Here is a 144,179-nt window from a genome sequence, read left to right as displayed (position 1 = left end):
TCACTAGTCAGTTATGGCAAAAGAAATCACTGACTCAAAGCATAATTTGCTTGGTAGACATAATTGGAAATGGCCTTTTTAATTATAAGTTTACATTATTAGATTATAGTACTCCCTGAGAGATTATCTTCTGCATTTCTTGGCCCTGACATGATTAGGTATGGAATACAGCATTAAGTGTGCTGCTCTGCTGCCAGCAGCATGGTAGTCAATGTGTTAAGCAGTCGTTTAGGAACTAGTGTGAAGTATATGCATCTGTACAGCCTTGGCTAAAAAGATACAGCTAGAATGCTAATTACTGTTTCAGGAATTATCCTTTGCACAGTTAAATATGTATCTAAAACTGAATTCATGAATAACTTTGTAGTCATTTAAATAAAAATACCGCAAACCGAAAAATCGTCTTGAAATGGTAAGGGATATCAAATATAAGTAAATATTTTTCCTCAGTAAGATTAAAGTGTAAAATTGCTGATACCTGGTTGTTACCATGAGATCAGTGCTGGCCCCAGCAGAGCAACTTGCTGTGACCACCGGCACCTTCATGCCAGCCAACGAGTTAATACACAAAACAGGGCAGTGTAAGACTTGGTCCGTAATTGTTATTGATTGAAGCAACTAAAATTAAATTTCTGAGGTATGCTGGAACTGTGTTATTGGTATATTCCCCAGCATGATTTAAAATCTTTGCATTGAAATGGCACTGACAGTGTGTAATATATTTTGCAACCAAGAATAGATACTTAAAAATTTATGTGGGAATATATTTCAAGAAGCCCTTTCAAACCAAACCTGACAATTATATTGACACACCAGTAAACCCACCTGAATGGCACAATGGGTTACACAAGCATTAGCTGTAGGTGTACAATAGGTAATTTACACAGAAAACTTTTCATACAAATTTTATTGTAAAGCACACTGAAGTTAAGGGAAAGATGAGGGAAAGATGAGATAAACATGGACACACAATAACTCGTTTTGCTCAGATATATAGAAAATTAACTGTAGTATTATATGATGCATAACATATATATGACATATAACACATCTGAGGTGCAAATTTGTGGAGAGGAGAGATTGCATTGAACCTGTTGTGTATGGTGCATATTTTGTTGCAGTGCTGGGATGATGTCATCCAGATTTCAAAATTAGGGGTCTTGTAATGAAACTCTCATCAGTTTTAATATTTAAAAATAAACACGCCTGAAAAAGGAAGCTGAATAGGACTTTAAATTAAATTGCAAAAATTTTCTTGTTTTGCGCATTCACTGCAGCTGACACTTTAAAGCTCATGGCTAGTAGCTCTTATTGACCTTTGTGTCAGCCACAGTGAACATGTTGAAGATTTTAAAGTAACAAAGTAGTTGTTGACATTCTGGTATTAATGGATGGCAGCAGGAAACACAGCAATGAAATAATGTGAATGACTTAAACCGGGAATTAAACAAGTCTACATAGCTTTGAACACAGTCATTTCACACTTCTTAGTCACTGCATATTTGTGTGCTATAACTAATACAGCAACCTTTCATTTTCTCATCTTTGATCTGGGACACATGTCACATCTTACTTATTTTCCTAGAGCAACTCTAGGTTTACTAGATCCACATTTCAGAATTCTGGTAATTGTAGTCCTACTTCATGCTGAAAGTGTGGGTTGGTAGCTGTCTCTTCAGATATGATCTCATCAACTGCCATTTCAGAAACTTGAAGGAAAAATGTGATTATTAAATTTTCTGTCAGTGATGAATATATCACTAATGTATATACCACACAAATATTCATGATGCTATAGAATAGTGCAGGGCCATCTTCTGGAACACCTGCTGGGTAGACTAAACAGTGCACTTCGCATCCAGTGCATCAATTTCTTCATAGGTAGTATCATAGTACACTACTATCTCAGGCTTGATTGTTGCGATGCTCAGTGAAACAGCATTATGCCTTGAAGACACTAAACTAACAGCCTTCTTACGTTTTTGAATGAAGGATATAAGTAAGTAATATATCCAAAAACAATTAAGTTTTACATTTTGCTGTAAGAAACTCGTTTTGAATCTTTCCTTTTATTATTTTGTACATGTGTGACCTTTTTGTGTCCTCTTCCCAGTTTGACAAGTACATCTGATTTACTTAATGAGGATATTTATGGTTACAAACAAAAAAAAGAAAAAACATGTGGTGACAATGCAACCTGCGACCAAAGATCATCTTCCAAAACTTTACGAGCCTCCTGCGAACAAAGATCATCTTCCAAAACTTTACGAGCCTAGGAAGTAAGCACAATGATTTGGACATAATAGCATGTTTTAATAAACCAGATGTTTCAGTTATTACTGAGCACTGGTATACCAAAAAAGAACCTTATTATGCACCAATTAACAAAAAATTTCTGCTCGTCTTTCAGTAGGGATATCAAACCTTATGGTGATGTTGCAAAAGTGCCAATAGTTGGTGCTCAATTCCTTACATGTTGAAGGTGTTACTGAACTTTCTGCGATAAGCTATAGATGGGAAAGCTAATCTCTATCAATTGCTTGTAGAGAGAGATAGTAAATACTCTGGGAAAATGGCTGGGTAATAATGCTGATAATTGTTCACAGTTTAATCAAACCTTATCTAACACAAATCAGTTTTCACTCTTAAGAATGGCGAGTGGCATACACTGATCTAAAATTACTGACAGGTAATACAGGGTACCCAGGACTTTGTACTGGGATACTTTCTTTTGTCGATTTATGTAAATGACAAAATACTGCTCCCCAAATTCAAGGATAGTTCTGTATGCTGATGCTACATCTATTGCATGCAAGTGTAAAAGTCATGAGCAACTACAAAAACTATGAAACTGTATTACAAATGAAATAATTCAGTATTTCTATGAAAGTCAACTCATTGTCAGCACAAGATAGCAGCAGTAATGGATTTTCACCCCACAAGACAGATTTTGAAATTCAGTTGTGCACTGGAACTGATATTGTCATCAAAGAAAACTACTGCTTGGTTACAGTTAAACTTTCTATATTTAACATTTTATTACATGGAAACTAATTACTGTACAAGAACACAACTTGGTAGCATTAATGTCAAGGACATGAGCAAGAGAAATAATGCAGAATCAATTCAATTGAAAGACTTTTAATGTTTCCAGAATGAGAAACATCCCCCAGGCTGTGGCTAAGCCATGTCTCCGCTATATCCTTTCTTTCAGGAGTGCTAGTTCTGCAAAGTTCGCAGGAGTGCTTCTGTAAAGTTTGGAAGGTAGGAGACGAGATACTGGCAGAAGTAAAGCTGTGAGTACCGAGCGTGAGTCGTTCTTCGGTAGCTCAGATGGTAGAGCACTTGCCCGCGAAAGGCAAAGGTCCCGAGTTCGAGTCTCGGTCGGGCACACAGTTTTAATCTGCCAGGAAGTTTCACTTTTAATGTGCTGCTACAGTCCACCACACCAGTACCATTACTGGTGACGGTGATGGTGGCTGCTATGAAAAGCTTGCGATTTTATTCAAATCTGATGTGGCAAGTTAACAAAACTCTTTATCCATGTGAGTAAAATTATTGTGTAAAATTGATAGCGCAGCTTCTTACAAAAGTCTTTTCAGAGCCCTTCGGAGTCTTTCACTTACATGTAACATATTTACTCCCTAAAAGTATTTGTTGTTCATAATAGGGGTAATTTTACTCTGTTCAGTGAAATGAACTTGCAAAATACTGGAAGTAAAAACAATGTCCATGTAGGCTATACATCCCTGCCTACAATTCAGAATGGAATATCACATTCTGATTGAAAGTCTTTAACAGGTTGCTGCTAGACATCAGGCAGAAAACTGAAAATCCTAAGGTAATAAAAAAAATACAAAGTAAAAAAATATTTTATTAGCTTCTCCTTCTATAAATATAATTAAACATAATGTTTCGACTCACGAATGCAATTGCTAGTTAATGTTAACACTAAGGTTCAAATTAACAGGATTTTAATGTTACCATTATATGAACAGCTGACAGTACTCATTGTAAAATTATGAAATGACTTTTACAAAGTATGAGAGAAAAACAGCACTTAAAAAAACCTTTCTAGCTTTCAGGGTTGTTACTTCCTTCCTCTGGGAAGATGGATATAGTTTGTGACTGGAAATGAGGGGAAGATCACTTACACCACCCGTATAGAACAATTATGTGACACATTCATGAGTACTGCTCCAATGTTTGAGATCCAGGTCAGATTTAAGCAACACATTGAAGCAACTCAGAGTCTGGATGCTATATAAGTTACCAGTAGTTTCAAACTATGTGTGAGTATAATGAGAATCCCTGGAGGGAAAATAATGTTCTTTTTGTACAACACTATTGAGAAAATTTAGAAGGCATGAGAAATCTGCGTTCGGATGGTAGATAGCCTTTCTTCCCTCTCTCTGTTTGCGAGTGGAACAGGAAAGAAAATGATTTGTAGTGGTACAAAGTACCCTCCACCAGGTACCATTTGGTTGCTTGTGTACTATGTATGTACATCAAAATACGGAAGAAAATTGTGACTGCCTACTACATTAAGAAGTAATAGTTGAACTAACCTAAGCTTTGTGATTTACTTCAAATGTTTTGTCCCACTGATACACTCTGACAATCAGTGACTTGCATCTATAGCAGTCTTACAATTTGGAGATGTCAGTAGGCTTACTGCTTGGATCTATTAATATTCCCTCATTGAGCTCTTTTTATCTTAAGATCACATAAACTGGATTTTTGAGAAACTACATACAGGGAGATGTGATTGGCATATAGCTGTTTGTTTACAGAAAAACAGCGATCAAAATTTAAGCATATCGGTAACACACACTGGGCAAGAGCACATATCTGGGCTAGAGCCCTATACTGGATTGTGCCCCCTTCCCCCCCTTTCGCTAGAAACCTTGGCTGGAGTAATAACTATTTGTAGCATAGTCTGAGGTCTACATTAGGTTGAAAAGCGATAATTTCGTCGACAGTTGTGGAACACAGCGAATGAGAAATAACGGTTGTGATAACAGACAGACGTGTGGCTTTGCCTAATATTTGTTTGCGGCGTATTTAAATGCACTTTCCCACATTTAATGCATTTCTCATAATAAAAAAATAAAACTACTGGGTCATCCCCAAAAAACATATATTTGAAAATGAACAATCATCCGACGTGTTTTGATGCATTTTACTTACAGATATCGTACAGAAACTGGAAAAATGGAATGGGCATTCCACTACATATTCTTTACCATATTTGATTTGTTTTTCCGCATTTGCTATAGCTGGTATGGGTTCAAAGACAAATTCGTGCTGCAAACGTCTCAGTGGTAGTTAGCCTACATTGGAAAGCTGCAGTTAATGCGTTAAAAACATTTATACACATTGTCCTCAATGCGTAATATGTGTTTTGCCTTTCGACCAATAATTTGTTATCAGTTGTTATCACGTACGACTCTAATATGTAACTTTGACTATGCTGCGGATTTATCATGTCACTATAATCCAGATTATTCGCATTCAAACCTTCTTTCTACATTTAATTATGTTAATGGAAGCTTCATTCAAACAATCTGGATTGATTTGACGTTCCAAAACGACAGCTGATGACAAGTCTGTATAAACGCTGTGGCCAACGTGTGACGTCACTTACGTCAACAGAGTTGTTTACAGGTCTAGTCACCAGGCAGCGCTGTCACGCTTTCAGCCTTACTGATGACGTCATGAAGCGATTCCTCGGGGCCCGCGAGACGCACGTGTGTTAATGGCTCTAACTGCATCTTTGTATCATAGCAATGGCTGGTATGTGGATTCGGGTATTCACGACACATGATGGATCAAAGAAACTCGTTCAACACTTTCCAATCGACCACAGCTGCTAAAGTGACAGTAGCAGATAATAGCAATCTTCAGGCTATTGGAGAAGGCGATGTTCATTTTCGAGTTACTTGTGACGACAAGAATAAGCAGAGGACTGTTAATGATGTTGCGTATGTTCCAAGCCTTGCATACAACCTACTGTCGGTTAGTCAGATGACAAGACGTGTATTGTGTGTATTGTTTGACAATGCACAGTGCGGTGTATACAATATAAGTGATGTAATTGTTTCTCGAGCACCAGTAGCAACAGCAACTCAAATAAATGGTATGAAGTGCACCATTACGCAAATGTTGTAGAAATTGACAGTTATTTAGATACGTATATTCCCTGCATAAAAGGTAACAACCTTTTCCTAAAGCATCAGGTAGAAGAGTAAAAGATCTACTTGACATTGTGCATTCTGATGTTTGTGAACCAATGAGCATGGCATAGTGGGGAGGATCACGATATCTTCTCACTTTTACGGATGATCTGTCAAAACAATCTTTTGGTTATATGTTAAAATCAACAACAGTGACACATTCATCGAATTCAAAGCACGAGTAGAAAATGAAACTGGTCGAAAAATCAAAATACATCGAACAGACAATGAAAAAGAGTTTGTCAAGCGGCGCACGAAGTTATTTTTAAAGACGAATGGAATTCAACATGAAACAACAACTCCTTTCACGCCAGAACAGGGGCAATGGTGTTGCAGAACGCTTAAATCGGACAATAATTGAAAAAGCAAGATCAATGTTAACAGATGCCAGTCCAAGCAGACAGTTTTGGGCTGAACCTGTAAACATAGCAATTTATTTGAAGAATCGATCTCCAACAAAAGCTGTTAAGAATGTCACTCCTGAGGAATTATGGAGTGTTGTCGTCGGATAAATTTGAGTCATTTACGAATCTTTGGACGTCGAGCATTTGTATATATACTAAAAGAAAAAAAGGACGAAATTAGAAGACAAATCTAAGGAACTTATCTCTGTTGGATATTGCAAAGATTCTAAAGCCTATCGTCTGACTGATCCAAATTCACCAAAGACAATTGTGAAAGACTGTGATGTGCAATTCATCGAAAACTCAAATTACACTTGTGGAAACAGTAATCCAAACAGTAACCCAATTGACGATAATCGTACAGACAGTCATCAACTAGCGCCAGCAACTAACATCACTGAAGGGGCAACTGAACTGACACAATCGTTGACAGAAATGCAGTTTATCTTGAATTAACACAAAGTGACACTGAGAAAACAGTAAATAGCAAAGTACATAGTCGCACGGAAGTTGCATAGCCAGAAATGCAACCAGAAATTAGAAAATCATCACGTGAAAGAAAACCAAATACTAAATATTTTAATGATGATTTTGCTTGTCTTCCCTGTATTTCTGAACCAAATTCGTATGAAGAAGCAATGAATTGTGGTGACTGTGAAAAATGGAAGGAAGCCTTAGATAATGAATATAAATCTTTACTTGAAAATGAAACATGGACTTTGACTGATTTACCACCAGCCAGGAAGGAAATTAATTCGAAATGGGTGTTCAAGGTGAAATAAACTTCAAAAGGCGAATTTGAACGTTATAAGGCTCGTTTTGAAGCGAAAGGTTATTCCCAAATACAAGGAATAGACTTTGATGAAACGTTCTCGCCTGTTGTTCGTCATTCTTCACTTCGCATCCTGTTAGCTTTATCAGCTGAATTTGATCTTGACATTGAACATATGGATGCTCAAACTGCGTTCCCATATGGTGATCTCGATGAACAAGTTCACATTCGTCAACCTGAAGGCTACGTGAAGAACGGCGAGGAGATGAAGGTTTGCAAGCTGACGAAGGCAATTTATGGTCTAAAACAGGCGTCACGAGTTTGGAATATGAAATTAGATGTGACATTACATAAAATGAACCTAAAGAAGTCAGAATACGATTCTTGCATTTACTTCAGAATTGAGAAACAAAATATACTCATTATAGCTGTTTATGTGAACGACTTATCATTTTCTCCAATAGAAATAATAGGTGGAAGAAAGACCTGAAGAAAGGACTAATGAATCAGTTTAAGATGAGAGAGCTTGGTGAACTTAGTTGGTGTCTTGGCATGAGAATAAAATGTAACAGGAAACACGGGACGATTAGTATTGATCAAAGCAAATACGCAGCAAATTTGGTATGGAACATTGTAATCCGGTTGCATATCCATTTGAACCTGGCTCAAAGCTGCAAAAATGTGAAACTAAATTGACAGATGAGGAAAACCTTGTGTTACATCGCATTCTTTATCAGCAAGCCGTAGTATCACTACTGTATTTAGATCAAAGCACAAGACTGGACATTGCATATGCTGTGGGGTTTCTAAGTAGATTCAATTCTAATTATTGGAAAATCCACTGGGAAGCGGTCAAACGAATTATGCAATACATTAAAGGCACAGTCAATGCAGGAATAACTTTCCGAAAAAGTGGAACAACTAAAACTGAAGGTTTGTGTGATGCGACAGCAGTTTCCTTGACTTCAAAACGACAACAAACCGTCGTTCTATCAACTACAGAAGCTGAGTATATGGCTCTATCAGCAGCAGCGAAAGAATCGGTATAACTTCAAGGATTGCTTCGTGAATTGTGTGTTTCGCATAGTGAAAAACCAGTTAAGTGTATGCTGTGACAATAGAGGCGCCATTGCACTGAGTCACAATGGTGTGCATCACGCTCGAACAAAACACATTGACGTGAGGCACCACTATACTCAACATTTAATTAAAACAGGAAAATTCAGTTGAAACCTGTAAGTACTGATAAGCAGAAAGCTGATTTTTTGAAAAAGGCACTGCCTAAAGGTAAACTTTCAGAGTTCACGAATTGACATCTCGAGAACTTGTGGGGGTGTTGGGAACATTCATATTTTACTCTTTGATGTGTTTTATGTATGGTAGTTTATGTTTTCTCCTTGATCTTCGTTATGTACACCATTGAATCAATGGTCCCTAAAAATGTGTGTTCCTGGCAATATGGTGTATTGAGTATTTGATTAAAATGTCGACTTTATAATCTCACAGAGGACTAATTAGAGGCAATATCTAATAACCATAATGTTTGAATTTGTTTGTATCATCAGAATGCAAAGTTCATGATAGATGGCGCTAATCTTAAAGAGTTGACCATAAAGACTTTTTGGAAGTCCTCATTTGCAATATTAACTGTTACAACTGTATGATCATGGGAAAATGTCAAGACTGTCCAGGCAAACAAGCTTTCCTTGACGTGTGTGAAGCATCAGAAGATGATTTGATGCCTGAAAATATACAATACAAACAATGGGTGATAAAGACAGAATGGAAATGGTGACAATTACAAAACCACACAAAGAGTTTTTTGGAGTGTTAACCAGCAAAGCTTGAAAACCTGAATTACACCATTTTATTGCCAAAGTTCAGGACCAATTTCTGAAAGACAAAAAGCAAACCTTGGCAGCTGAGTGCTTAGTTCTTGCCCACTTTTCAGAAAACAATTCCTTTATTGTTCAAGATGAAGTACAAGAGTACAACTGGATAAACAAAGAACCCACAATTCATCCATTTGTGTCCTATTATAAAGGTCAAAATAAAATCACAGTTTTTGTGTCATAAGTGACTACCCTGAGCACAATGCTACAGCAGTGCATGCTTTTCAACTGCAATTAACAAACTAGATAAAACAGGACAGAACCTCCATAAACAAACTGATCTACTTCTCTGACTGTGCTGCAAGTCAATATAAAAACAAAAGAATTATTAACATCTCCTTTGCAGGAGAAGGACATGGATTTGATGCAGAACGGCACATTTTTGCATTATGCTTCAGGAAAAATGCATGTGATTGAGTTGGGGGTGCAACAAAACAAGCTGTCACAAAATCTAGTCTTCCGTAGACCTAAGAGAACCAAATCCTGACACCTCAAGAAATGTTTAAATTATGTAAAGCAGAGGCAAAAGATTTACCAATGTTTTTAAAATGTGAGCAAATACAAGAACTCTACACCAATATCTTGGAGAAAAGATTCAAAACTTGTCAGAAGATTAAAGGCACCTGATCTTTTCATTGTTTCATACTTCAGTCAAACAACTTGCTGAAGTGTAAGATCACACCAACATTCCCTGATAGTGAACTTCCCCAGTGTGGAAAAGATGTACCACTGACACTTAAAAATAAGGACATAGTGGCAAGGTTTTATGGTGAACAATGATGGATTGGTGAAGTTGTTAATACTGATTGTAAAAACCAATATGTGCATGTTTCATTTTACACCTACCAGGACAAAGGACTGACCGAACTTTTAACCTAATGCCAAAACTGAGTGAGGAAACTTATCTGTTGTTCAATGAACAATGTAGTAAAAAAAATAAGGTGAGAACAAGATCAATGTAATTAGCTGGCTCATTTTTTTTAAAAAAAGTGATCATAGATATGCTTAAATTATGTAACTGATATACTTTATCTATTAGTCCAGATACTGCCGACAATAAGCAAAGTCTTTCCAAGTCATACCGGTAATTTTTTTTAGTAGCTTCCCATTGAGTCCCAAGGTTGAAATTTATACTGAAGTTCTAAATCATAAAGGTCTATTAAGTGGGTAATTTTCAGATTTTTAAATGGTCCCCCAACAAAGATACTGCTGGCCAGAGAATGAACAAATTTTTTTTTTTTTTTTTTTAGATAGTGAACTTTTTTAAGTGCAAGCTTCTCACAATTGACACTCCATTAAAAGTACACTATGTAGTATAGCACCAAAAATATTAAGACCAACAAATTACTCCTTCTTTGGAGAAATACTGTTCAAAAATTTAGTTTTTTTTTAAATTTGCAACCAATAAATCTGACCCATTAAAAATATATTAAGAAATACATTTAGTTAGATGACCATGGTTTTAATTCATAATCCAGTGTATGTTGAATTACATGCTTATTTGAAAGGTCTGGGGCAACTGCTTACTGCATAATTTTTTTAAAAACATGATGCTTCTAAATGCAAAAGAATGGTTGCAGCCCGAAACAAAATGAATGCTCTTTCTACATGATAACAAATTTTAAAAAAAAATTAGAATCCACCAAAAATGAGAGAATTCACCAACTGAATATCAGTTTCTTCTGAGATGGTCAAGCTACCAACACTGGACCACTTGATATGGATTGACCCAAGAATTAATATCTTTAAGTACAGAGAAAGATTTTTTCCCAATACTACCATTAACTGGAGTATATATTATCAGAGAGAAAGGTATAAAGAGTAAATTAATTAAAAGGGAAACAAGAGCAACTATCAAAATTGGACCATTTACATTTCCATGAATTTTATTAGTGGACTTAATATAAATATTCAGGTGTTATATGGAGCAGATTGATTGAAGAAGTACAAAGCGAATTTAGATTTCCATGCATCATCAATGAAGTGCAATGTGGACAATCACCATGACGAAATACAATTTACATCATCACCTTAGCAAGTACTAAATATGTGAGGCTAAATCACATCCGTTTAGTAAATAATACAAAAGTAGTGGAGAAAGAAAATGTTAATCAGCTACAATAAACGTCACTTACATTCATAAAAATTGTATATGAGTCTGATTTATTAACTAATATGTAAAAGGAAGCATTGTACCATGTTTTATGTACCCATGAGAAAATGTTTCCAACAAACTAGGGGTCATAGGCAATCATACATGTAATTTTAAATTTAAGAATAAAGGACTATTTTTCTGCAAATCCTAACCAGTACTGATACATTTAAAACCTTAAGCACAAGAAGATATTAATAAGATGACAGATAATGATACAGAATGCAGCATAAGTGCCTTCAACAATCCTTTACTGATAGTACGAAAGGTTACAGACAGGGTTCACCTCATGCTACATGCATGAGTACATATAGAGACTGAGGGAGATACATCAGTGTATATCAATGAACTATTAGTACATTTTGAGGAAGCGAAGTACTTTAGTTTGATGGATTTGGCAATTGGCAGATGAGATTAAATGACAATTCAAAACCATACTCAGCATTTTTATGTGATGGAATAAACTTTCAGTTTAAAGTATTACCATTTGGGCTAAAGATATTTGTTTCAGTATTTATACAAGCCTTAGGTCAAGCTCTTAGCAGTCAGTTACTGGAAGACCTTTCAATCTACGTCGATCTTTCAGCTGGTCGGTGATGACATAATCGAGGCACATGCCCTGCAATGTTTTTAAATGATTTTATAGAAACTATTTGCTAAAAAAATCATTTTTGCTTTACTTGCAGCTTTATATGTCAGGTTCATTATGAGGTGCCCAACATTTCATTACTGGTCATAATTGTTGTGATATTTACGTGGAAGTAAGACACAGCACGAAATTCGAAAAAGTTTGCAATGAAAAATTGGTGTCGCTATGACTTTGTGATCGGTGCATGTTACATAATACATTGCTGTGCATTGAAATTTAGCTAACATATTGAATTTTCCTTTAAACTTGGTGGAGGTCTGTAATTGTCACCAATCTCAAGAAAATTGATCTGATGTAGCATACTCATTTGTGGTCACACAGCGCCAGCAATAATGCTAAGGTGATATATCCAGAACATTCCTCATATTTCATAAATGGTTTGAGATACCAAAATGAGAGTTTGACAAACGACAGCACACAAACAGGAGAGTATTTTGCCATACGGTTATTATGTAATTCTTCATTACCTACCATATTGTTCCACTAACTACAGACATTTCCAGTGAAGGAATGTTATTTTTAAGAGCCATCAACAGCTGGTGAAGCAAGAAATGGTATGGGCTTTGGAACAACATAAATGAACTCATTACATGTTTATTTCATACTGAGGATGTGCTTTTTTCATAAAATGCTCACCTTAGTTTTCACCAGTTCCTCTCTTGATAAATTTAATGAACCACTGTGTACGGATTCTCTCACAACTGTGTCTGCACAACACGTTAGTGAGGTTAGACTGTGTAAACTCTGATGAGTTTTGGCAAAAGAAGCACATTTTAACATGGCAACAAGAAAATGTGTAGGTTTTCCTCAAAATTCCCCATTTATGACACTTCTCTGAAAGTTACAAATGGTTAACAAACAAGGAGAAAATTAATCGTTGTATTTTTGGTGGAATTCTTTTTGGATACTAACCACAGAAGAGGTGACAAATCTTTTTGAATCGGCACCATGCAAATGTGGGCATGAGGGGCGTCTCTTAATATTTACAAAACATGTGAGTGTAGGATTCAGTTTAGAATAGCACTTACCCTCCAGCACTCAGTATTTACCCTACAGTGCCTGCCCAGAGCCCCACCACCACTGATCTCCCCCATTGTCTGCACATCTACCAGCTATGGTACTCTGCCTGCACCAGCCAAAACACAGTTCTTGGGTCACAACTGGCAGAATTTCAATAGTCCTATCTCCAGTCCTGGGTTTCTCATCTTTGAATGCCTGATACAGTTAATGCAGGTTTCCCAACACAAGTCATTTTTGTGTATGAACCCTGAAACCCTGCTCATTAACAGAAGCAAAATCCTTCTTCCCAGGCAAATAGTGGCTTATTATGTCTGTTGTAGAATATGACACCATTCACAATTGTTCACTTAAGACACATGTAGGTCTTGGCTTGGGATTCTCTAAGATACCACATTTGTTTTGCTTTTCTCACTAAATAATTAGAGGATTCACATTCATTTTCAATCCTTCGAAAGCTCCAACTTTTCAGAAGGAGTGTCAGCATCTGCATCTTCTCACTGTCTGCGGTGCTGGTGCTGAATTTCTCTTTCAATTGCTGTACCATTTCAGATTCAACATTTGTTTCATAATCTGCATTTTTTCCACACTAGGTATGTATTTACTTTGCAATAACTCAGAACTTGCTCAATGTTTTTCTGCACATATGTTTTCTTTTCCAGTCTGTTCTTTATCACTGGGGATTTGCCAAGAGATAAACTATCATTTAATGCATCTACAGCAACTTTTGGGGCTGCAGATGTGTGACTCATCTGAAGAGCAATACACGTTCGTGGTTTCCACGTGTTTCAATGTAGCTGAGTCGGCCACCCACCCTTGTCCCTGAGTTAATTTTTTTCTACATTTACCACATATTTTGTAATCTGTCATTATGCCACTAATCATCTGCATTTGCACTTTACATAGATTTTTCTTACATCTGCTGTGTCCATCTTTCCTGAATGGGTTACAGCAATACATGATGATCTCAAACTTCATCTCCAAGAGGATTTGTATAATTTCAACACACAAGACCTATTGCAGCAACTATCTGTGTACACGTTGCAGACACGCTACCATCCAATATTTGTTAGGTTGTTAACGCCCCGCCTACATCGTTACCTTCCAGTGCATTGTTAGACCACCACTTTTTTTTGACAATAAACATGTTTTTCAGTGCTTTGTGTCATATTGTCAGACTCTGAACACAATTTATTTTGCATGAACAACACATTCCTGTATGTATTAATTAATACCTCATAAACCCATTATCACCCCAACTTGACTTTTTACTGTTGTACAGTGTAACATGAAGAAGAAAATATATTATTTCATCAGTTTCATAGCTGGCATGTTTCTCAATATTCAAGGTCAAAGGTCAAGGTCACTGACGTTAATTGTGTACATCCTTCAACTATGGCAATCTCACATATCATTGAAAAGCTTGTTTCAAGAACTTTCCAAAATTACCTGATTCACTCTTGTGTCTTTATTAGAATGGAAATTTCAGCTGTTTTTGTCAGCAGTACTTTTCGAATTATCAGCACATTTTTAGAGCTTCAAGTAGCCATTACTCCTGTCTTACTTGTGCTAAAATTCTGTAATTTGTTATTTTTCATTCTCTTGTCATAAGCAATGAACACACCAAATTTCATGAATATTGAAATAGATCAGGTCGAAAATTGTACTTTTCTGTGTTTATCTGACATGGAATGACTCGTTTTTATCTTTTTTCCTTTTAATCCTTTCCTTTTCACCTTTTGTATGAAGCAGAAAACTATCACCATAATCATGATACTAAGACCTTATAATAGGAGAGCAGGTTATACAGGGTGTTACAAAAAGGTATGGCCAAACTTTCAGGAAACAATCCTCACACACACATAAAGAAAAGATGTTATGTGGACATGTGTCCGGAAACACTTAATTTCCATGTTAGAGCTCATTTTAGTTTCGTCAGTATGTACTGTACTTCCTCAATTCACCGCCATGATTTCATATGGGACACTCTACCTGTGCTGCTAGAACATGTGCCTTTACAAGTACGACACAACATGTGGTTCATGCACGATGGAGCTCCTGCACATTTCAGTCGAAGTGTTCGTATGCTTCTTAACAACAGATTCGGTGATCGATGCATTGGTAGAGGTGGACCAATTCCATGGCCTCCACGCTCTCCTGACCTCAACCCTCTTGACTCTCATTTATGTGGGCATTTGAAAGGTCTTGTCTACGCAACCCCAGTACCAAATGTAGAGACTCTTCGTGCTTGTATTGTGGATGGCTGTGATGGAATACGCCATTCTCCAGGGCTGCATCAGCGCATCAGGGATTCCATGTGACGGAGGATGGATGCATGTATCCTTGCTAATGGAGGACATTTTGAACATTTCCTGTAACAAAGTGTTTGAAATCATGCTGGTACGTTCTGTTGCTGTGTGTTTCCATTCCATGATTAATGTGATTTGAAGAGAAGTAATACAATGAGCTCTAACATGGAAATTAAGCGTTTCTGGACACATGTCCACATAACATATTTTCTTCCTTTGTGTGTGAGGAATATTTCCTGAAAGTTCGGCCGTACCTTTTTGTAACACCCTGTATAATAACCATTTTGATTTTTCCAGCATAATTATTCATAGTTTTCTTATCAGGTTGCCTACTAGACTGAAAAACCATCATGACAATGTATCTAATTGACTGCCATTTCATATGAGATGCTATTTCTCAATAATGACATGCCTCGCTACTTCATTTTCATCACTGGCACCACAGCACACACACAATGCATTAGGAACAGCATTGATGTGCCTGGTACACATGTCACTCCATATTTTGATCTACATAATATTGCTATCTCCAAAAACAGTATCAATCAATAGCTCACAGAGTAAATTTTATACATGAGATATTTCATCTACCTTTTTTCAATTACTGTAGAAGTAACATGGGGTCAAATTTCTGACACTACTCTGTTTGTTTTAGTGTAACTCAAACCATGTACACAAAATATGAATCATTCTGTATAGAAAGTGAACATTTCAGAAGTAATTTTCTGTTAATCAGTAATCCAACAAAACAAATCTGTAAGCATACAAAACTCTGAAACCCTTAACATGGGATTATAAAAGAAAGAAGTTATTTTGAAATAACAAATGAATGGAGAGGTGAAACAATTAGTAATAGGGTAAAAGGAACTACTACTATCAATAAGTAAGATATTATGTAACAGACTACTGCACACAATGAAGTAGAGGAGTATATATGTAAAATAAGTTACAAATGTAAGACAGGACACAAGATAAGATAAAAAATACAACATTATAGCAAGGTTTATGATACATTAATAAATAATATAGAGAAAATTTATAACTGGTAGAAAATAAACTTTTTCTCGCTTGCATTGAAATTTCAATACAAAACTTTCCAAGAAGAGACTTAACTCTGTCAAAATTTTAGGTCTGGTACTAATTTTATATTAACCACAACAGAGCAGAAAGTAAAAAAGAAGTCCATAAATGGAAAAAAAGTCGTTAAGATTTGAGCGTGATGCTATGTCATCACTAAAAGCATGCACAGTATAAGTGCTATCTTACGTCAATTTCGCCTCAACTTTCCAAAGTATCTAAAGAATCAAGAGTTGTACTCTTATACAGAATGGGTAATGCTGAATATATAAACTTGTACTTAGGAAACTCGGGCAATAGCCTCAGACCACAGGGCACATACAGCTACTTCTGCATTTGATCACTTGGGCCTTAGAAACACAAATGTCTCTACAACTTCTTAAACAGTGACAACAAACTGCAGAACTCTGGGATCATGATCTAGGTTAGTGGCGTTGCAAAAGGAGTTAATTAAGACCAAATAATATGTAGAAAGGTTATCAGAAGCGTTGAAAAAATCCAGACCAAATGGAATTAAAATCATGCCGTATGTTTTATTACAGATGAAAAGAGTGGAAGTAAATACAAGTGTAGCCTTTGTAGCAAATAAGAAAATTAAAAATACTACAGGTATTAAAGGAAACACAAATATTATATTAAAACTGGTTTTAAAAATAAGAAAGAGATATACTGTGGCAATCACTTGAACCTATGGACCAACACTTAGATGCTGTTGAGGTATAACACCTCTACAAATATTTACAGTTATTTCAAGCAGAATGACCTCCTCCAAACCAACAAGCACGAATTCTGAAAACCTCCATCACACAACACCCCCCTACACTTTTTTGTATTTATTTATTTGTTTTACTCCACATACCATCCTCAAAGACAAAGATTGAGGGAATAAGGTAGATGGAATATTTCCTGATTTATAAAAACAATTCGACTTAATACTGTACCAATGTTTATTATCAAAAGTATGGTGATATGGGTATCAGACAACATTTGTGGCTGGGTTGATGTTTTCTATGTAAACAGGGTACAGCATGTTTTATCTTGAGACTCTTCAACAAAAGTACTTTCTGGTGCACACAACACAACAGCAAAACCAGAAATCCTGGAGCAGGTACATAAATACCACAGCCAACTGTTTCCCTATAGATCTTGCATGTCATTCTGACGGACAAAGACAAATTGAACCTGGAAAGAAGTATGGAAAAAGATGATGTCCATACCACCGTTAAATCCAGCACAGCTGGAAAATCGCCAGGATACATGGGATTCCCATTTAATTCTACCATATGTACTGGGATATCATCAGGGACATCTTCACCAGTCATAAATGATGTGATTGGTGGTCAGAAAATACCAGAAGATTTCAAAAAGTAACACACTATCTTAATGCTGAAGAAAGCAGCATTGTGAAAAATGGAGGATTACAGACATATCACACTGACTACAATACAGCAGCACAATGCACGGCAGACAAATTAAAAGTGCTGATGAAGAAAATGATACACCCTCACCAGACATGTGCCATGCCCAGAAGGGCCACCTATGAGGCTTTAGCCGAATATAGAGAAGTCATAGGCATTACAGCAGTAAACAAATTCGACGCTGCGATTGTGCCGATGGACTTTGATAAGGCCTTCACTAGAGTGAACCACGGCTATCTTTACAAGATTCTAGAAAAACTATGCCTGGATACTCTTTCATCTGTATAATAACGAATATACTTAAGAGCACCACCTCCAGGCCATAAATAAACGGCCGTAACACAAAACTGATGGAAGTTCAGAGGTTGGTGAGACAAGGCTGCCCACTCTCAGTGGCATTATTTGCAATGGCCCTGGATCCCCTGCAGCGGAAAACCAACACCATCACTGGAATCAAGTTGCCCGGCACTACAGTGAAATGTAAAGCTTACACTGACAACATAGGATCCTTCATAAAGACAAGACAGACTTTCCAAGAATACAAGAACCCACCAAAATGTTGAAAAAGTGGCAAGGCCCAAAATAAATCCACACAAAACTTCACTCGTATTTATCAGAAACCACAAACTTAACAAAGGGAGCACATGGTACTTGAGACACACAAATGCCAGTGAAAATGGCAGCCAAAAGCTGGCAATCAGCTCTACACAAAATAAGAGAAATTGCAAGATCTACATCTACATCTATACTCCGCGAGCCACCTTACGGTGTGTGGCGGAGGGTACTTATTGTACCACTATCTGATCCCCCCTTCCCTGTTCCATTCACGAATTGTGCGTGGGAAGAACGACTGCTTGTAAGTCTCCGTATTTGCTCTAATTTCTCGGATCTTTTCGTTGTGATCATTACGCGAGATATATGTGGGCGGTAGTAATATGTTGCCCATCTCTTCCCGGAATGTGCTCTCTCGTAATTTCGATAATAAACCTCTCCGTATTGCGTAACGCCTTTCTTGAAGTGTCCGCCACTGGAGCTTGTTCAGCATCTCCGTAACGCTCTCGCGCTGACTAAATGTCCCCATGACGAACCGCGCTGCTTTTCGCTGGATCATGTCTATCTCTTCTATTAATCCAACCTGGTAAGGGTCCCATACTGATGAGCAATACTCAAGAATCGGACGAACAAGCGTTTTGTAAGCTACTTCTTTCGTTGATGAGTCACATTTTCTTAGAATTCTTCCTATGAATCTCAACCTGGCGCCTGCTTTTCCCCACTATTTGTTTTATGTGATCATTCCACTTCAGATCGCTCCGGATAGTAACTCCTAAGTATTTTACGGTCGTTACCGCTTCCAATGATTTACCACCTATGGCATAATCGTACTGGAATGGATTTCTGCCCCTATGTATGCGCATTATATTACATTTATCTACGTTTAGGGAAAGCTGCCAGCTGTCGCACCATGCATTAATCCTCTGCAGGTCCTCCTGGAGTACGTACGAGTCTTCTGATGTTGCTACTTTCTTGTAGACAACCGTGTCATCTGCAAATAGCCTCACGGAGCTACCGATGTTGTCAACTAAGTCATTTATGTATATTGTAAACAATAAAGGTCCTATCACGCTTCCCTGCGGTACTCCCGAAATTACCTCTACATCTGCAGATTTTGAACCGTTAAGAATGACATGTTGTGTTCTTTCTTCTAGGAAATCCTGAATCCAATCACAAACCTGGTCCGATATTCCGTAAGCTCGTATTTTTTTCACTAAACGTAAGTACGGAACCGTATCAAATGCCTTCCTGAAGTCCAGGAATACGGCATCAATCTGCTCGCCAGTGTCTACGGCACTGTGAATTTCTTGGGCAAATAGGGCGAGCTGAGTTTCACATGATCTCTGTTTGCGGAATCTATGTTGGTTATGATGAAGGAGATTTGTATTATCTAAGAACGTCATAATACGAGAACACAAAACATGTTCCATTATTCTACAACAGATTGACGTAAGCGAAATAGGCCTATAATTATTCACATCTGATTTATGACCCTTCTTGAAAATGGGAACGACCTGCGCTTTCTTCCAGTCGCTAGGTACTTTACGTTCTTCCAGCGATCTACGATAAATTGCTGATAGAAAGGGGGCAAGTTCTTTAGCATAATCACTGTAGAATCTTAAGGGTATCTCGTCTGGTCCGGATGCTTTTCCGCTACTAAGTGATAGCAGTTGTTTTTCAATTCTGATATCGTTTATTTCAATATTTTCCATTTTGGCGTCCGTGCGACGGCTGAAGTCAGGGACCGTGTTACGATTTTCCGCAGTGAAACAGTTTCGGAACACTGAATTCAGTATTTCTGCCTTTCTTCGGTCGTCCTCTGTTTCGGTGCCATCGTGGTCAACGAGTGACTGAACAGGGGATTTAGATCCGCTTACCGATTTTACATATGACCAAAACTTTTTAGGGTTCTTGTTTAGATTGTTTGCCAATGTTTTATGTTCGAATTCGTTGAATGCTTCTCTCATTGCTCTCTTTACGCTCTTTTTCACTTCGTTCAGCTTTTCCTTATCAGCTATGATTCGACTACTCTTAAACCTATGATGAAGCTTTCTTTGTTTCCGTAGTACCTTTCGTACATGATTGTTATACCACGGTGGATCTTTCCCCTCGCTTTGGACCTTAGTCGGAACGAACTTATCTAAGGCGTACTGGACGATGTTCCTGAATTTTTTCCATTTTTGTTCCACATCCTCTTCCTCAGAAATGAACGTTTGATGGTGGTCACTCAGATATTCTGCGATTTGTGCCCTATCACTCTTGTTAAGCAAATATATTTTCCTTCCTTTCTTGGCATTTCTTATTACACTTGTAGTCATTGATGCAACCACTGACTTATGATCACTGATACCCTCTTCTACATTCACGGAGTCGAAAAGTTCCGGTCTATTTGTTGCTATGAGGTCTAAAACGTTAGCTTCACGAGTTGGTTCTCTAACTATCTGCTCGAAGTAATTCTCGGACAAGGCAGTCAGGATAATGTCACAAGAGTCTCTGTCCCTGGCTCCAGTTCTGATTGTGTGACTATCCCATTCTATACCTGCTAGATTGAAGTCTCCCCCTATTACAATCGTATGATCACGAAACTTCTTCACGACGTTCTGCAGGTTCTCTCTGAGGCGCTCAACTACTACGGTTGCTGATGCAGGTGGTCTATAGAAGCATCCGACTATCATATCTGACCCACCTTTGATACTTAACTTAACCCAGATTATTTCACATTCGCATTCGCTAATAACTTCACTGGATATTATTGAATTCTTTACTGCTATAAATACTCCTCCACCATTGGCGTTTATCCTATCCTTGCGGTATATATTCCATTCTGTGTCTAGGATTTCGTTACTGTTCACTTCCGGTTTTAACCAACTTTCCGTTCCTAATACTATATGCGCATTATTTCCTTCAATAAGAGATACTAATTCAGGAACCTTGCCCTGGATACTCCCGCAGTTTACCAATATTACGTTGACTTTTCCTGTTTTTGGTCTCTGAGGACGGACGTTCTTTATCAACGATGATAATGTCCTCTCTGGTAAGCCGTCAGGTATTTTATCGTTTCGCCCAAGGGGGGGGGGGGTCCCTCTAACCTAAAAAAACCCCGTGTGCACGCCACACGTACTCTGCTACCCTAGTAGCTGCTTCCGATGTGTAGTGCACACCTGACCTGTCTAGGGGGGCCCCACAGTTCTCCACCCAATAACGGAGGTCGATGAATTTGCAACCATTATAGTCGCAGAGTCGTCTGAGCCTCTGGTTTAGACCCTCCACACGGCTCCAAACCAGAGGACCGCGATCGACTCTGGGCACTATGCTGCAGATATTAAGCACAGCTTGCACTCCGCGTGCGATGCTGGTTGTCTTCACCAAATCAGCCAGCCGCCGGAAGGAACCAAGGATGGCCTCAGAACCCAAGCGGCAGGCGTCATTCGTTCCGACATGTGCTACTATCTGCAGCCGGTCACACCCAGTGCGTTCAATAGCTGCCGGAAGGGCCTCCTCCACATTACGGATGAGACCCCCCGGCAAGCACACCGAGTGCACACTGGCATTCTTCCCCGACCTACCCGCTATTTTCCTAAGGGGCTCCATAACCTGCCTAACGTTGGAGCTCCCTATAACTAATAGGCCCGCCCTCTGTGACTGTCGGGACCTTGCCGGAGAATCGGCCACTGGCCCAACAGGCGAGGCATCCTGTGCTGGCTCGGAAACGATGTCATCACCACTAGGAAGCACCCCGTACCTGTTGGAAAGGGGTAAGGCAGCTGCCACGTGGCCAGATCCCACCTTCGCCTTTCGGCCAGGCACGCGCGAGCCCACCACTGTCCGCCATTCACCCTGGAGTGATGGCTGACCGGTAAGATGCTCACTGCCGGAAGACGCAGCGACATCACGGGTTCCATGTGATTCCAAGGCCACCGAAGTAGGCATAGGTCTCACCACAGTTGCCCCAACGCCACTACGAGCAGACGCCTGCGCCTCGAGCTCGATGAGCCTAACAGACAAAGCCTCCACCTGCCCCCGAAGAGTGGCCAATTCTCCTTGCGTCCGCTCACAACCACAGTCCCTACACATGACTATGTTTACCCTACTCTATACGGTGACAAATTCCCAAGATAATCTTCTGATGAGCTACTCTGATAATCAAGAAACACTCACTGAAATACGAGACGCGAAAACTACGCTAGGTTTTTCCCAGAAAAACTATTTAAAAGCTAAGCGCAGCAAATAAGTACAAAAACGCTTTATACAAACAGTACTCGCTGCTGCTGGTGCTCTCGCTCTGGCTGTCACAAGACAACTGCTGATTCAAGTGACTAGTGGCTAGTGGCTAACGGCCGCGAAACAAACAAAAGACGGTTTTAGGGCGCTTTCTGTTCTAAACGATCAAGAAAACACTAAGAAATCTAACACGAAAACTACGTAAAGTTTTATCAAGAACTGTTAGTTACTATGCAGAGCAGATAAACACAAATAGAATCCCTTCCATAGTGGAAGGTCGTAAACAAAATGCAAAATAAACGCTTAATACAAACAGTACTCGCTGCTGCTGGTGCTCTCGCTCTGGCTGTCACAAGACAACTGCTGATTCAAGTGACTAGTGGCTAACGGCCGCGAAACAAACAAAAGACGGTTTTAGGGCGCTTTCTGTTCTAAACGATAAAGAAAACACTAAGAAATCTAACACGAAAACTACGTAAAGTTTTATCAAGAACTGTTAGTTACTATGCAGAGCAGATAAACACAAACAGAATCCCTTCCTTAGTGGAAGGTCGTAAACAAAATGCAAAATAAACGCTTTATACAAACAGTACTCGCTGCTGCTGGTGCTCTCGCTCTGGCTGTCAAACGGAAACAGACTGATGAACGTATTCCTGAACACAAGTCTCATCAGCGAACAACTACTCTCAAAAGTGTGGTTTCTGGCTGTCAAACTTCCTACTGCTACCGATTGGCACTTCCAAGATCAGCAAAACTGTAATGTCCTTCTTCTATGCCAAGGCAGAATTCTTCACTACGTGAAAGCGAGGCGACACAGAACTGTCTGATATAGCAGTCAATATTTGTTGATAATGTCCGCTCTTGGCACTTATGTGCGTCTGTATTTGGGGTTACAAAATTAAGTCACTTTAGCAAGCAAGCTTAGATTCAAATTATTACTATCAGCTAGTTGCATTGTTCAGTGGTTGCCACCAAAGTTGCTCATTAACAGATACTAGGTGGTCAATTCACATTTCAAAATGAATTGATATCATTGATTGGCATAGCACATGTACAATGAATTAATTAATTTCTTCGAATGACACAGGCTTCAGTTAACGCAGCATGATGTTTTGTCTGTTGAAAATTATTTCCTTTAATATTAATGTGGAATACTACATCATTATCATCATCTTTATTGTTATTCTTATTGTCCAGGGATAAGCCATACTTGGTTCACTTCTTGTGATGCTCGGTTCGAAAACGTAGGACACTACAGTTTTCCCTTAACTTGGTTTTTATTAACACAGTTTTTTTTAATATGATTCACTACTATGAATGGACACATTTGTTTTTGGGCATGATGCAGTATGAAACTGACCAACTGAGCTATATACAAAATGACAATTTCAGGGCCTACCCTCCAAATAAATTTCTTGGCCAGCCACTGTCTCATCTGTCCTTAGTCCTTTAACTGTTGTTGTTGAGTGCTGTCTTCATGTTCTGCCGGTCACCAGGTACTTTTGACAAGTTTAAGCACAGCTTGTGGGTTTTCCTTGAGCGCTATTGATGAGTTAACTTATGCCATCCTGCTGCCCCCTGACCACTAATGACGAGTATAAATGTGCAACTTCGCAGGCAGCTGTGTACTGTTCATGTATTTAAGTGCACAATAGAGCTTTGAACCTATTTTTTAGCAGTTTCTCACAGTTCTGGCTACTAAGTTGGTAGTAGTACTGTGTCTACTACGATATTATTTCACTGCATTCAATTTTACTTCATCTTACTGTTCATCAAGATTAGAATAAAAATGTTTGGGATTACGGAAATGTCCGATTCCACCCGTATGCTTTGACCAATGACGTCATCAATATGGCGGACACGACCATTCACAATGTCTCCAATATGGCGCCTATGAGGTCATTATGTAAACACGATTACAAAATCCATAAATATAATCAAACTAACGGGACCAGCGCGGGAAATTGGGGTTTTTTTGGGTGGGGACAATCTAAACACACACACACACACACACACACACACACACACACACACACACAAATAAAAATTTCCCCAATTCCACTACATTCACAATATTCACAGGAATCTGCCACTTCCCTTCATCTACATAGCTCAACCACAATTGCCGATACCACTAAAGAACAATTGACATCTAGAAAAATTCGAACACTGCGACTACACATACCATCAAAAATGGGAATCGGACCTATATAGGTCAACAGCAGCTCACAATACCAAAACACGTAGCTACGATGAGTCATTGGAATCGGACACTTCCCTTGACCTATATAACTCAAATACAACTGACGATACCAAAAAAATTGAAATAAAGTACTTCCCCTAAGATACATAAATCAACCACAAGTGCTGATAACAAAACACCAACCACCAACACATGCAGTAAATAACACTGACCCAACAACACACAAATACCCCACCAATCATCATAACATGCAAACAATAGATCCAAAAAAATGGCTACTTACCACAAAAAAGTTCCAGCGCTACATACTAGGTCAGCAACCCCAATCCCCCCACCTCCGCCAAACAAACAAACAAAAACACATCCAAAACAAACCAGCCCCCCCCCTCTCCCTCAACCTTAACCCAATTAAACTTGGAAAACATATCCATACCAAACAAAAGAAGCCACAAATTAAATTAAATGACTTACCACTCGACAAACAGCAAATGACACCACAATAACATAAACACAACACAAACTTAATTCTTAACTCACTGAAACCAATTTCTGTTCTTCTATAACAGTCATGACTAATAAATGCACACTTCAAGCAGTGATAACCAAATGAACCCACTACACCACATAATACGCGGACCATACACACACCACTTGAGGACACCTCCAACTGCAACAAGACGACAGCTACAAACACAACACACTCATAAACTAAACTCCGCACCGTCATGACGTCACACACCACAACATCCTTACGTCACAGATCAAGGCCAATGGGTGGGATCGGACGCCTCTGTTGATCCAAATGTTTTTATCTTCAGCCCTTCTATTGAATATGTTGTGGTTGTTCCATTCCATTGAGGAAGATATTATGAAGATATGAAGCATGACAGTGGGGATGAATTAGTCGATGTTGATACAAGTGGTAGCTCCTCCACAGATTCTGACCATGACAGTCTTGAAGTCATGTACCTCAACAAGTGTAACATGTAGTCTTGTGTCTACAAGATGTAATTGATAGTCTGTCTGAGGAAGAAAGGGTGGTGACAAATTTGACTAGAAAAAAAATCATTTTAGTCAACTTAATCATGCATTTGAAGACTTGTCCTGAGGACACAGCAATCAGCCAGGGTATGATCCATGCTCTCTGTCATACTTCATGTTATTTTTCAGGAAGATACTGTACTGACTAATACACAAACAGGAGGTTTGGAGTCCCTTGATGTCTGTTTTACACGTGTGAAGTGCACAGGAGTGAAAGTACCGCATACACTGCATCAGACAGACAAAAATTATAAATGATCCTCTGTTTATGGTATTGAAATATTCATAAATCAATAAAGATATTTCATACACTTGGATTTACATTTCTTTGAAGATTTTATTGCACAATTGGGCATAAAACAGATCATTTTCTTTCATTTCATGAACTGATGGTTTTAAAGTTTCCTTGAGGTGTATGAGTCTCAGCTTTATCTTTAATAATGATAGAAGCTGAAGAAATTAATTAAAATTTGTATCAGAGCCATGACTTGAACCTTTTTTCAACTTTATTCAAGTGACTGTATACATACAAATAGAGCACATTAATAAGAAATGACACATTATATTTAGTTTCAGATTTTCTTTTTAAAAATTTATCCTTTATTACATTTTTGTTGACTATCTTTTCAGTGTTGGGAGTTCATTTTGGTTTTACATTTAGGATATTTTTCCATGTGTGTGTTTTTGTAATGCTTTCAGTCTTTTTATGAAGTTTTTGAGTTAGCTTTGTTGACTTCTTTCCTCATTGATGATTAATGGCAGCAAATAAACAGTTTTATGTTACTAGTGTAGGTCGGCTCAGTGACAGAGAGCTGTGACATCTCTCCCCCGCCCCCTCCCCGCACATCTAGTACAGCAAAGGCTGCCCCAGGCACCCCATCCCCACCGCACCTCAAGGTGGCACTCTGGAGCCAGTTGACTGTCGCCAACAAACCTTTCAGCTGCATTTGGACTGTGGCTAACTCCTCCTGCATCCGCACACAACAGACACAGTCCCTATCCATCTAGCTAATATGTGATTTACTATAAGAAACTTAAGGAAACCTACTGCCACACAAGGTTAACAACTACACTCTAGGTGGCAGAAAGGACACTCAACAATGAAAAACAATAAAAATTTATGGTAGAAGCTAGATCTGGTGCTTATTTTGGTGCTAGGGGCTATCAGGTGGATACTACAGGAAAAAACAGTGACCTACAGTATACTGCTAGAGGCTATATTGTGAATGTTAGTTATAAATGTTAAACAGTAACCAGCGGTAAACTACACCTACTGGTTATCCCTCGCATTTACAGTGTAATCAAACGTTTACGTACACGCGAAAATGACCTAATAAAACTATAAAAACGGCTACATTCAATGTATCGAGTCGAAATGACACAAATAAACGTAAATACTGAGTATTGTACACTGACAGATGCAGGTACAAAACAAAACCTTTAGCTAACAATAAGAGTTCAGAATGAAAAGCACAAATACGAGCTCTACTTTATAGGAACCCATAGGCTCACAGTACACGATCACTAATGCCCACAACAAACTAAGGAAAATAAGCAGACGGCGAGGAGAGTATTAGCTTTCTGCTAACTAAACCGTATGTAAGAAGGGCTCAGAAGTTTTATTGTAACATTGATTTACTCAGACATTTTAGTGTAACACTAATTTACCACGTATTTTACGTCTACTTAACCGTTAACGCTCGCAGGTTGCGCTAGTCAAACGTATGCAAGTGGCGTTAGAGTTCACCGTCAGTATCACTTTTCCTAATAAAACGTATAAAAACTGCTACCTTCAATGTAACGAGCCTAAATGACACTAATATGCGTGAATACTGAGCATCCAACACTAACTTAAACTGATTAACCCTCGTATTTAGAATGTAAACAAACGTTCACGTACACGCGAAAAATGACCTAATAAAATGTATAAAAACTGCTATCTTCAGCGTATCGAGTCTAAATGACACTAATAAACGTAAATACTGAGTATTGTGCACTACTTAATTGATGATCCCGCGCATTTAACAATGTAATTTAAGAATGTAAACAAACGTTTGCGTACACGCGAAGCTGTCCTTCGCTTTTCCTATTCAAACGCAAATAAAAACTGAAACCTTCAATTTATCAAGTCTATTTCACACTAATACACGCAAATACTATAGAAAATACAGAAAAAACTGTTAATTACATATCTCGTAACACTCACTGAAAAAGACGTAAAATTTTGCTGTTGGCCACACGAGCGACAAGATTCACACTGGTTTTGAATGCATCTGCTGGTTCTGCGATACAGTCACCCTTCGTGTACTGTGTTGTCAGCAGTAACCTCGTGGTGTCGTGGAAATTTGTGTGTGACATTCTCCAGGTAATTTATAAGCGTTTATAAACTGCAAACAAGAATAAGTGAAGAAATGTGTTTCGGAAGTAAATTAACATGGTACTTAATTTCTATCACAGTAACAGTTGAGTTTGATGAGCGTAATAGTTCGCGAATATCTTGTGATGACTCTGCTGTTTGAGGCTGCTGTCTTTTTTATGTTTTAATTTTTAATGGGTACATAAGGATGAGATTTTATTCTGTATTTAATTGTGATCACATCACCTATAGTGTCCTTGGTGACGGTGTGTGAACGTTGTAATTTTTCAGGTTATGTTCATAACAACTAAATACCTGAGTTGTTTGTGCTTGTTTTTGGCCTGACCGGTAAAATCGCTACGTGTATCTAAGTAAAAGAAACGGCTGAGTGTGTGACGTGCTGTCAGGAGCAGTTTGTCTGCGAAGTAATCTCCTCATATACTTCGTGGCTAACGAGAAAAGGCGGACAGTGAAATTCAAAGGTTGTCCATGTTAGTACGGTTATTTTGACTTACTTAGCAGTAATAATGATTGTGATGATAATTTTCTGTGATGTGATGTAGACATATAGCGGCTCCAGATTTTAGGGCTAACGTAAGCATTTTTTAAAGTGCCCACAGTTACTACATCATTTCATGGTTTGAGGATGTTCGCATGAAAGGAAATGCTGCAATTCTGTTGCATTTTGTTAGTTTTCACTGTGCTTTGATTATTCGTGTCGTTAGTATTCGTGTAATCATATGTAAATACCAGTTTGTTGTAGTGTGTGGGTTTTAATGGAGTTCTGTGTAAGAGTACTGTAACATCATTTACGAACTGGCGAGATACAAGGTACAGATTAACTATAATCTGTCTAACATAAAGCATTGCATGTCATCAGCACTCAATAGATCATTCATCATGTTTACAGTTAGAATGAAGTCGTTTAAGTAAATCAGTTTCGTTAGAAAATGCTAACCAATGTTTAATCTTGATGGTAATCAAGAATGAGAACTTCCGCATTGCAATGTGCAGTCTACAGTGCAGGTATTGGTTTCCTTTAATAGCAGGTAAAGATTCTAAAATGATGACGCTTCCTCTAAATTGAGCATACATCCGTGAATGAATACAGATGAAGTAAGTTTCAAGGTAATGCCTATGTTGAAAATGCATATTCACTGATAAACAATCCGTATGTCCGGATTTTCTTCATGTCCCTATCATACTGAAATTAACACAATGAACCAAGTATAGAATGAAATATTTGATGTTATTAAGTAATATCGCTGCAATCAATTGCCTGCTGTGATTGTAATGCTGAAGTTAATGCATGCACACAAAACTACACATCTTCTGTAATTGTCACAACAGGATGGTATCCATGAGCCAGTGTTACAAAGAAGCAGTAGCAACTTTAAATGCTCAGTTTCCATTGCATGTTATTTTATGATTGTTCTCACTCTTCATGACCTGCAAAATGTGAATGAGTTTATATCACTGAACACACTTTTCCTCAGCCACTTTGAATCTGTTTCCTGTGTAATCACCAGTTTACTGCACGCAATATATGAGTGAAAATACTGTCTTTGAGCTATACCTCATGGTAAAAACAGAAACTGAGTGGGCCAAAAACTTTTCTTATCTGATTGCTTTTTCTTTTCAGACTGTAGAACTGAAGCGATGGACCAGGAGCCAACTAAGTGGATAAAAAAAGATGAAACTCATGAAGTACAAACTGAGTTACACTTCATAGTAAGTGGCTTACTTGTATTTCTTAACAGGGTTTCATTAATTTCTGTGTGCAGTGTGATGCGTGAATACATACAATTGATGTCATATAGCTGGAAACATGAATAATTCGGTTTACTAAACTGATGAACTTACTGTCTTAAACATGACATTTTGCACAGTGCATTGAAATAAGCCTTGTATTAAACCTCACATAGAATTGGGCAAGAGTTTCAATTTAATGTTTAGTAAACATGGAAAACTTTTTTAATGCACAACCCAATTATACTGATAAACTGGTTGCCATAAAGTGGGTGTATTCTGCTCTGATACACCTCTTTTGAATGACAAAATTTTGAAGTGACATTCGGATGGTCACTGATCTGAGAAGTACATTTTATTTACTTTGAATATGTGAACCCTATGTAAGTAGAACTCTCAGCAGTAAAGTTAAATTTCTGACAAATATCACATGGGAGCATAAATTGTTACACAGCAGAATGAATTTGTATGTTGGCAGCAAAGTTTTGATGAAGCATGGGGCTACACATCAAATATTGACAGGTTTGTTCATAACCACTTTCTGAATTTGCTGCACATTGTTATGCATATTGTTTGTGAAACTGCCACAATGTTACAGTTACTGATGTAAATAATCTTACATATACATGTCACTTGAAATCTGATGTAGTGCAACCGGTTGTAGGGTATTCACCTATCAGCAGCAAACAAATTCACTTGGTGCCACTAGTATTTTTATCCTGCAAATGAGAATTGAGCACACTGACACAATCACGCAAACTACTTGTGAACTATCTGTGCTGAAAAAATCTGTTTCAACATCCATCTTGAGTGCAACTGCAGAAGTACTGGGATAGCATTAATGCAGCATTTGCATTTCAATATATGTGAGTACTTCATTATAGATTATACAGACTATGTGAACAGCTTGCAATTCATTTGACAAGCATTATCACAACAGTAATCCTAAACAATCACTGTAAGGAAATGATAGGAAAATATATATACTAAATTTTATTAAATACAGTAAAAGAGCGGTTAGACCCGACACAGTTCAGGCTTTGGCTTTGACCCCTGATGTAATGATGGTTTGGCATTCAGGATGATATGTATGCACAACACACATCATGTAAATGAAAAGCAGTTTGAAGATCCATTGACTTTGGGCCTAAACTGGAGAACTATTCAAAGGCTACAAGGTTAAAATGTGGTTCTAGACCCACTCCCCCCCCCCCCCCCCCCTTGTAACATTAGTTGTAGTGGCAGTCTGATTCATAGTGCATCTCAAGGCTTAGCCTATGTTCAAAAGTGGCAGTGTGGCTGTGAGCTGACAAAGTCTAGAAATGTGAAAGCCAAGTAAAGGATATGGCAACAAATTGATCAGTAGCACAGCCTAATGTTAACCAAAACATCCAAATGGTGCCCATAACGTAACTTTTTACCTACAAGAAGTCTTCTCATACTCTGTGTGCTGTGTTAGTTGATGAACTGAACTTCCCTATGACCTTAACATTTTATCAGTTGAAAGCCACCTTCTTTGCCAAATTAATTAAATGTTAATTTTTAATTGGTGTATATTTTGGGCATGAGCACATGCTGGAAACTAATGACACAAAATTTCTATTCGGAAATTATTGAAGCATTTTAACTAAAACAAAATTAATATTTAACATATTTATTCTTCGTGTTTGTATATTTATTTCAAACATAGTCACTGTGGCACTGAACACCTTTCTCCCAGTGAGACACCAGGTTGTTGGTGTCGTCACTGTAGAATGCTTGATTTCGTTGGCAGACCCACAGCCTCACCTACGCTCGCACTAATTCATCACTATCAAAGTTGAGTCCCTGAAAGTGTTCTTTAAGTTTTGCAAACAGTTGGAAATTCATTGGCTCAAACCTGGTCAGTATTGAGGCTGATCAATAATAATGAATCAAAGGCGTCACTGTTGCCGGTGCAAAAAAAAAAAGTTGTGTATGGTCTGGCATTGTCATGCTGAAGGAGAGGGTGTTCCACATGTGGATGAACTATTTGAATTGATGCTCTGTTGTCTGACGGTTTTCTCACGTGCTGACACAGTTAATCTATCTCTCTCTCTCTCTCTCTCTCTCTCTCTCTCTCTCTCTCTCTCACACACACACACACACACATCCCCTGCAGTTCAGAACTGTTCATCAGGAGGGTGCTGCATACTGTGTCAGCAAAGTGGTAACATCAACAGTGTCATATGCATGACAACTGATATTAAGAACAGAATCAAAATTTTGGAGGCATTATTTTCTGGCACACTCTTGTAATAAATTGATGCATTTTACAATTGCCTCAAATGTTGCAGAATGGTTCCCTTGGCATTGCCCAGCATCCACTTGGAAGTCATAATACTAAATCCATATACACAGCAGCCAAAGCATTATGATCACTGATCTACTATCAGTATAAACTCATCCAGGCAATAGCATCTCACCTTGTCTTCTCGTCAGACACACACACGTTGCATGGAGTATCAGTGAGCATCTTGTCTTGTTGTAAAATAGGAAATGCGCACAATCTGAGTTTGGCCAAGAGCAGATTTTGATGGCCTGAAGGCTTGGTATGAGCGTTTTGGAAGCTGCACAGCTTGCCAGGTGTTGAAGTAGTACTGTGGCAGTTGTCTTCAACACATGGTAAAACAAAGGTGAGACCATGGCCAGACGTTATGGGGTTGGGCAAGTACTCCTCATCACAGATGGTAGACATCATAGGCTGGGCAGACTGGTAAAACAAGACAGGCAACAAACTGTGGTGTAACTAACATCAGACATTAATGCTGGGCAGAGTACAGTTGTGTCTGAATGCACAATGCTCCAAACACTCCTAATGATGAGTCTGTGCCGCTGATGACCCACGCCATGACATCGACAACAACTGAAATAGGTATGTAACTATTGGCGCTGGATGTTGGCACAATGGCCGAGCACTGCATGGTCTGATGAATCCTGATACCTTCATCGTGCCTTTGGGAGGGTTCATTTCCGTCACCCACAAGGGGAACAGCCTCTTGACTCCTGTACTGTTGGGGCCTCCATTATACTCTGGGAAACAACCACGTGGGCACCCATGGGTCCAGTGGAGCTCGTGTGAGGCACCGTGTCACAAAAGAAGTACTGTAAACTGGTTGCAAAGCACATCCACTCCTTCTGTTGTTGTTGTGCTCTTCAGTGGGAAGACTGGATTGATGCAGCTCTCCATGCTACTCTATCCTGTGCAAGCTTCTTCATCCCCGAGTAACTACTGCAACCCACATCCTCCTGAATCTGTTTAGTGTATTCATGTCTTGTTCTCCCTCTGATTTTCACCCTCCACCCTTCCCTCCAATACTAAATCGATGATCCCTTGATGGCTCAGAACCTGTCCTACCAACCAGTCCCTTCTTCTATAGGGTGGCACACAAAATGTGCTACCATTTGGTTTTTGAATATAAACTTTATTGTCAATACAATCTGAAAGGAACATACACTATAATGAAGAGCCGTCCATGGAGATTTGTTCTAACTCAGTACATGCTCAATATGCCCATCATTTCGTTTCCTAACTTTCTTCAAAGGAACGCTGAAGTTAGTGAGTACCCTACAGCACATGTCTTCCCTAATTTCACTGAAAGCTTAAAGAATAAGTCTTCTGAGCTCCATTAAATCACGTGGACATTTCAGGAAATTTTTTTCCTTTAGGTACCTCCAAAGAAAAGAGTCACATGGATTGAGGTCTGGACTGTTGGGGGGCCAATTTTGTCCATCATTGAAGCAACCTGGAAACCTGAGTGAAATGATCCGCATGTTGAAATTCTCGTGTAAAAACTCCAACACAGTGTTTGCAGTATGTGGCCTTGCTCCATCTTGCATGAATTACTGTGTGTTGAGGGGCAAGGCAGTAGCAAGAAGCTGTGGAATGAATCTATTCCGAAGCATGCTCAAATAACGTTCGCTGTTCAGTTTCTTCAAAGAAAAAGGGTCCAGTAAGTCCGTGACTGGAAATTGCTGCCCACGCTGTAATCCTCTGAGCATATTGTCGTTCATGAAGCACTTGTGGGTTATCAGTGGCCCAAAAGTGTACATTTTGTTTGTTAACCGCACCATCTAAATGAAAATGTGCCTCATCTGAAAAGCGAACGTTGTTGAGTGATTCTTCTCTATCCTCCACCCACTGAGCAAACAGTAGTCTCTGCTGCTTGTGTTCTTCAGTGAGCTTCTGTGCACAGGTCATCTTGTATGGGTACATGTGGAGGCCACTTTTAAGAATGCATTGAATGGAGCGACTGGATATTCCCACTTGCACTGCTGCCTTTCTACACAATTTCCCGGGACTTCTCTGTACAGCAACTCGTACTGCTTAAATATTTTCCGGCAAACAAACAGGCTTAGGCCGAGGTCGCTTCGGATCCAATACTGTTGCTTCCTGTACAAATTTATCGTACAACCTGTGAATGGTCTTCTTGCAAGGGACCCATCGTGTGTTAAACTGTTGTCGAAAACGCCTCTGAGTCACAACAAGGCTTTTCGTTTCACGAAAAAGTAACACAATTGCCGATCGTCGCTGTGTTGTCAGTCTTCCATTGTCATCCATTGCTGGATACTAGTCTCCTAGTGACAGTATCGTGAATTACATGTCATTTTGTAACTCATTTGTTTTTCCAAGCTCTGCTGGTACTGCTGTAGAGATCCCAGCGGAGTATCTAATGTGTGGTGTAAATTGTAAAAGAAACAATTGGTAACACATTTTGTACGCCACCCTATAGTTAAGTTGTGCCACAAATTCCTCTTCTCCCCAATTGTATTCAGTATCTCCTCATTAGTCACACAATCTACCCATCTAATCTTCAGCATTCTTCTGTAGCACCAAATTTCGAAAGCTTCTGTTCTCTTCTTGTCTAAACTATTTATCGTCCATGTTTCACTTCCATACATGGATACACTCAATGCAAATACTTTCTGAAAAGACTTCCTGACACTTAAATGTATGCTCAATGTGAACAAATTTCTCTTCTTCCGAAATGCTGTCCTTGGCACTGCCAGACTACATTTTATATTCTCTCTACTTCAACCTTCGTCAATTATTTTGCTCCCCAAATAGCAAAACTTATCTATTACCTTAATTGTCTTATTTCATAATGTAATTCTGTCATCATCACCCAATTTAATTCGACTACATTCCATTATCCTCGTTTTGCTTTTGTTGATGTTCGTCTTGTATCCCTTTTTGAATGCGCTGTCCATTCTGTTCAACTGATCTTCCAGGCCCTTTACTGTCTCTGACAGAATTACAATGTCATTGGCTAACCTCAAAGTTTTTATTTCTCCTCCCTGGATTTTAACTCCTACTCAAAATTTTTCATTTGTTCCCTATATTGCTTGCTCAATATGCAGACTGAGCGACACCAGGGATAGGCTAAAACCCTGTCTCACTCCCTTCCCAACCACTGCTTCCCTTTCGCTCCTCCATTTTTATAACTGCCATCTGGTTTCTGTACAAATTGCAAATAGCCTTTCACTCTCTGCATTTGACAACTGCCACCTTCAGAATTGAAAGAGAGTATGCCAGTCAACATTGTCGAAAGCGTCTTTAAGTTTACAAATACTAGAAATGTAGGTTTGCCTTTCCTTCATCAATCATCTAAGATAAATCATAAGGTCGGTATTGCCTCACGTGGTCCAACGTTTCTACGGAATCGAAACTAATCTTCCCTGGGGTCAGCACCTACCAGTTTCTCCATTCGACTGTAAAGAATTCATGTTAGTATTCTACAGCCATGACTTATTAAACTGATAGATCGGTAATTTTCACGCCTGTCAACATTTGCTTTCTTTGGGATTGCAATTATTATATTCTTCTTGAAGTCTGGGGGTATTTTGCCTGTCTCATACATTTTTCTGACCAGATGGCAGAGTTTTTTCAAGGCTGGCTGTCCCAAGGCTATCAGTAGTTTTAATGGATGTTGTCTCCTCCCAGGGCCTTGTTTCAACTTATGTCTTTCAGCACTGTCAAATTCTTCACGCAGTATCGTATCTCCCATTTCATCCTCATCTACGTTCTCTTCCATTTTCAAAATATTGCCCGCAAGTGCATTGCTCTTGTATAGACCCTCATAGGTCTCTTCAGTATTCCAGTAGGCAGTGTCTGTCTTACCCCTGGTCATATATGCCTCTACATCCTTAAATTTGCCCTGTTACCATCCCTGCTGAGCCATTTTGCACTTCCTGTCGATCTCATTTTTGAGACGTTTGTATTCCTTTCAGCCTGCTTCATTTACTGCATTTTTATATTTTCACCATTCATCTATTAAATTCAGTATCTCCTCTGTTACCCAAGGATATCTACTAGCCTTGTCTTTTTACCTACTTGATCCTCTGCTACTTTCACTAGTAATCTCTCAAAGCTACCCTTCCTCTTCTGCTGTATCTCTTACCCATGTCCTTCGCAATGGTTCCCTAGTGCTTTCTGAAATACTCTACAATCTCTGACCCTTTCACTTTATCCAGATCCCATCTCTTACAATTCCTACCTTTTTGCAGTTCTTTCAGGTCTGGATAGATATCTGCCTATTACACATTACAACCTTCTCCAAATGTCGGCGGTATCTTTCAGTCAGCAGACAAGATTGGCCTGTATGCTTTTGTGCTGCATATGTCCCTTCATGCTTCCACTTCACTATCTCATCAGAAACAGTGGACGAAGGAATGTTCAGGAGTGTGGAAAGCTCGCATACAGACATGTGACACCAATGAAACCCTCTCACCTGACCACATTCAAAGTCAATGAGCTCCGCGGAGCGCCCCATTTTGCTCTCTCATGATGTATAATGACTACTGAGGTCTCTGATATGGAGTAGGTGGCAGCACAATGCACCAAATATGAAAACGTAAGTTTTTGGGGGTGGCTTGATGCTTTTCAGCACATAGTGTATGATGAAGTTGTGCTCTGTGCAAACTTCTACCAGACGGCTTCCTCTTTCAGTCCTTACCCACATTCCATATTCACCTCCTACTTTTCCTTCTCTTCCTTTTCCTACTATTGAATTCCAATCCCCTATGTCTATTAAATTTTCGCCTCCCTTCGTTATCTGAATAATTTCTTTTATCTCATCATACATTTCTTTAATCTCTTCATCATCTGGGGACCTAGTTGGCATATGAACTTGTACTACTGTGGTAAGTGTGGGCTTTGTGTCTATCTTGGCTACAATACTGCATTCACTATGCTGTTCATAGTAGCTTACCTGCAGTCCTGTTTTTTATTCATTTTTAAACCTACTCCTCCATTACCCCTATATGATTTATAATCCTGTATTCATCTGACCAGAAGTCTTATTCCTCATGCCATCAAACTTAACCAATTCCCACCATATTTATCTTTACCCTATCCGTTTCCCTTTTTAAATTTTCTAACCTGCCTGCCTGATTAAAGGGTCTGACATTCCATGTTCCAATTTGTAGAACATAATTTTTCTGACTCCTGATAACGATGTCATCCTGGAGATCTGAATGGGGGACTATTTGACTTCCGGAATATTTTACCCAAGAGGACACCATCATCATTTAATGAACAGTAAAGTTGCATCCCCTCGTGAAAAATTACAGCTATAGTTTTTTCTTGCTTTCATTCGTTTACAGTACCGGTACAGGAAGGCTGTTTCGGTTAATGTTACAAGACCAGATCATCATTCATCCTGACTGTCGCCCCTGAAACTACTGAAAAGACTGCTGCCCCTCTTAAGGGACCACATGTTTGTCTGGCCCCATAACAGATACCCCTCCGTTGGGGTTGCACCTACAGAACGACTATCTGTACCGCTGAGGCACGCAAGCCTCGCTACCAGTGCCACGGTCCATGGTTCATGTTAGGTCCACTCCTTCGTGACGATCATGTTTCCCATTGAGTATACATTTAAGTGTCAGGAAGTCTTTTCTGAAAGTATTTGCATTGAGTGTGGCATTTTTCATGAAAACAATGCACCATTTCACAAGGCCATGAGTGTGATAGAGTGGTTTCAGGAACACAGTGGTGAGTTCCAATTGATGTGTTGGCCACCCAACTCACGAGCCCTGAACCTGGTTGAACAGATCTGGGATGTGATTTAACATAACATCAGAGATCATCCCCCCTTCCAGAATTTACGGCAATGAGGTGGCCTGATTGTATAAATATGGTTCCAACTTCCTCCAGTGATCTATGAAGGCCTCATTGCTTCCGTGCCACTATGTCTCCCTACTGTTGTCTGTGCCAGAGGTGTACATACCAGCTTTTAGATGAGTGATGATAATCTTGGGCTGATCAGCCTATGGCAGTTACAATTATTGAAAGAAGATTGTTTTATTGTAATGATTGTGATGGTATAATGATACTGCCACATAAAGTTCGGCTAAACAGTACATGCTGCCCACGAACCCTGCATGGTTCACCCTCCAGTCCAGCTTCAAGACACCGACTGCCCGTGAGATCCACTGCTGTTCCTCTACACCCATTGTTGCTCCACAATGCCCACTGGTGCCACGAGCTCTGAGCTGTGAGAAGTGACATCTGCCAGGCACATGGGGCTCGAATTCGAAGAGGGAGCCCACCGTGGTTCAGCCTCCTCCACCAAACCAAAATCCCCCTTCCCCACCATTAAGGAGCCCTTTACATATGCCTCTCCTTGATATGAATAATGTGCATGTGTGAGGCTTTACTCATCTATAAATTCAGAACCAGGAGGTTTGCTGAGCTGACCACCCTGACAATCTAACAGGGTCCCAACAACTGAGGAGCTATCTTGCTATCGAACCCTGACTACCCCTTTTCAGCAATATTAGGGTTTCGGACTAACACTGTGTCCCCAGCCTTTCCAATGTTCTTGAAGCAAATCATTGATTGCCTACAGGTTGACAAGAGGAAAATTGACTGGATGTGCTAACATAAGGAATACTGGAGCAGCCTCCAGGGACTTGGGTTGTGCAGTGTTAAAGATAAAATTGAGCCACATTGTCTGAGCCTTGTTGTGAAAGGTAAGCACAGCCTTCAACTTGCAGTTCACCTGGTCAGCAAAGTATGCTGGTAAAAGGATTTGTGGTCACATCTTTAATTCCATTGTCAAAGCAGAACCTCACAAATAGCTGGGAAACAGAAGCTATCAAGCATCCTCGGTGGCCTGGAAACAGAAAAAATTCATAACAAATGCTGGCCAGCTGCCAGGATGGTCATTTCTCTGCCCGGAATGTGTCAAAAAAACGAGAAAAGTCATCCATGATAACTAGTAGGTGCCTAACACACACACACTTGATGAAGTGGACCTATATAACCCATACAAAGTTAATCCATCAGGCATTCCTAACAGGTAGACTCTAAAAGCCACTTGAGGGAATTCAAGTTGGGATCAGCTCCCTTATGGCTCTCACACTCCTCCACCAACCTCTGGACAGCCTTATTCAGGGAGGACCAGGTGACATGTTGAGTGATGTTGACCCCACCAACCTCCAGGCTTGCTTATACAGGGAGTACCAGGTGATGTGTCATCTGATCTTGACAACAGTTTTATAAATGCCTAAGAGGGTAGTATGGAAATAATGAGCCAAAACCTAACTAAGAGCTTGATTGTCAGTCTTAAACAAAATTCCTTGTGTTCAAAATAAAATCTGAATTTCTTAAGGGCAAGCAGAACCGCCAAGGCTTCCCATTCATACATAGAATATTTCATCTCCACAGGTGAAAGTTCCCAAGGTGCATTGCTATAGGACATCAACATGCAACGCCTCCCCTGCCATTCTGTTCCTCCAGAAGAATTAGGTGTCCATCTGCAAGAAGAACACGAGCTCAAAATTGGGTATGGCTAATACTAGTGGGTTACTAAGTACCACCCTAATGGCTTCAGAAGATTCTGGATGACTTTCATCCCATATGAAATTTCTTAAATCGTTAAGGCACCCCACTAATTTAATAAAATTCGGCACAGACTTTCGAAAAAAAATTGTCATGCCTATGAACTGTGCCACAGCTTTCTTATTTCTAGGAGCTGGAAATTTTCGCAAATCACTAGTATGCTCCTGGTCAATTTCAATCCAATCAGTGAAACTAAGATGTCCCAAGGATGAAACCTATGTGCCAGTGTCATTTTAGATGGTTTTACAGTAAGTCCCACCTCCCTCTGGTAAACCAGAACTGCCTCAAGATGTTGCAGGTTTTCAGACAGACTAGAACTGTAAACAATCATGCCATCTAGGTAATTAGAGACACACTTGAATGTGAAATCACCAAAAACACAATCTAGAAGGCAAGACATAATGGTAACTCCCGTTGAAAAACCAAAGGACACCCTGTTAAAATTGTGGAGGTTCCAATCTGTACAGCAGGCAGTAATATACTTGGAATCCTCTTTTAACATGATCTGATAATATGCGAGATTGAGATCCAGGACAGCAAAATACTGAGCCTGACTGAACCAAGTAAAAGAATTATGCAGATTGGGAAGTGGCACAGATTCCAAAACTATGTTCTCATTAACTGCACAATTACCCACAACAGGATGAAACACCCCACTGCTGCCCATAGATACTGAGAATATGGTAGAAGCATAGGCTGAAGTTGAGGGCCTGATGACGGCATTGAACAACACATTATTAATCAAAGTACATATACATATCATCCTTGATGGAGAAAACCTCTCTGGAATGTCATTTGTAAGGCAAATCTTGTACTGGATTTTATCGGTGATGTCCAATCTGTTAGTTAAGATCTGTGGTAACCGATCAAAAACTTCCAGTACCAGCATCACCTCTACTGGATGAAGGTGACTGAGCTGAAATGGCAAACATTGCGGTAACACACTATGAATTCCTGTGGCAACCTGACAGGAGCACAATGTGAATGTTTCAGCTGGGTTAAATTTAAAATAAACAACCCTGCATTGACAAACTAGCACAAACCCACTACCACTTACAAAAACACACTGCAAAATTAAGTTCACTGAAAGATTTTTAGTTACTATCCACTTCACAGACCAAGAAAATTTTCCAATACTCAGTCTTGCCAACCAGAAGCAACATGTGCCCAGTGAGAGCTCAACATTGGAAGGACGGATGCAAACAAGGCAGTTCACAGGTATGGTGGAACGTCAAATGCCACAGATAATCTAAATGAGAAACTTAACTACCAGAGTTGAGGAGGGCACACATTCGTTCCTGGTTAAGTTGTACCCAAAAATAAGGCAGGGGTTCCCGTTCCTCGGACTTGGCACAGATCCAGCCCTTAGGCAGTAGAACACTACCGTGCCTCTTCCATTCTGTGTGATGTCGGCTGTTTGATTCTCCTTCCATGTCACCAGACATCGCCATACAAAATGCCACTCTTTGTTACACTGGAAACACATCCTACACTTTTTCCTTATGGGTGGTCCCCTTTTAAATTGCTTGGAATCTCAATCCCCATCCTGATAATGACACTTAAACCCCCATCACTGCTGGTCTGTGAAACTCGGACTTCAATAGCGGACACCAAAGCCTCTAATTCAGTAAAAGATGTGCATATATTAGTGAAGGTAATCCAAGAACAGTCCTGTGGCTGCATTTTCTGTAATATATTATTGAGTATTTGTATCTCTGTGACATGCAATTCCAGGGATGGAATGGTCGTATGCATTCATCTATGAACCTAGGAAAAAGTTCATGAGGAAACTGCAATAGCCAAAAATGTTTATGCCTGAGTAGCCTCTTAATACGAGGTGACAATTTCAGGCCAATAATTGATTTTTACAACTCCCTTGATGTTGCACTTTCATGTAAAATTTGATTGAAAACATGGCTTAACACAGGGGGTACAGCATCTGAACAACAACATTGTCAGTGATGGCCAAAGTGTCAGCATGAAACATTAATTTGACCATGATCCATATGATGGATTTCACCTGTCTTTAAATTCTACATTGAAAGTTCCATTATAGCTTGCAGCAGTAACATTATTTGGTATGGTAATTTCCCAAATGAATTCTCCTGAGGTCCTTAAAGGTGTACGTAGCATTCCTACTACTTCCAGCAGTTATATGTCAGTGGGAGAATCTTGTTAACCACCTATTGCTCCTAATTTGTCTAAATAAAGGCAGCTGTCCCTGTAACTGCAGAGCTAATGTACTCTGCTCAGAATAGAGATTACATTGTGCAATACCCCACAAGTGATTATCCCAATGGATCAATTGTGCCTGAATTATATGTATTTGCTTATGATGGGGCTGACTACTTTCTAAACACACTACATTCTGACACAAGATTGTCATGGCCAGAGCTCAGGCAGCTAGTGCAACATATACCTCCACGGTGCAGTTGGTACTAATCACCAAGGGGTCGTCCACAAGTTGGGCACACCGCCCTTACATGGAAGCTGACGAACTTTTAATTCATAGATAAACTGTTGATTTTTCAATGAGGACAAACTGGGACAGTTGTGAGACCCCATGTTCCGCAGTGGATACCTGCAAACACACACCTCGTGGTGAGTGACAGTATGACACCTTTCCCCGTTACTTCCAGAAAAATAACCATACTCTGTTACCAACCAAACGTCCAGCAGGAAAAGGGGAAATTAAGTGGAAGGACTGGATGGATTGGGGCTCACATGGGTCTCCATTGTTTATTAAAATGTTTTTATTTAAGAAAAATAACTAAAGTCAGATACATTAGCAGGATTACAAACACCACTCTGAACTTTCAAATTTAAGACATTACACACCTTAGTTTAGTGACAATTTAAATAAGGCAATAGTTAATGACTAAAGCTGTGTCTGACACCAGTTCTTAGATTTTAGATTCAAAATTTCCACCTTCACAAACCGCAAATGAGAAAATGCTTCAACAAATGAACAAATAATTATCTGGAAACAGATGGCACTTTAAGACAACACAGAAGCATAACTCATCTCACAGGTTAAAACTGAATAGCTATACTGGAAGACAGAGCAATTTATAGCTGCCTCGGGACCCCTAGAAAAAGGAAATTCTTAAAATACACCTCCAAGTGCATCTAGATAATTTAATAAAGTAAACAGGTGCACTGATTTCTAGAGCTACCTTCAGGCAGACAGACAGAGCAAGTCTCTTGAAATCTTGCACCAGTGAGCAGTTAAGTAATTAACAAGAGAATGAGTGTGCACAGATCGATATAACTGGCTTCAGACACAGTGAAAATACTATTAAGGCATACTGAAGAAAATCCGTAAGTGATTCAGTATGTGAATGTGCATGCATAGCAGCTCAAGAACACCCTTTAAAAAGGAAAACGAGTAATTAGTAGTCAGAACCTACTTGTAGCAGTAAATAAATAACAGGTGAGAAAAGCTCACTTCGTGAAAACTTTAAAATAACAAACACTTGAAGAATTAAATCTGGTAAGCAGTAACTCGCCCTGAGACGGAATAAATTTCTTTCACTCTCCACCTCACAAATGGCCAGTGAACGAACACGAAAAACATTCAGAGCTCAGTAACAGGCTATGTTTTCACAAGTCTGGATGACATCTGAATGTGACGTGTGATTCACATAGAAATGATCAGCATGTGACCATTCTAACAGTGCTTGACAGTATGTACAGCAAAGGCACTCGACCCAACAAACCCCCAAAAATCAAAATGTACAAAATTTTAGTACAATTTTTGAATAGTGATTTACGTAACTTGAGTGAAGGCAGCCTATCGGTAGCTGGCAGTGGTGAATTCCCTGAGGCTGATATACAGAGGCAATGTTAACAGCCACAGCATGATAAGCATGCCCTGAGTCCAAGTCCAAAATAGCCAAGACCACACCAATGTACTGTCTTTCATTAACACCTGTACCTGCAATTATTAACCTGACAGAATTTTTGAAGGGCTATTAGTCACTCCATCCTGTCAATTGTGGCTGAATGGCAAATACTGTCGATGTACCCTGCATGGTTCTTATCGTGCCCCATGGCACCCCGAGCTCCAAGCCAAAGAAGTGACATCACCAGGTGCAGGATGGGAATTCAAAGAGGTAGCCCATCATGCCTCAGATAGTAATAATAATAAAATCATAATGATCATTATTTGTACTAGTATATTAGTATTATTGTAGGCAGTTAATTAATACAAAGATCAATTAATAAGATGTTGCTGTATTCTTTCTATCTTTTGCCCAGCATCTCTCTTCAAGGCATCTTCTTTGCGTACACCATTTTGCTTCATTATTTTGTCGATATACTCTTTCTGAAAGTTAAGTGGTCTACTTTGTTTCTATCTGTACGATGATTTCCAATAAAAAATTATTTTTTGGCTGCTAATTATCCAACATCCTCAACAGATCCCAATATCAGTTTAATGATTTTCTTCCTATGCTATCACTGTTTCATTTGTTCTCATTCCAGCACTTCCTTTGACATTATGGGTTTTTCAGTCTTGATATGCTGGTGTTGTTCCATAAATAATCTTTCCAGAACTTTGTCTTCTTTTGAGATCAGCAAGTAAAACCCATAGTTCAGATCCACAGAATAGGACTGGTGTAGCCTTTAGCCTGCTCTCTCTTTTTGTTCTGTTGGAAACGTGCTTGTCCCACCAAAAGGAATTCATGAAGTTAGAATAGTATTAAGTAGTGTGCCAACGTAGGGTGTGTGCGTTTAATAATTTTATCATAAATAAGCATTCAGTGCAACAAGGTTTTGATGTAACTGTTCTAGACATTTTATTATTCTGATCATAAAAGTAGTATGAGTGATGTGGCACTTGACAGTCCAGTTTCTGCTCCCCCACACAGTTGGTGTAAACTGTATTGTAATTTGATATGAACAATATTGATTTTATGAACAACATTGAAGTCATTGTTTCAGGTAGTAACTGTGTTATATTACTTCATTACACTACCATTATATGCATATGTAGATAATGAAGCTAGAAAATATGATTGAAAACAATAGCATTGGGAGAAGGCTGAAATGAAAGATCATAATGAATTTTCAAAGGCGTTGTCATTAATCAGTCTTACAATTTTTTGCTGCCTCCCATTGAAGTATACCATAGTGAAATCTTCACTCAGAATTTTGAACTCAAAAGAGAACACTTAACAGTAACTACTATTTAGTTATAAAGTAGTGTGATGGTTGAGGTTTATTTGTGTGATACATTTTATATAATATGGGAGGACTGTGACTGCTTAAAAGTACTTATTACAGTTTGTTATTTTTGCCACAGGCCCAAGATTATGCATGCAGCATGAATGTAAAAGAAGAGTTGGAGGAGGGTGTGAATAAAGAGGTAATTTTAGAATTTATATGACTACATGGAAGTAATCTTGTTGAGCTGTGGTGAAAATAGTGAGATGGTAATCAATTGTGTGTGTATTCACTTTAGCAGTCCTGTTTTTACTTTTGGGTAAAGATAACAAGGGTTACAGTATTACAGTATGCTCCAGGTTGGAAACGAGGAAACCGGTAAAATAGAATATTTTGTTACACTTTACCCATATGGATTTAAACATTATCTTTGAGCAGGTGAAGTAGTTTAGCTTGTGAGTTTGTAGAATTGCTTCTTTACATTATAAGTACAAATAAAAATTAAATGAGATAGCATTGATGGAGTTATATGAAAATTGGTACCAAGTCCCAAGACTCGAGCTATGATTTCCTGTTTTAATGAGTAGTTCCCTTAATGGTTCCGTGTATGTGAACTCCAGCATAGGATGTTTTTATTCGCCATGTGATACTGCTGTGACAGTTACAGAATCATTCAAGAAAAATCTACACAAAGTAGTGCAGAAAAAGTAGGTGATCCTAACCTACTGAGTAGAGACTAAGATGTCTGTGCATACATTGCAAGTGGTATGGACAGGCAGTCTTGTGAAGTACTTTAGAACAGTTTTCTGAAAGCTGTCGTAAGCTGCTAGTTTAACAGCCCGCACAAAATTGAAATAGTTGAAATACTGCAACTATAAACAGGCTTGTCCTTACAGATGGTATTAGTACAGAGAGGGGCTAGTGATCATGATGCCAGCACAGCAACAGTGGTAAATGAAACTTCCTGGCAGATTAAAACTGGGTGCCGGACTGAGACTTGAACTCGGGACCTTTGCCTTTCACGGGAAAGTACTCTACCATCTGAGCTACCCAAGCACGACTCACGCCCCATCCTCGCAGCTTTACTTCTGCAAGGTTCGCAGGAGAGCTTCTGTAAAGCTTGGAAAGTAGGAGATGAAGTACTGGCAGAAGTAAAGCTGTGAGGACAGGGTGTGAGTGGTGCTTGGGTAGTTCAGATAGTAGAGCACTTGCCCGCAAAAGGCAAAGGTCCTGAGTTCGAGTCTCGGTCCAGCACACAGTTTTAATTTGCCAGGAAGTTTTATATCAGTGCACACTCCGCTGCAGAGTGAAAATCTCTTTCTGGATGGTAAATGAAGTTAACGAATCCTTTAAGAGGGCTAGGTGAATAGATTTGCTAGAAAGAGTGGGTAAGTAGTTGTTAACATCTAATTTAAACAATGAGAATGTCATTTACTTCCAATATGGTATACATAGAGGAAGATGGACAAACACTAAATGGACTGTAAATCACATGCTGAATAAGTATGTGGTGAGTAACTGGGTTACAGACAGGAAAGACCCACTGTGGTTTAATGTTAGAATTCGGTAAACACTGAGGAGGCAGACTGTTGTACACTCAGTTCAAAAAAGTATGCACACTGGTGACAGCCAAGTGCTAATGGAAATTCTTCTGTCTGTAAAAAGATCTATGCGTGAAGCATACAACTACCACCATCATACATGAGCAACAGATTTTACAGAGAACGTGAGACATTTCTGGTCAAAGACTTCTATCCAGGCAGTCATTGACCAGTCTGGTGTGACTTTGGAGGAAAGCAGAAGGTGGTCACTAACCCCTCTCTGTATTTAGTTATCAAGTTTGTGCAGGAGGATCATACCAGCATATTGTTGTTTCACTGTCACACAGACTCCTGTATTAGGAACATGGTAATAGGATCCCTGGAATAGAGAAGCAACTGGAAGAGTTGAAAACATAATAGTTGCCATGTCCAAACAGAATCACAAATCATTTGTCCAGAGAGTACTCTACAGCATTTTCCTCATACTTAGCTTGCATTTATTGCAAATCTCTCACCTAGTGCAAAGACTCAGGCAGCTGGGAAAAAGTTCAGGTGGCTTCTGTATATAAGAGTGGTAAAAGAATGTACCTGCAAAATTACAGAACAATATCATAATGATTATTTGCTCCAGAGTTCCTGAACATATCCTCAGTTCAAATATAATTAATTTCTTTAAGACAGAAAAGTTTTTATCCACAAATCAGCATTGATTTTGTGCAATACTCATCTTGGTCTTCTATCAAATTATGTACTGTGAACCATGGATGATGGGCAACAGGCTAGATTCCACATTCCTATATTTCCAGAAAGCATTTGAACAGTGCACCACTACATACTGTAACTAGAGGTATGAGCGTACGGAATAGGTTCCCTGATATATGAATGGTGCAAAGACCTCTCAAGTAACAGAGGCCAGTACTTTGATCTCAACAGCAACTGTTTTTTCAGAGACAAGAGTATCATCAATAGTGCCACAGAGAATGGTGCCATATTTATATATGAAATGATCTGATGAGCAGCATTCTGTGCCTGTTTGCTAATGGCATTGTGTGTGCGGAAGGATCATCACTAAGTGACTACGAGGATACAAAATGACTTGGACAAACTTTTTATGTGGTGTGATGAATGGCAGATGCAGAAATATTCAAGTAACTGCAGATGAGTAGGAAAAACAATCCCATAATGTTGTATACAACATCAGTACTCTACAGATTGACAGTCTGGTCAATTAAATGTTTAGGTATAACATTGCAGGGGCCGGCCGGAATGGCTGAGCGGTTCTAGGCGCTACAGTCTGGAACCGTGCGACCACTACAGTTGCAGGTTCGAATCCTGCCTTGGGCATGGATGTGTGTGATGTCCTTGGGTTAGTTAGGTTTAAGTAGTTCTAAGTTCTAGGGGACTGATGACCTCAGAAGTTAAGTCCCATAGTGCTCAGAGCCATTTGAACCATAACATTGCAAAGTGATATGAAGTGGAACAAGCACATAAGGATGGTAGTAGGATGGGGAATGATCAACTTTTTTTGTATTTGGAAAACTGTGGTTCATTTGTAAGGGACACTACATATAGAACACCATAGAAGTGCCTAGTAGTAGTAATTGTTGTTGCTGTGGTAATAGATGCCATTCACGATGCACCGTTTGGTGGCTTGCACAGTTTTAATGCAAACGTACATGCACAGCAGCCAGAAAGAAGATAATCAAGCTGCAGATTCCATGTGAAATGCATTCTCAAGCTTTATAAGTTTGGAAAGCCCATTTGTAAGGCTAATAAGTTGTTAACTGGCGTATGTGACAGAGCCAAGGATCAGTCATCTGCTTGTGTCATGAAGAGAATACATGACAGAAAGGTAAACATAAATATAAACTAGAGTTAAAGTTGTCATCAGCCTGGAGGTTTTAAACACCAGAGTTCTGTACTACACACAGTCCTACTGACTACCATGTGCTGTTACCCGCTTTCCACATCTGAACTGATATACCCAACTAGTTACAAAGTTTTGTGGCGGTGTTCGTAGCGACAAACAATTCGCTGTAGAAACGGCTTACGAAGTCACCGCCACACTTTTAATAGTGGGCCGACCGGTCCGCTGGAACAGTGAACAGAAAGATGAAAACCCAAACACTCTGATTAAATAAAAGTCGGTACTTATCTTTATTGATGAAGATACAGAAACACAATAGTGAACTCCGTGTCTACAGAGATCTGTCTAGTTCGAGTCGGAGCGGCTAGGTCAGCGTCGGCTGACGACAAACAACAACTCTGCTGCGATGAACACACAACTGACTAGCAAGTACACAATTCGGTGGCGAGTATACAACTGAGTGGCGAATACAGAACTCCTAGCGCTCGCGACTCCAGCGCTTAAGAAGCCAGAAGCCAGCGGTGGCGCGCGCAGACTTGCGGCGATTTCCTGTCTCGCTGGCGCTGCTTATGCGGACGGCGTCCGGACTTTGATGCTGCCAACCTTTTGGCAGTGGGCTCGGGTGGCATTACTGGCTAGGATATAACACAAAGTACCTGCTGTTCAATGATCAAGGACCTTTGGATTTGTAGTGTCACAATTACCCACTGAGCCACCAAGTACTAGAAAAAGGCAGAAGCATTTAGCAGTAAATTCCAGAGCTATAATCCTTATAATTCCATATGGAATGCACTCCAAAAGTAGATGATGAACACACCAGTGGTCACATGACCATAAAGTGTAGTTAGCAGATTCAGTTACACAAAAAAACGGTGCTGAACTGACACCTTTCTGCCATCTGAATTGTTCATTTATGGAACAGTGGTTTGCACATGTATAGAAACAGACAAAGGTCATTCCAGTTTGTAAGAAAAGTCACAGGAAATACATGCAAAACTACAGACATACCTAGTTGGTGCAAAAATCTTCTTGAATGATTTTGTGATCCTGTATGATGGCTCTTGAAAAAAAATCAATTCATCTGCAAGAATGGAAATGGATCCCATAATTACTGGTCATGTGAAACTGTTTAGTCTGCTTCTCCACAGTGCTGCCACAATGTAGTCAGCCTGTAAAATGAGACCATAGTTCTGAAGCAGTATCTGTGGGAAAGCTAGCTAAGTTGATGTGCCTTTCAATGACTTAGTACTTCTGCTATGCAGTTAGTCATTACTTTATGCCTTAAATTATGTGAAAACAGTAAGATACATTAGAACTGAATGGTACAAATGGATAGGTGTGATGTACCTGTCATTACCACATTGTAAACTATACAAGTACCTTCTCTTGTGATGGTGTCCAACAGTCATAGCTACTCCACAAAACATATGGAATGAAAATGAATGTTTGCATAACTGCCTACTTATTTGTGACAAAAAGTATTTTAAGTATAGTTATACATGTTGGCAATGTAAGAATATTATTGAGTCTGAGAATCCTACTTTCACTACTGTTTGGGGGTTACCACCAATAGCATGCGCTTTCATTTATTGCAGAAGTTTCACCCATATTCATTCTTGCCCTTTGTCTCCCCTCCACTCTTCTGATGCTACCATCCCACAGGTGTGTCATCTGTCTCTTCAGTGTACATTCCATGGCTTGCTAAATATTTCAAGGGTTTCTGCTCAATGTTTCAGCCAGCTTTGGTCCAAGCGTATTTTGAACATGACAACTTTCTTGGAGGGCATTACATTCAGGAACTACAAATACATCAAGAATTTACTGTTAACATGTTGATGGTAGTATGGTCTTTACTTTGTATGCAGTCTGACTAGCGTGCATTCATCAGAGGACCTCAAACAACTGCCTAGCCTAAAAAACGCTTGCTTTGTGTAGTGCACCACTGACCCATCAAGTATTTCTACAATTCTCCACCTCATAATGCATTTCCGGCAGTCTGCAGTTTGGGCAGTCAGAGAATCAATGAAGCCTTTGGTTGAGACCCGCCACTCATGCCAAACCAAAGGACTTGAATCAATTCTGGGAATGCTGATACAAACTGTGTGTGCTGCATGCACTCATGTGTGACACAGGGGCTCTTCGCCATTTGTACTACCTCTGAATATAAACTGAAGGTGGCCTCAGAACCCAAACGATCATCATTGGCACCAACATCAGCCACAACTTGTAGACAGCCACACCCTGTGTGTTTCTTAGCCACAGGCAGGATATTTTCCACATCTCAGATGAGGCTCCATGGCAGACATATTCAGTACACATAGGATTCATTTCCAGTCCTGGATGCCATTTCCCTAAGGAGCTCCATAATGCGTTTGACGTTGGAAGTCCTGGTTAACTAGAAAACTTCTCTCCACTTGGGCCTGTCTGGACCCTGTTGAATGAACACCTGCCAGTCCACTCACAGGGTCAATGGGTGAGGCAGCCTCCACATCACTCTCTGCCTCAAACAGTGCTAATTGTTACGATCCATCCCTCACCATTTGGTGAGCGCAACTCAGCCACATTGGGTACACCACAAGGTGTCTTGACAACAGAGCCAGTGGGCAAAATAGGTGGCACCTCAGGCATCCTATGTGATGAGCCAGATTCTCGGCCCCCACTACAACAATAGGCAGCAGCCTGAATGCTGCTGAATATGGCAAAACGCATCTTCAGCTGTTGGTGAACTGAGACCAGCTCCTCCATCTGCACACAGTGTGCACACATTATATCCATTCCAGTACTACTATTCAAGAATTAACAGTAAAACACGCAGAGAAAGCCATATATGTAGCTTGCTATTGTTCTGATGTTTCACCAGTGGAGGCTAATGCATTATTGAACTGTGTAGCTTTTCATTCAAAAGAATTAAGATCTGTGCAACAGACCATGAATACACTTTAAAGTTACTAAAATATAGGATTGCACCTCTTTACTACAAAAGCATGGAAGGAATGTAATCATAAAACGAGAGAGAGATCGAGAGAGCGAGAGCGAGAGCGAGATACATATGAAGGGCTTATTTCAATAGTGGTACAAGTCCATTACCTCCACTTTTCTGCCTATAATGCTTCTGAAATTAACGATCCAAACTAAGAGAAAGAAAGGTTCGTGTCTAGCAAGAAGTCATATGCTTGAATATATTTGTGGTATCTCAACTGCAGATTTTTCAGCACTCATTTAACTTTAGGACTCTGTATCTCAAGATGAACAAAAATGGACTTGTACCACTATTGAAATAAGCCCTTCATGTGTAACTTGATTCTGAAACAACCCTGATTAAATCAGGGTATTGTTAGCAGTCAAATAATGTACAGGCTTCACCTTTGTTTCAAGTAACGGTAACCTAATGCATACATGCTAATTGATTTTGAGTGCTATGGGTGTTATTTCAGGCAGAATTTGGCTGCTCAATAAAGCTACATTCAAGGAGCAGGGATTGTTGACTAAAGAAGGTCATGTAAGTTAGCCCGAGGTAAAGTTACATATTTTTGGTTAAACATAAATGGAAGGAATCACTATCACTGCAAAATAAATTTTTATTCATATCTAATCTCAACATGTCAAATATGCTTGTGTTGTCTGTTCTTTTGGACATGTCCAAGGGGACAGACAGCATTTTGATCCTGCAGCCACAATGACTCAGGGACAAAGGAAGTAGAGACATTAGTTGTCTGTGGGCATTAATTTACATCAATGAGGTTGGTTGAAAATTTGTGCTGGACCAGGAATTGAACCCAAGTCTCATGTGGACTGGGCAGTTGCAGTGACGACTATGCCATCTGGACACAGTGGTCATCACATCTGCATGGTCTACTCTAGCATGCTTCCTGTCAGACCCAAATTCTGAACTTACTCACCACTGATGCAGTGCTGATGCTCATGATCCTCGTTACACATGGTGTCTCACTGGTTCCTGTAAGAGGTAGTGTGTTGTGCATCTACACTGAAAGGATCATTGGCTGACATCACCTTAATTATATATGTGGTGTCCATTCTTTCGGATATGTCGATGTATCGTCACATCCTGTTCGAACAATCTGAACATGTTTTCCTTACTGCAATCATTTGTCCAGCGTTGTGGACATGAATGTGTGATATCAGCATTCCATGTTTGTGATCATTTCTTGGTAAAAACAATTGTCACAATATGGTATAATTTTGCTTGCTGGGATCAACCCACAACAATGGGGACAAACATTCAGCCAGTGTGATATTCCTCCTCTCACTGTGCCATTATGGTCAACACTCACTCATTGTGCAGCTTCATCAATGCATCTGAAAGGGGCAACAGTGCATACTGGGAGCATTAAGTGATTGACTACCGATACCTTGTATTTCCTACTGGTTTGAATGAAATATGCTTACCTTTCAGTAGGTAATTATGCATCCCCTACTGTGCTCTGCTGGTGTCACATACTGCAGTTTGAGCCTCTGAGACAAGCAGTTGCTGGCCATTCAAAACAAACAAAAGACAACTCTGTAATAGACTGCACGAATCCATGCATTACAGTTTTGTAAATGTGAGATTACATCTCTGAAACTTACTCATTGTTGATACATAGGGACCCTACCATTTTCCAGAGAAAATGTAGTGGAGGTCACGAAACTAATGAAAGGTCTGATCTGAGTCTTAAACTCTGCTCAAAATTAGGTGATAGTAGTTCATCCGCAGCTTGACTCTATAAATTAAAAGATGTTCTCTTGCCTCACTTACAAATGTTCATTGCCTCTTCAGCCAACAGCCAAAAAGTGAGCCTAGGATGCCCTCTGAGCCCAACCAACAGATTTTGTTGTTGCACGCGAGCCTCAGTTCACAGCTGGCCAATAGAACTTACACCATATCTCATATGAGACAGTGGCAGATGCAGAAAAACCTCAAGGAGGGCTCACTAAAAATATCTTGAGCTACCTTTACTTTTACTGTAATAAAAGCTAATCAAGTCATATGGAAAGTGTAAGAAAGTTTTATTTAAACTGATTATACACATATACATGATATAAAAAAGTTAGAGTTGTGGTTCTGTACTTTAAATGATGAATTCTATGCACCTACTCTTCCTGACAAATTGGTTAATTACATTGTCAGCACGACAAGCAATGTCAGGGTGAGTGTCCAACAGAGCTAAGCCATTAAGTCGATCCTCCTTCACTGTTGACCTCAGCCATGTCTTTGTACACTGCAGTGTTGAGAAACTTCTTTCTACTGCAGCAATAGATTCAGGTAGACAAATATTTTGTACAGCGTGTGCAAAGTAGGATGGTCAGATATAGGATAGAGAGACAATGCTTGCATAACAAAAACACAATCATTAAGGGCATTTATGATCATTGCTTGTATTGAAGAGACTGTCCCATTAGTCTCTTTTTAATCACAAAGTGTGAGTCGTCTTCAAAATACAGTAGTTCGGTTAAGCACTGATTTAGTTTGTGTGCAAGATCATTAGCATCATGTTCCAGTAATTGTGATGGGAAAAGGATGTTGAATTTAAAATGATAAATATTTTCTTCAGCAAAACGCTCTCTCATGCCAGTCGTAACATGGTCCAGTGTTGGAATAAAAAGTTACTTTCTAATATGTCATAGCATCATTATTATGATCCCATTATGATGAACGTCGAATCTAATTTTGCTTTTGCCATTGCCCAATGCCCAAGATACGGTCTTGTAAGATTTTGCTGACTGGATATGTTATGCGCATGTCACTTAGTGTTAATAGATTGATAAGGTACTCCCCTTTTCTCCCCCTTCTCTCCCCCCCACCCTCTCTCCCCCCACCCTCTCTCCCCCCCCCCACCCTCTCTCCCCCCCACCCTCTCTCCCCCCCACCCTCTCTCCCCCCCACCCTCTCTCCCCCCCACCCTCTCTCCCCCCCACCCTCTCTCCCCCCCACCCTCTCTCCCCCCCACCCTCTCTCCCCCCCACCCTCTCTCCCCCCCACCCTCTCTCCCCCCCACCCTCTCTCCCCCCACCCTCTCTCCCCCCCACCCTCTCCCCCCCCACCCTCTCTCCCCCCACCCTCTCTCCCCCCCACCCTCTCTCCCTGCCCCTGCCCCCGCGCCCTGTCTCCCTGCCCCTGCCCCCGCGCCCCGTCTCCCTGCCCTGCCCCGTCTCCCTGCCCCGCCCCCGCGCCCCGACTCCCTGCCCCGCCCCAACTCCCTGCCCCGCCCCCGCCACCACGCCCCGTCTCCCTGCCCCGCCCCCATGCCCCGTCTCCCCGGCCCCGCCCCCGCCCCCACCACCCTGTCTCGCCCCCCTCTCTCCCCCTGTATGACAGTGCCATGTAGGAACAAGAGACAGATGCCCTGATACGTCACTTTCTTGGTTTTTCAGTTTCTTGAAGACCCATTAAAGGCTGGCGACCCTAGTGTTTGCGTAAAGCAAGACCCCGAACTGAAACACCGTGCTGCTGTATCTGAGCGTAATGTAAGTTTTCACACAAGCACTGTATTGTGCAGGAAGTGTAGTAAGAAACTCTAGTTATATGTGTTATTTGTAGGGTATTACCAATAGTACTTTAACAGCACTTGTAATAAGCATATCTTTATGAACCATTACTGTTGCATTAATTTTTTATTGTGATTCTATGTAATGAATGCCTTAAGTACATATTTGGTGTAAACGGAGCAAGGAAGACTTCCTCTTGGAAGTAATCGTTAATCTTGTTACATCTCTGTGTCACAGTGCTGTAACATATGTGGAACTATGACATGTGATGGGTGTATATTCTAGAGTTCCCACTCACTATTCACTGTAGTATTTACATCATTACTGAAATCCTGCTGTGGAATTCCTTATGATTTTCCTCCAGTACACATGACATAAATTTGCATTGTTCCCTAAAGAGCAGGCACTGAAATTACATGGTGATATGGCAAGAAGCTGTGTAAATAACATTAAATTTGGGTAATTTTGATGATAATGTGTGGAATGCCACATTCATTTGATTAATGACCAAAAATTCCTCTTGTTTATGGGTTTACTGTTGGAAGATTATTTGCATCTTTATATTATCTGAGTTTAATTTTGAAATGTTGCCACACATGTATATCAGATTTGTATATGGGAGTACAACCATCCAATAGAGTAGGCCATAGTGCCTCTGAAATCAGAGTGGATTATGTGACAGGAATAGAAAGTGAAAGTATGCCAAATAAGTACTACACAATGGCTGATAGCAAAATCAGGGGCAATAGAACTGATTTGGATGCATTCTGACACACTCTCTTCCCAATTGATAAGAATCTCTGCAAAGTTGGATGATACTAATGAGAAAAGAATATTGAGAGCTGTCATATACACACAGAAGATTGCAAGCAGTTATAATTCACAGATTGTGTTCTTCTTTCAGTCGGTTGAAGATCCATTGGGAATATCTTTGTCCACTGATTTTATCAAGGAGGATCCTGAATTAAATATAACTGAGAATACTGTAAGTATTTACATCTCTGATGTATTGCATGTATTCAAGTAGTAAGTCTTTTGTTAAGTGTGTAGAGTAAAAGATGCATTGCAGTGGAATTGTCACAGATTGTCAGTTCTCTGGAATTTGTTGCTGTTCGTAATTTTAGAGTATTCTTGTACTCCTGCACTTGACTTTCATATCACCTCTTACATTCTGACTGTTTTAAATAGAAGTGGAAGGGGATTAGTGGCTGGTATAATCCTGTTCTCAGTAGCCCTTGTTGTTATCAACTACATTGTATAATGGTTGTCTGTGATGATCGCGAAATTCACATTTAGATGAAGTGTAAGTTCTAATAGTGTAGGTGATTTGAGAAATATTCCTACTTTCAACAACTTCTGATAAATAGAATTAAAAAGAACACTGGCTGTTCTTATCTTTTGTGTGAATCATAGTTATTCTTGAGTATGCCCTAAAATTTTTTTGGGATTTGAAAAACAGAGATGAAATTTGTGGGTTCTAGATCAGCCCCGATATGTTGGCCACAACCTGTACATATTGTGGCAGCTTCTGTGGTACCTGTTGTATTACTTATAAAATTTTCATTAATAGAAAAACTCTTATAGCTTTTAGTGAATGATTGTGCATAGCTGAAGCCATGTATGGCCTCACCATTCGAGTCCTGGCAGATCTGAAGAAGAAAGATTGTTTTTTAAATATGCTTTATGACCTTGCTAAGGGAAGGAGAAGCTCACATTGATAAACACGTCACAAGAATGAAATTAGACAAATATTGGGGAACATTCAACACACATTTGCGAAGGTTAGGTACTGGCTCACTCTTGATCTGATTGTTCATAAACAAACTTTCTGAAGTTATAAAGGATTTTTCAGGCACTGAAATGTTAGCTTCTTCAGACACTGGAATGTGTGGTGATTATACAAGCATACAGGTCTAGGATCCAAACTATCATGCTAGGAACAGCTCAGAGAGTATATAAAGGAGTGTAGCTGATTCACAGCTAACAGGCCAAGACTTAAATGTCACAGGGACTCATGTTATGCCATTTTAAACAAATGAAAGGGATGCATTGGCATCACAAGTAGACAGGACAGTAAGTGAAACAGTAGTAGTGTTGTTCCACAAGAAGGGTTTTACAGAAATGAGAATGCTGCACATAGTAGTCAGGGATGTGCATATGAGGAGTTTGGCTAAAACAGTGATCTGTAGGGTGTCCTAGGGCATAGCTGTAGTTGTCAAAGTGGCTGGATTGTAGTTGGTGACCACTTACCATGAAAATAGAAAAGGCCATACTGCCCTTCATATGCAAGCCAAGAGATCACAGGTCAAACAAGATGTCTCCATGGCACCAGGGCCAGAGGTTCAGGGATAGTGTCCACTGCATGGAGTGCTGCTCCCATAGCAAGTGTGGAGAACAGTGTGTTGCTGATTGTGTGGTCTGGAATACCATGTCATGTGGTTGGCACTGAAATCACTGATGTTGTACCCCACTTGTTACTTTGAAAATACGTAACTTAAACAGTGGTAGACACCTGAGAGTTCTACGAATATGATGTGTGACCATAACAGTGATGCTGAGTAGTACATGCAGCTGTACAGTAACTATCTTAGCTCTGTCAGCTAGAGTGGACATGCAACCTTTGTGGTCTTAGGAGCATAAAATGCTAGAGCTTAATAATGATGCAGAAAAATAGGGCTGACCATTTTGATACTGGCACATGGCCAGCAAGATTCTGTAGTAATTGTGGAATTGGGAATTTTATTAGGTAATTGCATGAGAAGCTAGAGCAAGTTAGCAAGATAGCAAATTAATACTTTGTTGGAGAAGCAGTTCAGTGCCAGGCTGCTACATCTGTTACTGGTAGGTTCAAACAACACACAAGTGTAACGGAGATCCTTCAGAAACTCAAATGAGAATTCCCAGAGGGAAGGTGATGTTCTTTCTAGAAACACTATTGAGAAAATTTAGAGAACTGCCATTTGAAGCTGACTGGTGAACGATTTTGTTGTTTCCAACATACACAGCACATAAGGACTATGAAGGTGAAATTTGAGAAGTCAGGGCTGATTGAGAGACACATATACAGTCATTTTCACTCATATTTGTGAGTGTAATGAGAACGGAAATCACCAGCAGGGTTATGGGGTACCCTTTGCGATGTGCCATTAAGTGGATAGCGGAGTATAGATGTATGTGGAAATTCTAGGTAAAATAAGTAGCTGACCAATGTAGTAGGAGCAACAATGATATTTTTCATAGTAGTAAATTTACATATACATACATACAAAATAATCTATTACTGGTTCCCTTAATTAGCCGTGCGAGTAGATTAGCACTAGTCACAAACAGCTGGTTGTCACTACACTTCACAGAGATAAATCCCTGTGGGAGCTTCTGCCTTAAGATATGCAGTGTGGCTCACCCCACATGCATCCACGTCTTCATTTATGGAATGCAATGTGTAAATTAAAGAATGAATAAATGAATAACATTCACACCATATCTCTAGCCAGGGCAGAGATTACAGTGTAGAAAGCAAATTTAATTTTCTGAAAAACATTGTGAAACATTCAATAATATGTGCAACCCATCAAGACAAATTAAGACCATCATATTTCACTGAAAGAAGTTATACCTGTATAAGCAATTCCTCAAGGATGTTTAAAATCATCAGATTTCACAAGACTATAACTTTATTTATTACAAAGGTACAGAATTGGGGTCAAATTTTTATTTCTATATGTGCCTGCAAAGCCTTTATTTCCAAAGGAACCATATGATTTTCATGTTGCTCACATTTTGTGTGTGTGTGCACATAAAACATTAAGGTACTTTTCACAGCTATGTTTAGGACCAAATTCGTCATTTACTGATCACAAATATCAAAATCCTTTTCTACACATTTAAGCATCCAGACAATAGACTTGATCCATGCATTTTCAAGCATGTCAGTTTAGGAAACTCAATGCTGTTCCCACGTAGCATCATACACTCCTGGAAATTGAAATAAGAACACCGTGAATTCATTGTCCCAGGAAGGGGAAACTTTATTGACACATTCCTGGGGTCAGATACATCACATGATCACACTGACAGAACCACAGGCACATAGACACAGGCAACAGAGCATGCACAATGTCGGCACTAGTACAGTGTATATCCACCTTTCGCAGCAATGCAGGCTGCTATTCTCCCATGGAGACGATCGTAGAGATGCTGGATGTAGTCCTGTGGAACGGCTTGCCATGCCATTTCCACCTGGCGCCTCAGTTGGACCAGCGTTCGTGCTGGACGTGCAGACCGCGTGAGACGACGCTTCATCCAGTCCCAAACATGCTCAATGGGGGACAGCTCCGGAGATCTTGCTGGCCAGGGTAGTTGACTTACACCTTCTAGAGCACGTTGGGTGGCACGGGATACATGCGGACGTGCATTGTCCTGTTGGAACAGCAAGTTCCCTTGCCGGTCTAGGAATGGTAGAACGATGGGTTCGATGACGGTTTGGATGTACCGTGCACTATTCAGTGTCCCCTCGACGATCACCAGTGGTGTACGGCCAGTGTAGGAGATCGCTCCCCACACCATGATGCCGGGTGTTGGCCCTGTGTGCCTCGGTCGTATGCAGTCCTGATTGTGGCGCTCACCTGCACGGCGCCAAACACGCATACGACCATCATTGGCACCAAGGCAGAAGCGACTCTCATCGCTGAAGACGACACGTCTCCATTCGTCCCTCCATTCATGCTGTCGCGACACCACTGGAGGCGGGCTGCACGATGTTGGGGCGTGAGCGGAAGACGGGCTAACGGTGTGCGGGACCGTAGCCCAGCTTCATGGAGACGGTTGCGAACGGTCCTCGCCGATACCGCAGGAGCAACAGTGTCCCTAATTTGCTGGGAAGTGGCGGTGCGGTCGCCTACGGCACAGCGTAGGATCCTACAGTCTTGGCGTGCATCCGTGCGTCGCTGCGGTCCGGTCCCAGGTCGACGGGCACGTGCACCTTCCACCGACCACTGGCGACAACATCGATGTACTGTGGAGACCTTACGCCCCACGTGTTGAGCAATTCGGCGATACGTCCACCCGGCCTCCCGCATGCCCACTATACGCCCTCACTCAAAGTCCGTCAACTGCACATACGGTTCACGTCCACGCTGTCGCGGCATGCTACCAGTGTTAAAGACTGCGATGGAGCTCCGTATGCCACGGCAAACTGGCTGACACTGACGGCAGCGGTGCACAAATGCTGCGCAGCTAGCGCCATTCGACGGCCAACACCGCGGTTCCTGGTGGGTCCGCTGTGCCGTGCGTGTGATAATTGCTTGTACAGCCCTCTCGCAGTGTCCGGAGCAAGTATGGTGGGTCTGATACACCGGTGTCAATGTGTTCTTTTTTCCATTTCCAGGAGTGTAGTTCATCCAGTGTTATTGGTACACATAGGTGGAGCCTCTCACAAACACCCGCCAATAAAAAAGATACCATACTGTGAGATGAAGCAAATTTCACGGTCAGGTCTGCAGACCCTTTAGCTGATCAATGCTGGTTCCAATGCAGTGGTATACCATCCGTATGAACAATTGTATTTCTGGTAATTTCCCATCTCTTCGGTTTTTTGACCATCTATGTGTTTTCTAATATTGTCAACTTTCTTCAATTTGTTTAAAGAATTTGCTCCTCTTCAGATTCAGTTCAGTGCTAATCTCATCAAACTGTTCATCACATTACTTACGTTTAGTAATAACTCCTGATCACTACCAACAAACTTCCTGCCCCATATTGCACAGCACTTTACCCTTATTAATGTTGCAGCTACCAGTTCAAGTCATCCCTTGAAGACTCATTTTATAAGATGGAAAAGCAATTAGAAATGGCCTGCTACTAGAAGAAGTAGACACTACTGGTCACACACTAAATGAAACATACTACATCCAATTCCTTGGTGTCTGCTTGGGTTTCAATTGAAATGGGGTCCACAAATTGGTAAAATTGTCAAGTTGATCCCCTCAGCATTACTCACCTAAAGGCAATTTCAAAGGCATCTTTTGGAGTTTTCACTTGTTTTTGGAATTATCTTCTGGGAAAGCCAAATAGAAATAAATAAAATATTAATGTTATTTGTGAAAGGCAATAGGGAGTTCCGTAGTGACATGTAGATGCAAAGTGTTCACATCACATTCCTACTACAAGCTTGTATAGGATAAATACTAATTTGTTCATTGCTGCCATGTCCTATAAGATTATCCTATAGGCTAGGACTGAGAGAAAGCGTGCTGGGAAGCATTTCTGCATGTAGACACTCTGGATGAACATTTATTAATTGCAGGGCAGAGAGAGATGAGTTTTTTGGTTATCTCATTCTCATGCTGGTGCCTCCTTAATTTATTATTGATCTGATTGCCTAAGAACTTAACTCTTGGAACCTCATCCAGTGTCTGTCATTGATATCTACTTGTATCAGTAAGTCATTTGAATTTGTTTGGAATTGCATGATGTATGTTCTTGTAAGTATAAAGGTTGAATTTTTGTGCTGTTGCCTGTAAACCAGTTGCAAGCATGTTCCATTATTCTCCTGGCTGTTTCTAGTATGAATGTGTTTGGCCATTATCAGTGTACTAATTATCGGCAAGCATTGCAGATTTTGAAGGCATCTCCAATGGCTTTAGCACAACATTTATGTAGGTCAGTCCTGTGGGACATCATATGTATTGTTTCCCCATTCTGTATTCAATTTTCCTCCCAAGGTATCATTTATCACTATGACCCAGTTTATTGTGCTAAGCTAAGATTCAGTTCTTGTAAGTGTAATTCATTTAACATGACAACACTTGTAGTTTCCCCGAGTAAAGGAAGATTAAGGTTTTAATGTGATGCCAATAAGTTTTCTCCACTTCTATGTGGCTTGTACAGTTACAGAATGAAAAAGTCATCCCAGCATTGGGGGACTGCTGTAAATAATGAAGGAGTACATTTTGTTGATTATTTAAGACTCTTATTTGTATCTGTTATATATTACAATTAGGTAAATATGCCGTAAACCATATACCAACCAAATAATTGCTGGAAATGGGTACATATGCCTTACCTTTTTTTCATTTTATTGGTAAACTGTGTTTCCTTTCATCACTGTCTAACCAGTATGTATAATGTTCAAAACAAAACATGGTCTGTTAAGCCCAGTGTCTGAATACAGATGTTGCAAACACAGATTTGTATTATACATATCTTTTGCAACACAGTTAACTCAATGGATGTGTGCTAAGTCTTCAATGATTAATCATATTGTCTTTAGTTGTCAAGTTTATAAAGAATTTAATATTTTCTCAAAACAATTCTGATCTGCAAGTAAGGTTATGGCTGAGTAAATGTCAGAACATTCTTAATTTCTTGTCGTAAAATGATGTGGCTCTGTTGAGAGGTTAATGTAATCTGTCCACTATTGATTCTCATAATATTTGGGGAGTAGTGTTTGGGTCAGCTGTGTTGTGACAGTTAACCAACATAAAAGCTAATTACTCTTGTTGTGAAGTATCGGTTAAAGTAATTTTAATGAACAACCCATAGGGTACATTGAAATATTTTGCAGGTTATCAACTAAATTTGTTTACTTCATTGTGGAAATGACTGAACTACTAAATATCCACCAATTGGTGTTGGAAATAATTTGATTTTGTTGTATGATCAGTAGGCCTGGTAGTTGCAGTGGATAGAGATACAATTATTTCTTAATGGAATACAACAGTATAGTTACTCATTAAATGTTAGTTGAATCGAAAGTACAATTCAGCTGAGGAAAGAGTGATTCCAAGTTTTCTCTTCGGCAATCACATGTTTGAAAAGTGAGTTTCATTCATTGTTATAGTAACAGTTCCTTTTCTAAATGATTGATAATGGGTTCACACAATTGGCCGTGTGGAATTAAACATAGCTTCTGAAGGAATTTCTTAAAATTATGTTTAAATCAGAAATTATTTGAATTGCACCCTTCCTTTAAAATCCAAATACATAAAGAATATGTTAAATTAGGCATGCAATAATTGAATCTAAAACTTGAAATCTTGAAGATAAAAGTCAAAAACTAATTGCATTTGGGACACTATAAATTCTATACATAGCTCACACAAATAGCATTAGTCATAATGCAATTTTTGATACTCAAAAAAACTAAAACTATACATAAATCATATGATTTAAATACACGACTCTTTCGGTTTTTCATTATATTACATTTTTTTCTTAAAAAAAAAGATTCATCTTGCAACACAGTCATAGGTCCCAATTCTAAAGACATAAGTAATATCTGATGCATTTTAAATGATCATTGGTTAATTTATTAATGTTCAAATTTGCTCAGTTCTAACAAAAAGTGCTGCCACTTTTGTATTTTGTGAAACAATTGTAGCCTTTGGAATGGGTTTCAAAAACATTACCATAGGTTCTGCATTTTCAGAGATGCTGTAGAAATTGTTTTATACCTCTCTCATTTAAAATTTCTACAATGACAAACAGTCCAGGATTTATCAGATCAATATGCGTATTCTTGACAGCATCTGTTGCTATTGTGTCTTCGTCTGCAGCATTTGATCCCCGCAAGAATCATTTTCCACCTCTGAATACCAAGCACATCTTTGGTGGGTTGCATCCTTAGTTACGAAAAGATGTTTGGTTTTTTCAAGCTTCAGGGTTGTTGTGACAACAATATTATGATAGCTTAAGGTAAAAAATAATAATAGTTTTGAATATGAGCAAAAACGTTTGACCTGAATGTGAGTTACACTCACTCAGTTGTCCAGAAACCATCTTCCAGTACCATAAAATATGGTTTTTACTTGAATCTGAGTTTGTGCCATTTATAAAAATCTGTAGCTCAGCCAGCATACCATTTTCTGTGTTTCATCTGGTTCCACACTCCTCTCCTCATTGTCCCACAAATAGTATCCATGCCGACTTTACCATGTCACGCAGCAAAGAATAATAGTCCATTTCCACATTAAATACTTTTGAACACAAACTGGATAATGTGTACTTTTTTTTTCAAATATAGAAGAAGTACAGCCACCTCAACGAATTGTCAAATGTTTTTAGATGTGAGATCTTCTTATTTACATCAGGTATTATTTATATGAGAACACAGCAACAGAAACTGTTTCATGTGTTAGATCTCATTAGTGATGATGGCATGATAAAATGTTCCTGCAGCATCCAGGCACAACCTGCAAAGCCTGTACTTATTCGTGTTATGAATGAACACTTTGACTTTGGTCTTCGTTAATCATAGACACACTATCTACAAAGTCAGTCTGTAGATCTCCAGATTTGAGAAATCCATTTTGCACATATCCCCAATTCAGCAGATTGTGAGTTTTCTATGAAGCAGTGAAATATTAAATATAAAATTTCCTTATAAATTTGTGGCACTACGTCAGTGATGCTACCATTAACTTCTGCATATTTTTGTTGCCTGTCAACATCAATCCATTTTTTTCCATTTTACTTGTTTGTCAATCAACTTCATTCTTTAATGTGGAGTGAAGTTTAGGAGTTACAGTTTTTGCACTTTATACATGAGTTCGTAGTACACATGAATTATCGATAGACTGCATGTTCCAGTAACTCCTTACCTCATAAAAAAATGCTCTTTTCAGTGCATTCACCAGATAATAAGAATTGGCATGATACCTTCATACATATATTGAGGTGTATTCAAAACAAACAAAATGTGTAATAAATGAAAGTATTTTTTATTTGTCCTATTTCTGTATCTGCCTAAAATTGCTTATAAGCTCCCTGAGCTGAAAATACCATGTAGTGTTTTTTTGCAAAACTCTGTGCATCATTGTCTTCTGATCTTTAAATAATCTGTCAGGTGCTTGACAGATTGTCATCTCTGTTGTAAAAAAATTAAACTGTTTGCTTCTTTTTTTTCTGAAACCTTGTTATCCAGTTTGTGTTTTTAATGTGTGCTTAAACATTATGGAAGTTGTTCCACTGGAACAATTAATTTGTTTGTTACTGCATATTTCCATGTTGGGCTCTCTGGATGTAGTTATTTCAATCTTTTCACTGCTTTTCCTAAAGTTTATGGGGATTAGTATGAACGTAAATAGGGTTCTGATGGTTACACTCCGGTGACATGAGTGGTTGTGCATTTACATTACTTATACATACTCTTCACAACTCTTTTTCCTCTTTACCTTTATTTTAAATCTAGACATTTTCGAAGTTGTTCTCTTCCCTTTCTTCTGGAGTCTTGTGATATTTGCTTGTCTTTTTCTCTACACTGAACCAATTGTAATTGATTTGCTTACAGTTTTGCAAACTTTTTTTCTCTCTCTCTCTCTCTCTCTCTCTCTCTCTCTCTCTCTCTCTCTCTCTCAAATTTACTATCCATTATCTTTAACAGAAAGCTAGTAATAATAATGTGTAACAATGCACCAGCCTTCATATACAGATGTATTTCTATGTAAATTATTCAGTAAATGAAACTTTTATTGTTTCATCCACAAAATAATTCTGCCATAAATTCTTTGCTTTACAGCACATCTTTTTTAAATTGTTTAGGTTAAAGTTACCTAACAAAAAATTTAAACATTCTTCCTGACCTACCTTCTGTGTAGTAAGAATCCTTGATGTTAAATTCTTCTTTGGATATCACAACTTAATCAGTATTTTTAGTTCCATATCTGGCAGCAAACATGAAGAATTTAAACTTAAAATGCCTCTAACACTGTAGCCAAACAAAATGTATTTTGTTACATGGTCTACGCAGTTCAAATCAGCACACAGGAAGTGTCATACTGATCAGTACATCAGGTATGTAATGTGAAGACAAAGATTCTTCATATCATTGTAACCTCTACTTCTAACTTTCAAAAAATAGATGTGGGGAAATTATTTACATTTTTGCTCTTCAGACAGGAAAATAGATACTACAGATAAACCTTGATGCAAAAACACAGATAAGGTTCAGAAAATTATATTTTACTCTCGTTTTCACATTTTGGATTGGCTCAAAACAACAAATTTGTCAGACAAAATGGCTGGTCTTCACTTACCTTCAGGAGTTGAAATAGCTAGTACTGACAATACATGCACTCAAAGGTACAAGGAACTTCCCTAGCTTTTGGAATTATTATTTCCTTCATCTGGAAAGAGTTAGTAACAGATACAGGACGGTTAGGAAAGAAGGGCAGGTCACTGAGACCTAAAGTGTGTTACTCACAAGGAAACATCACCAATTTGACTTTATATTTTATACAGAACAAAAGCATACAATGTTTTATGGACTACGACACACTTTTTTCTTAAAAAAAATTCTTACATCATTCAGGTGTGTCTTATACTCAAAATTAATTTTAAAATGTCCAGTGTTTGCTTTAAAATTCCTGCCAGGCTTAAAGAAGGCCATATATTCAATGCTGTGGGAAACCTATAACTATCTGGCAACACGATTCAACTGGCAGCAGCAGTGCACCGATGCAATGAACATGAGCTGTAGAGCTTAACAAGCTTGTTAACACTGTCCCCCTCCTGCCCCGGCATCACAAACCTAGAACACTGTCAAGCCTATGATGTATCACAGCAGTCTACAGTGCCAGTGAACTTGAACTGAAAGTGATTTGTATTATTGATAACAGAAGAGAATTTTCTTTAGTAGTTTATTAATGGAAAAAATAGGGGTTTCATATGATGTGGGCTATAAATTGAAGATAATAGCATATGCAGACCAATATGGAAACAGAGCAGCTGAGTGGCATTTTGGTCCTCCTCCAACAGAAAGAGCCATTCGTGATTGGCTTGCCAGTAAGGAAGAACTGAAAAAAAATGAGTAAGACTACATGTGCCAATTGAGGACTGAATGCAAAATGGCCTAAACTAATCTTATATCCAGAATTAAAGCAACAAACTACTACTTCCCCATCTTGTGTTTCATTCACAATACGATCCTACAATCTGTAACCAGATGTCTGTATGATTGTGTTCTTCATGGAAGATGGCATTCCGGTGAACTGACAACTTTGCTAATGATGTCAGGGGACATATGAAACGAGGTAGTGTTTGTTGGGTAACCTCACATTCACAATCGCCATGTACACAGCTACAGACAGTGCAGTTTGACACAGAGAAAATGCCTACTAGACTTGGCATTGGAGGGCCATAGAAAGAAAGGAATCAGGACAGTCAAAAATTGATGTAGCCTGATGGCTTAGTGTGAATTGTGCTGTTGTTTCTTGGATGTAACGACAGTTCATAGAGACTGAAACTGCATCCCAAAGTCCAGGGCAGGGTCGACCACATGTGGCCTCTGAAGAGAGGACTGTTATTTGGCTGTAAGGTCACAACAGACTGCCTTTGTACTGCATGGTAGCTGGCATATAAGCCTGCAGCATCTGCTGGATGCATTGTATCAAGGTAAACTGTGTGCAGATGGCTTTGGCAGAGTGGCCTTTATTGTTGGAGACCTGCTGTATGTCTACCTCTGACACATCTTCACAGAAGGCAATGTCAAGAGTGAGCAGGCAGCTTGCTTGTGACTAAGGGCAGCCTGCCCTGTCTTGTGTTTGAATGGTGGACACCATGCTGCATTCCAGGATGTCACTGTGGGTGTCACAGGTGTGTGGTGTTGCCTGTGATAGTGGGACAAGTATCATACGAACTGCTTAGTACTTCTACACTTCAGATTATGTTTGTTTAGTGTTTAAGGCATGTATTGTAAATACTAATCTGGTGGCAAGTGATGGAAAAACTTCCGTCTTTCCAGTAGCATGTTGCAGCATTGGCTGTTGCTATGCTATGCCCAGTTGGCTCTGCTTTGCAAAGCAAGTTGGCCATGTTTTGCTTTTCAATACATAACACCATCACCCATGTGCAGCTGGCTGTTCTTCTGCTCTAGCATATTTTTTGACCAATTATGGTCAATACGCTACATTGACCTTTTTGTCAAGACTCTGTCTCTCGGATTGACCAAACTATACTACCCATTAAACCAGAGTTACTGGCGACAAGTATTTCCGGCCTTATTTCACCACTTATGTATCGTTCTAACAATTAGTTACCTTAACCCTTTCACTGAATCTTATAAATTTCCATAGGGCCCCTTGCCCTGCACCTTGACTCAGACACCATGGTACTAATTTCATTACTGTGCTTCTTGCACAATTTTTTCCAACACTCTACGTCTCACTTAAAAGCGAAAATAAATCGATTATTCCTCATACTATGTCACTGTGCATTCTGCTGCTTTTATGCTTGGGTTATCCAACGCAGTGGAACCTGAACTATGGCTGGGTCCGAACCCGGTCGTGTTCTTTGTCTTTTGTGTACCAGAAGAACACCAGGCTCAGCAGAACAAGTGCCGTTGCAGTGGTTGGTATGACAATGGTGAGTGTTGTCTCATTCTGGTGCTGATTTTCACAATATGAATTTACATGTTGCAATAACGTTTCCAGGGAGATTGGTCCCTCCTGCCGGTTCAGAAGTGTGTTTACAGATTACATTAGTTCTGGCCCTAGAGTTTGATTTAAGCTGGGTGGTTTGTGGCAGGTGGCACTTCCATGGGCTCTTCTGGCCAGTACAAATGTGGCTGGGAAATGCTCGGTGAGTTATCCCTGCAATCATGGCGGACAGGCAGAAAGTAGGCCCCATTAATTTGGACGCTGTTCCATTTAATAAGAAAGCATTCACCTTTCATTCTACCCCCGTTGCTGATGTACCCCTCCACTTCTTGTAACAACTAGTTGCTACTACCATCTTGACAAAGCCCATGTTCCTCGACATGCTGAAAGTACAATTCTGACTGGGGCACTTTTTAATAGTATTCTCTTTCCTCCTTTCTCCCATTATCAATTTCACTGCACAGGAATCCTGCCCCGCTCATATTACCATATGCAGACAGACTATGATTTTCTCTCTGTGGCATTTTTGTAACTTTGCTTCCTCCATTTCTACATATCTTCCTTCATCTTTTGCAGTTAATGACAGTCGCTGAGTTTTTACTCTTACAAATTTCTTCAGTGTTCCCCTTGTGGCGAGCTATGCATGAATTATGTAGCACTCATGATGTTCTTATTTCCCTGCTACTGTTACAGAAATGGAAATAGAAACTTTTCTTCCATCAATTCTCAATGATGCTGTGGCTACTCCAAATTAAAGGGCAAGCCTTTGTGCTCAGGTTCTGAAACCAACCTCAACTCCGGCGATAGTTCCTTCTGTACTTTCCTTAGACCCTTTAAATACTTCCCTTCTTGCAACAAATTTACCCCTAGCTGGAACACTATCTTCTATGGACTGCAACCATTTTAATAACTACTTCCCTCTCTAAGACTTCTACTTGAATTTGTAGTTCTTCGATATTCTGAGTAATATGTAATACTGCTGGTTTTCTACTTCAGCTATCTGCATTCCCATGCTTCTTCTCAGTTTTATGAATAAGTTCAAAATCAAATTCGCTTAGCCTTGCTGCCCATCATGTCAACCTATTGGGAAGGATTCTTTAACCCCAACAACTATTTTAATGCTGTATGATCTGTTATTACTCTGAATGTTTTACTGTACAGATAAAATTTGAAGTATGAAAGTCCATAAATAAGGTTAACTTCCCATTCTCCATTGTGGAATAATTTCATTCTTCAGAATTCAGTTGCCTTGAGCATAAGCTACTGGATGTTCTACACATTCTACCTCTTCTGATGAGAGACAGGCTGGTGCATGAGTTTACGCATCACATAATAAAACAAATTCTGTATTAAAATCTGGAAATGCTACAGTTGGACTCAATGTTTAAGCTTCTGTTAGCTTCTCAAAAGCATGCTGGCACTGTTCTGACCACACAAATTTAGTACCCTTCTTCTAACAATTGTCAACCTTTTGGCAGTATCCACACATCCTTTTACGAACTGGTGGTAATAGTTCACAAGTCCAGAGTGACTGCAACTCTTTTACATATTGTGGTATGGGAAATTCCCATACAGCTCTAATCTTGGTCTGTGTTACATCCACCTTTTGATATGTCCTAGGTATGCTATCTATTCCATCAAAAAGTCACACTTTTTTGTACTCACTGTTAACTTCACTGCTTTTAACCTTAGGAATACTTCCCTTAAGCACTGCATATGCTGTCTGCTGTCACTTCCATAGACGATTATTCCATCAAGATACACAGCATTTCCATGGTTTCAAACTTCTGAGAATTGTGTCCAACAACCTCTGAAATGTTATACAGGTGCGTTTTTTAATGAGGATGGCATCCTTCTGATTTGGTAGTGTCCCCATGGTTCCAGAAATGCTGTTTTGTGTCAGTCCTGTGATACAGGCTCTATCTGGTGATATTCATTCTGCAAATTCATTGTTGAAAAATATTAGGATAGCTCTAAATGATCCATAGTTTCTGTGATGTTTGGGAAACAGTAGGCATCCATTATGATTTTCTCATGTAGGTGTCTGTAATCAAACCAAACCTATATTTTTGGCACAAATATTCCTGCCCACTGTCGACATCACATTCTTCAAGTATTCCATCTTTCAGCTATTGATCGATTTACAACTTCAAAATTGGGTGAAAGTTGGTAGTTCTTCTGTATGGTTTGTGGTAGACTGATGACTCATTTCATATTGGTATGCAGTGTTGTGTAATATGCGTACCTGATAATGGTCCTTTTGGAAAAAATAAACCATTGAATTCCAAAAGTAGTTTTGTCATCTGTTTGCTCTTGCTTCCCTCTAGATGCTTCACTTTTGCTCCTCATACAGTTTCAGTGATGTCTGGCAATTCTCTGTGGCTGACACCCCATATGTTCCATTCGTCTTCCTCCAAGATATTCATATTGGAGATTAACAACTGGTGTGTTAATCATGTGCCCTCTGTGCTGAAATGGTACGTAGAAACAGGTATGGGCATGATATGTCTGTTAAATAAACAACCCACCTGATCTAATACTTAATTCTCTTCTAATGGTTCCATCACACAAAATTCCTGCCGGCAAGCGGGACTCAACACTGACCCAAAGAAATTTCCCAGTACCCTTAGATACATAATCAGGCGAATCGACTCTTAGTATAGTTTTCATGGTTTAATTGGTTCATCTTTCGCAATAGACTCTTCTTGCCACCTCTCTACCATGACCTAACCTAACTGAAGCATTTTTCTGCCATGTTCCACCCTATGTAGCTGGAAGTTGAGTATGGCACAATGCTGATAAGGAAATCTAATCCAGAATCATGTTGTACCCCTCAATTGAATGTGACACAATCTCTAATCATTGTTTAAATTAAGCCATATTCAGGTGGATGCCTGTGTCCACAGTCCTAATGGTGTGGTGATGTCTTTATTCCCACTCCATGCAGTCTGTATTGTGGTGGGTCCAATTGCGTACATTTCACCAGATAACTACTGGTGAATGAAACATTCTCCCCTGTGTCCAATGATATCATGGAATCATTTTTGTTCCTATTCTTCTTATCCCATACAGATTTTATGGCATCCACATCTGCATACAATTTTGTATCTAGTCTTACTGGGAAGACCATAGGTGGGCCAGGGGTCCCAGCTAGTGTTCAATACCTTATTTCTACCTGCTCCTCTACTTTTAAAACTGTTACTTCTTCTTTCTTTATTCACATCACCCTGAGGCTGGCAACACTTCGTCCTTACATGGCCTGTTTGTCCAAACTTGAAATGTTTTATATTAGCTGCAGACAGTGTCCATTTGCCCTGTATTCCAGTAGACAAATTGATCTCCTCACACACTGTAGTTACCGCACTGCTGTGTGCAAATCTGTCAGACACCCTGTCCACACACATTCTGACATTTCTGCATGCAGCCCTCTTAAAAAAGCTTTGAAGACCCTCTGCTATGCTTCTTGCAAAATAATGTCATTAACTTCAACATTCTGCCCCGATGCACAGGTATGTCCATTGATTTTCCTTATCCTATCTGCAAATTCTTCCACAGTTTCTTTATTTCTCTTAGTTATCACTGCGAATTCTTCCCTATAGTGGCTGGCACTATTTTGATCCATATATCTTAGAATTAACCCTTCTTTAAATTCTTCGAATATTGTGGCTCCCTTCACAGCTCCTGTATACCCTAAATATGTTTTTACTTCCTTTGTTAGTATCAGTTTTGTAACAGTCAATAATACTTCATTAGACCAACCGTGCATCTGAGCCAAATATTGAAGGTGAAGACATGCTCATTGTCGGTTGCTTTACCAGGACAAGGACCAATTAAACTTTTGTCTGACAAATCTACACTGTGTTGAATGATCGTGATCCTGTCAACCCACAAAGTTCCTTATTTTCTGCCGGTAATTGTGTTACCCTCTCGAACAATATGCATACTACTTCTGATTGTGGTACACCTTGTGTCTCTGGTTATATTCAAGCTTTGTCCTTGACAACACTCACTTCGATAATTAACATTCACAAGACAAGAAGACAAAATACATTAACTTAATTCTTACATGTAATTATGAACCATATTGTCTCCCAGCACTGCCTAGCCGTATGGCCCAAATGATTACATGTGTAACTTTTTCTAGAAGTGATTTCATAAATTGCACTTACGACCCTTGAGGTTACACTGTGCACATCTAACAGTCACTAACTAGTCATACCTTCCATTACCTCTAAGAGTAGAAAAATCCACTGGTTCTCTATTCGCAATAAAATCTACGTTATAAAATTCACGACTGTCAGATGGCTTTTCTATGACCAAAATATAAGGATTTTCTTTTTCTTTAATTCACTGTAACATAGGGTGTAGGTTCAAACATTGCTCTAAGAAGTGATGGCAAAGTTCTGACATCAATGTTGCATGACCCTTGGATTGTCACATGTGGAGGGTGAAATGAGGTGTCAGGGCGACTGTAGATATGTTTAATTACTTTCTGTTTTCCAGCCCTCAGCTGTAGTAAATCAGGAACAGCTTGGTAGAGGCTTCCAGTTGCCTCTTAAGTGAAATAGTAGACATCTGTCATCGCTGACAGGTCAAGGAGCAAGGCTGAATATGGGGTCACTCAGTGTTGCTGTCAGCAGTCACTCTGGCTGCGACAGCGATGCAGCTGATGATGGCCGTAAACTTCCTCCAGTGAGCAGCCAGCTCCCTCATGCCTCATAGCAGGCTACCCTGTGTAGTGCTCAAACAGCTGACCCCATACTGCATTCTAGGATGTTGCTCTGGGTGTCACAGGCTTGTGGGTGTTGTTCACTCTGATATTGAGACAAGAATCATTTAGTACACAAATAGCTGAATGTTTATTCGTTCCAGACTATGTTCATTTAGGGCTTCAGGCAAATATTTTAAACACGACTGGTGGCAGGTGAGGAAAGGCTCCCGACCTTCTGTTAATGCACTCCAGCGTTGGCTGTTGCTATATCATGCCCAACTGACTCAGTTTCACAACACCAGTTGGTTGTGTATTGCTTTGCAGCATGTAATACTCCCACCCACCTGCAGCTGGCATTAATACTCCCACCCACCTGCAGCTGGCACTGTTGCAGCTCACTTCTGCTCTGGCGTATTTTCTGACCAAATTCAGTTGACATGCTACAGATGAAACCCAACAAGGACTTACACCAGAGAGAGCATTGAAAGGACCTACAATCACACCAGTGTGTCACTGGAAAAAAGTTGTTGTCTACTGTAAGAGAAGACATTTTGGTCAAATCTTTCAAGAAGTACTGCATAGGTAATGCTCTGGTGGGCAGTGAAGACCATCTCTTATATGAAGAAGACAGTCGTTATGAAGGAGAAGTTCAATTTTGATATTCAGGGGACTTTAGGTCAGCTGGGTTCTATACACAGAATTGTTGTTAGCCTGGCTTTGCAATCTAATATTGCAAATTGTAAAAATGTTCCTTTTTAAAAAGTGCTTAAGTATGAATGTGTACCCTATAGCCTGCAGCATCTTATAGTCTGTAAAATATACTGAGGACCCTCACTGATCGTAATTATCCTCCCAGCCTTGTACAAAAATAAATATATCATGCTTTGTCTTTCCAGTCTCACATTGTATGGCCACAGAGGATCATTCCCCATGTAACTCAGTACCACCCAGGACTGGAGCAACTGAATTACATTCTCCACCAGGGTTTTGACTACCTCTCGTCTTGCCCTGACGTGAGAAATGTTCTGCCCACTATCCTTCCGACACCTCCCCACAGTGGTATTCCACCATCCACCAAACCTACACAATCTACTCACCCACCCCTACACAACCCCTGCTTCCAACCCCGTACCTCATGGCTCATACCCCTGTAATAGATGTAGATGCATGACCTGTCCCATACATTTTCCCACCACCATCACAAACATCACCTATCCCATCAAAGAAAGACAGGGCTATCTGTGAAACTAGTCATGTGATCTACAAGCTAAGCTGCAACCACTGTGCTGCATTCTATGTGGGCTTGACACCCGACAAGCCATCTGTCTGCATGAATGGCCAGCGAAAAAAGTGGACCACCTGGTTGCTAAGAATGCTGCTATTCATGACATCCTTTGTTTCAGTGACTGCTTCAAAGTCTGTGCCATATGGATCCTTCACACCAACACCAGCTTTTCTGAATTGTGCAGGGAGAACTTCCCCTACATTCACGTAACCCTCTTGGCCTAAACCTTCATTAGTCATTGTCCTCACCCATTCAGCCTCCTGTTCCATTCCAGCACCATGCAGCCCTCATCATTCCACCATTGCACCCAGTCATTTTACTTCTCTCCTTTGCTGGTGCCCCCCTTCCCACCTCTCCTCTGCCCACTTTCTAATTGCCTGACAGCACGTAGCTGCCCTACCCTCATTTCACCTCATCCTTGCATGCTCCCCAGCAGCACTGCACTGTAAGTCACCCCTACCCAACTATCCCTCCCCACTCCAGCCTCCTCGTTACCCCTGCCCAGTCACCACTCTCATCATGCAGTGGTGCTGCTGCTCACAGTGTGGCTAAAGTTGCCGAGACTGCAGTCATGTGTGTGTATGTCATCTATTTTTGACAAAAGGCTTATGGGCCAAAAGTTTTATTTGTCACACTCTTTTTGCTGTTCCTATCTGCAACTTAACATTTCTGCAATATGACAAATGTCAACTTTGCTTCCCCCTGCAGGTCTGGGGGTTAGAATAGGCTTAAGGTATCCCTGCCTGTCGTAAGACGTGACTAAAAGGAGTCTCTCACTCTTCAAGCCTATAACTTCAGGTCCCATTTTATGGTTTGACCTGCCACTTTCCAAATTCTACAGAAGTGCGGGCCATATGGGGAAGGATGCCTTATGTGGTGCATGAGTTATCCACAGTTCCCCTAGATTGGATGTCCTGAGCCTATTGTCGTGGCTTTGCATCTCCACCTGCAATTCAACTATTTGGATGAGCACACTTTGCGGGGTACGTCATCTTCTTCCATTTTCTCCTGTACTCTTTCACCCTCATGGCAGTTTGGATTTCTCTGCGCCCAATATCCAGCACGGTAGCCAGTACATTGTGGTGGGGCAATCATGCACCCATTTGGTGGTAGTCCCCTGACAACACAGGGATCGCACTGCTGATGCCTGAGCTGTAAACTCCCCATGTATGCCAAGGAGTAGATGCCTGTCTTCCTGGGGCATCAGGACTCCTGGGAATGGCCAGCATGCCATGTGGCCTTTGCTGTCGCTGGGTGGCACCCATGGGGAGAGCCCATGATCGGAATGGGTGGCATCAGGGCAGATGACCCACAATGAATGAAGTCATCCCTTGCTGGTGACTGTAAGACACCAGCTGTCTCCAAGAAGGCAAGATCGAGTACAAAGCTGACAGATATGATCCTAAATCTGTTCCCTCCCTTGCTACACCATGGGAGAAACATAGGGCTACAGAAAGAAGATAGCCATATTCGCCTCGGTATTTAGTCTGTAGCAGAATGGACAGAGACTCTTTCTACCCATGAAGCCTCAGTTTTTTAATATCTTGAGGATAAGTTTGAGGAAGTGGCAGCACTGTCCAAGATGAGAAGCAGTGCAGTCTCGATTCAGACAGCATCTCCAGCCCAATCCCAGGCATTACTCACTTGTGACCATCTGGGCGATAATCCTGTTTCTGTCACTTCCCATAAAATCCTCAACACGTCCAGGGGATTATTTTGAATTGCGATCTCCTCTTGCAGTCTGACAAGCTCTGTGCCAATGTAGAATGGTGGGGTGTTTTTTTCATGTGGCACATTTACAGGGGACCCAAAGACAACAGGTTCACTACTGGTGCTTTCATCTTGGCCTTTGAGGATGATTCATTGCCTGAGAAGGTCAACGTGATGATTTACCACTGTGATGTTAAACCAAATGTTCCTCCCCATATGCGGTGCTCTATGTGGTGGAAATTAGGGCACATGTCTTCTCGCTGCACTTCCAATGCCACATGTCGAGACTGCGGATGTCCACTGCATCCAGATACTCCCTGTGTGCCCCTTCTCACTTGTATCAGCTATGGAAAGCAGCACTCCCCCGGCTCGCCAGACTGCACAGTACTCCAAAAGGAGCAGAAAATCATGAAGTACAAGACCCTGGACAGATTTACTTACCAAGAGGCTGAATGTAAATCTGAACGATTACAACCCATATGGTTGACGTCGACATTTGCTGCAGCTACATTACCATCGCCATCACAAGTACCTAGTTTAGGAGCAAGCCCCCCCCCCCCCTCCCCAAATGCAGGGGACCAGTCCCCACCCACCAGCCAGAGAAGCAACAGCCTCCTCTGGCTCATCTCGTGTGGAAGCGGTCGCTTGGGACTCTCTCTCCCAAGGTCTCCACTAAGGTTACAGCAGACACTCGCCAGTGGCTAAAGAGCGAAAAGCTGCTGGTCAAAGAAAACTGCACGGTCTTCCTCCATGCCTGAAGCTACTTCAGAGAAGTCCTCCCAGCAAGCCCCTAAAGAGAAGTGAGAGGGCAAACAAAAAAAAAAAGAAGTCTGCTAAGAAAAAGAACCCTCAGGTGGCCTCAACACGACTACTAGCTACCAGTTCTATACCTGTGGATGAGGTGGAGATCTCAGCATCTACTGAGGACCTGGATCTCACTTGATGCCTCATCCACAATAGGAACGGATACAAATACTCAATCGGTGGCAGCAGGTGACGCTGAAGTGTAACCTGCCTCCTTGCATGCTTCATGCCTTCCCAGCCTCCATCCTCCAGAGGAACAGCAGCGGCTTTTTCCACCACCCGGCTGAGCTACAGCAACTGTTTAGGTTTACACCTGCTTTCTGCATTGCCCTCCAGGAAATCTGGTTCCTGGCAATGCGGACCCCTGCTCTTCAAGGCTATAGGGGGTATTACAAGAACTGTCGCAACTATAATAGTGCGTCAGGTGGAGTTCTTGTCTATGGCCTGAACTCAGTATTCAGTTAACCTGTGCCCCTTCAAACCACTCTTGAAACTGTGGCTGTCAGGATAAGGACAAAGCAGGAAATAGCTGCCTGCAACATACATCATCATCTGGATGGTGCAGTACCCCTGAAAGCATTGGCTACACTGATTCATCAACTCCCTAAACCTTTCCTACTTATGGGAGATTTTATCGTCCATAACTCCTTGTGGGGTGGCACTATGCTTACTGGTCAAGTGAGAGATGTCGAAACTCGACATCTGCCTCTTAAATACTAGGGGCCCCCACACGTTTCAGTGTGGTTCATGGCACTTACTCGGCCATTGCTTTATCCCTCTGCATCCCAGGACTTCTCCCATCTGTCCACTGGAGAGCCCATGATGCCTTGTGTGGTAGTGGCCACTTCCCCGTCTTCCTGTCACTCCCCCAGCACCATTCCCCCCCAGATGTCTACCAAGATGGGCTTTAAACAATACAGACTGGAAGCTTTCACCTCTGATGTCACCATTGAAACTCCATCACATGGTACCATCAATGTGGTAGTTGATCAGGTCACTAGAACGATCGTTTCTGTGACAGAATTAACGATCCCTTGTTCTTTATAGTGCTCCAGCGAAAACCTTGGTGGTCGCCAGAAATCGTTGAGGCCATTAAAGAGCATCGACAAGCTCTACAGTGACGTAAGTGACACTCTTCCCTAGCATAGTTAATAGCTTTGGAAGGGCTCATGCTCGCATTCTCCAGCTTATAAAAAGACGGAAACAGGCATGTTGGGAGAGGTATGTCTCGACCATTGGTGCCATACGTCACCTTCCTAAGTCTGGAAGAAGATCGGACATGTATGAGCGTACCAGACTACGACAAGTGCTACTGGCACTAACATCAATTGTATGTTATCTACCGACACAAAGGCAATTGCTGAGCACTACTGTTGAGCCTCTGCACCCTCAAATGGCAGATGGAAAGGAAAGCACTCTAGTTCACTGAATGTCACATTGAACCCTATAATGCTCGATTTACAGAGTGGGAGTTTCTCAGCGCCCTTGCACATTGCCCTGACACAGCTCCTGGGCCAGATCAGATCCACAGTCAGATGATCAAACATCTATTGTTTGACTAAAAGCACCATCTCGTTGTCATCTTTAACTGGATCTGGTGCGATGGCGTCTTTCCATCGCAATGGTGGGAGAGCACCATTATTCCAGTGCTCAAACCCGGTAAAAACCCACTTGATGTGGATAGCTATTGGCCCATCAGCCTCACCAACGTTCTTTTTAAGCTGTGAGAATGTATGGTAAGCCGACAGTTGTGTTGGGTCCTGGAGTCATGTGGCCTACTGGCTCCATGCCAGGGCACTTTCTGCCAGGGTCACTCTACCATTGATAATCTAGTTTCCCTTGAGTCTGCCATCTGAACAGCCTTTTCCAGACGCTAACACCTGGTTGCCGTCTTTTTTGATTTATGAAAAGCTGAAGACATGACCTGGCGAAATCATATCATTGCCACATTATATGAGTGGGGTCTCCAGAGCCCATGCCAGATTTTTATGCAAAATCTCCTATCGCTCTGTACTGTCCGTGTCCAAGTTGGTGCCTCCCATAGTTAGCCCCACATTCAGGAGAATGGGGTCCTGCAGGGCTCTGTATTGAGTGTATCTCTATTTTTAGTGGCCATTAACTGCCTTGCAGCAACTGTCAGGCCATCGGTCTCGCCTTCTCTGTACGCAGATGACATGCATTTCATGCAGCTTCTCCAGTACTGGTGTTGCTGAGCAGTGCCTACAAGGAACCATCCACAAGGTGCAGTCATGGGGTCTAGCCCACAGGTTCTCGTTTTCAGCTGCGAAGTTGTGTGTCACGCCCTTCTGTCGATGTCGTACCATTCATCTGGAGCCAGAACTTTACCTTAAGGATGATCCACTCACTGTAATGTAGACATATCAATTCTTACGACTGGATTTCAACATGTGGTTGACGTGGCTTTCTCATCTTGGTCAGCTGAAGTGGAACTGCTGGCAGCACTTCAATGCCCTCTGGTGCCTGAGCAACACCAACTGGGGTGCAGATCGCACTAAGCTGCCGCAGCTCTATAGAGCCCTTGTTCAATCTCGTCTTGACTATGAGAAACTGGTTTATTGTTTGGTGGCGCCCTCAGCGATATGTTTACTCTACCCAGTTGACCGGTAACAGGAGGTTTCAGGACGAGTCCAGTGACCAGGTCGGAGTCCCTCCATTGAAGGTTAGACATGCACAACTGCTCGCCAGGTATTTTGCACACATTCATAGTTCTCCGGAGCATCCACATTACCATCTCCTTATCCCATACACGGTATTTCATCTCCTGCATCGGAGGCCCAGGTTAGGGCTTATGACTGCAGTTCGTAACTGATCTTGTCTGTCTGAGGTGGAGTTCTTGCTTTTACCACCTATGCTCAAGGTCCATTCATGTACACCTCCATGGTGTACACCAAAGCTGAAGCTTTGCCTGGACCATTCACAGGGTGCTAATGGATGAGTTAACTCTGCAGCTCTCGGCTGTCACTTCCTCTCGATTCTTGACAAGTACTGGGACCGTGAAGTGGTTTACTCGGACTGCTCCATGGGTGATGGTCACATTGTCTTTGCATATGTTCATGGAGAACATACTGAACAGCACTCCTTGTCAGACGGCTGCAGTGCTCTTGAGCACATCCAATGTGCGGTAGCAAGTCGTTTCTTCTCTATGCTGACTCCTTGAGCAGCCTACAAGCTATCGACCAGTGCTACCGGCACCATCGTTTTGTAGCGACCATCCAAGAATCCATCTATGCCCTGGAGCGGTCCAGTCATTCCGTGTTGTTTGTGTGGACCCCAGGCCACTGTTGTTTGTTTGGACCCCAGGCCACATTGGAACCCCAGGAAGTGAACTTTCTGACAGGCTGGCCAAATGGGCTAAACGGAAACCAGTTATGGAGGTCGGCATCCCTGTAACTGACCTGTGATCATTATTACACCACAAGGTTTTTCAGGTTTGGGAGACCGAATGGCATAATCTCAGTATGCACAACAAACTCTGTGCCCTTAAGGAGACTACAGATGTGTAAAAGACTCCATGCAAGCCTGTCGCAGGGACTCTGTGGTTCTCTGCTGGCTCTGCATTGGCCATATATGCCCTAAATCGCTCCAGGCAAATGCCGGGATGGTTCCTTTGAAAGGGCACGGCCAACTTCCTTCCCTAATCCTATGAGACTGATGACCTTGCTGTCTGGTCTCCTCCTCCAAAACAAACCAAACCAAACAAATGCCGGCCATACATGGCTAACACATGGCTACTTCCTCTGTCGTGAGGACCCACGTCGGTGTCACTGTGGCTCACATACACTCCTGGAAATTGAAATAAGAACACCGTGAATTCATTGTCCCAGGAAGGGGAAACTTTATTGACACATTCCTGGGGTCAGATACATCACATGATCACACTGACAGAACCACAGGCACATAGACACAGGCAACAGAGCATGCACAATGTCGGCACTAGTACAGTGTATATCCACCTTTCGCAGCAATGCAGGCTGCTATTCTCCCATGGAGACGATCGTAGAGATGCTGGATGTAGTCCTGTGGAACGGCTTGCCATGCCATTTCCACCTGGCGCCTCAGTTGGACCAGCGTTCGTGCTGGACGTGCAGACCGCGTGAGACGACGCTTCATCCAGTCCCAAACATGCTCAATGGGGGACAGATCCGGAGATCTTGCTGGCCAGGGTAGTTGACTTACACCTTCTAGAGCACGTTGGGTGGCACGGGATACATGCGGACGTGCATTGTCCTGTTGGAACAGCAAGTTCCCTTGCCGGTCTAGGAATGGTAGAACGATGGGTTCGATGACGGTTTGGATGTACCGTGCACTATTCAGTGTCCCCTCGACGATCACCAGTGGTGTACGGCCAGTGTAGGAGATCGCTCCCCACACCATGATGCCGGGTGTTGGCCCTGTGTGCCTCGGTCGTATGCAGTCCTGATTGTGGCGCTCACCTGCACGGCGCCAAACACGCATACGACCATCATTGGCACCAAGGCAGAAGCGACTCTCATCGCTGAAGACGACACGTCTCCATTCGTCCCTCCATTCACGCCTGTCGCGACACCACTGGAGGCGGGCTGCACGATGTTGGGGCGTGAGCGGAAGACGGCCTAACGGTGTGCGGGACCGTAGCCCAGCTTCATGGAGACGGTTGCGAATGGTCCTCGCCGATACCCCAGGAGCAACAGTGTCCCTAATTTGCTGGGAAGTGGCGGTGCGGTCCCCCACGGCACTGCGTAGGATCCTACGGTCTTGGCGTGCATCCGTGCGTCGCTGCGGTCCGGTCTCAGGTCGACGGGCACGTGCACCTTCCGCCGACCACTGGCGACAACATCGATGTACTGTGGAGACCTCACGCCCCACGTGTTGAGCAATTCGGCAGTACGTCCACCCGGCCTCCCGCATGCCCACTATACGCCCTCGCTCAAAGTCCGTCAACTGCACATACGGTTCACGTCCACGCTGTCGCGGCATGCTACCGGTGTTAAAGACTGCGATGGAGCTCCGTATGCCACGGCAAACTGGCTGACACTGACGGCGGCGGTGCACAAATGCTGCGCAGCTAGCGCCATTCGACGGCCAACACCGCGGTTCCTGGTGTGTCCGCTGTGCCGTGCGTGTGATCATTGCTTGTACGGCCCTCTCGCAGTGTCCGGAGCAAGTATGGTGGGTCTGACACACCGGTGTCAATGTGTTCTTTTTTCCATTTCCAGGAGTGTATGACTGTCATCCACATCTTGCTGGACTGCTGACTTTTAACCACTCTACGGCAGATTTTTAACCTTCCTAGAACCCCACCTTCGGTGTTGGGTAACAATGTTTCAAACCACAGATTCAATTTTAGGTTTTATTTGTGAGGGGGTTTCGTCATACAATCCAAGGGTGGGCATTTAGCCTTCTCTCTGAGGTCGCCACCCTCCCTCCATTGTAATTCTGTCGCACTTTCTTTACATTTGTTTTTCTTCGTTGTCATCTTTTCCCTACTTGTGCTCTTCTCGCCTTGTCTTTTTGATGTGGACGTTTTAATATGTTGCAGAGTGGCTGGCTCATCCTCATTTATTATTGTGATCAGCCAGCCCAGACTATATGCTCTATGGTTTTAATACCTTCTTCTGCTTTTCTTTGTGGCGTATTTTTTCCCCTTTTTTTTGTTCATTCCATTCATTTTCTTTTTAGGTGTGCTGCTGAATGTTTTTGTACCTTGAGCCTTGCTTCCGTCAGGAAAAAGAGAGTCTGATGACCCTGTAGTCTGGTCCCTTTATACTCAAAACCAACCACCCGATCAAGTTTGCTCTTTATAATATTGTTACATTCCTTCCCGGATTTTCCATTACTTGTTGTTGATCCAACATTGAAATTTGTCCCATAATTCTAAGACCATGAATAAAACTAACTGCAGTTCTGTCTTTATCAGTGATGAAAAAGTAGAAAACAAACTGCTATATTATTGAAAGAGAATGTGGAGTATGATAATTCACTTGGATATTGGGTAGTAGTATTGACAGCATGATTCAGGACTATGTGTGCAACACAGAAGTTTGTTCAAAAGAAGGATTCTAGGACATAAATATGTAAATTAAGTTAAGGCTGTACAGAGAATACCATGCCTTGATGCACAATGAAAAGGCAATTTACTCGATAAACTCTACGTAAATAGGTGTGCCAGGCAGACGAAAGGAAGGTAAGACAGACAGTACTTCATTGAAACAGGCTGCTTTCAAGTATGAAGTCCAGTCAAGAGAAGTGTGTCAAAAAACATTGCTTCACATATTTTGCATCACCCAGCAATGGAAACTCTCTCTCTTCAATGTAAACTGGAAAGTGGAGTGACCACTTCTGAAGATGGTTGAGGAAAATATTTGTGTAGGCCACATGTCATATGAAATGATGATAGGTCCCTGATTCAAGAACTCAGTTTGAGTTTCTCGAAGTAAGAATAAATCTTTGAAAGAATGTCTATACCACAATCTCAATCTGTGCAGAAATTAATGATTCTTTATGATCACAGCTTCAGATGAGATACAAATGCACAACATAGAACTTAGTCAGTTGTTATGCAAAAGCAGACTGAGCATACAAACTGCTAAAAAACAACACAGAAATGGCTACAAAGGAACAATATATATGTTACATGCGTGGACGTACAACACGTTCTACTTTGTCATAAATTGGCACATTCCATGGTATTCTGCCAGAGACAGTTGCCGTCATATAATATCATGGTTCATGACTTTGGTACTTAACTAACACGGTAAATTTAGGGGATGGATCTGGTGCAAGGTGTGGTTCAGCCAAAATAGCTTCCTGTCTGATTAAATTTGTGATGCTTGAAAAAGGTATGGGACACAAACTAATAATATGGTCTGACCACCATGTTGGGCAGAACGATAACTGGAGAATTTTAGCACTTTATTTCTATCTGGTCAACTGCAAGTACTGTGTAGAAATACATAAAAAGTTTTTATGTTAGAGTGATAGTTTCCTGCCTTGTGACAGGAACTTTGCAGTGATTGAGGAAAGAAAGTGTCAAAAGTTATGGCTCCTATAGAATGGAAGCATGTCATTGTTTAGGCCACTGTTTAGGCCACTTCGAAGTTCACCATACAGGAGATGATGGAAGACAAGGGCATCGGATCTGTTGAGCTGGTTCTGAAAATGCCACCTACTTTGAAAATTACTGCTGTGCTTTGGTTGAAGCTATGCAGTGATGATCCTCAAGGCATAAGCAGTTTCATCCATGTGAAAGACATTGTATTCTGAAACATGTTTTTGAACATGAAGTAAAAGAAATTCTGTTGCATTTTGGTTTTTGGTTGCTCTACAATGGGGTACTGAAACTTGTAAGGAGAAGAAAGGCAATCTATTGGATGTGACGAAATACGGGGAATCAAAATCCAGGCATTTTATGAAAACATTCAGTGTGCCAGCTGAGTGTAATGTGCCAGCTTTGGGCTCAACTTCATAACAAACTCATGTTCTATTACTTATTTAAGACCAAAGCAATCAGTTTACTATAAATATTAGTTTGTATCTTGTTCTAATTTTTTTTATTTAATACTTTGAGACTCTAGGCAACCTTATAGTTCTAGTAGAGTGTGATATACAGCAATGCTGTATATCAGTTGCTATACACAGTTTTTTCATTTTAATAGTTACGTATTTTCTAAAACCTATCCTTAGTGCAATTTTAAAAAGCACAACCAACTATTTTCAACAGTCTGCATCTGCAAACAATAAACATCTGCTATTACATTTTTATTAACGGGTTTTGTCGATTTCCTAAAAACTTGGAAATATACCATACAGCGTTATTCATGCTCATGCTTCATTTTGCTATGATTATGTGCATCTATCAGGTGACACTAATTGAGAATGTGATTGATTGGTACCTTCTTCCAGCCACTAGGAAACTTCCATGGGCTCAGAGATGTTTGATATGCTGCTGTTAGAGAAGGAACAAGTTTAGTGTAATATGAGTGGTATTGTACAGCCATCTCGTATTGCCCAGGTGCCTTTTCTCTATTAAGTGAGTACACGGTATAAAATCAACATAAATTGATCATCTCAGAATCTGTCATTATGATGTTTATGCCGGTACTGAAAGGAGGAACTCCATTATGATATTCCACAATGAAATAGATTTGAAAGAGAAAATTGAATATTTGGCCTTGTCTGTTATCTTCAGTTTGTGTGCCAATAGGGCAACTGATAGTGATTTCAGTCCAGCTACTGACACTGTGTGCTGATTGCTTACTGTGAAAATTCAATCAAGATGTGTAATGTTAATGCTTTGAAATTGGTCCTATGATGTACTGAGTTTCAGGGTAGTGAACAGAGCTGATTTCAGAATGTCTCTCTACAGTCCCATGCATGGGTCAAGGCCATCTACCACTGAGTATCTACCCTGTTAAAACCACCAGCTGCCTGTCAGTCAAGCAACATCTAAAAGTATGAAGTTAGGCATATATTGTAATAGTTAATGTATACTTAAACAAGTTGTTTAAACGAATTTAAATGCAGTGACAACTAAATAAGGAAATGTAAACACAGTGACAAAGTTAAGTTGGATGGTGTACTGTCAATGTAAGACACAAAAATAGAAATGGCCATCCTTAAAATCATTAAATTGAATTATATAGGATCACATAGCAAGGGTGAACACTTCAGATTGAAGATAATGCAGTTCAATTATGTGAATAATTGTGAATATTTGACAGATTCCCCAGTTACATAAGCTAATGTGAAATCGGAACTAAGTCCAGCTGGGTGTTAATCATCAGTGATGCTGTGTCACTGTCAATCAAAGTTCAGTACAAAACAGAACTATCAGTTGCGCAAAGTGAAAGTTCGTTAGTCACAAAAACATACAACAATTTAATGTAATGAGAAAATGCCAAAATCCTCATGTATTGCTCAAAATCTTATCATCCATATAATTTTAGAGAGCTGAAATGACACAACTGGTTGGCTGCCCAGAGACTTCGGTTCAACTACTGTCAAAACCTATGCAGACTTAACAGTAACAGTTCACCGGCCCAGACTATGTGAGAAACACACATACAGTACATTACCAAAGACTATGAGGCACAGCAGCACTGTTTATTTAAAACCTCAAGAAACCATACCATGCTAGTCATTTTCAAAACATCTTACAAAACTTAATTAAAATAAGTGATTGAAAGTACATTGTTCTTATTGAAACTAATCAACTTGAAATAAACACCTTCCCATACTGGTCACTTTGGAAGCTTACCAAAAATTCTAAGATAAATATTAACATTAAATATCAGTGAAAACATGATAAACAGCCACCATATGCAACTGTTAAAATAAGTCAATACAAGGAAATATTACTATAGAAACGAGTTTGTCATATCAGATGAGATCGTAATTTCCTGCTCATTTACATAGTGCTCAAGGTACTATGTAGCACATACCAAATTCGAAGTACAACCAGTTGAACTGGACCCATCTTGATCACACTGCATAATAGTTAATTTGTCAAAAATACCTGAACACAAATTCACTAAGGATGATGGATTTAATTTGATTTTGGCAGAGAAGCTAAGACAGCTTTGGTCTAACCTGGCACCGAAGCAGTTTATTGTGCAGTATTGCTCGCTGTATATCTAGTAAAGCCAACCAATGCCCTTAGATAGTGCAAGGAGTCTCTCTACCCATTATTTGTTAGACACAATTTCTTCACTTCTAGTTGCACTGAAAATTCTGTCTCTTTGCTCTCCGATGTCATGCATTGGAAGATTAGGTGTGATGCAGTTTCTTCACTCTCATCACAGATTCTACATTTAGGGTCTTCTTCCATTATACCCATTGTATGTAGGTGTTTTTTTTTTTTAAAATTCACATGACTGGTCATCAGTCCAAACATGAGGTTAATCTCTGTCCTCTTCGGGCCCAGGGTTACAGAGCATCTTTTAAAGCACAACTTTGGCATCGTTACCTTACCATGTTTTTGCTTGGTCTAGTATTCTAAGCCAGTTCCATAGTTCGTTTGATCATAGCCTTGGTGATTATCAGAACAGGTACCGGTCCACTGAATGGAGTCTTTGCCCCCATCTTGGCCAATCTGTCAGCTTCTTTATTGCCACTGATCCCTGAGTGACCAAGGACCCATATTAAGTTTCCGCTATTGAATCCCCTAACTCCACCAAAGCCCTGTGACATTCTGCAATAATAATATATTGTGCTGCAGGAGCTCGCAATAATTTCAGGACTACCTTGCTGTCTGAATAGATGTAGATGCTATGGTCCTTGTAGCACCTATATATATTCTCCTCCACACACGCCTTGATTGCAGTAATTTCAGCTTGGAATACCAAGGCCAGTTTTCCTAGAGAGATGATGCCCTCCAGTTTTGGCTGAACCCTGTACACCCCGCCCCCAGCACCTTGGTCTGATTTTGACCCATCAGTGAACCAGACAGTGTCCTCTGCATGGCGTCAAACTGTTTTCCCACTGCTCTCTGCTTCCAATTATTGTATTGTAAGGCTTGTTGAAGCAGTTGGGAGTTGTTATATAGTCAGGCGGCATTTCTCAAGCCATTCCTATGTTTGCCTCACTATTTTAGTGTGTAAGTCTGGATATCCCAATGTGATCCAGTTTTTACCAGTTTTGAGTGTGTATGCACCAGCTGCTGCCTTCATCTTAACCCAAAGATGTAGTGGAGGCATGTCCAGCATGACTTACATCCCAGTGGTTGGTGTGCTACCAATTCTGCCTGTTGTGGCAAAGCAGGCCAGTTTGTGCACCTTAGCAAGCTCCTTAGCTGCAGCCTGCTGTTGTACATTCTTCCACGACACTACGGCCCCATAGGAGATCCTAAGTCTAACCATTGTTGTGTGTGTCCAGTGCATAAATCAGGATCTTAGGCCCCAGGTTTTGCCACAAGGCCTTCTAGTACTCACTAGAGTACAATTCGCCTTGGAGCAAATGCTCTTAATGTGAAGGGTCCATATTAGTTTCTCATCTAAGATTATCTCTAGATATTTCACTATCCCCTTCACAGATAGAGTTTCATCGAAAAGCTTTAGATGTGCTTCTTCGTGATTAGTACCACAACAGTCTTGTTAGGATTAACGTTTAGGTCCTATGTAATGTATCAGTCTTGCACAATGTCCAGTGCTCCTTGTGCCATATTCCTAACTGTGTCAGCAAATTTGCCGGGTATTACTATGACAAGGTCATCTGCGTATCCGTGGCAAAAGCATTGTCTGTAATTTAGTTCCCCAATGAGTTTGTTCTCCAGTAGATTCCACAATAAAGTGGCCAACACTCCTTGTGGACAACCTCTAGTAGTGTTAATTACTATTTTTTCATTTATCATGTGGCCTCTACCCTCCTTCCACTAAGCATGGCCCTAGTCCACCTACATATAGTGGTCACTAGGTCATGCACCTCTGTTGACCTAGCCATGGAATCAAAGGTTGTGTTACTAAAAGCCCCCTTGACACCCAGGAAGATGCAGAGGGCTGTTTCTTGAAAGGAAAGTGCTTTCTCCACCCTCCCAACAAATAGTTGGAGAGCTGTCTCACTTGATTTACCTGGTTATGTGTGTTAGTTTGAATGTAGAGGAGCCCTAGTTAGCCTCCTCTCCCCAGCATGTACATTAACTCGACTGATTGGTCTCATATCCTTGGCCTTCGTATGATCAGTTCTCCATGGCTTTGGAATAAAGAGAACCTTCATTGCCCTCCAGGCATTGGGAATGACTCCCACTGCTAAGCTAACCCTGAATAACATGCAGAGGACTCTTATAAGATTGTCTCCTATTTGTTTTAAGAGAGCTGGAAAGATTCCATCTAGACCAGGTGACTTGACTGATTAGAATGTTGCCACCGCCCATTGGATTTTACTGAAATTGACACACTCCTTGGCTGATTCCCAGTCCTCTCTTTGAGTGCCTGAGAACCATTGTCTTTCAGGGGTCACATTCTGCTCTATGTTATCCGCCAGAGCATATTGAGGAAAATGAGTTTTGAGGAGCAGTTCCAGTGTCTCATGTGCTGTCTGTATTTTCCCCATCATCCTTCCTCAATTAACCTCCTGGATTAGTTGGTACTCTGGTGAGGATTTTGTGAAGCCTGGCTTGAGATAAGCACCTTCCCATGCTGGTCACTTTAGAACCTTACGAAACATTCTGAGATAAATATTACATTAATTATCAGTGAAAACATGATAAATTGCCATCATATGCAACTGTTACAGTAATTAAATACAAGGAAATATTTCTATACAAACAAACGTGTCATATCAGGTGAGATTGTAATTTCCTGCTCATTTACATGGTGCTTTAGGTTACTACCTAGCACTTACCAAGTTTGAATTGCAACCAATTGAACTTGACACATCTTGATCACACTGCATAATAGTTAATTTGTCAAAAACGTTTCTAATACACATTTGATAAGGATAAGGGTGTAGTGTAAAATACGCTGTCTTTTGGTGTATGGAATTGTGGAGTACATTTAGCTCTGGTCAAATTAATTGAGTAGTTCTAATCTAATTGTAGATACCCTGGAGCCAGTTGAGTTCCAGTCAAACTATGTATTCACTGTACAGTTTGATGTATTGTTTATGCTTGTGGCAGTTTTGGCTTACATGTAGTACTATTTAGCATTATTGTAATCAGTGTTTATAAAATTAATTAATGAAAAACTATACAGGGCTCTATTTAACTCCTGAAGTTGGGCTGCACAGTTTGAAATAGTACTGTTGAATTCAATTTTAGTGTTTTTCTATATAATATTTGTGAATAATATTTTATAGCTGGAAAGTGACAAATTAGCAATTGGCTATGCATCTGATTTTTTGAGAGATCAGTCAGCAGAGTTAGAATATTTGATTTGTTGCATCCTTTGTTTATTGCTGTCCCTCACTAATTTTGGCCGCATTCATCTTTTGTTTGTCAATGAGTTTATGATTATGTTTAAATGTGACAAAAATTCTACTTGCCATCATAGCACTGACCTTGGGAAAGTCATAAAATTGCTTAAAGATTCAAGTGCAAGAGTTACATGAATGTGAATTTAAATACTGCCTCACAGTTGTCGGCCTTTTCTCACAGGAAAGTAACCCCAATGGATAGTAGGTTATGGGCATTTCTCTTGACTTAGAAGGAACATAGTTCACCAGAGCAAAATATTAAATGTATAGATTTTCATGTTTCAATGTTAAATGGGAAATGTTCAGTGTCAATCAATCCTGTGCATTTGATGGTAGATTCTCATTACTATCTCACATATAATATTTGAAAGTTTGAATGCATGACAGATTTTCAGTTACCTTCATTACTTGTTCAAATTAATTTCCAGTGGTGCTTACAAAGACTTGATACCATATATTGCAGTTTATAAAATTCATTGTTTCTTCAAAAAATTGCCTCCACAATTGAGGTGTGTTATACTCAAATTTAATATAACAAGTCCAGTGTTCCAGTCAAAATTCCCGGTTGCCTTAAAAATGGCCATATATTTAATGCTGCAGGAAATCTATTTCTATCTAGTAACATTGGATTCAATTGGCAGAAGAAATGCACCAGTGCAACGAACATGTTACAGGGGTTCACAAGCTTTGTTGAGATGTTTCTCTTGGAACACCAGCTGATTGCGTACAAATCATTCTGTCCTTCCTCCTCTCTCTTCAGGGATGACCTGACCTTGGCTTATTGGTTACTGTTGTTTCATGATTTTGCTATTGACTGTGCACACTTGTTTGTGGTTGTGATATGCCATAGTCCCTAGAAGTACTCCCAATCTTGAAGACATGCAAAACAGCTTGTCTCACATCAAGCGAGTGTTCTGTTTTGCTATACTTCTAGTTCTCTGCAAGTAAACAATCACTGAGTGAATACCTCAGTCATAGTAGTTACTGGATACTATACCATCAAGGCAAGTTACAAACTTTCGAGCTAAAGGAATACATACGTACATTGTTGTTGTATGATCTTCTTTGTTCACTAGATATGTAACCACAGCTGTGTGCAGCTCTTGATGGAGTGACACTTGAATGAATTGCTCTTTTGTGACTGCATGCAAGCAGTACTGACAGCATAACAACACCACTGCAAAATGTTTCTGATCACTGCTGTAGCCTAACAAAACACTCCAAATACTGTTATCTGCATATTTGCAGAGACTCTTTGAGCTGCTTGCTTCAACTTTCTTGCAGTACATATACGATCGCTGTGCTTTACTGAGAAGGTACTACAAATATGGAACAATTTTTTTTTCCTGATCAATCTAAGGTTTTACATTTATTTATGCTACTCCTTCTTCTGTACACATTTTTCTTTCCACGCACCTGACGTTCAGTTTCTATCTTGTCTTTTTGTAACTGTTATGCTGTGGAGAATTTACCAACCCAATCCTGTTTCTGTATTTGGTTTGGTTTTAAATATCTTGCTAATTTATACAAGTTTCTTGTAGGTCTTTGTGCACTCGTGTAAGGCATTGAGATTTTTTAATGGTTTTAGTACTGCTACACAGTTTTTCTTCTCAGTATGCTAAGACTCATTAACCTTGTGTGCCAAATTTTGTCTCCAGTTATTTTCCTACATATTTATCTATACTTCTGTATTGTTTCTGAAATTAAATGTTTGTCATGGTATTCTGTTTCCTAATATCTTTTCTTTTTCGTAATTTTCACTATCTTTTGTTGATTCTAAAATTAGTATTTGTGATACAGATGCGTATTCTGTGTGATACAGATGTGTATTTTGGCCAGATGACTACCTTGCAAGTTGGAGGTTCTGCAATTTTGGAGAATGAATTTTTACTATAAACATCTTCTTTTAACTGAAATGCAGAGTCCATGTTTTATAGTCTTCCTCTTGTGGTTCCATTTTCCCCACCATTTGGCTACATGACTTCTCATAGATCCTTAAATCTGTCTTCCACTGACCCTCCCACACTTCGTATTTGATAGGGATGTTGCAGTCCTGTAGTTACCCATTACTGCTTCACTGCTGCTTATCAGAGGAGATGAGTAGTCATGCTTTTCCTACTGTTTTTCTTTCTCTCTGTTCTGTGGTTTATCTACATTGTCAGCATTTTAAATTATCTACAAAAGTTGAACAAACAATTTTGAAATTATCAATTTTCTAACCAAGTAGTATTCAACTTCTGGTAGTAGATTCTGACAACTGCTCCATCTGTTCACTATTCACTTTTCTAGTATAGTCTGAAAGAAGAATGGAGTTAGTACATTGCCTTGGCTAAAGTCTGTTCTTATCGCAAATGAGGCTGTAGTTCTTTTAAGAAGACCCGTGTTGTCTTCTGTATTTCAGATTCTTTAAGAATTTTGTTATAAAGCAGTCTTGTTTGATAGTTTAAGCTTTCTAAAATGTTACAGATGTATTCCAATGGTATTTTGCTCCTTTAGTCCTCTATCAATTTGGCCTGCACAGGACCATCCTGTCCTAAGCCATCTCTGATATATCTTGTATTTTAGAATTCTGCTGTTGTCTCCTTGAACTTTTCATGGAATTTCATTGAATCTTATGTGAACATGGTTATCAGTTATTCTAGGCCAGGAATCTTACTTTTATTATTCAGTGGTAATGGTCAATTTCAACAGATATCTGTGTCTGACTCCGGAATTCATCATCTTTTTGGAATTGTGCTTTGTTACTGGCACACAAGCTGTCTGATATTCTCAAATCATAGTCCTCGTATCTTTTTAGTGGTGTATGCTAAATGTCTTTTCCTTTGCAGTTTTCCTTTTTTCTTACATCTAGTCAGGCAGACATTCATAAATGAAAACATTGTCTAGCAGGACTGATATGGAATGTACTTATTCAAAATTAATTTGGCAGTTGTACAATTCTCAAGTGGTAGCTCAGTGTGATGTCTGAATCCTTTATAATTCCTTTTGAGGTAATACTTTTGAGGTAATACTTTTGTGTTAACCATGTTTACAAATTCCATTTTCTTTACAAGATGGGAGTCTTTGTAATCTGTATGCCTAGAAATTGGTAGTACTTCATGTACTAATTTCTATCAAAGTCATGTCATACTGCACATCTTAATATCCACTCCCCAAGCACTAGGCATGACATTTAATAACACTGACTTAGTTCATAGTAAGCTGTCACTTGAGAATGGCATAACAGTCAAAATTCCAGTTGTGAATAAATTCATTTAATAGCAGTTTGGGCAGATAATGTTCTCATCTCCATTCCGTGCCAGTCTGAGGATAAAAGTTAAATGAAATCTGTATGTTTTCCTCTGGAACTTCATCAGATGCTTCTCAACGTTGTTCTGAGGACTGTTTTATCTTCTGCATTGTTATCCTGATCTATTGGTGCATGTGCATTAATTATTGTGTACCTCTCACCCAAATATTGAATTATTGCAGGGAGAGAGACTTCTGGAGGTAATGAAAAATTTGGATTTTGGATTGTTTGGGGGAAGAGGCAAAACAGTGAGGTCATTGGTCTAATCGGATTAGGAAAGGATGGGGAAGGAAGTTGGCCATGCCTTTTCAAAGGAACCATCCCGGCATTTGCCTGGAGTGATTTAGGAAAACCATGGAAAACCTAAATCCGGATGGTTGGGTGTGGGATTGAACCATTGTCCTCCCAAAAAATTTGGTGCCGTTTGCAACATAATTGCCATTTATGAATGCAGAGCCTAGTTCTGTAGTAGTTTCACGAATTTCTTCCCTGTGTTCTCTGTGAAGAATCTACAGTTCTCTGATTGTGGTATTTCTTCATCTGTGAATGTGATATTTTGTAATGCCAATTTTAACTTGTCAATTTACAATGTGTGAAACTATTTGGAGGTTGCCAATATTTATTAATGTTTGTATATTTAATGGTCCAAGCCTGTATGTAGTTCTGGGGGTGAACTTAAGGTTGGGTTAAGGAGTCACCCCTCACCTCTGCAAGTTGGTCTGGGCTGCCCAGAGCACAAAGGTCCAAATGTGTCACTTACGATGATGGATTCATCTGTCATTGCATGGCAGTTTTCATAACGGAAAAAAAGTGAAAGAAAATTTTACTCAAAGTGTAAGTGCATAACAGATTAAAGATGTTATTGGTCACTTTCCTTTGTGAAGTGTCTAGTAGGAAGTATGGCTACAACCAAATTACTGGCTTGCGTAGTTATTTACAGTACTGAAGACAGTGAGAAAATGGAGAATGAATTCTTACTAACATTCTGTTTCATTAACTGCAACAGTTTATCATGTCCTCTTTAATGATATTTTCAAGCCTAACTTACAGCATTTTGTGGACCAATCACATGTTGGTGGGCATTAATAGAATTCTATGTATTTACTGTCTCATCACTTGTAAATCACTGGCCATTTCTTCAAATATTTCAGGTGGAAACCTCAACAAGATGTGCATCTGATAGTGCAAGGTAAGTTTTCATAATTCACTGCAGAACTTTTTCAGAAATATAAATTTTTGTTTATTAATTGTGAGAGTACTTCAGTTATAAAATGCACTACTGTAATGATTCATTAATACTATTCCTTGCAACAACCATTATGTGACTATTCCTAGATAAATAAGGCAAATGTCTGATATCCATACAGGAAAATAAAAGTTCAGGTGGCATATCAGCAGCTGTATTGTGTTTAATGCAGAATGACACACGAAATCACTTAAATTCAACAGATTCATCTTGATGGGCACAAGCTAATATCATACTGCAGTAGAACAAGTTAGAAGAAAGGGTGAATGGCTATATATCCAAAAATTGGAGCTGATTCCCAGCCTTTCAGATTAATGAATATAGTGTTGAACACCTCTTTCAATGCGGTGCCACAGTGGTGCTTAGGTAATGCACAAGCTTGTAGTGGTTTACAGGCCACCATCAAGAAGAAATATAAGTAGCCGGTGCCACTTTCAGTAAGGCTGTGAAGACTTAACTGGTGAATCCTAATTCTCTTTGTTTCTCCTTCGTCCTGATGTTTTCCTGAAGGCTGTCCCATTCGTTAGACACATTACAGGTGACAAGGTAATGCATAATTGGCAGCTCCAGGTCAACGGGTAGGGTTCTCATGTACCCTCTGATACAGGTCAGGCCCAGAAGGGTGAGTGCCTGAGCTGTCCCAAATGCCAATTGGTCCCTCTGTCAGGAGTTTGGGGGGTGTGACCTGAGGTGCGAACAATCATTTATGGTGGCTGAATCCGTCTCTGAGGGGTTTCCCAGTTGGAAAGAGCATGCCATTGGAGATGTTGGCAATCATGGGGGATTCTTTTGCAATGTATCATCACCATCTTAGCGTGTGTCTACTAAACATAAACATAAACAGAATGAGGCTATAGATTTGAAGGCCCTCCCAAATGCACCTTGGTTCCTCATGGTATCACATACTGAAGAGGGTCATTTCTTTGCTGCAGTTAATGCATGCCTTATTCTGGAAGGTGTTGCAGTTGGAGACTGAAATTTTTCTCATTTACGAAAAAGATGGATGCAAACTTAATGCCCACATGCACTCAAAAAAAAGGTTCAAATGTCTCTGAGCACTATGGGACTTAACATCTATGGTCATCAGTCCCCTAGAACTTAGAACTACTTAAACCTAACTAACCTAAGGACAGCAGACAACACCCAGCGATCACAAGGCAGAGAAAATCCCTGACCCCGCCGGGAATCGAACCCGGGCACGGGAAGCGAGAATGCTACTGCACGACCATGAGCTGTTAACCCACATGCACTCATTTTCTACCATTTGCTCGAGTAGTTTTTGCCTCAAAGATTAAGGGAGGCTGTGAAGTAATCACAGTCCAACCATACATTCCAAACTAGATGCGTTTGTACAAGTGCCAACATTATAATAAAACGTGTATCCAGTCAAAACGTGGCCAAGTGCGTTACTTTTGGCAGAGATGCTCACGAGGGCAGCTGTTCGCCTCCTCTCTACTGTATCAATTGTAATCTCGTGAATGTCCCAAGTGTCTTAATGAGCAAGCATCCAGGAGATCTGATTGAAGGCCACCAAACCCCACCCTGTCACTTGCAATTGTTAGTCAAAATCCGTGCATTTTACCATCTGGCATTTACAGTACCATTTTTGCTATGCCGTACGTAACGGAGGATATGCCCACCAAGCCTTCCAACTTCAAGTCAGTGTTGCAGTAGTGAAATCACACAGGTCACAATAGCATCCCTGTCTCCTACTACAGCTACGCAACAAGCAATCAGATCTTTACATTTGGTGGCGAAATCACGTGCTACACTACTGTCAGGCTGAAAGGACGAAAAGATACTCCTGCAAAGACTTTCTACAGCTAAAAACATACTCTTCATCTGTCAACTAGAAAGTTATAGGAACTATAACAAAAACTAATGGTCTTCTCCTTCCCTGACTTGGGGATCCACTTCAGTGGTGTTGGCATATGTACCCTTACCTGGCTGACCATTTTGCTGGTGCCCACTGCCTACCGATTTTCTGCCGTGGAATTCAGACTGACCCAGGGAGAGTGCCAATATGTTTGTGGATCTCATGGAACATAATTTTTCCAGCCTCTTCCCCCTGTAACAGTGGATTTTTGAAGGCTGGCACTGAGAAGCCACCAAGGTGACTAATCTTCATTTGTTCCCTCTTCCCCAATCCCCATTATGACTTCTCCAATGGAAAATTCATGGCATTAGATCCCAGGAGGGATTACAGCTGCTCTTGGAATTGCAGTGTCCGCTTGTTTTCTGCTTCCCAGAAAAAAAATTATCCTCACAACCCATTTGACCTTTCATGTTTCTTTCTGGTCCTCTGTGACCTTTACCTCCAAGGACAGCATTCCACCTCATGTGGGAGCCATGCTGGCCATCCATCTCATTTAACATGCGACTGCTAGCTGTTGCAGTCAGCTTTGCCCTTCCTCATTTCACCTTTTCTCTTTGCAACATCTACACCTCTCCATCATTTGCTGTTACCAAGTCGGACTTACTCTAGCTTATTGGTCAGCTCCCTCACTCCTTTTTGCTGCTTGGCAACTTCACTGCCTACCATCTGCTTTGGGGCTCTTAGAGAACCTGTCCAAGAGGTTCCCTCTTAGCTGACCTTCTGAATCATCTCTTACCACTAGAGCACCCACGTTCCTTTCAGATTCCATGCACATTTCTTACCATTTGGACTTCTCGTTCTGCACTGTCCAGCTCGCCTGTCATCTTTGGAATGTGTGTTCTTATAGGACAACTATCCAAGGATTTCACCCCAATAATCCCCAAACAGCTTTTGGAGTTTAGCCAAGAGACAAAATCCAATAATAAGTTAACTTGGCAATACAACTTAAGATCATTTACAAAAACCTTTAAGAATGATGACAGTTGGCACCATAAAATCGGAAAACATTAAGAGCAGCAATAAACTAAAAAACATTAATAATAATGGCAACTTGGCACCATAAAATAAGAGAAATTTATTCTGCAAGAACAAATTACAATGGTGCTTTAAAAGATTTTACACCACAGACCAAGATCGAATAGTAAGTTAACTTGGCATTACAATTTAAAATCATTTATATAAAAGAACTTTGAGAAAGATAATGGCACTTGGCACCATAAAATAAAAGAAGCACAACACACAACCGATAAATATAATAAAAAAAAATTAATTTGATACAACCAAAGGGCAAGGGCAACTCCAAACACAATCACAGACGATTGAGCTCTCACACTTCAGAGCCTTCCCACTAGAAATGGTCCCCGAAATAAATGCTGAGAGCTCCCCGACATGCCTTCCACAACTGCCCATCACTTACGCACCTTGGTTATGTTATGTAACACACGACAGATAATATCAACACAAGATAAAATTAAAAAATGAAATAACAATATAACATCCCGACAGCACATGATAACCACAGCGCCGTTAACTCAGGCGCTCTTAACAGGTGCCTGAAGCCAACACACACAAATCTTAATAAACAAAACAATAAATGCCAATCGCACATGAATAGTCAAACCACAGCCTTAGAAGTGCCATAACAACACCAAACGCGACTATTCCACCAAGTTAATAATAACACAGTGAGATAAAAATACGGAACATACCACTAAATACTGTGACAGAAAGCAAATTGACGGAATCATGTTGTTCAGGTCCCAGAAGACCATATATACTAAGCAGAAGTAATTCGCTATGCGTATACTGTCCAAAACCGCCTTCCTTAGGCAGACTTTACCTAACATGTCAAATGCCAAATATACCATACATGATCGCAACTCCGCGCAGGTAACAGGATCCACCTACATGAATTCCTTCAAAAAGGAACATACAGGCACCACCAAAGGTTACGCTGAGCAGACCAGGTGGGGAACAACCCACTCAGCGGTATAAACAAAAGATACTCCAGTTGAGCAAATAAATTAGTACCAATGAATATCGTAATGTGCCACACACACACACACACACACACACACACACACACACACACACACACAGCATAAACTTCCAATAACACCATCCCACATCAGAATGAAGTTTAGAAACCGCAGCTGGAGCTTCCAGCTAACCTGGCAGACGACTCCAAAATTTAGCAACTAGTTGTCTCCGGGTCAGAGTATCACAGGACCCCACTGGACCTCCACATCGGACAGGCAGGCAGAACAAGTACACCGACGCCAATTAATCACCACCGCATGGGCAGCACAGTGGCGAGTTGATCCGTCCCAGACCACTCTGCTCATATTGCGAGGTACAACCACCTTAGTGCTAGTCACCAGCAGGTCAGGCAGAGCGAACTTCACGTTCTGTGCAATATCCAGAAACTGACTACCCTCTCACTTTCCACCAGCCACCACGAACACACGCCAGCAACGTAATAGCAAATCACCACAGGAGCACCCCCCGCACTAGAACAGCGAACTATAATCGATTATAGCACGCGCTCTAAACAAGATCACATGATAGCGGCGCGCGCCGTATCAACCTGGAATGACCCACTCTCTCTGACACATACTCAAGTGATCACTTCCTGTGTGCTATCCATGTGCCGACTCCTACCCCACCTGAGTGCAAATCCAATTGGCAAATTTCTACATCTACACTATACTCCGCAAGCCACCCAACGGTGTGTGGCAGTGGGCACTTTACGTGCCAATGTCATTACCTCCCTTTCCTGTTCCAGTTGCATATGGTTCACAGGAAGGACTGCCGGAAAGCCTCCATGCGCACTCGAATATCTCTAATTTTACATTCGTGATCTCCTAGGGAGGTATAAGTAGGGGGAAGCAATAATATATTCTATACCTCATCCAGAAACACACCCTCTCGATACCTGGACAGCAAGCTACACTGTGATGCAGAGCACCTCTCTTGCAGAGTCTGCCACTTGATTTTGCTGAACATCTCCGTAACGCTATCATGCTTTCCAAATAACCCTGTGATGAAACGCGCCACTCTTCTTTGGATGTTCTCTATCTCCTCTGTCAACCTGACCTGGTACGGATCCTACACTGATGAGCAATACTCGAGTATAGGTCGAACGAGTGTTTTGTAAGCCACCTCCATTGTTGATAGACTACATCTTCTAAGGACTCTCCCAATGAATCTCAACCTGGCACCCACCTTACCAACAATTAATTTTATATGATCATTCCACTTCAAATCATTCCGTACACATACTCCCAGACATTGTACAGAAGTAACTGCTACCAGTGTTTTCCACTGCCAAAACCTTTTGTATGAATATTTGGCTGCGTAATGAGTTTCTTACACCATCTTTACATCTTGCACCTTTCGTTCTTCCATTCATTGAAACTAGAAAATTCCTGTTGCTAATATCTGATAGGAAACTTACTTGGTCCTCCCATGTATTCTTACCTGGCTGTACATGGTACCCAGTTCCTCAGTGTCCTACATCTCCTAAGTGGTACTTCCAGGGGAGTGGATCAGACCACCCTCCTCCATTTTTTTTAAATACCATGTCCATTCATAACTAGACTGTGGGCGTTTAGTTCATTCCTCTGCACTTCTGTTCATCATTTGCTGTCTTAACACACTCCACCATCATGGAATATGTTTCACCACTGGTGGCTTTTACGCGAGCCCGGTTGAGAGTCTATGCAGAATATGCTGAACAACTAGTCGTACTGGCATGATGTCCTCCTCAGTGGATAGGCATGCCGTTTCTCTTTCACACCTGACCACTCATCTTATTCCCTCTTATTCCATGATTCCCTTGCCTTCTAGTATGGGTCATGCCATTCATCTCAGTTACCTCGTGGAGTTCACTTTTGGCTTCTGCTTTGCAGCTTAACTTCACAGTACCTGCCACATTCCTGATGGTTGTGAACCCTTCGCCACCTTGGCTTCATGTAGCAGCCCATATTCATTGTGGACGTCATTTTCTTCACTTTTATAAGCAAGGCTCACTATAGGAAAAAATGCATAAATAATATGGAGTAATCTGTAGTCGAGGTACAAATTTATTACAATATTACACTCTACATGAATTGTACTGACTGGCAGTTGGTTCACCAGTTGATAACTCAAAAATTTTATCAGTATTATGTACCATCACTTGTCCCTCTGAGAAACCTAGTAGCCATCCTATTAAATATTTGTGACTGAAGTCCGCAATGTGTTTTGTTTCTACCTTTGATTTAAACATATTAACGTTTGCCTTCACCTCATACCTCAAATCCCTTAACAAAACATTTCAAGTATACATATGAATTGTCAGTGTTGCAAGTGCCAAGAGGTATTGACACAATTTCCCAATTCTCTAGATGCAATTTATTATTAATTCAGTGACGTTAGCTATGCTTTCGTATGTTTCCAGCCAGTCAATGCTGTACATCGCTACTCCCTGCACATATATTGGAGGAAAATAGTTTGCGTTCAATTTAAACCAATTAGGATTAGAGTGAGCATAATTACATCGCAGATTCAAATGACGTGGAGACTTGCATACTGCTTGTTTTTATGTAATTTTCAGGAAAAATATCATGCAGAAATATCCTCAGAGGTATGAACTGAAGTCATGGTAGCGTCGAACATTGTACATCAGCTGGTTCCTATTGGTGAAGTGACAACACAGTTCTTCAGGTGGCCTTAAATCACCAAGAGCTCCATACCCCAAACAACATCGAAATTGACAGTTCCATGTTTCTTGGATTTCCACATTGTCTTAGGCAATGTATCCTTTATAAACACGCTGTAAAATCTCCTGATTTTAAGTTTGCTGACGAGTTTAACCAGATCTGTGTTATTAATCCTTTTTTCCAGTATCATTGCTGTGGGCCTTTATGTACAACCAAAGCCATTTAAATATAGGCCTTTACCTATAGCAATGGTCTCCGTGGTCATATTATGCCTTTCAGCTGCTTGTAATTACTTTTCGCTTTTTCGGGTGTTCTGTACTGCTTGAATTATATCAGCTCTCCTAGCTAATGAAACCAGTAGCTGACAGCCCAGCAAATGCAGGTATCAGAAACAGAATTATTCCACCAGCTGTCTTTTATATTTGTAGGAATGTGGGCGTTTCACCACATCATTTCCTTCCTTCTTTCTGCCTAAAGGCACCTTTTGCACCTGTCACCAATTTTTTAAATATCCCATAAGCTTTTTTTCTTCTTTAGTATACAGTGAACTGAATTCAGTAATGCTTGAAAGTTAATCCAGTACCCAATTTAAGTTTGAGCAAACATTGCCTTATTAACCACATATTCAGAAATAGCTTGTGCTGCATGAATATCTGTTCCTTGACATACCTGTGTAGCCTTATCAATGAATATTTGCTCTGCAATACGGTGATCTTTGTCTGTAGTGTAGGCAATGATGTGCACTTTGTATTCATTGTCCAATGCATTAAAGCCCTTTTCACCATAAGCTAGGTGCTATTTTAGTTTTGTTCCAGCTCCACAGAAATTGTATCCAGAGATATACACTTCTGATGGCAGATTCTCGAGAATACCACCCCCAACTTTGTTGATACGTTTCGTAGCACTCATGTCACACTACTGCATGGTTTCAGCTTTGCTTTTCGAATTACATAGCAAATTGTGGGTGTTCACTCAGCTGTTGAGCTTTGATGAGAAACTAAGCCATTTTATCAATGCTCTGTTTCTTTGACATCATATGACCCGCTCTGTGAGGAACATAATGGGTTCAAAGCTTTCCTGTAATTCCTTTGTGACTTCAATAGGTTTGCTCTTAATTCTGTGGTGAATAATGCGATTATACTCGTCGATGATTTTTGGCTGTATGTTCAGCCATTTGCACATACATTGAAGATTAAATTGCTTCCACATTCCATTTTTGATGGTCCAGTTCAACCATTTGGCAATACTAGTTTCCAAATATGAGAATGTTGAGTAGTGGTTTATCCCATTTAATTCGAATTCTGCTTTGAAATGTCTATCGTAAAATTCACTTCCATCATATGTCTTCAAGGTTGATGGACAGTCGATTTAGTCCTGTCTGCAACAACTGTTCAGAAACCTCTCAAACCTCCTTCTCTGTCTTTACATTCAAAGGTAAGGCCCAAGCGAAATTGGAATGAGTCTGTGGCTGCGAGAACATACTTGACGCCATTATTTGATTGTAAGTAGTTTTGCATATCCAAGAGATCAGCCTGCCATGCATAATCCATTCCTCGTATTATTAGATATATTCTGCATGCAGGTCTGTAAAGCTCATGAACAACTCTCTCCACACTTACTCGACGATGCATAATTTTCGTAGCCCAGGTAAGATCGATAATATTTTGTTCATGTGATCTGCAATCTCTTCACCAGCTAAAGCTGTAAACAGTCGTAATCGATCTATGATTCCATTTAGTTACCATAATTTATATATTCTAGATGTAGATTGTTTAGTGTTTCAGGCTGAACTTCGACTATTTTACCTGCACTAGGTGGAGCTGCTAATGCTGGTTCAGTTAAAATCCTGTATTTGTCGCTCTATGAGACTTCCATTCATCCTTTTGGCGTTTTACATGCGTTGGTCGTATGTGATATTGGACCACATGTTTTTATAGTTTCAGGGTATATTTTTAACAGTGACATTTTCAAAATTATTGACTGTAACAGCCTAGGCAATCTTTCAAATTCCTTGTTCTCAATTCTTATTGCCTTCTTGGTTAAACATTATTGAGTGCTTACCTAACAAATACGGTTTTGCCCTGATGACCCCATATGTTCTTTCTTATCTCAGCACTCCTTCTCGTCCTCCTCCTCCTGTTTCTGGTTTCATCCATAGTCCATGACAGCTCTTTCAGCCTGTCAGTTACTGGCTTAAATGTTGCTGAGGGACACTGATCTCGTTGCAGTTGACCTAACTTTCACGAAAGTAACTTCTGTCAAATTGTCTTCCACACCCCAGTTTTTAACATTACACTTCTTTGACAACATGCTGCTGCATACTAATCTATTTTTGAGACAGTTTACAACTTACGTATATTCTGAGACAGTAGGTGGTGATGGGCGTGAAGTGCCTTAGCTATTACATTCTTGTTCCACATTTGCGTTAGTTTTACATTGACTCCTTTAATTTTCTCGTTGACACACAGGTCATATTGCTGAATTTGAGCAATCAACACCTCACCATTCATAGCACTTTCCTTGACAAGACATTCAGTTCCATTACTTTAATGTTGATTACCTCCATTTTTTTGTCAAACGCACGTGCTTTTCATCCTCCGAATGAATTTGCAACACGTGTAAATTTGTACATGTGTACAATATACTGACAGGTGCGTTTTGGTGCATTGCCTTTTTGAAGAATCATTTTGAAGTTTTGACTCTCATTCAGTTTAGTAGTTTCATCTGTAACCCACAAGCTATACTGAGAGCTTCTCCAGCAATCCTCACATATAACGAATTCATTGAGTGTCATGTCAGTTCCTACATGTACTTGGAAAATATGCTTTAAATTCAGATTGTCCTGTTCGATTGTTATAAGGTTGGTGTATCCCAGACCAACAGCTTTGGTATGCTTAAGTATGTCTCACTCAAATAAATTATATTCACTTGCATGTGGCGAGCTAAGCAGAAATGTCGGCGGATATCCTGATTTTCCACAGAGATGTTGCTGTTTGGTTTTACATTTTCGGGAGGTGGAATATCACTGCATTTGCTGGCAGTTTAGTATGTTAGTACCTTAACTCCATGCAAAATCTCCTGCAGTAGCTGATATTTTGATTGAAACAGAATTTTTGAAAAAAATATATACATGCTCTAAGTGGACTCCCACAGGATATGTCAACAGTGTAAAAAATAATTATTTTCCGCAGCATGAAACCCCAATAACCAAATCACCTCTAATATCAGGAAGTAATGGTCCATTCGTCTCATTCTTCAGGTTTCTACCTTCATCACTGCAGGACCAGTCATTTAAAAACCCTTGCGGTGAGACTGTTTCGTCCACTTGGTTATAGTGGTAACTGTTTATTTACATTGAAATGGAGGGTTTTTATAAACTCTTGCTTACAGATGGGTATATAAACAAACTTAAATTAGATCGTAATTCAGTGCCCACATCTGGTAATGATGATTCATACATTTCCACTTCCATCAATGCACAGAATGCATCATGGAGTCGAGCTATGGTAGTTTCCAATGAGTGGAGATTTTGGCAAGCTATCGACAGTAGAATATGTGACTCCCATCTTTGCCAACACTCTAGCTCATCCTGTACCGCATTTCATTAAAATGTTAAAAATCAGCTCCTGTAGATCTGTGCTCCCTCTGTTGTTAAATATTTTAACTGTACCAACTCTATCCCCTACAGAGATGGTATGATCACCTGGTAACATCAGGGGAGAACAAACTTTTCTGTGGAACAAGGCTGACATCTGCTTTGAGACATTGCATTGTCAGTGTCATTGATGCGAAGCGAATATTACTTTTTCATCACTAAATCGATGGTTTTCAAGAAATTCCACATACTAGAACTCCCTATTCGATATTACACTGACAGTAACATGCTTACACCCACTGGTATTCAAACATTAGGTTTGATTGAACAGCATTATGTTGACACCAGATGCCTTCTGCTGCAACGACTTCACCTTTGCTGCAAGGAAAGCATATAGTGTTTGTTAGAAGCTTATTTGCTCATTTTCTCTGTTCGTCAGCATTAATACTTAAATTGGCTCACAATGGGGACTTTTGATGCATGACTTGACGTCCTTATCCTTTGATGTTTGTCACAAGTGAGCGAATTATTTATCAATTGCTGTAAGTATATTTTCGTGACATCTACTACTATTATAGTTGTAATGGTATTATTATTGTTATTTAGCTTCAAATCCCGTATTTTGTGCACATGTGTGTATTTATCAGGCACATTTATAAGCTTTATAAACTGTGTGGTCCATAGAACCACTGGCTGAATTGCATCACTCCTTTGTTTTGTGTTACTTGCAGCGCTTAGATCGCTCAATCCAGTGGAAGCTCTCATAGTAGCAGCAGTAGTACATCAGAGTACTGAGAGCTGACATGTTTTCATAAGAAGCGACTTATTTTAAATATTGTCTGTGTTCCTTACCTTCAACTCCTATACTTCATATATGTCTGTTAATTTACCATGCCAACTCTGCTATGGACAGATATAGTAATTTCTGTGTTCAGATGTGAATGAAGTTGGTGACTCTTCGCTCACAGCTCCAGGTAGTGTTGTCCACCAATTGGTCCACTGCTGCAGTCACCTTGGGTACTGCCTATACTGAGATTGACCTCTCACTTGGTCCGCAGCTCGTGGTCGTGCGGTAGCGTTCTCGCTTCCTGCGCCCGGATTCCCGGGTTTGATTCCCGGCGGGGTCAGGGATTTTCTCTGCCTCGTGATGACTGGGTGTTGTGTGCTGTCCTTAGGTTAGTTAGGTTTAAGTAGTTCTAAGTTCTAGGGGACTGATGACCATAGATGTTAAGTCCCATAGTGCTCAGAGCCATTTGAACCTCTCATTTGTGGTCGAGTGGGAAGTCATTCCAGTGTGTGGGTGGCACTGAAAGAATTTCCATGTTGCTGATCGGAGAGCCTGCTCAGTTCGTCAGATGAACAATTTGATTTCTGTCTATGGCTGATGAAATCCATGAGCCAGATGAAGTCGCTTGCCATGTTCCAGAGAAAGCCTCTCAGTGTGCAAGACAGGACGGGGGGTAGTATTACTGGTGATTGGAAGCTCCGGTGTTAGGTGTGTAATGGCACCATTTAGAGAAACGACTGTATAGGAGGGGAAGGAATCCAATGTGCATACTGGGAGGAGTCTTTACAGATAAGAAATGGGTGCTTCTGGATGCCATGAAAGACATGGAATAGCCAGCAGTAGGTGGTGGCTCACGTTGGCGCTAATATTATGTGCCACATTGGATTCGAAGAGGTTCTGTCAGGTTTCAGGTGACTGGCTAGTAAAGACTGCCAGTTTGTGTGCGAGATGAAGGCAGAGCTCACCATCTGAAGCATCATGGGCAGAACTGAAGGTGGTTCTTTTATACAGAGTGGAGTGAAGTCTGAATCAGAGTCCCAGACAGTTTTCAGCTGTGTGGGTTGCAGATTCCCCAACTAGCGTCAGAAGGTGGTGGATTTACGGATTCAGCTAAATGGCTCAGGAGTCAACTACACAAAGGAAGCAGTTCCACGAGTATGCGGATGTGTAAAGGGGACTGGGCTTTTTATTTAAATTAGAGGGTCTCAGGTAAGTGCAGAAAGTGCTTCAGTTTCAAAGGCTGCAAGTAGAATACCGAAAGAGGGCAGATACAACACAGTAAGTATCGTAGCTGTAAATTGTCGTAGTTGCATTAGAAAAGAACGAGGGCTCAAAGTGCTAACAGAAAGCACTGAATCTCAAATCGTTATAGGTATTTAAATAAGTTCAGCTGAAATGCTGGCTGGAGTGGCCGAGCGGTTAAAGGCGCTACAGTCTGGAACCGCACGACCGCTACAGTCGCAGGTTTGAATCCTGCCTCGGGCATGGATGTGTGTGATGTCCTTAGGTTAGTTAGGTTTAAGTAGTTCTAAGTTCTAGGGGACTTATGACCACAGCAGTTGAGTCCCATAGTGCTCAGAGCCATTTGAACCATCAGCTGAAATTTTTGAAGAGACCTAAGCATGTTCACAAAGAATAGATGAAATACATTTGGTGGTGTAGTGTTCATTGCTGTTCGAAGTAGTTTACCTTGTAGTAAAATTTAAGTAGATAGCTCCTGTGAGGTAGTAAGGGCAGCGATCAATTAAAAGTTCTGATCTCAGATGTCATGGTCTATCCGTAAAACTACCTCTTCCTGACGTTTCGTTGCCTACTGCAGCCAACATCTTCGGAGGTGAGTAAACGATGGCTGCCAGGCCATGGATTTCCCGTTTATCTAGTGTGCATAGAGGGCACCAACATATGTCACGTGGGGCAGACTATAAGTCTATCTCTGACTAACATTCTTGAATGAATGTAATCGATCGTCACATCATTGAAACAAAGTCGACCACAATATCCTCTCTAACTTTAAGCCATCCCCTTTTGTGTTGAAACCATTGTGATGTTCCAGAATTTCTATAGCTTTCCTATACATACGTGCATAATAATCGATGTTCTGGCTAACACGCTTGTCTCACTAAATTTTATTTCATGACCACCTTCCTTAAAAACATGTTTTGGTACAGCTGATTTGTCAGTACATCCCAGTCTACAGTTCCTTTTGTGTTCGGTTGGCCAAAACTTTCCCAATACAGTCCGTAATATTGTGAATAAATGGAAGAAAAACTTTTCCAGCTGACAGTTGTTGCTGCATGTTGTCACATACTTTTCTTCTGGGATGAAGTGCTCGCTCGATGTCGTTGTCGGCGTATCCATTTTTCTTAACAGCCATTCGTAAATGATTTAGATCAACTTTAAAATAAACTTACTAGGTCTGTCCACCAATGTTTTAATGACACCTCTCTTCTTCCTTGGATGATGGTTCGAATGCTTATGGAGGTAATAGTCGATGTGTGTTTCTTTTGTATACACCTTATGCCCTAGAATCCCATTGCCTGTTTAATTGCTGATACGTCCAAAAAATTTAGTTGCTATTTCTGTGTTTCTCCATAGTAAATTGTATCTTTGGATTAATACTATTCAGATATACCAAGAAACCGTACAGTTCCTCTCTACTGTGATTTCATATTACAAAAGTCCCATCCAAGTACCGACACCACTTTCAACGACTTTTTCTGCCCAACTGCAGTGCTTACTGTTCAAAAAATTCCATGAAAAGATTAGCAACAGCTGGACTCAGAGAGCTGCCCATGGCCACGCCTTCTGTTTGTTTGTGAAACTCATTATCATACTGGAAATATGTCATGGACGGCCGCCGGTGGCCGAGCGGTTCTAGGCGCTTCAGTCTGGAACCGCGCGACCGCTACGGTCGCAGGTTCGAATCCTGCCTCGGGTATGGATGTTTGTGATGTCCTTAGGTTAGTTAGGTTTAACTAGTTCTAAGTTCTAGGGGACTAATGACCTCAGCAGTTGAGTCCCATAGTGCTCAGAGCCATTTGAACCATTTTTGAATAAGTTCCCTTCACCAATGCTCTGACTTGGATGAAACATACTGAACAGTTCAGAGAAAACTTGTCATTTGAAATAGGTATGCCACTCGTAGAATTAGAGTTGGTGGGGACTTTCGTCTACCCTCGATATATTGGCGAAAATACTATGTCAGTGGTTGGCATAAAACGTCGCCAAAAACCAAACTGAATGGTGTGTCTGAAAATTATTTTGCACAGTGGCGCACTGAAAGTGTAAATGGTTGAGAAAACATCTTTGACATCTTAATAACCATGGCCAAACAGGGAGCGTAACAGGTACAGGGATTAGTGACCACAATGTTGTTGAGCCATGAAAAGTTCACAAGAGTGAATACTGTAACATCAAAACACACCAAAATAAACGCATAATACATGCCCTTGAAAAAGCAGATAAAAATTCACTTGACACATCCCAAAGAGAGTGTTTCCACCCCTTCAGATAAGTCTTTCTAAGCATAGTCCAGATGTGGTTTAAAGTAAAATAAGTAACAACTGAGAGATACATATCAAATAAATTAATAAGTGGTACTGACACACAACAGGTCAGACCAGTGTTTCACAAGCAATGAAATACACGTGCCAAATTTAAAAGAATGCAAAATCCACAGGATTGGCGAAGTTTTGCAGAAGCTCGCAATTTAGTGCAAACTTCAATGAGAGAGGCTTTTAATAGTTTCCAGAACGACACTCTGTGTCGAAATCTGGCAGAAAACCCAAAGAAATTCTGGTGTATGTAAAGTATACAATTGACAAGGTGCATTAATACCTTCACTGCGCGATAACAGTGGTAAAGTTATTGACGGCAGTGCTACTAAAGCGAGTTACTGAAGACGGATTTTATCAATTCCTTCACAGGAAAAGCAAAGTATTACAGAATTCTAATTAAGAATAACTGCCTATATGAGTAACTTAGAAGTGGGTATCCTAAATGTGTTGGAGTAGCTTAACACTTAAGAAAGGCAATGCCTCTGGGGCAGACTGTACACCACCCAGGTTCCTTTCAGAATATGCTGATACAATAGCTCCATTCTTAGCAATCATATGCAACTCTTCAACTGCAGAAAGATGAGTACCCAGAAGCAGGAAAGTAGCACAAATTAGACCGGAACCCAAGAAAGGAAATGTGAGTAATCCGATGAAATGCACACCCATACCACTAACGTCACTTTGCAGTAGGATTTTGGAAAATATGATCTGTTTGAACATTGTGAATGACCTTCAAGATATCATTTATGGACAAATATCCAACATATATTCAGAGAACATAATTGTTGTGAAACACAACAAGCTCTTCATTCTCGCAAAGTAATGACTGATTTGGGCAGATGACATTACATTGATTCCATATATTTTGTTTTACAGAAAGCTTTTGACTCTGTTCCTCACAAGTGATTTTCGTTTACGTTGTGTGCCCCTGGAGTATCATCCTAGCTGTTTGCACTTATTCGTGATTTTGTACCAGGAAGGTAACAGTTCGTAATATCTGACAGAAAGTCATCGAAGTAATATCTGACGTTTCCCAAGTAAGTGTTATAGGCCCTTTCTTGTACCTGATCTATGTACACGATTTAAGAGACAATCTGAGAAGCTCTCTTTGATTGTTTGCAGATTATGCTGCCATTTACCTTATTGTAAAGTCATCAGATGATCAAAACGAATTGTGAAGTGATAAAGATGTCTTTAAGATGTGAAAAATGACATTTGACTGTAAATAATGGAAAGTAAGAAGTAAACCACATGAGTATTGAAATAAATGTGCTAAATTTCGTTACCACGATAAATCATACAAACCTAAAAGCTGTGAACTCAATGAAATACATAGGGATTACACTTATGAGTAAATTAAATCATGACATTCATATAGATAATGCTCTGGAGGAAGCAAACCAAAGATTGGTTTTTTGGCAGACAACTTGGAAAATGTAACAAGTCTACTAAAGAAACTGTTTCCACTGTGCTTGTCTGTCCTCTTGTGGAGTATTGCAGTGTGGTGTGGGACATCAAAGAAATTTAAAGGATAGCAGCTGTTTTTGTATTATCACGAAATCAGGGATGGAGTGCTATGGATACGATACATGAACTGGGATGGTGGTAATTAGAACAAAGGCGTTTGCGCTAGAGCCAGAGATTTTCGTGAAATTTCAAACACGAATTTTGTCGTCAGAGTTTGATAATATTTTGTTGGCGCCCATCTATGTAGGGAGAAATTATCATCATAGTAAAGTACGAGAAATCAGAGCTCACATGGAAATATGTAACCCTGCACGCAATGAGAGTGGAATGGTAGAGAAGTAAATTAAAAATTATGGTTCGATGCCCATCTGCCAGGCCCTTAATCGTGAATTGCAGAGTTATCATGTAGATATAGATCATCAGGCATCATCGTCATTTGAGGGCTTAGGACGTTTAGGTGGTGTGACTGATAATTGTCTCAGAGCCACTTGCTCTTCACATATTTACTGACACTGTTCTCATTACATTTTCTGGAATACTTTAGCAACAGCAGCAAATTTCGTCAATATCTTCATCATCAGCACTCCCGTTACAGTGTACCATGGACAAAAAGTTAATTAACTGAATATAGAAAATCGAATGCTTAGCAGTGAGATTTCTTTTTTGTTTTTAATATGTACAGTCGATGTCTTAATCAGTCATTGTCAAGATGCAAATCCTGAGAGAGTACTGTGCATAGATGTTTCAAAAAGAAAGTAGAACCTCCTACTGATACAATAGTAACAAAACATAATGAGAGTTACAGGTAGACCAGTTTCTAAACATTTCTTGTGTGGACAGGCATTTTAAACAATTCGAACATATGCAACACTTCATACATGTTAATTGCAGTAACGTCATACGACATAATGGGCGCAGAGGTGTGAGGTGCACGGGGCAAAGTGTGCTGCATGATAGTTGATGGAGCACTGGCCATGGGAGTGGAGGTGTTCATGGCTGGATGCTTATGCTCATAACAGTGATTATGCATTTGAACTGTACTGAAATCTTGGTCCTGTGCATGCAGAGCCGAGGGCACTTCGAACAGGAGCTGCTACATCTACAAGTAGCAGAAGCACAGGGAGGAGACACAAGGGTCCTCTCATTCCTCTCCTTCTCCCCTCCCCTCCCATATCTCCTTTCCATCCTGTGCACCTCAGGCACTAGTTCCTTTCCTGTTTTCTCTCTAACTCTCCCACCCTCCTTTCCTCTCTCTGTCTCCCATGTATCTCCCCAGCCCGTATCTCCAGGTAGGTTGAGATTCCTAAACTGCCAGAAAGTTCTATACAGGTTTATAAATCCATAACCATTCAATGTATTGATAAGGTTTACAGCTCGTATGAAAACAATACCATCTTTTAACATGGAAAAATGTACTTCCACCCAATAAAAAGTTTTTCACCTTAGGAAGCGCGTTTCTAGCTGGGAAATCTGGAAATTTTTTCTTGTTTGTATATACACCCAGTTAAGAAGGTATCTCTTTCATATGAAATGAAGTGCCTATTGAGAAGAAATGCCGTGCACAGGTGGTACAGCTGTTTTACTGCATTGTAGGAATATCATTGAAATAAATGGCTGTGAAGAGGCCCCATGTCAATAAATGTGTTGAAGAATACAATCAAGGAATTTGAAGAAATAAGTGAATTGGGTGGTGCAGCAGATTGCCATAGCGGTTGTTGAAGTTGCTTTTACCTACACCTAATCATGCAGCAGATGCCTCAAATTCTGCAGTAAATGCTAGCGTTCTCACAGGATATCTCTCTCTCTCTCTCTCTCTCTCTCTCTCTCTCTCCTTCCCTCCCTCTCTCCCCCCTCCCCCCTCCCTACCTCCTTCCCTACCTCCCTCCTTCCCTACCTCCCTCCTTCCCTACCTCCCTCCCCCCTCCCTCCCCCACCCTCCCCTCGCCCCCACCACACACATGCTACCTCTGACTGCCTCCCCCCCCCAGTCAACAGTTAAACAGATTTGGTGACACATTTTACTCTAGTATCTCTAGAAGGCTCTTAATGTGCTGCTAAAGAAGTCCCAAGATAGGCTACAACACTTTCATTTTGCGTTTATTTTTGGCACACATGGAAATGAGCGACTTTTGGCTGGGGAATATTCTTTGGATGGACAAGGCATATTTTACTCTGCATGTGGCTGTGAATGCACAGAACTGTCACATATGGGGGTTTTCCTCCCAAATCTTGTGCAGGAACATCCACTGCTCCCAGCTTATGTGATAGTGTGGTGTGATTTCACAAGCCCCCTTCATTTTCAGTCAGTGTTCCTAGAAGATAATGACAAGTTATGCACCTCTTAGGAGTACAGTGACATCTGAACTTTATAAGGACCTTGTTATGCAGCGTGATTCCGGCATTTCATGAAAACACATGTACCATTATTTTGATGGTATGTCATTTGTCGAGTGAACCATTGGTTGCATGTAAACTTCAGTATCATCTGTATCATATCTAGACAGTTTCAAGATATGTGGCCTTCGAGATCCTCTGATATAAATTCATATGACATGTGGATGTTGGGATATGTGAAAGATTTATTGGGGATGTATCCAGATACCCGTGATCAGTAAGTTATCATATGATGACAGTCAGTCTGATTACACTGTATATGATGTAGACAACTATTAACTATGTCATGTCAAGGATACATCAAGTTGCAGAGGCAGTAGACCATTTTGAATATGTAACTTCTGATCATATGCTAACAAAGGTACCAGAACCACCATTATCATTGGTCTGATCGTTCTTCTCTTTTCCTGCCTGATACCTCATTCTCATTGCTTATAGCACCATATTTTCACCTGGTGGCAGAAAGTGAAAAATTACTTTTCAGCATGCTCGTTGAGGACACCAGTTAATATACATCCTACAATGTTACAGCATCCTGCAAAGTATAGAGCCCACACTGCAGCACCCAGAACACTCTCAGTTTAATTAAAATCAGTTAAAACGCCTCGGATCGATTTCTTGTTATGAAAACAGGGTGCTTTTCAGACAATTTTACGCTCAGTAAATTCCTAATAAAGTTGCTATGACTTCTAGCAGATACCACACTCGTTCTATGATTGCCACTCAGCAGGGGTTTTTATCAACAGCTTGTGTTTATTGTTATTACAGTATAATAATTATGGTGACCTCTGTCAGTGTCTCTTACAATATGCAGTGTGCCCCATGTCTCCCTAACCATTCAAACCAGTCGGATCAGACTTCTTATTCTCCATGAGTTCTGTCCACAGCTCGTGATCTAGTAGCTAACATTGCTGCTTCTGGATCATGGGATCCTGGATTCGATTCCTGGCTGAGTTGGGGACCTTCTCTGCCTAATGACTGGGTGTTTGCATTGTCCTCATCATTTGATCATCATCATTCGTGACAGTGGCTACATTGGACTGTGTAAAAAAGACTGTAAAAATTGGGACTGATGACTGTGCAGTTGAGTGACCCACAAACCAATCATCATCATACATGACTTCTGAGAGTAAGAGAACTGTACTTCAACGTATATTTCGGTAAATGATTTATGAAGTTGTGGATGACACTAATATTCATCAAGATTAAATGATGGAAATTGGTGATACAAATTCAGAAAATGGCTTGTTGGTGGTGGTGGTAGTAGTAGTTGTGAAAATAACAGAGGACATACTCATATCACCATGACTCCTTCTTTTATTGTAGGGGAAACTCAAATGGAGACATGCACAATCCAAGCAATGTTTATTCTAGACAATATAACAGTGCTTTGCAGATTCCTGCCCTGTGACTTAGTGGTAATGCGTTGGGCAGGAATCAAGTCATTGAACTAGAAATCAGGTGTACTTTTCCCTGAAGATATTTTAGATATTCAACAGTGATGAAACAAAATCTTGATAATATAAAAATGTTCAAAAGAACATACCTTCTTTGCGTGATATTAATGTTTCCGAGATAAGATTTAATAGGCTTGCTTGTATTCACAACAGTCTCCAACCAAGTGCACTGACTATCTTTCCTTAGTAGGTGGAACCAGATATAATAGTTTCACGGTGATGTAAGAAACGACCCACCAGGGTAGCCGAGAGCACTAACACACTGCTTCCTGGACTCCTGTAGGCGTGCTGACTCCGGATCGAATCCATCTGGCAGATTAACGACGGAGGGCCAGTGTGCCGGCCACCCTGGATGTGGCTTTTAGGTGGTTTTCTACACCCTGCTAGGTGAATGGCAGGCTGGTCCCCACATTCCACTTCAGTTACACAGCTTGCAGACATTCGCATTTTCCCATGGATTACACTGGATGGAAACAGTTGGGGTACACTAATTCACTAATTATGTCCCGGAATGGGGGGAGGGACATTGAGAATGGCGACCCCATCGTAATACTAGCCTGTATAATATGTAATGGCACTTTGCAACCAGCCTCGGCCAAAAGACTGAGTAAAGGTTGCGAAGTCCCATTGATCCCCCAACCCAACTTGGGTAGAGGAGTACTGGCGTAGATAAATCGAATGTAAGAAACTGTTATTGTTCATAATGACAGCCCTTTGGTTGGAAAATTGAGAGAACAAAGGAAGGAATAAAATAGAGGTAACAGCTATCATGCCAAAATTTTTAACAAATGTGGTGTAAACCATCAGCAGTGTTGCAGTCCAGGCTGTAGTATGTGTGTTGATAAAATACATGTGCACTTCCATCATCACTGCAACCATAAAAAAGAAACGCAAAGTATATCTATTTAAAAAAGCTGATAAGAATGCTCTTAACGCCCTCTTAAGAGACAGTCTTCACTCCTTCCGATCTGATCATGTAAGTGTAGAAAAGTTGTGGTATGTTTTCAAAGAGATAATAGCGACAGCAATTGAGAGATAAATACCACATAAATTAATAAGTGATGGCACTCATCCCCCATGGTACACTAGGTGGGTCAGATCGTTGTTGCAGAAGCAACGAAAAAAGCATGCCAAATTTAAAAGAGCACAAAATCCTCAAGATTGGCAAAGTTTTACAGAAGTTCGAAATATGGCGCGTACTTAAATGCGAGATGCTTTCGATAATTTCCACAACGAAATTCTGTCTTGAAATCTGGCAGAAAACCAAAAGAGATTCTGGTCATACAAAAGGCACACCAGTGGCAACACACAATACCTTCACTGTGCGATACCAACGGTGAAGTCACTGAAGATAGTGCCACTAAAGCAGATTTATTAAACACGGTTTTCTGGAACTCCTTCACCAAAGAAGACGAAGTAAAAATTCCTGAATTCCAAACAAGAACAACTGCCAAGATGAGAAACATAGAAGTAGATATCCTCGGAGTAACAAAGCAGCTTAAATCACTTAATAATGGCAAAGCCTCCGATACAGACTGTATACCAGTCAGGTTCCTCTCAGAGTATGCTGATAAAATAGCTCCATATTTAGCAATAATACACGACAACTCGCTCACCAAAAGATCCGTACCTAAAGACTGGAAAATTGCTCAAGTCACACAAATACCCAAAAAGGGAAGTAGGAGTAATTCGCTAAATTACAGGCCTATATCACTAACGTCAATTTGCAGTAGGGTTTTGGAACATACACTGTATTCAAACATTATGAAGTACCTCAAAGAAAACGATTTATTGACACAGTCAGCATGGTTTCAGAAAATTTCGTTCTTGTGAGAGACAACTGACTCTTTATACTCTGAAGTAATAAGTGTTATCGACAAGGAATGTCAAATTAATTCCATATTTTTAGATTTACAGAAGGCTTTCGACACTGTTCCTCACAGGCGTCTTCTAACCAAACTGTGTGCCTATGGAGTATCGCCTCGGTTGTGCGACTGGATTCGTGATTTCATGTCATAAATGTCACAGTACGTACTAACTGACGGAAAGTCATCGAGTAAAACAAGTAATATCCGGCGTTCCCCGCTATTGTTCCTGATCTATATTAACAACATAGGAGACAATCTGGGTAGCCGTCTTAAATTGTTTGCAGATGATTCTGTCATTTACCGTCTTGTAAAGTCATCACATGATAAAAACGACTTACCAAGTGATTTACATAAGATATCTGTATGGTGCAAAAAGTGGCAACTGACCCTGAATAAGGGAAAGTATGAAGTTATTCCCATGAGTCCTAAAAGAAGTGTGCTAAATTACAATTACACGATAAGTCACACAAAACTGAAGGCTGTAAATTCAACTAAATACTTAGGGATTACAAATAACCTAAAGTCAAACGATCACATAGATAATATTGTGGGTAGAGAAAAAGGGAGAGAAGGAAACATAGTAGGTGAATATGGATAGGGGGTAAGAAATGAAAGAGGAAGCCGTCTGGTAGAATTTTACACAGAGCATAACTTAATCATAGCTAACACTTAGTAAAAGAATCATAAAAGAAGGTTGTGCACTTGGAAGAATCCTGGAGATACTAAAAGGGATCAGATAGATTATATAATGGTAAGACAGAGACTTATGAACCAGGTTTTAAATTGTAAGACATTTCCAGGGGCAGATGTGGACTCTGACCACAATCTATTGGTTATTAACTGTATATTAAAACTGAAGAAACTGCAATGTGAATTTAAGGAGATGGGACATGGATAAACAGACTACATCAGAGGTCGTACAGAGTTTCAGGGAGAGGATAATGGAACAATTGTCACGAATGGGGGAAAGAAATACAGTAGAAGAAGAATATGTAGCTTTGAGGAATGAAATAGTGAAGGCAGCTGAGGAACAAGTAGGTAAAAAGACGAGGGCTAGTAGAAATCCTTGGGTAACAGAAGTAATATTGAATTTAATTGATGAAAGGAGAAAATATTAAAATGCAGTAAATGAAGCAGGCAAAAAGGAATACAAACGTCTCAAAAATGAGATTGACAGGAAGTGCAAAATGGCTAATCAGGGACAAATGTAAGGCTGTAAAGGGTTATCTCACGAGGGGTAAGATAGATAATGCCTACAGGAAAATTAAAGAGACCTTTGGAGAAAAGAGAGCCACTTGTATGAATATCAAGAGCTCAGATGGAAACCCAGTTCTAAGCAAAGAGGGGAAAGCAGAAAGGTGGAAGGAGTATACAGGGTGTTACAAAAAGGTACAGCCAAACTTTCAGGAAACATTCCACACACAAAGAAAGAAAATATGTTATGTGGACATATGTCCAGAAACGCTTACTTTCCATGTTAGAGCTCATTTTATTACTTCTCTTCAAATCACTTTAATCATGGAATGGAAACACACAGCAACATAACATACCAGCGTGACTTCAAACACTTTGTTACAGGAAATGTTCAAAATGTCCTCCGTTAGTGAGGATACATGCATCCACCCTCCGTCACATGGAATCCCTTATGCGCTGATGCATCCCTGGAGAATGGCATATTGTATCACAGCCGTCCACAATACGAGCATGAAGAGTCTCTACATTTGGAACCGGGGTTGCGTAGACAAGAGCTTTCAAATGCCCCCATAAATGAGAGTCAAGAGGGTTGATGTCAGGAGAGGGTGGAAGCCATGGAATTGGTCTGCCTCTTCCCATCCATCACTCACCGAATCTGTTGTTGAGAAGTGTACAAACACTTCGACTGAAATGTGCAAGTGCTCCATCGTACATGAACCACATGTTGTGTCATACTTGTAAAGGCACATGCTCTAGCAGCACAGGTAGAGTATCCCGTATCAAATCATGATAACGTGCTCCATTGAGCGTTGGTGGAAGAACATGGGGCCCAATCAAGACATCACCAGCAATGCCTCCTCAAATGTTCACAGAAAATCTGTGTTGATGAAGTGATTCCACAATTGCGTGCGGATTCTCGTCAGCCCACACATGTTGATTGTGAAAATTTGCTCACGTTGAAATGAAGCCTCATCCGTAAAGAGAACATTTGCACTGAAATGAGGATTGACACATTGTTGGATGAACCATTCACAGAAGTGTACCCGTGGAGGCCAATCAGCTGCTGATAGTGCCTGCACATGCTGTACGTGGTACGGAAACAACTAGTTCTACCTTAGCGCTCTCCATTCAGTGACGTGGTCAACGTTACCTTGTACAGCAGCAACGTCTCTGTCGCTGACATTAAAGTTATCGTCAACTGCACAAAGAATTGCCTCATCCATTCTCCTTGTCGTTCTCGGTCTTCCCCAGTCGCGAGTCATAGGCTGGAATGTTTCGTGCTCCCTAAGACGCCGATCCATTGCTTCGAACGTCTTCTGTCGGGACACCTTTGTTCTGGAAATCTGTCTCGATACAAACGTACCACGCCACGGCTATTGCCCCATGCTAATCCATACATCAAATGGGCATCTGCGAACTCCACATTTGTAAACATTGCACTGACTGCAAAACCACGTTCGTGATGAACACTAACCTGTTCATGCTACGTACTGATGTGCTTGATGCTAGTACTGTAGAGCAATGAGTCGCATGTCAACACAAGCAACGAAGTCAGCATTACCTTCCTTCAATTGGGCCAACTGGCAGTGAATCGAGGAAGTACAGTACATACTGACGAAACTAAAATGAGCTCTAACATGGAAATTAAGCATTTCCGGACACATGTCCACATAACACCTTTCCTTTATTTGTGTGAGAGGAATGTTTCCTGAAAGTTTGGCCATACCTTTTTGTAACACCTTGTATAGAGGGTCTATACAAGGGCGATGTGCTTGCGGACAATATAATGGAAATGGAAGAGGATTTAGATGAAGATGAAATGGGAGATACTATACTGCATAAAGAGTTTGACAGAGCACTGAAAGACCTGAGTCGAAACAAGGCCCCGGGAGTGGACAACATTCCATTAGAACTACTGATGGCCTTGGAAGAGCCAGTCCTGACAAAACTCTAACATCTGGTGAGCAAGATGTATGAGACAGGCGAAGTACCCTCAGACTTCAAGAATAATATAATAATTCCAAGCCCAAAGAAAGCAAGTGTTGACAGATGAGAAAATTACCGAACTATCAGTTTAATAAGTCACAACTGCAAAATACTAACGCGAATTCTTTATAGATGAATGGAAAAACAGGTACAGTTCGGCCTCTGAGAAGATCAAATTGGATTCCATAGAAATATTGGAACTCGTGAGGAATACTGACTCTGCGACTTATCTTAGAAGAAAGATTAAGAAAAGGCAAACCTATGTTTCTAGCATTTGTAGACTTTGAGAAATATTTTGACAATGTTGACTGGAATACTCTTTCAAATTCTAAAGGTGGCAGGAGTAAAATACAGGGAGTTCAAGGCTATTTACATTTTCTACAGAAATCAGATAGCAATTAAGAGTAGAGGGGCATGAAAGGTAAGCAGTGATTGGAAAGGGAGTGAGACAGGGTTGTAGCCTCTCCCCAATGTTATTTAATCTGTATATTGAGCGATCAGTAAAGGAAGCAAAAGAAAAATTCGGAGTAGGTATTAAAATCCATGGAGAAGAAAGAAAAACTTTCAGGCTCACCGATGACATTGTAATTCTGTTGGAGACAGCAACGGACTGGGAAGAGCAGCTGAACAGAATCGACAGTGTCTTGAAAGGAGGATATAAGATGAACATCAACAAAAGTAAAACTAGGATAATGGAATGTAGTCGGGTGGTGCTGAGGGAATTAGATTAGCTAATGAGCCACTTAAAGTAGTAGGTGATTTTTGTTATTTGGGGGGAAAAATAACTGACGATGGACGAAGTAGATAGGATATAAAATGTAGACTGGCAATGGCAAGGAAAGCGTTTGGAGAAGAGAGATTTATGAACATCGAGTATAGATTTAAGTGTCAGGAAGTCGTTTCTGAAAGTATTTTACGGAGTGTAGCCGTGTATGGAAGTGAAACATGGAGGATAAATAGTTTGGACAAAAAGAGAATAGAAGCTTTCGAAATGTGGTGCTACAGAAGAATTATGAAGATTAGATGGGTAGATCACATAACTAATGAGGAGGTATTGACTAGAATTGGGGAGAAGAGAAGTTTGTGGCACAACTTGACAAGAAGAAGGACCGGTTGGTAGGACATGTTCTGAGGCATCAAGGGATCACAAATTTAGCATTGGAGGGCAGCGTGGAGGGTAAAAACTGTAGAGGGAGACCAAGAGATGAATACACTAAGCAAATTCAGAAGGATGTAGGTTGCAGTAGGTACTGGGAGATGAAGAAGCTTGCACAGGATAGAGTAGCATGGAGAGCTGCATCAAACCAGTCTCAGAACTGAAGAAAACAACAACAACAAACCAAAGACTGCAATTCATTGCCAGAACACTTAGAAGGTGCAACAGGTCTGCTAAAGAGACTGCTTACACCACGCTTGTCCACCCTTTTCTGGAGTGCTGCTGTGTGGTGTGGGATCTGCGTCAGGTGGGACTGACGGATGACACTGAAAAAGTACAAAAAACGGCAGCTCGTTTTGTATTTTCGCGAAATAGGGGACATAGTGTCAGAGACATGGTATGTGAATTGGAGTGGCAATCATGAAAACAAAGGCGTTTTTCGTTGCGACAGGATCTTCTCATGAAATTTCAATCACCAGTTTTCTCCTCCGATTGGGAAAACATTCTGTTGGCACCCACTTACATAGGGAGAAATGATCATCACGATAAAATAAGAGAAATCAGGGCTCGCACAGAAAAATTTAAGTGCTCGTTTTTCCTGCGCGCCATTCGACAGTGGAATGGTAGAGAGTGAGCTTGAAAGTGCTTCATTGAACCATCTGCGAGGCACTTTATTGTGAATAGCAGAGTAATCGTGTATACGTAGATGAATACTTTATCAGTGTACCTGCCACACGAAATGCTGTGCAGTAAAGATTAGGGATATGAGAGAAGCACCCAGTATCTACACAATGCTTTCATGGTGGTCTCTAAAACAAGTGATAAATAAAAACCTCAAAATTTATTTATTGCTAAAGCTTTCCAGAAATTCTTTTTCTTATTCTGGTTGGTTTATGGTTGACTGGCATATTGTAAAATTTTAATTGTAAGTTTTATTTCTAGTACTTTGACAAACAGAAAGGTAATTGTTTGATATCTTATTTGCATATTTTTCTGATGTGTTTTATCATTATTAGTGTTCAGTTACTTCACTTACATGTGTATGAAAATACAAGTTGTAAATTATTGAATTATATAAGCTACAAAATTTAGTGATTCAGTTGTCAACTTCTAGAATCTGACACACCATGATACCAGTTACATTTTAAAAAATCGTGTGATCCAATTAATTGTTCAAAAACACTCGAAATTTACCAGATAACATGCCAAACTTAACTATGTACTCAACACAATGCAAAAAAGTCAAAAGGTACAGTCAGAACAAGAGAAAACTCTGGAGCCTGCACACCTTCAGTAGTTTGTAATCTTTCATATCCACCTATGTACGTACTGGGGACCTGAAAAGCATTACAGTTCTTTTCTGTGGGAAAGGGTTTAACTGCAGGTTTAATAATGAAACCCAGATACTACAGGTGTAGCTCATGCATCAGCTGTTATCACTGCCACTCAGTGTGTAGTGTTACCCTTCAGTATTTAATGGGTGATGATGTGACCATTTGTGTTTGTGTCCTTCAGTCAATGGTGTTCTGCAATGGCAGGAGACCAGATGTTGGGAAGATGTAAAAATTTTCAACAAGGCTCACTCCAGGTGTACTGGAAAATTTACAAGAATTTCCATCTGTTTAGACAATATTTCCATTTGTGGAAGGCTTCATATAAGTTGCAGTGCCAAAAACAGTTTTAGATTAAAACCATCTGCAAGTGTGTCATTCACATTCATTCATCAGTATGCAAATTTATTCCCGTGATTGATGTCACCTTGATTCTTGTTCATGAACAGTCATTGTCCAGCTGATCAACATCCATTGTAGATAACGAATGAAAATATTGATGCTTGCACTAGTGATTGATTTATTTGGAATCAAACAAAAAAAATCGTTTACCAGGTGAAATAAATTTACCATTCGTAGAGGTGAAAGTGTTGGCGAAACAAGGAGAATGCACTTACAGGGCTAACATAATCGAAGAGGAACATTTAGAAATTATGTCTCTTAAATAAATCTGAAATACCTTGAACTTAAAAATTTTGAATTAAAACATGTAACTGATTAATTTTTTGATACATTTCATAAATTGTTGTAGACTATTGACTTGTAGCACTGTATTTTAAAAAGATTGTAACATGTGAAAGTGAAGTATTTTAGTTCTAATCCAAAAATTTCAGATCAAATCAGCAGTGACTCAGAATAATCATTATTGAATTTCCTCTGGTTATTTTCGTTTTAAACCACTTTTACCTCATCAGTTCCTTACTTCTGGTGGAATATTATAATTTTAAATCAGTAACAGTTACTGAATATGTCAATTCTTATGCACTTTTATGACTTGTGACCTATAGTACTGGATTTATGGTCACTCAAATATTGTTTCTTTGTTGTATATCTCAATATTTAACGTTATCCTCCTCACTCTTCAGATTTACTCAGACTACTGGTGGGAGTTGCAGCATATCATGTGAAGAAACTTGTCACCATAGACTGGTCCAGGATGAGTTGATGATAGACATGGAGAAGTCAACACAAGGGTTCAGTACCAATACAGAAGATGTGACTATTGATAAGGAATGCTCAGTTGCCACCAAATATGACTGTAGTAAGAGGGAAAAGGAATTACATGTATATAGCTGTAATTTCTGCCAACAGAGCTTTACTTCAAAATACAGACTCATAATGCATGTGTTTATGCACATTGATGGAACGCAACCACCTTCGTATGTTTGTAAGTGGTGTGGTGAGGTATTTCACAGTAATGTTGGCTTGAAAAAGCATATGACAATGAGTGAGAATTGTCAAGTTTTAACTGCTGACAGTCATGAAAAATATGCACATAGTGATGAGCATCAAACCACTACCTCGTTGGATAGCGAGGCAGAAGTTTCTGTCACAGAACACAATGACCAGTCTTCATGTAAGGAAACTTGGAAAGATTCAAAGAAGCCCTCTAATGACATATGTAACACACATATGACAAATGATAGAGAGAAAACAAGTAATTATGGAACTTTGTCTATAGCTGTTAATGTCAGCGCCCAGGCTGATCTACTTACTGCCAACAGAACTGACAGATGTGGTATTTGTGGCAAATTGTTTGCTAGGTCAGGTGATCTCGAGAGACATGTTTCCATTCATACTGGGAAAAGACTTCACAAATGTGATATTTGTGAGAAATGGTTTGCCCAGTCACGTTATCTAAAGGCTCACAAATTAATTCACACTGGAAAGAAACCTTACATGTGCGAGATTTGTGGGAAACCTTTTACTATGTTAGGTGGTCTTAAGAAACATTCATTACTTCACACTGGAAATAAACCTCACAAATGTGAGATTTGTGGGAAATCATTTACTATATTAGGCAATCTTAACAAACATATATTAATTCACACTGGCAAGAAACCTCACAAATGTGAGATGTGTGGGAAAGCTTTTGTGTTTTCAAGCTATCTGAAGGCACACTCATTAATTCACAATGGAAGGAAACTTCACAAATGTGAGATTTGTGGGAAATCTTTTACTATATTAGGTAATCTCAAGAAACATTTATTAATTCACACTGGAAATAAACCCCACAAATGTGAGATTTGTGGGAAATCTTTTGCTAGGGCAGATCATTGCAAGACACACACATTATTTCACATTGGAAATAAACGTCACAAATGTGAGATTTGTGGGAAATCTTTTACTATATTAGCCAATCTTAACAAACACTTATTAATTCACACTGGAAAGAAACCTCACAAATGCGAGATTTGTGGGAAATCTTTTGCTGCGTCAGGCTATCTCAAGAATCATGTTTTAATTCACAGTGGAAAGAAACCGCATAAATGTGAGATTTGTGGGAAATCTTTCACTATGTCAAGCCATCTCAAGAAACACGTATTAATTCACACTGGAAAGAAACCCTACATGTGCGAGATTTGTGGGAAATCTTTTACTATGTTAGGTGATCTAAACAAACATGTATTAATTCACACTGGAAAGAAACCTCACAAATGTGAGATTTGTGGGAAATCTTTTACTGTATTAGGCAATCTTAACAAACATGTATTAATTCACAATGGAGAGAAACCTCACAAGTGTGAGATTTGTGGGAAATCTTTTACTATGTTAGGTGATCTCAAGAAACACTCATTAATTCATACTGGAAATAAACCTCACAAATGTGAGATTTGTGGGAAATCTTTTGCTAGGGCAGATAATTGCAAGACACACTCACAATTTCACACTGGAAGTAAACGTCACAAATGTGAGATTTGTGGGAAATCTTTTACTATATTAGGCAATCTTAACAAACATTTATTAATTCACACTGGAAAGAAACCCCATAAATGTGAGATTTGTGGGAAATCTTTTACTATGTTAGGTGATCTCAAGAAACATGTATTAATTCACACTGGAAAGAAACCTCATAAATGTGAGATTTGTGGGAAATCTTTTACTATAGTAGGCAATCTTAACAAACACGTATTAATTCACACTGGAGAGAAACCTCACAAATGTGAGATATGTGGGAAAGCATTTGCGTTGTCATGCTATCTGAAGGAACACACATTAATTCACACTGGAAAGAAACCTTACATGTGCGAGATTTGTGGGAAATCTTTTACTATGTCAGGTAATCTCAAGAAACATTCATTAATTCACACTGGAAAGAAACCTCTCAAATGTGAGATCTGTGACAAAAGTTTCACTTACTTGGATACTCTCAAGACACATGCATTACTTCACGTCAGAAAGAAAATGTAATTATGTGTTAGTTTACACAAATAGGTTTTCGTGGTTGGTGCCCTGAAGGCCTATAAAATAATGTATGTACCAGGGGACAATAAATTGTACTTTCGGTGAAATAACTTTAAAATCTAGTAGAATTGTGAAAAAACTTGTAATGATGTGTACTATAGAGTGCTAACAGATAATGTGACAAAAAATTCATATATGTAGCTTCAGATGCCATGAAATCGTATTACCAAATACTCAAGATACATGAATCAAATATGTTTTTGTCATTAGCACTGCTGCTTTTTCCTATTACCTTGTGACAAGAAGATTGTGAATTGTGATAAATCCTTACATTTGTCAGTAATCATAAGTATCTTGCAATATTCAGTATAAGGCCAAGGAAATGTGATGACTTGCTGCTTAATATTCCAAACAAAGTCATCATGTAGTACATGTAACTCTGTATTTTAGAAATAGTGACTCTAAAAAGCACTTGCTTCATCGAGGCTAGTAAACTCAATACTGGAGAAACATGATTATAACAATTATTTTACTCAGATATGTTTTCGCAAGAGACTTGGTGTGTCATTAATAGTGTGTACATTTGTGTTCTGTTGGTAGTAATCCTGCATTAGTAAACGTAACAACAAATATAAGAACCTGCTTAATAGCATATTTGGCCACCTTTGGAATACAGTAGTTTGAAAATTCTAAATGATATGGACTTGACACATCATTTACATGTTTCTGGGTGTATGTTGCACCAGTTGTATTCCACACGTTTAGATTAGCTAAATGGTATGGTCAAGACATCAGTGTTAGTTACCATGCTACTCAGACCATGCACATGTGACATGGACAATTATCCTGCTGAAAGATGCCTCCACTATGGGAGACCACACCAGGAATGAAGGAATCCATGCAGTTGCAATAAATGTCACGTAGTCTGCAACTGTCATGATGCCTTCTGTTGCTAACAGGTGTCCCACAGGAGCCAAAGTGACTGCCCCCATAGCATAATGGGCCCTCTATTTGGTGCCATTCATTTAGATGATAGCATATCCGGATGTGCAACTGACCTGGTGTAACAGGAAATGTCACCCATCCTGACAGTTAACATTTGAATTGACCCTCACTCCAGCCTCAATGATCCCTTGCCCACTGCAGTTGCAAGTGAACATTTTGGTGGAATCGGTATGGAAACATACAGTGACCATATGTTCCAGAGCCACACGTTCCACAATGTACATTGAACTGTGAGTTCCAAAACGTGTATGGCTGCCCCAGCGTTGTTTTCTGTCATTAGATATGTCACATGTTGCCACATACCCAGCTTTACAGAGCAGGCAAGCTTCTGACCTCCATACTTTGTGAAGAAGTATAGATGTATTACATCTTATCATAATGTTATGGACTTATTACCTTTCAGCCAATTTCCTCAGATGTTCACAACACTAGCATAGATCCATTGTACCATTTTTTGAGGTGCTAGTTCCCAACTGCAATGCCACTTTAACTTGCCCTTTGCTAAAGTCATTTACATCATTAAATTTACATGTTTGCAGCTCATCTTACTGATAGACCAAAAAGTGTAAATATCTGGTCTGCTTATATACTTGTAAACTGCTTATTGCATCATGTGCATACAACATGGTGTTCATTCTTCTCATGAACAGTGTTCTTGACATTTTTGCCCATCAGTGCATCTTCATTTAAATGGGTCAGATGCGGAAATGTGTAATCTAAGAAATTCATCATGCTTGGTTGCCATTTACACTAGTGCACAATAGCTATATTTTTTGTGAAATATTTTTGTTTCACAAAGCTCTGTACATAATTCAGAGATAATATAGGTAAGTGTTATCCACCAAAGCTCTTAATTACTTGTTCAGCATCTAATACTGCGTAAGTTCTACAAAAAAAAAAAAAAGAAATAGGTAAACAAACATTAGGTGTTATGATTTGATTCCAGTTTTTTTTATACACAAGAACAACACGTGAGAGAGCTCAGAACGTGAGCACTAAATATTTCTTGTATTATATTCAAAGATGATTCCATTGTGGATATTTTTCTTAATTTGTGGTAAATATACATGAGGTTTTTGGAAAATTGTACTTATGCTTCAGTTTCAATTTCAGAACGATTGTTTGTAATTTTGATTTCCTACCTATTTGTTATTGTCGAAAGTGGTTTAGTATGTTTCATCATATGTGTAACAATGGGAGATAGTTATAATTAAGTGATTGGCACTGTTCTGTGTTGCTACACTTCAGCTGTGACACTTTGTAGTGATATGATTACATTGTATTTCATCTTTCCCATGATAGTACATCCACAACTGCTGTATTGGTTATTCATAATAGACAACATCCACATTCATTTGTATTAAATATTATTTTCCAATAAAAGGAAAGAAAAACCGGCTTTCTGGACAATAGCCTTATATTCCAATGAATCTGAAAATGTACTACAAAGTGTGGCGACTATACATATTATGAATCTCTAAGAAACAGTAAAATTTGTAGTAACATGTTAAAAAAAGGTACACAATATGGACTGGATATCTGTAGGCGTCAGCTAAGGATGGGTCATATGGTGTTTCTCTGGTACACGAGATGTACTCAGAAAATAAACATATTCAGTGGTTGTGTGGAAAACCACCCAAAGAACTGAGTCTACATAAACACTGTACATACCAACAAATTAAAGAGTGTAACTGCACCTATTAAAATAATAACCTAAGCTAATCACTACAGAATAAACTGTTGTATAAGAATTGTCAAGGACAAGTCAGTTGTAGGTTGTGGATCCAGGAGTAAGGGTAATCAAGCATATTGTTTAAAAAAAACAACAATGAGGAGTACTTTAAAACAACTAACTGGTATTTACATCAGAACTTTACTTCTTAGCCACTAACAGACTGAGGGGCATAGTGCTGGAGAATGGGATAGAAGCACACCTCTGATCAGACTGAAAGCTGGTTGCCAATAGTGAGCCAAATTTATCCCGGCTATGCCCTATGGCCCCATGTGGCCATTAACAGCGGTATCATTGGTTGCTGGATGGTTTTCTAGGTTTTCCTCACTAAGGATGCTTCTCGGAAGTGTCTCCCCATCAGTATCCTCACTGTCAGAATTGTATGAATGTGAACAAGGTATGTACAACGGTAACTGATACAGAACTAGCCCCTGACTAGCCACAGCTCTGAAGTGAAACGTATTTCATAAAGTGTTCCCCACTCGGTCTATCAATGTACCACACACACTTCACTCCTCCTCCATAGCAGCAGGCTAATTATTTCAAAATTACAAAAGTAGTAGTTTGATGTTTGAAAATGCTCCTTTGGACCGGTGGCTCTTGCTGAAGGATGCAACGTTATAATAGGGGAAACAAATAATTTCCAAAATGCAGTAAAAAAAGTGGACATGAATAGAAAACTAAAAGTATTTAAGAAGTGAGAAATATTACTACAATAATTTAGATTTCGAATTGGCCAATTTTGGCTATTGTAGAAATAATTTTGGCTATTGTAGAAATATACGCAGCCAACTAAAATGATGCACTGATACAGTGGTGTGGTGGTGCCGAGGCAACAGGTGTGCTGACTTTGTACTGAGCCAATAGGGACAGCATGAGGGCTGCCAAGATACATCAGCTGGGCAGTGGCTAAGCTGGTGCAATGGTGATGCCATTGGACAGTGATTGAGTATTGTGGTTCAGAATGACAGCATTGGGGCCAGCAAATGTTGTTACCAGTTGTGAAGGTATAGCCTCACAGATCATGAAAGGCTGCAACACTGCATCAAATGGGTGCATCATCGAAGGTTGGCTGGTTATTTCCATACAAAAGGAGGTCTAGCTCAATAATATTAATAAGATTTATTACTTTTCCTATAATCTCTGCAGTTTGTAGTATAAAAGTTAAAATTACAAAGTTATTGAAGGATACATTACAAACTGATTATATATCCATAATAAACTAATCTCATTAAGACAACTGTAACACTTTCATTGTTTTATTAAATCTTATTTCATGTACTTAGGTTGACAGCCCTGTAGCCAGGCATATGTGCGTGTATGAAGCTCTCACTAAGTTAAGCGATTAATATTGAAATAAGAGCTAATTTAGTTAATATTACATTTTAGACTAGTGCATCTAATCTATGTATTGAAGGTTTTGCTTTTCTAAACGTAATTACATCGAAAAGGAAATATTTTGTAAAGCCCGGCAGTTGCGTTGTTGTTTACATATTTTGGCGTAAATTTCGTATGAGTGTAGATATTTGTTTTTGACTAGACTTAGCTCTTCAAAGTTAAATTAATTCGTGTCTCTCATCCAGAATTTGTGTAGTTGATTAAAAGTTTCTGAGCCAAGTTTATAACTTTGTTTACATTAGTGTTCAGTTGCATACTGGGACAGGTTAAAACCTATTGTGCTGTTGAAGTTATTTTCTGCTTTTGTGTCATGTTTTACTATCAAACCATGTATGACAAGTGTGGTGGTTGCCGTAGAAATTTGAAAGAGGGAGTGGTCTGTGTAGACTGTAGGTTGTGGTTTCATTGGGGAGAGTGTAGCGGAGAGGAAACAAGGATAGATAATGAGGCTCTTCCATGGCAGTGTAGGTTACATAGAAAGGATAGAAAAATCGTGGAACTGGCGGCAAAGATTTGTGCCCTTAAGGCTGAATTAGAAATCGCGAATTCGGAATTATGTAAGCTAAGGGAGGAAAAGTACTCTGGGCGCTGGTAAAAGGGAGCAAGCAAAGGGCGGGAAAGGGAAACGGTTGATAAAACTTATAAAATTTAGTTAGGAAATCAGTTTGGCTTGCTATCTGAAGTAATGGAGGAAGGGCCTCATCCAGATTTAGTTGAATGTAGGTTGAAGCAGAATATTAGCTTAAAGAAAAAAGACAGGTCGGGATCAAACCAGAATAGGAAAAGAAAAATTCTGCTTATAGGTGGCAGTCATGGGAGGGGTGTGGGCCAACATCTACAGGAGAAATTAGGGAAAGAGTACCAGGTCATAAGTTTTGTGAAACCAAGTGCTAGCCTTAGCCAGGTGACAGAAAACTTATGTCAGCTATGCAAGGACTTTGAGAAGGAAAATCGGGTAATTATAGTTGGGGGAGCAGTAAGCAGCCTGGCTATGAATCCAGGGTATAGTATTAGGAGTCACCTGGATAAAATAGGAGCAGAAACTGGGCACACGAATGTTGGGTTTTTGGAGGTATTTCAGCGCTATGATCAGCCCTGGGTATCGCATTTTAACACTGAACTGAACAGGATGCTCCAGAGACCGGCAAAGTCTCACATGAGTGTTGGTCCAGTTGATGCTATTGGTAGGTGGGGCTACACTACACATGGCCTGCACCTTATTAGGAAAGGGGAAGATAAATTAGCTTCTCTATTAGCAGATACTGTAAGGGGGGCCACAGTCACACAAGGGGTGATCCCTGTGGTTATTGCGACCAAGGCAGACAGGTCCTTTTAGATTAAAGTCAATTTCCAGACAGACAACAACCAAGGAAAATAGAAGAAAAGAAACTTCATGCACAGCAAACAAGGATAAAGGTAAGGATGATATCAACTTCACTAAAATATCAGAGGAATAAAAAAAAGTAGGTGAGCTGATAATGTATGTAGATGATCTCGAAAATAAGAATGAGATTCATATACTTTGTCTGTCTGAGCACCATGTAACTGTGGGGATGGAAAATGTCAGTATAAATGGGTATCATTTAGCAATTTACACTTGTAGTTCTAGTATGGATAAAGAAGGAGTTGCCATTTTCATAAACAAAGGTATAAATATAGAACTGTTGAAGTGAGCAAATTTTGTGTTGATCAGCACTTTGAGGTTTTTTGCATGTTAACTTCAGCTAGATAATGTTGATATTAGCAACAGTGTACAGGTTTCCACTAGGAGATTGGGAGCTATTCATAAAAAAGTTTGACTCCCTATTATGCTGTCTATCAGACAAAAAGAAGAAGTTATTAATCTGGGGTGATTTCAGTGTTAACTTTTCTAAGCAATTCTGATAGGAAAAGTGAACTAGAAGTGTTGTTAACAACATATAACTTAGAATCAGTAATCAGTATCCCTACACGTATAGCTCAAGACAGTAGTACTCTAATAGATAATGTATTTGTACAGCAAGAGGATGTAGAACAAACACATGCCTTCCCTGTGGTACATGGATTATCTGACCATGATGCACAACTGATTAACTTACAAAACATAACAGGATGTACACTTCAGAAACCATTAAGTAAAAGTGTGAGGGTGTTCAACCCGGTATCTATAGATCACTTCAGAGAAAGTTTAGGAAATGTAAACTGGGAAGATATATATAATGATCCAAATGCTAATGATAAATGCAGCATATTTCCTAATAAATTTATATCCCTTTTTGAACATTGTTTTCCAAAGAAAATTACTAAATGTAACACCACAATATTTTTAAAGAAACCTTGGATTATTGTAGGTATTAATGTGTCTTCAGAAAGAAAAAGAAAACTGTATGAGACAGCAAGAAGTAGTTTTACACTACAAAAATTATTGTAACACACTGAGAATAGTTGTAAGGAAATCAAGAAATATATATGTTAGAGAACAAATTAACAACTCCAGCAATAAAATCAAATCAATATGGAATGTTGTTAGGAGGGAGACAGGAAAACCAACCAGTGGGGTAGGTAGTATTACTGATAAAGAGAATGAGACCATATTAACCAACATTACACAGGTAGCCAATGTATTTAACAATCACTTCTTAAGTGTAGGAGAAAAAATTGGTGAGAATAGTTCAAAAGAAAAAGCCAGGCAGCACATGGAAAAGTCAGTTTTGAAAAATTTTAGTCGGATTAGGTTTCATCCAACAAACTCTTGTGAAATAAGGAAAGTTAGTAAATCATTGAAAAATAAATGTTCTTTAATAGTAGACGACATCAAAATAATTTGGAGCAATTGCAGTTGATATTTTGAGTCACATATGTAATGCATCACTGACTCAGGGAATTTTTCCAGACTGGTTAAAATATATCCATTGTGAGGCCTCTCTACAAAAGGGGGAAACCACAGATGCCAATAATTACCGGCCAGTATCCTAGCTTACAGCATTTTCAAAAATGTTTGAGAAAGTAATGTACTCAAGAGTGGTTAGCTATCTCAACAGTAATGGGATACTTAGTAAATCAAAGTTTGGATTTCAGAAATGCTGTTCCACTGAGACAGCAATATGCAATTTCACTCTCTACATAATAGAGTGTTTAAATAGTAAAATGTCACCAGTAGGAATATTCTGTGACTTATCCAAAGCATTTGATTGTGTGAACCATGACATTATGTTAGAGAAATTACAATCCTAAGGTATAAATGGAAAAGCATATGAGTGGTTTAAGTCATATCTACAGAACAGGAAGGAAAAAGTCTCCTTGTAAGCTTCTAGTGATTTTAAGGAGTTTGCCACTTCATCTAACTGGAATGAAATTACATTAGGTGTTCCACAAGGTTTGATCATGGGTCTCCTCCTGTTCTTGATGTATGTGAATGACCTCCCTTCTTATGTGAATCAAGATGTTGAACTGACACTGTTTGCTGGTGATACAAGCATAATTATTAATCGAGTAAAGGAAAGTCCAATAGAAAATGATACAAATAAGGTCTTTTGAAAAGTTATTAATTGGTATTCTGTGAATGGGTTTCCTCTGAACTTCGCAAATACACAGTATATCCAATTTTCTGCTGCAAAAAGTTTAATTTCTTCAATAAACATAACACATCAAAAGAAGTCTGTAGCCAGGCTAGAGCGTACTAAGTTTTTGGGTGTACATATATATGATAATCTTAATTGGAAAATTCGTGTTTTGGATCTCCTAAAGCGACTAGGTTCAGCAACTTTTGCAATCAGAATAATTGCCAATTTTGAGTATGTAGTAATTAGTAAGCTAACATACTTTGCATACTTCCACTCTCTGATGTCATACAGAATAATAATCTGGGGCAACTCAACACTTAGGCAAACAGTATTCATTGGTCAAAAGAAAGTAGTTAAAATAATGTGTGGGGTTCATAGTTGCACATCTTGTAGGCATCTGTTTAAAAGGTTAGGAATTCTTACAACTGCTTCACAGTACATTTACTCAGTAATGAAATTTTTTCTCAACAACATGGACCAGTTCAAAATCAACAGTGACATTCATGATTACAATACCAGAAAAAAGAAAAACCTACACTATCCTTTACTTAACCTATTTTTGGCACAGAAAGGGGTAAAATATGCTGCTATAAAACTTTTCGATAAATTACCAGATGAAATAAAATGTCTGACAGATGGCAGTAATAGTTTCAAAAACAAATTGAAATCATAACTCCTTGACAACTCCTTCTATACCATAGATGAATTCTTGAATATGAGTAAATAAATCTGGAGATATAATATATGCATTTTGTGCCATTTAAGAGGATGGGGTAGATAATAGAAATATTTAGGTAATGTAAACACTATAATGTAAGTAAAAAAAGCAACTTGTTTCCTGTGCGCATTTCTTGTGCATTTGACACGTTCCACCTCATAATAGTTTTTCCGTGCCATTGATCAATGGAACACGTAACTAACTCAATAACTAACTTAATTGATATTGGTTATTAAATCCTATATCATTTGTTTGGTCCTTAACTAAGTGGAATTTAATGCTCGCCCATGTTGCAAAATACGCTGAATAACAAAATTATACAATGGAAACTACCTAATACATATTAGCATCCCATCTCCTAATGCTTAGTCATAAACGAGAGTCGTGACTGAATTGCGCCAGGATCCAAAATCCACTTAAGTATAAAATTACCCAACAGCAGATGCTTGTGCACCACTGGTTTGGTGATCTGAATAGTTCACAGTATCCTGGAATACATATGATCCATATAACCATTCTGAGGACAACTACAGTGACTGGAAGATACATTCCAGCTTACTCCACTCAGTGATGTGTGCAATGCCGTGGTCAATGGTAACTTGCAATTTTCCCAAGCTAGTATTCATCAATGGTTTGCAGAAGGTGAGTCTTTGATTTTTTTAGATTAGTGTAGGCAGGCTGTCGATTGGGTGCAAGCACAAAAGGTGTTTCAGGAAAATTAGAAGAAAAATTTAAATGCTATTCTGTGTGTAAGTTAAATGAGCAAATAACCTAATGGTGGGTGTGATACATCATAATAAGAACATTGAATAACAGTCTACCGTTAGAGAAACTCGAGAAGTCTGGATTGTAAATGCATGGTCACAGCAGAGAACTGCTATTATAGTTGACTGTGCTACCAAATACAGTAATCTGTTTTGAGTGGGCATAAATAAAGATTTGTGCATTGCAACAACAATGTGAGAGCAAGAGAATTCTGTAGTTTTCCCTGTGAATGCACAGTTGAAACTCGAACTACATGGCAGAGTGATGGACAACCCTTGGAAACAATCAGGATGCCCGTTTGCCAAACATTGCGTTCATAGGCAGCCACACAGGCGACAGAGAAAGAGAAGGTGATAACACTCAAATTTGCGACTGTTGCAAGTTATGGGCAGGGATATCTGCACATTTAAAACATATGTAGATCATAACAGTTGTACAATAGCAGCAGTGCAATAATACAGCAAGGTTGATTCCTAGATGGAGTAGATCATTTGCATGTGTACTGATGCATGAAATGAATTATTAGTTATGGTTTGCTGGAAGGTTTCAGCTGGCACTAAGTTAGGGCTGAGGCTCTGTTGCAGTCTTGACTGAATGGTAGTGTGCAGGGTGTTAACATGCAACTGTTGCGTGGGTGTTACACAACAAGATCTGTAAGGCTTTGGTTACTTCCAAAGTAGCAGTCAGTTTGCACAGTTCCCTGTGTGGAGTTATTAAGTCACGCTGGATCGCGTTTTTAAGTTCTTCGTATTTCAGTATTAGCACAGCGGCTATATTATGGATTTGTCAGTTGGTAACCAAAAGTTGTCTTCAATGTGATTGAGCTGCACATGCCAGGATACTAGGATTTCATGATACTGCGTAACAAAGAACGAAGCTCGCTGGGGAGCTTTATCACATTGGTCATCATCAGTCTGATCAGGGGTACCAAATTTGTTTTCAGCACAGCTGCACTTCTATTAAACCAAACTTGCATAGCAATGCGGAGTGGTACTGTGACTGTGACTGTTTGTTCACAGGATGAACAGTGTTTGTAATGCAGTGAAGGAGAATTAAATCTGTGAAAAGACAGAGATGGTAGTACACATTGTCTGGTCGTTTCTGCTTGCATGCTGCAAGAGATAGCACTCGTGTAGAGGCAACAGCAACAGGGTACCAAGGTTCGACGGCATCGCAATCAAGATGATTGATCGGTAGTATTTATAGTGTGTTCACAGGTGCTAGTTGTCTTGAAACTTTGCAAAAGTTTAAAAGATCATTATTCTTTTGAAAAAATACTGATGAAGTATGTTGAGCAGGGCTGAATTTTGAGGGGACTGAATTCACAGCCAGTTGTTTTTGGCATGCTTTTAGAAAGAACAGAAGACTTTTTTAGCCTGGCATATTGCAGAATTTGCTCAACAGTTGGCTAATGTGTATGATTTACTGTAGTGTGCTAATTCTATACTTTGTTGAAAAAATAAAAGTGAGATTATATATCCACTTTTCTGAAAATTAATGAGAATGAAACCACATTTTCGAAGCGTCCATTATGTAAACTGGCATGAATATGGAAATGTTAGATTTAGGACAAGGATGTCAAAATGGGAGCCAGTAGACATACCCAATAGTGATAACTTCCTTGGTGAGCTATGAGAAAGAATAGAGGGCTTGGCTGTTAGGAAAATGGCCAAACCAGCTTCAGTTATCTGTAACGAAATTAAAATTGAGAGTATTGGTTACATTTATAATTGTAATTCATTAAAATATAATGGGTGGTGCAATGAGAGTGGGAGGTGAACTAGGAAGGGAATCATGATTAACTGTCCAAACTCATGATGGCTAGGACTGTAGTCTTGTGACTGTTGAGGGACCTAACTGGTTAAATTAGGTGATAAAAACAGATCGCAGAACATGACAATATGAACTGGAAAACAGAAATACATTAACAGGAAAAGAGGTGACACCATGCACTACAGTTACTCCAAGTTAATCATAAAGGGAAGCTAAAGGAATGGCAGGAGCTCGTTTCTAGATGAATCAGATGTTTTTCGTCATCTCATCAGGATATCAAGGTGTAATGAACTTACAAGTGGTAGGAATCGAAAAGAGTGTGCTGCTTCCATACAAGATTTGTGTCATGAAGCCATAGAATTTTATTCTGCTGCTATAAAAGTATGTCAAAGCTAAATATGGTAAAGGAATGTGAAATGAGCAGAAACGACTGTAGATACGTGAGTTAAGTAAATGAGTTAAAAGAGTCAAAGCATTTAAGGTTTTTCTCAGTGATGTAGTGCTGACAAGTAGTACATTAACTTTGTAGGTGTGTAAGGCTCTGGGGTGTATCCAATTGTGTAGTTACTTATAATGTACTACGTGTGAATGCATAATGTGGTACATATCAGTGGATATGAAAGGTTCGCAAAAGAAACCTGTATCAGTAATGTATGCATATCCACTGCTCTCTTGGTTAGTGAGAGATGGGGAAGCACAGAGAATTTGAACAGATTGCATGAAGCATTCTAAATCTTCCTATAAACGGAATGGTGGGCATCAGATGCGTTCGCATTCAGGTCATCAAAATAGCAGAGCCTAATTGGCAGGTAAAACACATCACTAGAGGGACAGATGCACAAAATTGTGGGTTAGTGAGTATTTAATTAATGATTGTAACTGATAACATTGGTGGCGACCACATTGGAAAAAGACTTCATTATTCATATTTTTTCTTGAAGGAGTGAGCAAGGCTGAAATTGGTGTGGTGCCAGGTGCATCAGCCAGGAACTGCTTGATAAATGTGATTTTGTACTGATGAATGCCACATTTTATTCAATAGAGGATGTAGATAATATCTGAGGTCCGCTTTTGCACAATGACGACGAGTAATGTAGAACAGCTGGCCGCTGTGACCGAGCGGTTCTAGGCGCTTCAGTATGGAACCGCGCGACTGCTATGGTCGCAGGTTCGAATCTTGCCTCGGGCATGGCTGTGTGTGATGTCCTTAGGTTAGTTAGGTTTAAGTAGTTCTAAGTTCTAGGGGACTGATGACCACAGCGGTTCTAGGGGACTGATGACCTCAGATGCTCCCATAGTGCTCAGAGCCATTTGAAACATTTTGAATGGCATGCCTGTTTTTAGAGTAACTGTCACAGTGACAAGAGCAGTTAGTCCATCACTGTGTAATTACAACAATCAATGCATTTACCCTTCTTTGCAGAACCGTATGTAATTCTTATTTGTCCATATGACAGTGAAGATGCTACTGTTGTTTGAAAATTGTTTGTCTCTTAACTTCATATAGAATGGGGCATAAGTACACATTACCTTTCACAAACCATTGCTGTGAAACTACATTTGACACCTTCTGTGTCTTTAGTGCCTTTCAGGTATCATTGTTTGGTAATGAAGTTAAGTCATTTGTGATACAGAAGTAGTATATAATTCAACTTATCTATGTTTTTGTTCTCCTGACCTACCCTTGATATCCTATATTTTTGTCATGCTGGATCTATGGTCTCGACATGTAGCAGTGTCTTCTGACAATGCACATAACTGTGATGTTCAGGATTTCATGTCTGAAGTCTATTGTAAATTAGGTGGAGAATGGAGGAAAGTATGGTTTTTAAAGGCGTAATACATTTCCTATAATGGCATATGGCAAAATTCGTAACCATAAATCGCTTGTTTCACCAGATCAATCCACATGAGGTACTATACATTCTACCACAAATTACGAAGGCCAGGGCTTATTTTTGTTGTGTTATCCTTCACATAGAAAAAATATAGATCATCTGACGTGCAAAAGTCCTGCCAAACAGTAACTTACGCTGCTCTATATGCATGAGTTGGCCTGACTGCTAGTAATATCTTGCAGTGTCAGTTATTCTTTGTTTACAAAACGCTAACACAACTTCGAGATAATACCATCTTATACGAGAGCAGTTCAATAAGTGATGCAACACATTTTTTTTCTCGGCCAATTTTGGTTAAAAAACCGGAAATTTCTTGTGGAATATTTTCAAACATTCCCGCTTCGTCTCGTATAGTTTCATTGACTTCCGACAGGTGGCAGCGCTGTACGGAGCTGTTAAAATGGCGTCTGTAACGGATGTGCGTTGCAAACAACGGGCAGTGATCGAGTTTCTTTTGGCGGAAAACCAGGGCATCTCAGATATTCATAGGCGCTTGCAGAATGTCTACGGTGATCTGGCAGTGGACAAAAGCACAGTGAGTCGTTGGGCAAAGCGTGTGTCATCATCGCCGCAAGGTCAAGCAAGACTGTCTGATGTCCCGCGTGCGGGCCGGCTGTGCACAGCTGTGACTCCTGCAATGGCGGAGCGTGTGAACACACTCGTTCGAGATGATCGACGGATCACCATCAAACAACTCAGTGCTCAACTTGACATCTCTGTTGGTAGTGCTGTCACAACAAAGGTTTGTTCCTGCTGGATCCCTCGTTGTCTAACCGAACACCATAAAGAGTAAAGGAGAACCATCTGTGCGGAATTGCTTGCTCGTCATGTGGCTGTGGGTGACAATTTCTTGTCAAAGATTGTTACAGGCGATGAAACATGGGTTCATCACTTCGAACCTGAAACAAAACGGCAATCAATGGAGTGGCGCCACACCCACTCCCCTACCAAGAAAAAGTTTAAAGCCATACCCTCAGCCGGTAAAGTCATGGTTACAGTCTTCTGGGACGCTGAAGGGGTTATTCTGTTCGATGTCCTTCCCCATGGTCAAACGATCAACTCTGAAGTGTATTGTGCTACTCTTCAGAAATTGAAGAAACGACTTCAGCGTGTTCATAGGCACAAAAATCTGAACGAACTTCTCCTTCTTCATGACAACGCAAGACCTCACACAAGTCTTCGCACCCGAGAGGAGCTCACAAAACTTCAGTGGACTGTTCTTCCTCATGCACCCTACAGCCCCGATCTCGCACCGTCAGATTTCCATATGTTTGGCCCAATGAAGGACGCAATCCGTGGGAGGCACTATGCGGATGATGAAGAAGTTATTGATGCAGTACGACGTTGGCTCCGACATCGACCAGTGGAATGGTACCGTGCAGGCATACAGGCCCTCATTTCAAGGTGGCGTAAGGCCGTAGCATTGAATGTAGATTACGTTGAAAAATAGTGTTGTGTAGCTAAAAGATTGGGGAATAACCTGGTGTATTTCAATGCTTAATAAAACAACCCCTGTTTCAGAAAAAAAATGTGTTGCATTACTTATTGAACTGCCCTCGTACATTATAACTTCCCACTAGTGTATACTTTGAGAGTCTTGAGTAATTTCATAGCTGTGGTTTGCAGATTTTAGGCGAGTGTAAGTACATGATCTCTGTAGGGTACTCATTGCATGCATTAGTCTTTAGTATTAACTCAAAGCACTTGATATAGAGGTCGCCTGGTTGTTGCAGATTTGGTTCTTAACTGTTATATAAATGAATGCACTTATCTCTTGTCTCTTCATGTATTAAATTAAGGAGTTTACTTGCCTATTGTGGACAATATAACTGTGAATTCTAAAGTAAATTTTGATAGTAAAGTGGAAATAGCATGACATCTGATAATAAGTGAAAATTTGTTGTATGTGTTTTTCGTACGAGACTCGGCAAAAGAAAAATATGTATTGTTGTAAAGAAACCATTCGATCAATATCAGCCACTGGAAAGAGACTTCGTTACTTAACGTCTCCAATTATCTATTTCACTTCAATGCTGCTTATGAGTTGGTTAAGTAAAACATCGTTCTACCTCAAAACTGTAATTCTCATCTTATAACAATGTAGTACTGAGTAAACCTCGTTTTGAATAGTGTAAATGCGTTCGTAAAAAATCCATTTCACATGATGTAAAGTCTCTCGTGCACATAATGTAAAACTAACAGTTATTTCATGTATCACCACAGTATGGTTCTCACATATAGGAAGGTTTACAGCTTTACTGAGTAACATAGTAATCTCCTGATGATGTTGAATTGTAGCCCCTCACATCCTCTTTTACTGGTACTTGATTATTATAAAACAACTGATCTCTCTAAACTCGTGTCCACTGTATAAGCAATTACTTCCGGTCACACTTTAATCATTTACATTATCACTTCTCTCGTTACTTTGCTGTTAATATACAGTAACTTATAATACAGCAAGGCACACTCTTACTTTAGAAAGCAATTTTGGCAGCATCTTGCATTAAAAACTGCAAAAGAAAGATGGCCAACTAGCCTCAACTGGAGACTGGTTCTATAGTCTAGCACAATTCGTTTGCACTAGCCAGTCAAAATGACTGACTGAATGACAGAATTATTACTCAAAACAGCATCAATAAAATGAATTTCTTCCTATAGTGAAATCACTCCTACACAGAATAAAATACCACATAAAACTCGTTCGAACAAACGATACCTCATTACCATGACCTCAAGGCATAAGGGTGCTTATTTCTCAAGGCTTACAGAGGATGAGCTGACAGCAACTTGTCCTTTTTTCCTGCATTTCTGCATGATAGTACCTGTGCCTTGTCATAAATAATTTTGAACTGAAGTAAGTGACAGTGCATAGGGTGGCAGAGCTTTACCATGGTACAGCTGTAACCAGTCAGAATATACTACCACTGTATGGTCAGAAAATGAATATCTGCATAAACAGAAGTTACTTGTGTGATGGCATAAGGCATTTCGTATTGAGACATGAATTTCTTAGTCTTCCCTTTCTTAATCATGGGGTTACAAATCAAAAGTAGGTCCCCAAGTTTACACTGAGGAAGCACAGTCCCTTTGTTACTTCGTTCATCTTGTTTCTGGGTAGCTTATATTTATTTTGCTTTATCTGCCTACAGATAGCCTTTAGGTGACAACTTCTGCCAGATCCACGGCAGATGGGTGTTTATCATCTTCAAATGGGGAGCTCATAGGCCATCCATTTACTTCCTCATAGGATGTATACCTAGTTGATTCATGTATATGACTATTTTATGCAGAAGTTACATAGGCAACCTACCTGTCCCAGTCGTTGAGTGGTTTATGTAGTAAGACAAAATCCGAACTGCTGTTTGATGAACACATTGAAGGTGGCTATTAGCTTTTGGATGATAAGGAGTGTTTCTCTATTTTTGGGTTCATACTAATTTGTACACTTGTAGAAACAGGGTGTACATTAAATTAGTCCTCTGTTCAGTCAAAGTATCATCATGGCCTCCGAATGATAAAAATTAAGTATTTACAAAGGCACTCATTACTATTCCTATAGTCATACCTGGAACTTGTACTAGACTTAGATATCTAGATCAGTGGTATATAGGATATACTAATAATTCTGTGTGGTCTGTGGGAACGGTCTGACACTGTCTAAGGCAACATTCTGAAATGGATTTGTAGCGTCTATAAGTGTTTGCAAGGCAATTTAATCCATTGTGGGACTGAACTCTGACCACAAGGCAAGTAGTTTTGTATATACTTATGAACATCAGTCTGTCTACCTTCTCATCAATACTGTGTGTCTATTCTGGCATTCATGGCTTTTTGTCCATTATGACATGCCCGCAAACTGTCATGATACTGAGCTATTATACATGCTTGCAACTCTTTCTGCAATTATGACTTTGTTGCTCAGCGGAATTTTTTGTGGCATACAATACAATCAACTGTGACAAAATGTTGAAGAGAATTGTACCAGCTACATTGTACATCTCTCAATTCTTCTATTTAAACATTGTCAGTATGAATCATTTTGACCTTATGGCCCAGTGCATCAACATTCAGGTATGAACAGCCTGGTTTGTGGCATGTGTCATAATCCTATTTTGATAGTTTTAATGCCCAACGAGTCAAATGACTACTAGGGTCCTTTAAACTGCGCCTCTACAAAAGAGCAGTATAATCAGAGACCACAGCGAATTTTCTTCTGTAGAAATAACATCTGCAATAGTTGACTCCGAATTTAAGTGCTAGCAATTATTCCTGACAAAGAACGGCACTTATAGCATATTCGAGGTGTCTGTTCAAAGGATAAAAAGCTTTTCAGAATCAGTATATTAATAATGTGAACCTGTCAAATCATATTTAAGTTTCCTCATAGTCTATTCATATCCTTCTGTCCGCTCAAGCACTGCACCTTACTTTAACAAATTAGTTAATCGTTTGGCTGTCATAGCAAAATCCTTTACCAAAGACGATAATAATTAATGGAGGCAAGAAAAGTTGCATTTCCTTATCGTTAGTGGGCCTGGAAGAGCCTCAACTGCTTTGGTTAGCTATGGATCTGTCTTAACTTCATCTTAACTGATAATATGTCCCAGGTACTTAACCTTTGATTGTGCAGAAAAAAAACTTTTAAATTCAAATGTGTATGCTTTAACCTTGATAAAACGTACCTCAATCTCACCAAATGTTCCTCAGTACTCCTTGAAAATGTCATGTCATCCAAATACACAAAAGATGTTGTAGGCTTCAGTCATCTTATTAACAAGTCATCGAGTCATTGGAAAGTGACAGGCGCATTTCTAAGGCTGAAAGGCATGTGTAAAAACTCATACAACCCTCAAGGAACCACAAATGCGGTATTTTAGGTATTCTGGTGCAATCAGAATTTGGTGGTAATTAGAATACATGTAAAATGTAGTAAAATACCTACAGTTTCCCAATCTCTCCAATGTTTCGTCGATATGGGGTAGAGGGTAGGTATACTGATAGGTATACTGATATATACTGCTGTTCCTCGAACAACCAAGCATATTCATTTACTACCGAGTACAAAAGATTTCACTTACACTGGCAATTGTGCTAACTTCTCATAGGCCTGATTTTTAAGTAAGGTCGCTACTGTGCAAATTCTCCTTCTATCAGCTGCTTCTTGCTCTTACACTTTAACTTATTTTCACACTGAAATTCTTCAACTTCCTGAGCACTGTCAAGTATTGTTCCATGTGTAATCTCTATATCTTCTTACCGAAAATCATCAGTAAATACTGGAGCACAAAACTTCTGTACCAGTGTCTCTATTTTATTTGTACTTCTTCTCACACGAATCAACAACCTGTAGAGAACGTTGTTTAGACCGAGTGTATCAACGAGAAAGTCTAATCTAGGCAACATTTGGATTGTGAAGTTGGTCCTGTGTCACCGCTGATTGTTACCAGTTGTGTAAGTTTCAAATGCCCATGTATGTGATTCTGTTGGAGGTTGTGGAAGAGGCCTCATTCCACAAATTCCTAGTGATTGAGGGTCGCGAATTTCGCCGAAATAGTTGCCTCACTGAATCTAACAATATGCGCCCCATAATCTACCACCACCCAGTACTGATGTAGGATATCCTTCTGTAGAATGACACTGAAATCCCTTCTGCGTCTTCTCCCAACTTACCTATCAAAACCATAATTCTTACCATCCATCTGCAGGTTTAAAAAACATTTTCCTGTGGGCAGTATTACTTCTTCTCTTAATCCACTAATGTTATAGCGAAACGATTTAAGTGCACTCTTATCATTAAGAGAAACAAATAATGCTCTAATTTGAGCCCCTGTATCTACTGACACTTTGGCAACTCTTCCTCTCATATTGTCCGTTAAACATATGTAAGTCACCTAATTTACACTTCTGTCTTGGTCTGGATACATTACCCACGTTACGTTGAGGATGGGTGGTGGGGCCTGATCCCCCTACGTGTATATCAGCGTTTGGAATTCGTGTCGTCTACAAAAACGTGGCGCAGCTTATTGCTTTGTGACAGAGATGAACCTTGCAGCCTTCTTGCAAAAATGTGTCAGTCTTACTGCCTCATGCAGTGAATTATGTGAGGCCACCTTTACTCCACTACATATCTGCAGATCTATTCCACGTATGAAGACGTCAATTCTTCTGGCTCTAGGTAGCTCAATTAACATGTCATTACATGTGGCATCCCACCCTAACACATATGTACCGCCTGACGCAGCTCGTATTTGATCAACAAAATCTTAATTCAG

The 144,179-nt window shown here is 40.0% G+C and overlaps 1 protein-coding gene across 8 annotated transcripts; it reads left to right on the top strand.

The window, feature by feature from the left end:
* The first annotated feature begins 28,200 nt into the window (after window positions 1-28,200).
* LOC126427019 (zinc finger protein 493-like) lies at window positions 28,201-127,507 on the top strand. 8 transcript variants are annotated; one of them, XM_050089182.1, is made up of 8 exons: window positions 28,201-28,308; window positions 29,942-30,030; window positions 45,219-45,281; window positions 54,860-54,952; window positions 55,878-55,958; window positions 94,203-94,240; window positions 122,754-124,276; window positions 124,949-127,507. In XM_050089182.1, the coding sequence occupies exons 2-8, from the start codon at window positions 29,959-29,961 to the stop codon at window positions 125,077-125,079; spliced, it is 2,001 nt and encodes a 666-aa protein (XP_049945139.1). In that variant the 5' UTR covers window positions 28,201-28,308; window positions 29,942-29,958; the 3' UTR covers window positions 125,080-127,507. The 8 variants fall into 8 exon arrangements, with proteins under 8 accessions (XP_049945139.1, XP_049945138.1, XP_049945132.1 ...); XM_050089181.1 differs by having other exon boundaries at window positions 124,697-127,446; XM_050089178.1 differs by adding an exon at window positions 28,591-28,781 and having other exon boundaries at window positions 28,251-28,380; window positions 122,754-127,445.
* The last annotated feature ends 16,672 nt before the right edge of the window (window positions 127,508-144,179 follow it).

Source organism: Schistocerca serialis, chromosome 11 (genome assembly GCF_023864345.2).
Source record: "Schistocerca serialis cubense isolate TAMUIC-IGC-003099 chromosome 11, iqSchSeri2.2, whole genome shotgun sequence".
Taxonomy (NCBI): Eukaryota; Metazoa; Arthropoda; class Insecta; order Orthoptera; family Acrididae; genus Schistocerca; species Schistocerca serialis.
The sequence above is the reverse complement of the archived record's forward strand: the minus strand, read 5'-3'. Positions and strand labels throughout refer to the sequence as shown.

Excerpts from the sequence above, each read along its gene's own strand:
- LOC126427019 (XM_050089175.1), top strand. The coding sequence starts at position 29,959 with ATGGACCAGGAGCCAACTAAGTGGATAAAAAAAGATGAAACTCATGAA. Across the intron at positions 30,031-45,218 it reads AAACTGAGTTACACTTCATA|GCCCAAGATTATGCATGCAG; the intron begins GTAAGTGGCTTA and ends TTTTTGCCACAG. Across the intron at positions 54,953-55,877 it reads CTGCTGTATCTGAGCGTAAT|TCGGTTGAAGATCCATTGGG; the intron begins GTAAGTTTTCAC and ends TTCTTCTTTCAG.